Source organism: Salvelinus alpinus, chromosome 31 (assembly GCF_045679555.1).
Source record: "Salvelinus alpinus chromosome 31, SLU_Salpinus.1, whole genome shotgun sequence".
Lineage (NCBI taxonomy): Eukaryota > Metazoa > Chordata > Actinopteri > Salmoniformes > Salmonidae > Salvelinus > Salvelinus alpinus.
This window is the reverse complement of record NC_092116.1, coordinates 7,967,155-8,094,082: the sequence shown is the minus strand read 5'-3', so window position 1 is coordinate 8,094,082 and position 126,928 is coordinate 7,967,155. Positions and strand designations below refer to the sequence as shown.

The 126,928-nt window shown below is 43.3% G+C and overlaps 5 protein-coding genes across 12 annotated transcripts in view; 4 read left to right on the top strand and 1 right to left on the bottom strand.

Annotated features, from left to right (window-relative positions):
* The first annotated feature begins 6,184 nt into the window (after positions 1 to 6,184).
* LOC139561136 (transcription factor p65-like) lies at positions 6,185 to 15,814 on the top strand. The gene is made up of 11 exons (XM_071378025.1): positions 6,185 to 6,352; positions 7,571 to 7,606; positions 7,923 to 8,059; positions 8,746 to 8,891; positions 9,265 to 9,356; positions 9,803 to 9,934; positions 11,059 to 11,163; positions 11,529 to 11,744; positions 11,866 to 11,943; positions 12,033 to 12,110; positions 12,302 to 15,814. Exons 1-11 carry the CDS (start codon positions 6,346 to 6,348, stop codon positions 13,096 to 13,098), a joined length of 1,824 nt encoding a protein of 607 aa, XP_071234126.1. The 5' UTR covers positions 6,185 to 6,345; the 3' UTR covers positions 13,099 to 15,814.
* Positions 15,815 to 24,284: 8,470 nt separating this feature from the next.
* LOC139561019 (transcription factor p65-like) lies at positions 24,285 to 34,891 on the top strand. The gene is made up of 10 exons (XM_071377821.1): positions 24,285 to 24,296; positions 25,037 to 25,153; positions 25,519 to 25,664; positions 26,001 to 26,092; positions 26,330 to 26,464; positions 31,856 to 31,920; positions 32,017 to 32,394; positions 32,512 to 32,617; positions 33,781 to 33,877; positions 34,399 to 34,891. Exons 1-6 carry the CDS (start codon positions 24,285 to 24,287, stop codon positions 31,885 to 31,887), a joined length of 534 nt encoding a protein of 177 aa, XP_071233922.1. The 3' UTR covers positions 31,888 to 31,920; positions 32,017 to 32,394; positions 32,512 to 32,617; positions 33,781 to 33,877; positions 34,399 to 34,891.
* A 1,708-nt stretch (positions 34,892 to 36,599) lies between these two features.
* On the top strand, positions 36,600 to 42,395 carry LOC139561155 (dr1-associated corepressor-like). The gene is made up of 7 exons (XM_071378058.1): positions 36,600 to 37,415; positions 39,471 to 39,543; positions 39,850 to 39,943; positions 40,085 to 40,207; positions 40,333 to 40,417; positions 40,608 to 40,696; positions 40,885 to 42,395. The coding sequence occupies exons 1-7, from the start codon at positions 37,374 to 37,376 to the stop codon at positions 41,054 to 41,056; spliced, it is 678 nt and encodes a 225-aa protein (XP_071234159.1). The 5' UTR covers positions 36,600 to 37,373; the 3' UTR covers positions 41,057 to 42,395.
* Positions 42,396 to 43,993: 1,598 nt separating this feature from the next.
* On the top strand, positions 43,994 to 82,040 carry LOC139561922 (mitogen-activated protein kinase kinase kinase 11-like). The gene is made up of 10 exons (XM_071379356.1): positions 43,994 to 45,970; positions 61,808 to 61,988; positions 64,632 to 64,780; positions 65,231 to 65,406; positions 67,160 to 67,406; positions 70,959 to 71,075; positions 72,496 to 72,667; positions 72,795 to 72,901; positions 73,359 to 74,108; positions 75,479 to 82,040. Exons 1-10 carry the CDS (start codon positions 45,217 to 45,219, stop codon positions 76,093 to 76,095), a joined length of 3,270 nt encoding a protein of 1,089 aa, XP_071235457.1. The 5' UTR covers positions 43,994 to 45,216; the 3' UTR covers positions 76,096 to 82,040.
* Positions 82,041 to 117,563: 35,523 nt separating this feature from the next.
* LOC139561250 (neurexin-2-like) overlaps positions 117,564 to 126,928 on the bottom strand; it is a 1,055,901-nt gene continuing 1,046,536 nt past the window's right edge. For 7 of the 8 annotated variants that reach the window (XM_071378226.1, XM_071378230.1, XM_071378228.1 and 4 more), the window contains one exon: positions 117,564 to 120,885. In XM_071378226.1, the coding sequence (XP_071234327.1) occupies positions 119,993 to 120,885 (893 nt within the window). In that variant the 3' untranslated portion in view covers positions 117,564 to 119,992. The remainder of the gene's footprint in view (positions 120,886 to 126,928) is intronic. The other variant, XM_071378233.1, reaches the window with a different exon arrangement.

Sequence of the window (126,928 nt, the reverse complement as noted above, 5' to 3'; positions counted from 1 at the left end):
TTCCACATTTTGTTATGTTACAGCCTTATTCTAAAATTGATGAAATAAAAAAATGTACTCAATCTACACACAATACCCCATAATGAAAAATAGAAATACCTTATTTACATAAGTATTCAGACCCTTTGCTATGAGACTCAAAATTGAGCCCAGGTGCATCCTGTTTCCATTGATCATCCTTGAGATGTTTCTACAACTTAATTGGAGTCCACCTGTGGAAAATTCAATTGATTGGACATGATTTGGAAAGACCCACACCTGTTTATATACGGTCCCACAGTTGACAGTGCCAGTCAGAGCAAAAAACAAGCCATGAGGTCGAAGGAATTGTCTTTAGAGCCCCGAGACAGGATTGTGTTGAGGCACAGATCTGGGGAAGGGTACCAAAACATTTCTGCATCATTGAAGGTCCCATAGAACACAGTGGCCGTCATCATTCTTAAATGGAAGAAGTTTGGAACCAACAAAACTCTTCCTAGAGCTGGCCACCCGCCCAAACTGAGCAATCAGGGCCTTGGTCAGGGAGGTGACCAAGAACCCGATGGTCACTCTGACAGGGTTCCTCTGTGGAGATGGGAGAAACTTTCAGAAGGACAACTATCTCTGCAGCACTCCACCAATCAGGCCTTTATGGTACAGTGGCCAAACAGAAGCCACTCCTCAGTAAAAGCCCACTTATAGTTTGCCAAAAGGCACCTAAAGGACTCTCAGATCATGATAAACAAGATTCTCTAGTCTTATGAAACCAAGATTGAACTCTCTAGCCTGAATGACAAGCATTACGTCTGGAGGAAACCTGCCACCATCCCTACGGTGAAACATGGTGGTGGCAGCATCATGCTGTGGGGATGTTTTTCAGCGGCAGGGACTGGGAGACTAGTCAGGATCGAGGGAAAGATAAATGGAGCAAAGTATAGAGATCCTTGATGAAAACCTGCTCTAAAGCGCTCAGGACCTCAGACTGGGGCGAAGGTTCACCTTCCAACAGGACAACGACCCTAAGCACACAGCCAAGACAACGCAGGAGCGGCTTCGGGACAAGTCTCTGAATGTCCTTGAGTGGCCAAGCCAGTGCCCGGACTTGAACCAGATCGAACATCTCTGGGGGGAAAAAACGATTTAATACATTTTAGAATAAGGCTGTAAAGTAACAAAATGTGGAAAAATTAAAGGGGTCTGAATAGTTTCCGCAATGCACTGTACATAAAGACTCATTTAACACTGGTCACCTGAATTTTTTCCCCATATGCATATACTGCATTTTAGTCGTGGCTCATCCTATGTAACTACTGCTGTACACAACTTTTCTATTCACACATGCTACTGTCCATATTGTCTATACACACCATTCACATACATACAGTGGCTTGCGAAAGTATTCACCCCCTTCACATTTTTCCTATTTTGTTGCTTTACAACCTGGAATTAAAATAGATTTTTGGGGGTTTGTATTATTTGATTTACACATGCTTACCACATTGAAGATGCTAAATATTTTTTATTGTGAAACAAACAAGAAATAAGACAAATAAACAGAAAATCTGAGCATGCATAACTATTCACCCCCCCCCCCCCCCCACCCCAAAGCCAATACTTTATAGAGCTGCCTTTTGCAGTAATTACAGCTGCAAGTCTCTTGGGGTATGTCTCTATAAGCTAGTCACATTTAGCCACTGAGATTTTCGCCCATTCTTCAAGGCAAAACTGCTGCAGCTCCTTCCAAATGGATGGGTTCAACTGCAGTACAGCAATCTTCAAGCCATACCACAGATTCTCAATTGGATTGAGGTCTGGGCTTTGACTAGGCCATTCCAAAACATTTAAATGTTTCCCCTTAAACCACTCAAGTGTTGCTTTAGCAGTATGCTTAGGGTCATTGTCCTGCTGGAAGGTGAACCCCCGTCCCAGTCTCAAATCTCTGGAAGACAAACAGGTTTCCCTCAAGAATTTCCCTGATTTTAGCGCCATCCATCATTCCTTCAATTCTGACCAGTTTCCCAGTCCCTGCCGATGAAAAACATTTATTTTTTACTTCACCTTTATTTAACCAGGTAGGCCAGTTGAGAACAAGTTCTCATTTACAACTGCGACCTGGCCAAGATAAAGCAAAGCAGTGCGACAAAAAACAACAACACAGAGTTACACATGGGTTAAACAAAAGTACAGTGAATAATACTATAGAAAAATCTGTACACAGTGTGTGCAAATGGAGTAAGGAGGTAAGGCAATAAATAGGCCATAGTAGCGAAGTAATTACAATTTAGCAAATTAACACGAGTGATAGATGTTGAGTTGAGTTGAGTTTATTTTATTTTTACAGGGACATTAATCAACGTTTCAGTAAAAGTGCCGTTTTTAGCCAGCCGGCTAATTTTCAACCGCATTCCCTGGGCAGGTTATTAAAAACAATTACAATATAAACAATCATTGAGCAGTGAGCACACGCAGAGCAACATAGGACAAGCAAGACGTAGCATACAGACAGAGCAACATAGAACAAAAAGCAGTAAAACAAAATTCATAAAAGCAACAAAGTGTTTCCAGATGATGTGTGCAGATGACATGTGCAGATGATGATGTGGAAGTAGAAATACTGGTGTGCAAAAGAGCAAAAAAGTTAATAAAAACAATATGGGGATGAGGTAGGTAGTTGGATGGGCTATTGACAGATGGGCTATTTACAGATGGGCTATGTACAGCTGCAGCGATCTGTAAGCTGCTCAGATAGCTGATGCTTAAAGTTAGTGAGGGAGATATAAGTCTCCAACTTCAGCGATTTTTGCAATTTGTTCCACATGCCTTTTGGCGAACACCAAACGTGTTTGCTTATTTTTTTCTTTAAGCAATGGCTTATTTCTGGCCACTCTTCTGTAAAGCCCAGCTCTGTGGAGTGTACGGCTTAGTGGTCCTACGGACAGATACTCCTATCTCCACTGTGGAGCTTTGCAGCTCCTTCAGGGTTATCTTTGATCTCTTTGTTGCCTCTCTGATTAATACCCTCCATGCCTGGTCAGTGAGTTTTGGTATGCGGCCCTCCCTTGGCAGGTTTGTTGTGGTGCCATATTCTTTCCATTTTTTAATAATGTATTTAATGGTGCTCCGTGGGATGTTCAAAGTTTCAGATATTTTATTATAACCCAACCCTGATCTGTTCTTCTCCACAACTTTGTCCCTGACCTGTTTGGAGAGCTCCTTAGTCTTCATGGTGACATTTGGTGGTGCCCCTTGCTTAGTGGTGTTACAGACTCTGGGGCCTTTCAGAACAGGTGTATATATACTGAGATCATGTGACAGATCATGTGACACTTAGATTGCACACAGGTGGACTTTATTTAACTAATTATGTGACTTCTGAGGGTAATTGGTTGCACCAGATCTTATTTAGGGGCTTCATAGCAAAGGTGGTGAACATATATGCACGCACCACTTTTCAGTTTTTTTCTTTTTAGATTTTTTTTTAACAAGTACTTTTTTTCATTTCACTTCACCAATTTGGACTATTTTGTGTATGTCCATTACATGAAATCCAAATAAAAATCAATTTAAATTACAGGTTGTAATGCAACAAAATAGGAAACATTTTAGTTACACTGTATATACACAGTGTGTATTTATTAATATAGGGCCCACTGGATTCTTGACATAGCTTACTCTAATATATCTACTGCTGTACATATTCTCAGTAGGGCTATATCTTCTGTAAATACATTCGGTGCATATACAGTACCAGTCAAAAGTTTGGGCACACCTACTCTTTCAAGGGTTTTTCTTTATTTTTACTATTTTCTATATTGTAGAATAATAGTGAAGACATCCAAACTATGAAAAAACACATATGGACTCATGCAGTAATCAAAAAAAGTGTTAAACAAATCTAAATATATTTGAGATTCTTCAAAGTAGTCACCATTTGCCTTGATGACAGCTTTGCACACTCTTGGCATTCTCTCAACCAGCTTCGCCTGGAATGCTTTTCCAACCGTCTTGGAGGAGTTCCCACATATGCTGAGCAGTTGTTTGCTGCTTTTCCTTCATTCTGCAGTCCAACTCATCCCAAACCATCTCAATTGGGTTGAGGTCGGGTGATTGTGGAGGCCAGGTCATCTGATGCAGCACCCCATCACTTTCCTTCTTGGTCAAATAGCCCTTACACAGACTGGAGCTGTGTTGGGTCATTGTCCTGTTTAAAAACAAATTATATTCCCATTAAGCACAAGCCGGATGGGATGGCGTATTGCTGCAGAATGCTGTGGTAGTCATGCTGGTTAAGTGTGCCTTGAATTCTAAATAAATCACAGACAGTATCACCAGCAAAGCACCCCCACACCATCACACCTCCTCCTCCATGTTTCACGGTGGGAACCACACATGCGGAGATCATCCGTTCACCTACTCATCAGACCAAAGGACAGATTTCATCCAGTCTAATGTTCAGCGCTCGTGTTTCTTTGCCCAAGCAAGTCTCTTCTTCTTATTGATGTCCTTTAGTAGTGGTTTCTTTGCAGAAATTTCGACCATGAAGGCCTGATTCACGCAGTCTCCTCTGAACAGTTGATGTTGAGATGTGTCTGTTACTTGAACTCTGTGAAGCATTAATTTGGGCTGCAATTTCTGAGGTGCAGTTAACTCTATTGAACTTATCCTCTGCAGCAGAGGTAACTCTGTATTTCCTGTGGAGGTCCTCATGAAAGCCAGTTTCATCATAGCGCTTGATGGTTTTTGCGACTGCACTTGAAGAAACTTTGAAAGTTCTTGATATTTTCCAGATCGACTGACCTTCATGTCTTAAAGTAATGATGGACTGGCGTTTCTTTTTGCTTATTTGAGCTGTTCTTGCCATAATATGGATTTGGTCTTTTACCAAATAGGGCTATCTTCTGTATACCACCCCTACCTTGTCACAACACAACTGATTGGCTCAAACGCATTAAGAACGAAAGAAATTCCACAAATTAACTTTTAACAAGGCATACCTGTTAACTATTTATATTTTTGACAGCTTTTACTTCACTACATTTCTAAAGAAAATAATGTTATTTTTACACCAAACATTTTCCCTGACACCCAAAAGTACTCGTTACATTTTAAATGCTTAGCAGGACAGAAAATGGTCCAATTTACACACTTATCATTAGAACATCCATGGTTATCCCTAATTCCTCTGATCTGGAGGAATCACTAAACACAAATGCTTTGTTTGTAAATTATGTCTGAGTGTTGGATTGTGCCTCTGGCTGTCCATACATTTAAAAAAAAAAGAAGAAATTGTGCTGTCTGGTTTGCTTAATATAATGAATTTTTAAATATTTGTACTTTTACTTTTACTTTCGATACTTAAGTATATTTTAGCAATTCTATTTACTTTTGATATTTAAGTATATTTAAAATCAAATACTTTTAGACTTTTACTCAAGTAGTATTTTACTGAGTGACTTTCACATTTTCTTTTAAGGTATCTTTACCTTTATTCAACCTTTATTCAAGCGCCAATTTCAAGTATGACAATTGGGTACTTTTTCCACCACTGACTGTATATATATATATATATATATATATATATATATATTTGCATTTGGATTACTGTTACAGCGCTATTTCGGTAAATTGGATTCGTTCAAGATTTCATGTTTAATAAAAAAAACTGAATATGATTTGTGTAGGCTACTTGTTTGCCATTGTACTATATAGTTTTAAAGCAGCAATAAGCAGTAAAACAAATTAAAGCGTTTCCCTTCCTCTGTTATGGTAGAAAGCTGAGGGATGGGGCTGAAGAAATTAGAGCATTTTCAAATTCATAGACAGAGCGATTGATGCAACGACTGACCATCCATGATATCAACATTTTGTTTATCCATGTTTTGAGGCAATTCAAATGATTGGCATCTTACATTCAAACAATGAATCCTGATCTAGGATAACTTTTAAAACATGAAATTATTTGGCTTGCTCTAAAAGGATTTGGCTAAAAGCAAATCTACCCGTGTTTAAATTGTTCACACAATTTTGAGGAAAACAAGTTTATATTTTGGGTTTCGATGGGGTTTGGAGAGTTGAACTAAGCTCATGAGGCAATTTCTAAGTTATATTTTCAAGAATCGATGGGTACATATAATGAATTAGAAATCCAAAAATGGATGTAGCAATTACAGATTGCCTTTTAAACATAGGCCTACGTCATTTGGGTATTTCCGCACCATTTGAGGGGGAGGTGGTAAGTTGAATTGGAGACTCGAAGTTGGGGGTGGCGAAAGAACAAGCTGTCAAGAGAAGGTAACGCTGTGTTTAAGGGACAAACAACCTATAGGGAAAAGGCTATTCGATTAATCACGGTGGCCGACGTTGGAAATGGATGGTAAGTTTGTTTACAAACTGATCCTCAAGGTAAATGCATGCTGGAGTCTCGTGTGAAACGTAGCAATTTGTTTGCGCACAAGGGTGAAGCCCGCATACTATTGGTTTTGTACTACATCAGGAAGAGTCAATACAAAATAATGGAGATAATTGGCGCTGACTTGCCAGCACTGTACTAGGAAGTAGATAGGCGTACGTCTATTAGGCTATAGTTCTAGAACTGCACATCATATCTAGTAGAACATATCATAGCCTATGTTCATTATGGATGCTTTAAAACATTTTTTAAAATCCAAACATTAGAGTAGTACGGCAGTCAAGCGCCTACGTGATTCTCCAAGATATTTGACTTTAGCCGCAGGGAGATATTTAACTCGTAGGTCTATGACAAGATATACAATTTTGACACTTAATTGATAAGGGGACGCCGTTGTTCCCAAAATTACGTCATAAAATAAATGATAAACGTATGCTAGCTGTGGGTAAATGTTTGCAATGTAACGTTATGAAATGATCCTACGTCATCAATGTTTTGTGCTTATATATATATAGGTTAATAGCTTGTTAATAAAGCCACGCAACGATATGACATTACGAAAAGTTACGTTGTTTACTTCAAGGTCGACAAACATGGAAGGCATCCCTTTCTCTTAGAGAGTGGCCATTTCAAAGAAAAGTCTTCCATGAAACAGTGGTGGGTGGGGCTATGAACAAGTGGGGCTATGAACAAGCGCCACAAATCAAGTTTCCAGTCTTTTTCCATGAACCAGGACAGTGCTTTTAGTGAAGATGTGTTAAATTGGACACCGACTGCTCACAGACACAATAGGAGCGATGTAATCTGAGACCTTTTATTGTCCCAGTCGAAATACTTTTCAGTATTCATTCGCAGTACACTTTCAGGGCGATCCTGGCAGGTCAAACATTATGAGCGATTATGCCTTGTCTGCTACTGTGTTTAAGATCAACCTCCAGTGTTTTCAATGCAAACCTATTACCTTCTACTGTTAGTTAACACCCTTCTGCATATGGAGGAGATTCATTTCTATCGCAGATCTGTGCTGAACTGTTGTGATCTTCAATGTCACCAGTTCTTGTGTGCCTTTACTTATCAGAGAGTAGTTGAGGGAAATTATAGGTTGTGGATTTTGATTGATCATCCTTTCTTACTGATTTCTTTGTTCTAGTAAATGTTTGTCAATTCCTCCCATCTCCTTAGGAATGTATGGATGGGAACAGGCCCCTTTGAACCAAGGTAAGGAGATGTCTATCACTCTGTGTAACTGTTTCCTGTTCCTCTCAACTGTTCATGTTGATGGGTGACAATCAGTGAGTCAACTTTTTGGCTTCTCCCTCATGAATGTATTGACTTGAATCTTCAGCTTTGCTTTAAAACGCATACAAACATGATGAATCACAGCTGTTGCAAAAGCTCAACGCTGCTTTAGGTACATTACATTGTGATAGTTTAGAGATGCACTATGCCCTTCATTACATTGGTCTCCCCCCTCTCTATCTCTCTTTATATCTCTCTCTCTCTCTCTCATATATATCTGTCTCTGTGTGTGCAGGTAATCCCTTCATTGAGATCATTGAACAGCCCAAGCAGAGGGGCATGAGGTTCAGGTACAAGTGTGAGGGGCGCTCTGCGGGAAGCACCCCGGGAGAGAAGAGCAATGACACCACCAAGACACACCCTGCCATTAAGGTGAGGGCGCCCTTTAATGACATACAGATAATTAACCTGTCATTTTATAATGATTCCATGCCATTGTTTACTCTGTAGCGTAATGAATTCATTCCGAGAACTTAAAGGGATACTTCGGAATTTTGGCAATAAGCCCCTTTATCTCCTTCACCAGATTCAGATGAACTCGTGGGTACAATTTTTATGTCTCTGTATCCAGTATGAAGGAAGTTAGCATTGGCTCGAGAAATCAACCTCTAACTAGTGTTAGTGCAATGACAAAGTCTATGGGTAGTGGATACCCATAGACTTCCAGTCATTGCGCTAGGTAGCAATTGTGCTAGCACTAGTTAGCAACTTCCTTCAAACTGTACGCAGAGACATAAAAATGGTATCCACAAGTTCATCTGACTCTACGAAGTAGATGGAAGGGCCTCATTGCCAAAATCTCGAAGTATCCCTTTAATAATTGTAGCTAAGTCACCATATATTCTGAGATAGTCGATGGATCAACTATTAATCAAAGTAAGATTTGTTATACAAATGAGCCGTTTTGTCTAGTTATAACCACGGTAGAGCAGTCTAATTACTACTACACCATGCTTTACGACACTTGATTTATGGAGATTTGAAGGTGATAAGGAAGTGGTGGAGATTCTAAGGTGAGTGATGATACACATCCTGCTAACCTGGTTGGTCCCATGCAGGTGCACAACTACAATGGCCCCCTGCGTGTCCGCGTCTCCTTGGTGACCAAGAACCCACCTCACAAGCCCCACCCGCACGAACTAGTGGGGAAAGACTGCAAACATGGCTACTATGAGGCAGACCTGCAGGAGAGACGAGTACACAGGTTAGACGGAGGGTCTCTGTGGGTGTTGGGGGCAGGTCTGTGAAAATTACTAGACAGGCGTGGATGTGTGTGTAACTGTGTGTGGGCAGACTTGTTAGTGGGTGGGTGTGTGATGAAATACAAAGAAACATAATGTTTGTTTAGTGCAGTGTGTACCTGCCAACATCTTGATAGAGAACATATACTTGGATGACAAAAGGGTACCAGTTAATGATTTATATAACCATTTGGAATAAATTGTTTCACATAGTCTTGGTTTTTAAAGGCCAGAAGCAGAGGATGGTTGAATAATCACCCTCTTGTGATCGATATCTACAGTATCTCACTTTCACACACGTTCACTCTGACTCCTTGTCTTACTGTCTGCTCTCAGTTTTCAGAACCTGGGCATTCAGTGTGTGAAGAAAAAGGATGTGGCCGAGGCAGTTTCCTGTAGGCTGCAGACCAAAAACAACCCCTTCAACAGTGAGTGTACACACACATTTGTTTTACTATCCTTGTGGGGGCCAAACAATTGATTCCCATTCAAAATTATATTTTCCCTAACTCCTGACCCCTATGCTTAAAATAGCCTTTTTCCTTGTGGGGACTGGTGAAATGTCCCCACTTGTCCGAATTGTCCTTGTTTTACTATCCTGGTGAGTACTTCTGTTCCCCTATAAGGATAGGTAAACCAAAAACACACACACCGTACGTGACAATCCACTGTCATAACATTATACCAGTTATATAATTCACTCCTCCAATCTAATTTTCATGTTTGTTTACCTTGGTTAATTCCAATAATATCGTGTGAGTAGGAATTTATTTTTCCTCTGTTGACTGACTGACTGGCTATCTGACACCCAGTGTATCCTATCTCCGATGCCACACCAATTTGCGTTGTGTCTGATGTGTTGTTTTGTCTGCAGTTCCTGAGGCGAACATGTGGGAGGAGTTTGACCTAAATGCAGTGAGGCTGTGTTTCCAGGCCTCGATCACTCTGCCTACCGGGGAACTCTGCCCTCTGGAGCCCGTGGTGTCCCAGCCCATCTTCGACAACAGTGAGTCTGCTACACACACCAAACGCTCACTAAGTGCACACTGACTCCCTCGTCTGTCACTGTTCTGTCCTGGGTGTTCCTGTTTTATTGTGAACAATAATTTTTTATTATTTTCTGTATAAGGCTAAATATAAGCAGTACATACAAGCAGTACATACAAGCAGTACCCGAGCAACATCACTCAAAAAGTGGAGAAAAAACTAAAGAATAAAGACAAGAATCAAGGAAAACGCAAAACAAATTGCGTACATACATATTCACATTTGGGCTGTCAAACGTTTCAAATAAGTGAGTTAATGGCATTAGTAAATTGTGATGAATCACAGTTTTTGAATTTGCTCAAATTTGGCGCAAAAATATATTTTTTTCTATTTGAACAGCAGTGCATTAAGTTGCAGGCATACTATGCTTTGATTGTAAGTGTCGGAAACTCAGAAGGATCTACATCAGAACGTTTTAACGTTTTCACCATGAACAACACAGAAGTCCCTGTAACATTCAGCTACTAATGCTCCCAATGTTTAAGTAGGCCTGCTCACTCTCATCAATGCCCTTGTTTAACACTTACACACACACACTTAAGTACTGTTAAAGCTTCAGGCATTCTAAGTGGGTGTGACTATTGGAAAAAAGACCTGGCTCTGTGGACACAAAGAGCTTTTAAACTTGTCTGACAATGTTATGAAAACACTAACCATCTGTACTGTTCAGGTAACTTTACACACACATAGGCCTACACGTTCTTCCCTTCCTCCCACACCCTCTCTCACACACATCCTCTCTGACACACACACACACAATCATACACACCCCGCAATTTTGGCAGTTGATCTTACGAATATACAAATGTTCTAGATTAAAACCCAACGCCTGCCGAGTACAACGTTCGGTTCAAACCAGCTTTTGAGAGCGTTTTTAATTTTAATTTTTTTTCTTGAAAAGAAATGTTGACATTTTGGGTTATAACCACAGAGCATGAGAGCGGGACATCATTTTCCTAAGAACTTCCAACAGTTAAACAGTGCCAAAACATATGCATGCATGTTTCACAGTTGACGCCGTGTCAGTTTCACTCATTTATGAAGCCCCTTTCGCACTCCATCTCTATCGTTTCTGTCTCACAGGAGCACCCAACACAGCAGAACTGAAGATCTGTCGAGTGAACAGAAACTCTGGAAGCTGCATGGGGGGGGATGAGATCTACTTACTCTGTGACAAAGTGCAAAAAGGTTTGTCTGTCACACACACGCGCTTCTATTTTTGTTGGCATTAATGAGTTGAGCCTTTTTATATTCTTTAACCATACATCAACGGCTTTGTTCATATATGCCTTTTTTTCTGTAGTTCCTCTTTGCCAGACACAGATTTGAAAGTCTTGTGTATATAAGCCCACTGGTAACCAGTTATTTAATTGGTTAAACTTAACCTAGTTCATTGGTTCTATCTCCTTCCTGTATGACATGGAAAGGCGGCCAATGAAAGAATGTTGTTACAGAATGTTACCAAGGCAGTTGCCAAGGTCTCTCACACCTCACTGTCCCACCCCTCCTCCTTCCCATCCCCTCTCCCACCCCATTCTTTCTCCCCTCCACAGAGGACATTGAGGTGCGGTTCTTCCAGGACTCGTGGGAGGGGAAGGGCATCTTCTCCCAGGCGGACGTCCACAGGCAGGTGGCCATTGTGTTCAACACCCCGCCCTACTGCGACACCAACCTGACCGAGCCAATCCGAGTGAAGATGCAGCTCCGCAGGCCCTCGGACCGTGAGGTCAGCGAGCCAATGGACTTCCAGTTCCTGCCCTCCGACCCAGGTCACTTCCCTTTCCGTTACAATGGCGATCCACTTTGTTTTCTATGGCATAACTCCTGTAGCCTGTGGTTGTCATGCAAAACATTTTACCCAGGCCAACTCTAGAATTTTTCACTGTACAGATGAATATGGACTGATGGAGAAGAGAAAACGGACAGAGGGAATGTTACAGAATCTGAAGCTGGGGTCCCTGATGTCAGGTAAGTGTCTAAAATGATCCATGTCGCTGAACTAGACAGCTGTTTCCTCTGATGGTTTTAATGTGTGATGGTGTATGTTTGAATTCCAGGGGCCATGCCAGCAGGGACAAGGCCTTTCAACATTGCCAGGAGAACAGTCACCGCCAAGCCAGCAGCTAGCCAGCCTGGTAAACCTTACTATTTATTTAGCTGTTTATTATTAATGGGTGCATTTATATGTTAAAGGTTGTTTTTCTATATGTAACATTCTATATGTTAACATAGATACTACTGTTTAGAGACCATACGTTTATTTGTACATTTGGTAGTATACAGAATTGGGTAAGAGACAGCGGCATTGACTGTTTGTCTCTTGCAGTGAACCCAGTGGCGCCCCCTAGTGCCGTCTCTGTGAAGCCCCAGCTCTACTACAACGGCCCCCAGCCAGGCCAGTTGTTTCAAACCCAGCCCAAAGCAGAAGCCTCCACTACAGCCGAGACCTGGAAGTTCCTCAACAGCCTGACCCTGGACTCCCAGCCCAAAGCCACCCCCGTGGCCAGCTTCACCACCAACCCCCAGGCCTCTGCAGCCACAGCCGCCTCCTCCCAGGCCTTTCCCACCGTAAACCTGTCGGACCTCCACGGATTTTCTTTCCACACCTTTGCTTGTCCCCAGGAGCCGGTGAGTGCAGCCGCTACCCCAGAGCCCACCTCTAGCTTCGGGGTCCAAGGCTCCCAGTTCAAGGTGGACGAGGAGCTACCCGAATTCCCCAGCTTTTCTGAGGCACAACCGGCCGGGACTCTAGATAGTATAAACATTGACGACTTCCAGGCTATGCTGGGCCAGAGTTGTCTGGCTGGAGAAGGGCCAAAGAGCAGTGAGGCGTCGGCCCCTCAGGCACCCTGCCACTTACCCTCCACCAACAACGAGGCCCAGAACCAAGCAGACCCAGCCAACCACCACATCAGCTGTGGCGGCAGCACCTGGATGAACTACCCCAACAGCATTGTCAACCTGCTCCAGAACGAGGGCATGATGGACAGTTCCCCCGGCAACGCCAGCCAGCCGGCCGCCCTTGACGACCTGGACGTCTTAAGCTCCATAGACGAAGACCGTCTCATGTCCATCCTGAGCAGTGGCAACCAATACAGTTTTGTGTCCGGACATCAGACCTAAGAGACAACCGTGTGATTTGACTGACATGTTTACTGACATAATCCCCCTGGTAGACAACTTTTATCTGTTCCCTCGCCCTTGAGACCCTGGGCCCGGTTGCATAAAACATCTTAAGTTAATTTTCCCCTCTTATTTTCCTGTAACTTTAAGTCAGTTGCACAAAACTTGTGAATTTTCCCCTTAAATTTAGTACAAAAGTTAAGGGTGTCCATGAGGTCCCTTAACTGCCTTATTATGTATGGATATCAATGGAAACAGTATTTATAGAGTTGAATGTTGATTTCATCTGCTCTGGTTACAAAAGGAAAACGTCAACCAGCTAGCTACTTAGCTAAACAATGGAAGGTGCACAATCCATGGCTACAAAGCTAGCTGGCTAGTTAGCTACAGCTACTCTGTAAGCTAGCTTGACGTACTAGAAAGTAATATAAACAAGTTGAGAAAAAAGTAACTACAAGAAAGTGGTTTATTATCTGAAGCAATTTGGTTATCCTGTCTTGGCTGTAGAAGTTCTATTTTGCCATCTCACAAAATGAAAGCGATCTCTTTGAAGAGACATTCAGTCAGTGAATCAGGCCATCTCCATGGTAACCAGATACTCCTTCTGCCATACGTGCCTTCAAACTACCGTAAAACCCCTTAAGTATGCCCTTACCTAAGGAAATATTTGAGCGGCTCTATGCAACGCCCTCAAACAATTCCCTTAGGTAAGGGAAAATGATTCCGTAAGGTAAACCCTTAAGAAGTTTTATGCCACGGGCCCAGCTCCCTTCCAACCCAATTTCCCTTTGTACTTGCTATTCTAAAGGGCTTCAAAAGGAGAGTCATTTGAAGGATGGCAAAAAGAAGAGTCAGAAAGTGGTGCTTTCTGCTCTCTTCTCTATGTGAATTGTGGACATGTTTATTAGGACAGCTACAGAACCCTGCCTGGACACAATTAACAGAGGGGATAGAAGGGAGAGCTACAGGGAAGTAGCCAGTTTGTATCTGCCAGTTTGTGGGCAATGGCAACACCCGAGGATGAGCTGAATCGTCCCTTTTCGTCACCCCTAAAGATACACCCCCACTGGGTTGTGTATAAACCCAGGCTTGTTTCTAATCTCCAAAGGCAGTGGTATTCCCTTCTGGTCCCAAAGAGCTTCAGGGTTTCTAAATGTCTCTACTTCAATCATTCAGTTCAAGAATGGGACGAAATCAAATCAAACGTTAAAAGTTTGATTTGGTTTAGTCCTGTTCTTCTAAATTTCATTACATTTTAAATCAACCAGAGCTTGAAACCCTAGGCATTTTGTATTGTCTATTTTTAGTTGAATTATGTGTTGAATTCCAACAATGGCTGTTGATGACTTTGCAGATGCAATATAGGCCTAAATAGTACCATTGAGGATAAAAGCGATAATGTATGGTCCCATTTTAATTTGCTCTGTTAAACCTACTCTTTGGAATGACGTATAGCAACAGTGGATCTATTTAGTTTTGAAGTGAAGATCTCTCAACAATCATTCTCACGATAGCACATTGTTAATAGTCAGTGTCAAACATCATAGCTAATCAGGGCTGGGCTTGGTTAAAACCCTGGATGGGAGACCAAAGGGTAGCTGTAGATGGATCAATTCTCTAGTAGGAGGTGCTGCCCAGCCTGGTGTTTTTTTCTTATACGTTAAAGATCTGACATTGGTTTAACTTCAACATTTTATACAAGGTTTGTATATGTTGAAATGTGGTTACCATGAAGACATAATCCTGTGGTTGAAATGTTGTTGATTCAACCAGTTTGTGCCCTGTGGGTATTGACTAAATAGTCGAGGTGAGGAGAAATTACTGAGCCAACAGACCAGGAGTTGACCCTGCCAAACAATCAATTGATCACAAAATGTGACCATTATTCTATTATGGGGAGTAGGGTGAGTTTTGCATTTTCCCCACTTACAGTTGAGTGAGTATACTAAAGCAAGATTGTAATTTCAATGTGCATAAGCCTTAGGTGATGATATACACTGAGTATACAAAACATTAGTTGAGTTGCACCCCCCCCTCTACCCTCAGAACAGCCACAATTCGTCAGGGCATGGACTCCACAAGGTGTCAAGTGTTCCACAGGGATGCTGGCCCATGTTGATTCCAATGCTTCCCACAGTTGTCAAGTTGGCTGGATGTCCTTTGGGTGGTGGACCATTCTTGATACACATGGGAAACTGTTGCGTGTGAAAAACCTGCAGCATTGCATTTCTTGACACGAACCGGTGCGCCTGGCACCATACCACATTCAAAGGCGCTTACATTTTTGTCTTGCCCATTCACCCTCTGAATGGCACACATACACAATCCATGTCTCAAGGCTTAATCCTTCTTTAACCTGTCTCCTACCCTTCCATCTACACTGATTTTTGAAGTGGATTTAACAGGTGGCAACAATACGGGATCTTAGCTTTCACCTGATTTGTCTTATGTCATGGAAAGAGCCAGTGTTCTTAATGTTTTGTATACTCTGTGTACGTGACCTATAGTACTCACCTTGATGACATATCTTAATGTTATGTACAGCTTTACCATGTCAACATCTGCAAGTATAACTTGTCATTTTAGGTTAAAATGTTCCAATACATCTTTGGAACAGGAAGGATATTGCTGTTTTATAAATGTACAATATATTAACAATGCATCTGCTACATTCTAACATATCAGTTAAAAAGAAGACTTATTCCATATCATGTTAGTAGTTTTGAGTCAGTGTCTCAATATATTTCTGTCCATCACTATGTCAATTATGCTTATTCACAGTGCGGTTTGCTTTTAGACCAGTGCAATATTATTACATTTTGCTGTATGGTATATGAACATCAGTGGCAGTTTATTTTACATTGTCAATTAGGACATGTTTAAACCATAACTTTGTACTTATTCAATGCTGCCTTAATGAAAATGGAAAATGTTATTTTGTACAAGTATACAGTACCAGTCAAAAGTTTGGACACACCTACTCATTCAAGGGTTTTTCTTTATTTTTACTATTTTCTACATTGTCGAATAGTAGTGGAGACATCAGAACTATGAAATAACAGATATGGAATCATGTAGTAACCCCAAAAAATAGTTTAAAAAAATCTAAATCTATTTTATATTTGAGATTCTTCAAAGTAGCCACCGTTTGCCTTGGATGACAGTTTAAAATAAGTTTATTTGCAATTGTTGTAATTAACTGATAACTGAGTGCAAAATATGTTGAAGCCAAACAATAAAAAAGGTAAGGCATTGTCACTGATAGGCCGGGAGTCAGGATGCAGGTGCAGAAGGTGAGTTTAATAATGATAAATGCAGATAAACATAAGCGTACAGAACATGAATCAAAACAAACAAATACTGCCTGATGACTGAGGCTACTGAGTGCTAAATAAAGGGAAGGTAATCAAGGTGATGATGTAGCAAGATAGAACAGCGGCATCTGGTAAGACAAGGGGCGGCAGACTATTCTTGTAAATAACAACTGGTGCATGATATCTAAGGAAGTCTCAAGATTTTGCTCGCCTGATGTAGTGTGGTCTACAGTTTATGAGATAGATTATCTACCTAGAGAGTTTATCTGTATTTTTCGTAGCTGTCTACATACCGCCTCAGACTGAATCTGGCACTAAGACCGCACTCAATGAGATGTATTCCGCCTTAAGCAAAGAGGAACACGCACACCCAGAGGTGTCGCTCCTGGTGGCTGGGGACTGTAATGCAGGGAAACTTAAATCAGTTTTACCAAATTTCTATCAGCATGTTAAATGTGCAACCAGAGGAAAAAAACTGGACCACCTTTACTCCACACACAGAGACGCATACAAAGCTCTCCCCCGCCCTCCATTTGGTAAATCTGACCATCATTTTATCCTCCTGATTCCTGCTTACAAGCAAAAATTTAAGCTGGAAGCACCAGTGACTCGATCAATAAAAAGGCGGTCAGATGAAGCAGATGCTAAGCCACAAGACTGTTTTGCTAGCACAGACTGGAATATATTCCGGGATTCCTCCGATGGCATTGAGGAGTACACCACATCAGTCATTGGCTTCATCAATAAGTGCATCAATGACGTCGTCCCCACAGTGACCATACTTACATACCCCAACCAGAAGCCATGGATTACAGGCAACATCTGCACTGAGCTAAAGGCTAGAGTTGCCGATTTCAAGGAGCGGGACTCTAACCCCGAAGCTTATAAGAAATCCCGCTATGTATTCTGACGAACCATCAAACAGGCAAAGCGTCAATACAGGACTGGCTCTGACGCTCGTTGTATGTGGCAGGGCTTGCAAACCATTACAGACTACAAAGGGAAGCACAGCCGAGAGCTGCACAGTGACACATGCCTACCAGACGAGCTAAACTACTTCTATGCTCGTTTTGAGGCAAATAACACTGAAACATGCATAAGAGCATCAGCTGTTCCGGAAGACAGTGATCACGCTCTCCGCAGCCGATGTGAGTAAGACCTTTAAACAGGTCAACATTCACAAGGCCGCAGGGCCAGACGGAATACCAGGACATGTACTGCGAGCATGCGCTGACCAGCTGGTAAGTGTCTTCACTGACATTCTCAACCTCTCCCAGTCCGAGTCTGTAATACCAACATATTTTAAGCAGACCACCATAGTCCCTGTGCCCAAGAACACTAAGGTAACCTGCCTAAATGACTACCGACCTGTAGCACTCATGTCTGTAGCCATGAAATGCTTTGAAAGGCTGGTCATGGCTCACATCAACACCATTATCCCAGAAACCCTAGACCCACTCCAATTTGCATACCGCACCAACAGATCCACAGATGATGCAATCTCTATTGCACTCCACACTGCCCTTTCACACCTGGACAAAAGGAACACATGTGAGAATGATATTCATTGACTACAGCTCAGTGTTCAACACCATAGTGCCCTCAAAGCTCATCACTAAGCTAAGGACCCTGGGACTAATCACCTCCCTCTGCAACTGGATCCTGGACTTCCTGACGGGCCACCCCCAGGTGATAAGGGTAGGTAACAACATATGCTCCACGCTGGTCCTCAACACGGGGGCCCCTCAAGGGTGCGTGCTCAGCCCCCTCCTATACTCTCTGTTCACTCATGACTGCACGGCCAGGCACGACTCCAACACCATCATTAAGTTTGCTGATGACACAACAGTGGTAGGCCTGATCAACGACGAGACTATAGGGAGGAGGTCAAAAGACCTGGCCGTGTGGTGCAAGAACAACAACCCATCCCTCAACGTGATCAAGACAAAGGAGATGATTGTGAACTACAGGAAAAGGAGGACCGAGCACGCCCCCATTCTCATCCACGGGGCTGTAGTGGAGCAGGTTGAGAACTTCAAGTTCCTTGGTGTCCATATCACCAACAAACTAACATGGTCCAAGCACACCAAGACAGTCGTGAAGAGCGTATGACAAAACCTCCCCCTCAGGAGACTGAAAAGATTTAGCATGGGTCCTCAGATCCTCAAAAGGTTTTACTGCTGCACCATCGAGAGCATCCTGAAGGGTTGCATCACTGCCTGGTATGGCAACTGCTCGGCCTCCGACCGCAAGGCACTACAGAGGGTAGTGCGTACGGCCCAGTACATCACTGGAGCCAAGCTTCCTGCCATCCAGGACCTCTATACCAGGCGGTGTCAGAGGAAGAGCCTAAAAATTGTCAAAGACTCCAGCCACCCTAGTCATAGGCTGTTCTCTCTGCTACCGCACGGCAAGCGGTACCGGAGTGCCAAGTCTGGCTACATAGACTATTTGCATTGTCATTATTCCATTAAAAATAAGCCGTTTCCAGCTACAATAATCATTTACAACATTAACAATGTCTACACTGTATTTCTGATAAATTTTGTTATTTTAATGGACAAAAAAATAACTTTTCTTTCAAAAACAAGGACATTTCTAAGTGACCCTAAACTTTTGAACGGTAGTGTATATATATATTTTTTTCTCCAGTTTTTTTTCACTTATTTATTTTGTGTTATTTACATGTACACTGTTCCAAATGGTCAGAAAATAATAATAATAATATTGTAATCTAATAGCAACTGTTTGGCACACATAATGCTTGCTCCTATACCCTCCGTTTTCTTGATCTCAAGTAGTCCACAACTAAGTCAAATGTCTTCCACAGATCTGACTTCCCCTTTTCCTCCTGAGCAACCAGTAAACATTTGCCCATTTCGAGATTCTTTTTCACGTCCTCCACATACAATTTGTTGTTATGTTTTACTCTGTTCAGAGTTTGTTATAACACATTTATTGATGTGATTATGATAGGCTATAGTTCCGGCCCTATTGGTCACATGATTGCGATGCTTACATGTTTCACGTAAAGAGAGCCAAGATTGAGGAAATAGAGAATGTTTTCCTTAGACAAATTAGGGAGTTCGGTAACAGAACTTTTCAGTCACAAACAAGTAAGAAACAAAATGGCTGAAATGATGTTGAAGCTTCAGCACGAACAGCCCAATAAACACTTACTGTGCTGTGGTCGCTTTTCGCTGCTGTAGGGAGGAGAGCGAAAAAACGTACGCCAGTCACACAGGCACTCGCTGTCATTTTCTTTAACACAGTGTGACCATCGGGCTCTTTCTTGAGTAACTTTTGTGTCTTAATTATTTAATTAAACAGTATGCTTAAAGCATCAGACAAGCTCAGTGCATATGTAGTTGATTTAATTCAAACACATAGGTTGTGTCTGTCTATATATAGAAAAATATGTTTAAACATTTCGCCCAATCGATTGGTCGAAAGAACAGGACAACCGTTGGCCAAGATTTCTTTTAGTCAACTTCATCGAACACCTTTGGGATGAATTGGAACACAGACTGCGAGCCAGGCCTAATCGCCCAACATCAGTGCTCAACCTCACTAATGCTCTTGTGGCTGAATGGAAGCAAGTCCCCGCAACAATGTTCCAACATCTAGTGGAAACCTTGCCAGAAGAGTGGAGGCTGTTATAGCAGCAAAGGCGGGACCAACTCCATATTAATGCCCATGATTTTGGAATGAGATGTTCGACGAGCAGTACTTTTGGTCATGTAGTGTACTTTGGGGAATTAACGAAGGACCCCAAGTCAGAAGTACACTCGTGTACAATGGCCGAACTCATGGCATCTGTCCAACTGTCCATAAAACAAGCACTTAAATTGTAATTTATTGAAATTACTGGACATCTTACAGACGGGCTAGTTTTTATTCCTTCTGGATTTAAACATTTTATTCCTCTTGGAGTTGAGAACTGACCTCCTGAGTAGAGACTTGAGAGGGTCAGCTCGCGCTACTAAACTTGGTTTTTGGCGCTCCCCTCGGGCCATTTTGCGCGCTGAATGATCCACGCGCACACTCTAGGAAATGTGCACACTGGTGACTTTTACCCTTTATCTCTCTTTAAAAAAGTACCAATATATGTCGTGTGTATATATAGCCTACATGTAGCATACGTGTACAACAAACTACATATATAAGGAATTTACCCTTTTTATGGGGCAAATTGTTTCAAGAACACAATTATAAAACGACACGCCTGTAGACCCACTGGCCTAGTTGTGTAGGTTACTAAGCCATTGAATTCTACTTTTCTTGATCTATTCTCCATCTACTCAGTGTGAGCATATCAACAGAATATAATCGATTGGGCCTACAATAGAATAGAAATAGGCTTACTGTAGATATCCTACTTTGTATATTTTATGCGCAACATATCGGCTACAAAGACGCATTTAAATTGCACTAAAACTCAGTTGATGCTTTCCCATGCAGTAACTGTGTTTTAACTTTGAATACCTGGCTGCTACCAAACTAATATATTTCTGTTCGTTCTTTGGGCATTTCCGCACTATTTGAGGGGGTGGTGGCAAATTGCTTTGGCGACTCCGCAGAAGTTGTGCGAGGGACGCAAAAGAGCAATATGTCAACCTTGCTGTGTTAAAGGTCCAAGAACCTATAGAGAAAATACTATTTGAATAATCACCGTGGCCGAAGATGGATTCGGAAATAGATGGTAGGTTTGTTTACACTGATCCTCAGAGTTGCATTTTGGAGTCCCATGTGAAGCAACTTGTTTGTGCACAAGGGGGAAAGCTAGCCTCCCGTCGCTGAAGGCGACATCCCATACCCCGAAGGTAAACCAGGTAAACCAGAGGGATGGTAGTGGTAAATCTGTTTTCGGTGTACGGGATGTCGCGATAACATCGACACTTTTCTGTTATTGCAAACATTGCCGCATGAGGGCGATGCGCGCAAATTGGCGGCAGAACAAGGGGGCGTTCTTATATGCTTATGAGCGCATTTCACATTACTTTTGGATTATACATTGGATGTTAAGGCTCGTTTGAATGTCCTGCTTAATATAATATTTGTGTCATAATCGCAAATCAACTGCATTATACTTAAAAAACACTTAAACTTCAACCAGTAAAATGGCAAGTTTTTGCTACAGCCTATATCAATGAGCGTTAGCATTCTAGCTGCATCCAAAATAGTAATTTTGCAAAAATCCCAACCAAATATAATATATAAAAAAACAACGCCGCAAGGCCTATCGTTTCTTAATCTGGCCCTGGTTAGAGCATGGTAGCCAGGGCACCAAAATAGCTGAGAAGTTGTCCCCAAAATTAAAAGTGCACTATGTAGAAATCGCTCCGCTATTTCCTGCTTGCTAAAATTCTAATTTCAATTTTTGTGACAAAACAAGCTAGTATAGTGTGTAGAATCATTGTACCATCTAAACTGCTGTGAAATATATTTTCCATAACCAAACCTATTGTATTTTCAGCTGTTTGAAGCTGGTGTACAAACCTGAAAGTAAAAGATGCAAAACAAAATTTAAGAACAGGAAGCATAGAAATCATTCGCATAGAACAGATCTACCACTTCTTAGATTTGCTTTTAATGAGAATTAAATACCTATAACTCAGACCTATAACTCATATTTCACTGTGAATTTGGTCTGGTCTCCCAAAAAGTTAGATATTGCAGCTTTAAGTCATGCAAATCAATGCATATTTGATATAGATGTAGCTGTATATACCATGCCTAAATGTTTACAATTTATGTCATGACTCATTTAAAAAATCATCCTAGGACGTCATGGGTTTTGTGCTTGCTTATAGCCTAGGTTAATAACATGTTAATACAGCTACGCAACATACAGATACGCAACAGTGTGACTTCAAAAGTTACAATTGTATCCTTGAAAGTCGACCATCGACCAGCTGGACACTTTGTAGCCAAATTGGTGCGTCGCACAGTAATGTGCTCCTCAGCTACAAAAATTTGTAGCGGTACACTCAGCAATATGAAGTAGATGCAGAAATGTGCCCTGGCTACCACGCTGTAACCAGGGCCGGATTAAGAAATCATAGGCCCATTTAGCCTCTGTAATCCGAAGGTTAGCAATGCAAAAAAGTACATGTAAAATCCCATAGAGAATGCTAACTAAATGCTAATGATCTAAATGCTAATGATCTGACCTAAACTATTTGCATTACAGACATCCCAGCTCATAAATGTATACAAGTAACTCAAAAATGCTACTTGCCGTTTGCTGCACGCACAAAACAAATATTAGACAGCAAAACTCTTGATCCAGGAGGGGATTCTCTGCTGATACCGGCGAATGCTTGATTTTGGAAGAAGCTAACCACTTAGCCAGAGAGCTGACTAGCTACTAAATTAGCAGACCGAAGGCACAACTTCAGAGCATTTAGCACATTTTAGAAAGTTGACATAATAGTTATACTTTATCTAACTGGCAAACATTTAGTTGTGAATTCCATACTGTAACTAGATCACCTGGCGTGTGCTTCACAATAGTGAGTGACTCACAAGGCTCTGGTCTCTTGCTGTTGTGTGCTTGTAAACAAACACCACGTGACTGGGGACTCCCGGTAAACGTCATAATGAACAATTATGTGACAGGTGAAATGAAGAACGCTGTATTGCACAAGTTGACTGCAAGTGTTAACTTAAAAAGGAGCTACAAATATTCAAATGTATACATTTTTTTTTAAAGAAATAGTTTCAATGGTATTGACAAACCATCCAGTGCCTGTTTTCCAATCCACCATTTTTTGTTGTTGAAACTATTGATCCTATGTGGCAAAATTATCCTCTCTGATGTATTTTGAACATATAGCAGGCTCGTGTTTTGATTTGTTTTTTTGCCTCTTGGGTCCTGTACGGGCTTGGGCCCTGTACGGGCTTGGGCCCCTGTAAGTTCCTGCATTAAACTGGCTCAAACAGCAGTGAAGCAAACCCGTGCACATGCGCAGATACTACGTGTGACTGTGAAATCAAAGTCGTGCATATCACTCATCTCAACATCTGCAGTGCTGCTCGTGGCATTGTCATTTTGCTGAATCTACCTTGCTTTCGCTTTGAAGATACTTTTTTGGTAACAGTGGGCATGAGCACCCACTTTCACATTTGAACCTCTTGTCAATATAACCTCATTGTAAATGTATTGCCAATTGGTTCCTGCACTCTTTACATTGGCTTACACAGGAAATAATGGGAGTCTAAAATAGGATTATTATACAATTTTATTAGGTGTTGAACATCATTGACAAAGGTGACTTTCAATCATGAAAGCTTTATAAAATATTTAATGTCATGTAATAACATTCAAGTCAATGCTCAAACACCATGCATGATGAATCTTTTTCACCCAGTGGGGTCCTTCAAGTGCTCTGATCTGCAGTTGAAGCAGAATTGACCATAGACTATCAAGGAAGGAGCATCGTTTCCTGTCTGGTGTTTGGCCTAAGCTGGGCGTGTTAAAACATGGAAGGCACCCCTTTCCCTTAGAGATGGGCCATTTAAAACAAAAGTGATCCACTCCAAATTTGAAAGAGAGGGGCATGGGGCTATGAACAATCAAAACAAAACAACTTTCCAATCTTTTTCCATGAACCAGGACAATGGTTTTACTGTAGATTAGCCAAGTTTTTCTAAACTCCTCGATGTACATCACATCAATGGAGTTGACTGAACCTCCGATTACATCGAGTCACTGTCGGTCGACATTTGTAAAAATGTACATTCTTAAACCCTTATTGTGCCTATGTTTGTCCCGTGTAGCCGTGCACCTTTCTTTGTTTGCTGAAATACATACTTTTTAATTAAACTTTTGCCAAATACAACCACCGAGGGTTTCCTGTCAGCGACTCGATGGAGTCGGAGGTACACTCCTCCCACAGTTGTCGCAACCCAACACCCCCAACATGTACATACAGTGCATTCGGAAAGTATTCAGACCCCTTCCGTTTCCCCACATTTTGCTACGTGACAGCCTTATTCTAAAATGTATTAAATTATATTTTTTCCTCATCGATCTACACACAATACCCCATAATGACAAAACAAAAACAGGTTTTTAGACATTTTTGCAAATGTATTAAAAATACAAAACAGAAATACCTTATTTACATAAGTATTTAGACTCTTTGCTATGAGGCTCGTTATTGAGCTCAGGTGCATCCTGTTTCCATTGATCCTCCTTGAGATGTTTCTACTTGATTGGAGTCCACCTGATGTTTGACACCGAGCAGGTGTCCACACACTTTTGGCCACGTAGTGCATTTGTTTATGGTTGAGCAGAAGCTTTCAAGATTTCGGTTGATCTTCCTGACTGACCTAATTTCGATTTATCCATATCTATGTCTCCATAGAAATATATGGATGGGAACAGCCCCCTTTGAACCAAGGTAAGGAGATTTCTATCACTCTGTGTAACTGTTTCCTGTTCCTCTCAACTGTTTATCTTGACTCATCATGAATGTTTTCACTTGAAGCTTCAGCTTATAAACAATGAACAAAAGTGAGAAGACACCAGACAACAATAACAAAAATCTATAGGAATTGAACAGTAAATATTGCACTCAAAAAGATTCTCTCTCTCACTCTCACATCCCTTCATTGAGATCATTGAACAGCCCAATCAGAGGAGCATGAGGTCCAGGTACAAGTGTGAGGGGCGCTCTGCGGCCAGTATCCTGGGAGAGAAGAGCAATGACACCAAGGCACACCCCGCCATCAAGGTTAGGGCGCCCTTTAATGACATACAGATAATTGGCACACTGAGCTTTTTACACTGTAACTGTGTATGAAGGGGACATGCATCATTTGTACTGTAGCTAAAATGAGACTTTCAGAGACCTTCAAAACCATGGTTACTTTCACCATATATTCTGAGATGGTCGATGGGAAAACTATTAATCAAAGTAAGATTTGTTACGCAAATTAGCCCTTTTGTCTAGTTATAACCACGGTAGAGCAGTCTAATTACTACTACACCATGCTTTACGACACTTGATTTATGGAGATTTGAAGGTGATAAGGAAGTGGTGGAGATTCTAAGGTGAGTGATGATACACATCCTGCTAACCTGGTTGGTCCCATGCAGGTGCACAACTACAATGGCCCCCTGCGTGTCCGCGTCTCCTTGGTGACCAAAAACCCACCTCACAATCCCAACCCCCACGAACTGGTGGGGAAAGACTGCAAACATGGCTACTATGAGGCAGACCTGCAGGAGAGACGAGTACACAGGTTAGACGGAGGGTCTCTGTGTGTGTGTGTTGGGCGCGTGTGTGTGTCTGCATGTGAGGGGAGGTCTGTGTGTGTGTGTGTGTGTATGGATGTGTGATGAAATACAAAGTAACAAAATGTTTGTTTGATGCAGTGTGCACCTGCCAACATCTTGATAGAGGACATAGACGACATCTGTGGGAAGGCTTGGATGTGTGTGAGGACGTGTGTGTAGTCTTGGTTTTAAAGGCCAGAAGCAGAGGAGGGTTGAATAATCACCCTCTTGTGATCGATATCTACAGTATCTCACTTTCACACACGTTCACTCTGACTCCTTGTCTTACTGTCTGCTCTCAGTTTTCAGAACCTGGGCATTCAGTGTGTGAAGAAAAAGGATGTGGCCGAGGCAGTTTCCTGTAGGCTGCAGACCCAAAACAACCCCTTCAACAGTGAGTACATGCAAACGCACACGTACTCCGTACGTGACAGTCCACTGTCATAACATTATGCCAGTTACATAAAGTAATTGACTCCTCCAATCTCATTTTCATGCTTTGTTTACCTGTTTACTTTTCATGTTTTGTCCTCCATTGACCGTAATTTAAAGGATACAGCCAGTGCCAGATAGCCAATTCCAGATGCCACACCCATTGGCTTTGTCTGACTGTGTTGTGTTTTGGCTGCAGTTCCTGAGGTGAACATGTGGGAGGAGGAGTTTGACCTAAATGCAGTGAGGCTGTGTTTCCAGGCCTCGATCACTCTGCCTACCGGGGAACTCTGCCCTCTGGAGCCCGTGGTGTCCCAGCCCATCTACGACAACAGTGAGTCTGCTATACACACAGACACACGCACACATGTACGTACACACGGGCATGCACGTACATACACATGTGAATGCGCACACACACACACACACACCCAATACATTATCTTGATACACACTCTCCCCAAACACTCACTAAGTACAGACTGACTCCTTCCTCTGTCACTGCTGTCCATGCTGTTTCACTGTGGGGCAATTCCACGGTAACGGAATTGCTCCGAAACTGCGATTCTTCACTTAAAATGTATGCCAAACAAAAACAACTGACTTAAAAGTTGAACAAACCATACAGCTCTGTACACAAGGACTACTTTTAACAATTTACACTGAACATTTTTCAAAAACACATTTACTGGAAGAACTGTGCAGATGCAAAGTTTGGTAACAACATTTCAGTAAAATCTCCCTTCGTTCACTGTCACGTGTGCTCCCTCTCCGGCCTTCAGGTCACCAGGCTGCTCGTTATGGCGCACACCTGTCACCATCGTTACCCGCACCTTCAGACTCACCTGGACTTCATCACCTCCCTGATTACCTTCCCTATATATGTCACTCCCTTTGGTTCCTTCCCCAGGCGTTATTGTTTCTGTTCCAGTGTCATGTCGGTGCGTTGTTTGTGTTTCTTGTTTTGTTTTTAGTTGCGTTTATTTATTAAAACACTCACCTCGTGAACTTGCTTCCCGACTCTCAGCGCACTCGTTACAACCACTTTTTACAAAAACTCTAAAATATCTGCTTCGAATGAAGATTCAAAGATGTCTGCAGAAGGAATGACATGGCACCTTGAGTATGAAAAAAACCTCTTTTGGTTATTGAACTACAGTAAGTGAAGTGGATTTACACCCGGTAACAGAATTGCGGTAACGGAATTTCATCATGGGTCCCTGATCTGTACTACACAGAAATGCATAATTATGGATATGAATATCATTCTCTTCATGGTGATGTATCCTAAATAGGTGCACAAATGTAGAAATATGCAATATCCTCCGCTGCATATTTGGGTATTATTCTACACACTGGCTATTGTTTTAATGAGCTCCTCCACCAAACAAGACAACATTTTGTTGGACCGGACTGAATTTGAGCCAATCATAGACGTCTGTTTCAGATGTTGGGACATCAAAGTACAGCACAGTAGAGCTCAGCACAGTAGAGCTCAGCACAGTAGAGTAAAGTTCAGTACCAGAACTGGGGTAACTGTAGTTTTAACTATGATTTGTGAAAAGTAACTATTTTTCAGAGGGAACAAATAGTTACTTTTGAGATGACTACAACTATTCTTTAAAAACATTTTTTTTAAGTACAGGTCTGAGAAAACAACTGCTTTTCAGAAACTATTGGATTGGCTGCCTTCAAGTAATGGCAGGGATGCATCTGAAACGGCATGTTGAAGAATACAATTGAATGAATAGTGCACACACAATCTCCGATACTATTCCAATCAATCTGACAGTCATATTTGAACTGCACAATACATTTCTATCTGAAAATTTAGTAAATGTCCATTCTCCTGAATGTCCATTGCCCCATGTGTACATAATCAGGTCAAACCAATTATATTTTCTACAGATAAGTATAAATAAGTTGTGATGCTCAACTACTGAATGACCCTGTCAACATGCCACTGAAAAGGTTGAAAGCTGCAATTAATTGTATGATACCTGAAAATACTGCAGAGTATTTCAAAGCCATTTGCAGACCTTGCAAACAGCAAGTTGGATGCTTAAAACAACTTCAAACCTCTTTGTTCATCTGAGGGTAAGTGTTCTTGTTTCAAACAAACACTATAGCATATTTAAAGGGATAGTTTACTCAGAATAAAAAACGAACATGATTTTCCAATTACCTTGGCTGTAGTTCTTTCAAGAAGGTAGTTTTGGGATATTTAATTTCCTTTCAACACTTAATAGCCATATTTGTTACTGTTAGTATTCTCAGTAACATTAACAGTACTGTTCTTGTGCCTGTGTAATAAAACTGTCATTACTTTTGGAGCAAAATTTTATTAGCACATTGTTACATAATACTTTGGCAATTTCATTTTAATTGCCTAGCAATGAGCAGTTTTTGTAACTACTGTAAATAAGTGGAATAGTGACTTCCTTATTCCACTTATGTAATAACTTCATTATTATGCAATTATAGAAGTCCTATGTAACAACAATGTTGCTATTGTAATAACCACAAAGTTACTACACATACAGTGCATTCGGAAAGTATAAAAAAAGAAATTTTGCAACTGTAGAAAAAAAAACTGAAATATGACATTGACATAAGTATTCAGACCCTTTACTCAGTACATTGTTGAAGCACCTTTGACAGCGATTACGGCCTCGAGTCTTCTTGGGTAGGATGCTGCAAGCTTGGCACACCTGTATTTTTGGGAGTTTCTCCCATTCCTCTCTGAAGATCTTCTCAAGCTCTGTCAGGTTGGATGGGAGCATTCCTGCACAGCTATTTTCAGGTCTCGATTGGGTTCAAGTCTCTGGCTGGGCCACTCAAGGACATTCAGAGACTTGTCCCGAAACCACTCCTGCGTTGTCTTGGCCGTGTGCTTAGGGTTGTTGTCCTGTTGGAAGGTGAACCTTCGCGTCAGTCTGAGGTCCTGAGTGCTCTGGAGCAGGTTTTCATCAAGGATCTCTCTGTACTTTGCTCCGTTCATCTTTGCCTAGATCCTGACTAGTCTCCCAGTCCCTGCCGCTGAAAAACATCCCCAGAGCATGATGCTGCCACCACCATGCTTCACCGTAGGGATGGTGCCAGGTTTCCTCCAGTCGTAACGCTTGGCATTCAGGCCAAAGAGTTCAATCTTGGTTTCATCAGACCAGAGAATCTTGTTTCTCATGGTCTGAGAGTCTTTAGGTGCCTTTTGGCAAACTTCAAGCGGGCTGTCATGTGCCTTTTACTGAGGAGTGGTTTCCGTCTGGCCACTCTACCATAAAGGCCTGATTGGTGGAGTGCTGCAGAGATGGTTGTCCTTCTGGAAGGTTTTCCCATCTCCACAGAGGAACTCTGGAGCTCTGTCAGACTGACCATTGGTCACCTCCCTGACAAAGGCCTTTCTCCCCCGATTGACTCCAATCAAGTTATAGAAACATCTCAAGGATGATCAATGGAAACAGGATGCACCTGAGCTCAATTTCGAGTCTCATAGCAAAGGGTCTAAATACTGACGTAAATAAAGTATTTGTTTTTTTAAATAAATTTGCAAAACATTTATAAAAAACAGTTTTTTCACTTTGGCCCTCATGTATTTAATTTTAGGCTATATTAAGATTCATATCTATGAGGCCCACAAACGATGTGCTTATGTGTCACGGCCGTTGTAAGGAGACCAAGGCGCGGCGTGGTAAGCGTACATTCTTCTTTATTATAAGAACGAACACTGAACAAACGAACAAAAATAACACAACGAACCGGGAAGCTAATATGAGTAGTGCAGACAGGCAACTAAACATAGAACAAGAACCCACGAACACCAAAGGGAAAATGGCTACCTAAATATGATCCCCAATCAGAGACAACGATAAACAGCTGCCCCTGATTGGGAACCATATCAGGCCACCATAGACATACAAATCACCTAGACCTACAAACACCCTATACATACAAAACCCCTAGACAGTACAAACACTAAAGTACCCACCCTAGTCACACCCTGACCTAACCAAAATATAAAGAAAACATAGATATCTCAGGTCAGGGCGTGACATTATGATCATACTGTCTATTTAGACTAATTCAACTAACTGTTTTATAGTTTTTGTTTCTTCATCAAATATTTGGCAGCCATCAAATGAATGAGTTTTGTTTGCAAATAACATTTGTAATTAGCAAGCTTGCAATTTGTCGAAGAAATACTTTTTTCAAAAACGTTCAAAACAACAAAACCGAGCACGCTGCCTCCTCCGAGGCAGCAAAACAATTGTATCACTCCTCTCCCAATTAATCTTCCAGCAGTATTTTAAAAGTAGCTATCCTACCTTATAACCTCCTACTTTACTAAATTATTTTAACCCTTATCCTCCCTGGAGGCAGAAGAGTAAGTATGCTTAACATGCCATTCTGCCATAGTACCTTTTCCGGAGGCAGCAACATCTATAACATATCTCTATCTGAGATGCTACGTTCCCTGGAGGCAGCCATAAATACGCCATTCTGTCGTAGTACCTTCTCTAGAGGCAGCAGATTTCGAATCGTACCTGCTCTGCACATCAGTCAAAGTTCCTGCCCTTGGGGTAGCAAGAACATTGCTTACTAACTTCAACCTTACGCCCGCAGAGGCAGTTTAGCCAACTGTATCACTCCTCCTGTCATAGCTTCCTCGAAGGCGGCAACAAAAAGTGTATTATTCCTATCCCAATGGCTCTTCCTTTCAGGCAGCAAAATAAATAGCAGCAGTAACTTTACTAGATGACTATAGCCTTATTATACTCCCTGGAGGCAGAAGAGTGAGTAGGCCTAACATGCCTTTCTGACATAGTATCTTCCCCTTCCCCGGAGGCAGCACAGTTCTAATCATACCTTGTCTGCACATCTGACGTAGTTCCTGCCCCTGGGGTATTAAGCTCTAAGTACGGCTCCCACACATCAGGGCCATTTGAGCACTGCTCTGGATCAAAGCGTACTAGAGCAACATCCAACTTGGATTGCATGGGGTAGGCACTGTTGTCTGAGGCTCCGCTTCTCCCTCACAAAACATTCTCTATAATAATCATATCGTTGTCTCACTCTCACTACCCTAACCCCGTTCTCTTATTGACTGAAAACTCAATACAGGGGTAGCACATTAAACTCTGAATCTGTACACGGCTCTACATCTACACCAGATGAACATGTAAATAGAGTACATCATCATTACTTCAGTGTTTCGGTACTTAAAGGGATGCTGGTAGTTACCCATAGACTTCCAGCCATTGCGCTAATGTTAGTTAGCATTGGCCCGCGAAACTAACGTTAATCCAGAGATTCTTACCTTTGCCCTTCGATTCTGCAGTCTCATCCAGATCCCCCTGGCATTTTGTAGTTGTTTATGATAGCCACATTAGCATTTTGGGAGGGGTAAATACAGGCGAATAGAGAGATTTACACAGTTATCAAAACGTGTAAACGTGTAAATCCCCTATGGGAAAAATTAACGGTAGAAAAACAATTGCAACCATTTCCCTGTTTGACGCTAGGTTTTATGGGTATTATGAAAGGGGGATACCTAGTCAGTTGTCCAACTGAATGTATTCAACTGAAATGTGTCACTCCATTTACACATCTTTGAGATCTGAAAACATTGGACAAACATTTTGTAGTGAACTATCATTTTAAGAGGACTGCAGTGCAGATTAAAGGTGGTCTTTCCATGATTTCAATGTATTTTCTTTCTGCATTCCAGACCCCAGTAATTGTAACAAAATGAACGCCTGAAACAACGACAGAATTTACAGAAACGGCATACAGGTGACTATTTATTGCTGATAACATTGTTACATTTGATTCAGAGGATGTTCTAATTATTGTACGGGTGATTATTATCCTGTGGCTCCCATGCTCTAGTGCTCTGATGTAGGTCTGTTCCAGTGCAGTTTGACAGGGCAGGTGTTTCTGACGGAGGGGGAGGTGCTGTACAAGACTGTCCAATGGGACGAGAATCTCCTGCATTCTACAGGCCGTACTCATGCAGGAGCCCTGTTCAGATCCTCAGGGGTCTGCCCGTCAGCAGATGTGACTGGTGACAGTGTGGAGGTTTTATCGCCGCTGAGGGTGACTGACACACACACAGTGGTAAACACCAGCAACCTCTCCTTATGGGGCCTTGTCAGAAAGTATATACGGGACGCCCTGCTCTCGACCAAGGGGCAGGTGTTGCCTTTCCAATCACTCCAATTAGTTCTCAATGTGATCGTCCTGCCATCAAATGTGCCACTTGAACAGGTAAAAAATCCCTTCTGATGGTTGGGTAACTCTGTTTTTCTACCACAGGCAGCCAGATGTGCATTGAGTTTTCAGTGCGAGTACCCTCATTGATAATCACTTCTTATTCTGTTGCAGGCGAAGCGGCAACAGACAGGGAACACTTACGTACAGGTCTGTTCGGACTGCATTCTCACTCGACGGGAAACATACAGTCTGAAGACTGAAGAAGATAACCCCTAAGGTAGACTCTGACAGGTGTTGCATGCTAATAATGTCACATCTTGATCATAGTAACAGCTGTACGCTGATGCTACATACTGGATATTCCATGACAATAATTACCTCATGTTAAGTACACTTTTCTAAATGGTCACTCACACTAAGGTGCGTAGATATGCGTGCGCAGCTGTGGAAGATGGCTAAATAGTCAAGTTCAAATCAGCTACATCTATTACCTGTCTCTGTGTAGTCTCTATAGACAGACGGCTTGCCTCACACGATGTACCAATGTCCCAACATACACGTCTGTACAAGTACCTGCGTTAAATGGGACAGAGTTGAGGGGTCAGAAATGGGATGTGCGTTATCGCCTTATCCGGTGACGTCACCGCCATATCTGCTCGTTGCCCTAGCTTAAACATCCCCGCCAGACACAAAGTACTAGCTAGCTAGCAAGATGGAGAACGCAGAGGTTATTTTTAACGAGTGCAACTGTCAAGTTTGCGTCATTTACCTTCACTAAAACCACTGCAAAGGTTTTTCCCGCAAACTTTGGTTTTGAATCGCAATGTTCTGTCATGTCTGCTTTCAGGGTACGGAAAGAGTTTGATTTTTCACGCTTAGCCCTCCTACCCAAACTCGTGATTTGTTGGGAGAGTTGTCTGTCTAAAGAGGACCCTCCCCTTTCAAAAGGTCTAAGAGAATCAGACATCCTCCCCTGGGATTTCCAAGACTGGTCACTGGGCAAAATTACATCAAATTAGTATTATGACACTGTATGCAGTAGGCTAGATGTTAGCAAGAGAGCTTCTTAAATTGATGGCAAGTTTTTCTAAATTATCTCGCAAACTAAACCAATAAGCATTTGTCTAATGATCTAGACTAGCGGTAGACTGATTCCAAGTTCAAGACGTTCCAATGCTGCAGCACATTTTGCGTTTTTTGTGTAGCACGTGCACAGAACGATATATGGACGTTTACTTAACGTGAAAAGGTATTCTGTGGGGTGGGGAAAATAGGATGCTAAACTGCTGCCTTCATGTCATTTGATCTAGTTGTATTTCAGTTGCAGAATGTATTGCAGAAAATACAAGTTGGTGGAGAATCTACTAACCATTTCACTTTTTTTTCATCATGTTCTATATGACTGCCACTACGGTCCAAACTACCATCCGACCTTTTCAGGTGTTCCTGGATGCAGATACAAAGGATATGGAGCTAAGGCTTCTGAAAAGAGGGCTTGATAGAGAGGTGTGGACGAAGGTGCTTGTCCGTCTGCCAGGTAAAACCTTGAAGTTAGTCTGTAAACAAGGTGTATCCAAATCTGATTCATGCCACTGTTTGCCAGGGACTCCCTCTGCCCCAGGTCTGTATCCAACCTTGTTTAGCGGGGAAGGATGAAACCCAGTAGGGTTACGGACTTCAAGGACGGACCTCTTGTATTTGAGAAGGGAGTCCGTAAATCCATCCAACCACCATTCCCATCCTGGTGTGGGCTCATCTGTAATGTGGATTAGCTAGTGGTGTTAGAAGGAATGCCAAAGTGATCAGCTGCTGCACCACTTTCATAACCACTGGTGTATATTCAAATCAAATCAGATTTAACAGGTGTAGACCTTAAAGTGAAATGCTTACTTACGAGCCCCTAACCGGCAGTGTAGTTTCAGGGAAAAAAGGTCAGGAATTATTCAGACCAATGCATATGTAAAATACTTTCAAATCTTGAGCTGTGCTTGATTAAGTTTGCGTACGTAGTGGTATTACACACAGGTGAATATGTCTTCATTTCTCTTTGACTCACAGGTTCTGTGTTAGTGGGAAGGCCTCAGGCTGAGACTAGTCAGACGGGTTCGACAGAGAGGCTGTGTTCTGTGAGGACAGAATTTGTCAATCGAGTGTCAGGACCTGGGCTCGGCAGTTTATTGGACAGGCTTCTGCAATGGGAAGTTCTCAATGAACATGAAATGGAGACAGTGTAGGTGATTCCTGAGAGAGCAAAGAAGGACCGGGAAGTCATAGACATGGTGCTGAGGAAATGAGCTGCTTCATGTTTGCTAATGAAAACCCATCTGATTGAACTGGACCCCTTGTTATGCGCAATGCTTGGTGTCTGCTGAAACATTATTGTAGTATGAGGCATTGATGAGCATGACCAATGATGTCTGTGTTCAATAATACATTTGGTCTGTAATTATTGATTATTTTGGAATTAGGGTGTAAGGCTTATAATTTTTTTATCATTCAGTATACGTGTAACCGCAATAAACGTTGTCTTGAACACTCTTTGATAAACAAACATGTTTAATTTCAGGTTCAAGTGCTTACCCTAACACTTTTCCTACAGTTATTCAAATACACCATGTAACATGAACTAGTGCCAGTACTGTGCAGTCACATATTCTATATGACATGATAATTACCTCCATGATAATGAGTAATGATGTAATTGATGCTTCAACAATAATAGCTAATAATTTTCACTGTGAACATTCAACGCCATATGTATTTGGACAGTGAAGCCAAAATGTTAAATTTAGCTTTATACTCCAGCATGTTGTATGGCTTACGGCCATTCAAAATGATAATCGGAATTGTATATTGCTGACTGTGGGGTATACTAAAGTAGTGGAATATTACCATATACTGTAAAACAAGACAAGGATACATTGTCATTTCAGGTGATGATATACGTGAAAAATACAGTACTCACCTTGGTGACAGATTAATGTTATGTACAGTTTTACCAAGTATAACTTGTCATTTTAATTTTCAATATCTTTGGAACAGGGAGGATATTGTTGTTTATAAATGTAGCAGACTCATTCTATATCATGTTAGTAGTATCAGGAATCAAGGTAAGACCCAGATGCAGACTGTCGAAGTAACAATGTTTATTGTAGCAACAGGGGCAGGCAAAGACAGGTCAAGGCAGGCAGGGGTCGATAATCCAGAGTATGTCACACCGGCTCACCTTGGTCAGGGAGATCTTCCCTTCCACGGCTGCTCTGGCCACACACTCACAGGCAGGGCCCACCTTGAAGCCTGAGTCCAGGTGCATCAGTCACTTCCCGGTGAGCACCCTGTGGTTCAGTGGCAGTTCCTTCACAATCTGGAAGGTGACAGGTCTCCCGCTGTCCAACAGGCACTCCCAGCATGCATGCAATGAGTTCATGCAACCAAAGATAGAAGCTGTTATGCCCTAGCTTTTTTTGCCAGCTAGCTAGCTCGACGTTGGCATGACAATTATGTCGTTTAGAACTTGTGTGGTATTTATATTGTATACTGAACAAAAATATAAACGCAACATGCAACAATTTCAAAGATTTTACTGAGTTACAGTTCATATAAGGAAATCAGTCAATTGAAATAAATAAATGAGGCCGTAATCTAGGCCCCCATGAATGGGCCTGGGAGGGCATAGGCCTACCACTTGAGAGCCAGGCCGACCCACTGTTGAGCCAGGCCCAGCCAATCAGAATGAACTTTTCCCCACGAAAGGAATTTATTACAGCCAGAAATACTCCTCAGCACCGCCTCAGACTATCCTGCAGGTGAAGAAGCCGGATATGTAGGTCCTGGGCTGGCGTGGTTACACTTGGTCTGCGGTTGTGAGGTCGGTTAGATGTACTGCCAAATTCTCTAAAAACGACATTGGATGGCGGCTTATTGTAGAGAAATTAACATTAAATGATCTGAAAACAGATCATATTCCTGGTGGATATTCCTGCAGTCAGCATTCCAACTGCATGCTACCTCAAAACTTGAGACATCTGTGACATTGTGTTCTTTGACAAAACTGCACATTTTAGAGTGTCCGTTTATTCCCCCCAGCACAAGGTTCACCTGTGTAATGATTATGCCGTTTAATCAGCTTCTTGATATAACACACCTGTCAGGTGGGTGGATTATCTAGACAAAGAAGAAAGTGTCACTAACAGTGATGTAAACAAATTTATGCACAACATTTGAGAGAAATAAGCTATCTCTTACAAAAAAAAGACGTAAAAGTGCAGTAACTGCAGTCGACTGTGTTATTTTTAACGCAGCATTTGTAGCATCCTGCGGTTATACTGCATTCTAACTAGTTACCCTACTGTGTACTGCAGTTATACTACAATCTTTTTTCGTTAAGGGTTTTGTGTGTATGGGCAATTTCTGGGATCCTTTATTTCAGCTCATGAAATATGGGACCAACAATTTACATGTTGCGTTTATATTTTTGTTCAGTATACAAGCATGAACATAGAACAACTTATAGTTGCTATAATAATTAAATATTTTCCTGTACCGAGAGGTTTTATATGCCAGCTACCAAGTCTAGGAGGTAGCTGGCCGCCTAGCAATGTTTCTGCTCAAGCTTCCATCATGATTTAAATGTCGCTAGCAAAACTTTATTGAAACACTCCGTATGGCAAAATAGCTTAGCTTAGCTATAGTAGCTTGGCTAACGTTATCTAGTAGAAAACGAGCAAAGTAAAAGTTAGGTGATGGGCTTTTAACTGTTTGTCACGTTCAGCCTGCAATGTTGGATTTTACCTCAACGCGACAGTACTTTGATAATGCAACAATCTGTGTTAGTTTATTATTTCACACTCGCGTGCTGTCTATTTGACCAGAGTGCAGGCTAGAAGAAATCGACGGAACGTGAGACCCTGCGGATCATCTCGAGAAGGCTACGTGCTAGGCTAGCTAGCTACCTACCCATTTGGGTGCGGGTTGGAGGGACATATAATAACAAAATATTGAAGATTGTTTTAAGTTAAACAGTTTATAAAATAATGCCCAGCAAAAAGAAAAAATACAATGCGAGATTCCCTCCGGTAAGTAGTTAAGCTTTGCTTGCTAAGCTGATAGCTAATTAGCTAACTAACTTAATGATCTAAATCTGTGGAATGCTAGTTAGCTAGCTTGCTAACTTTAGATCAACAGTGCACCCATTAATATGATTTGTTCTAGGTATGTTGCTAGCTAGTTAGCAGACAAGAAGATAAAGCTAGTTAGTTGGATAACTTTGTAGTTAACAATGCGTATCTACAGCTCTAGCTATCTAACGGTAACGTTAGCTACCTAAGCTAGCCAGCCAGCCACTTGGGAGGGTGGCTATTAAAAAGGCATTGCTAGCCTAGTTTGTTCATTGTTGTTATTAAGTTTGCCTGCTGTACTAACTGATAGACGAGATTTAGTTATTGACCTAAACAAGTAGTAGCTAGCCTGTTAGCTAGGCCTGCTAGGGGTTTGTATCATTCAGAATAAGTGAGACATGATCGGGAAAATTGGAGGATGTAGCTAGCGTTGTAAATGCTTGCCAGATACTAGCATAAGTTGACAACAAACCAGTCCGCCTAGGAATGTCAAGTATGTGGACACCTGCTCGTCAAACATCTAATTCCAAAATCATGGTCATTAATATGGAGTTGGTCCCTCCCTTTGCTGCTATAACAGCCACTCTTCTTGGAAGGCTTTCCACTATACATTGGAATATTGCTGTGGGGACTTGCTTCCATTCAGCCACGAGCATTAGTGAGGTTGGGCGATTAGGCCTGGCTCGCAGTCGGGTTCCAATTCATCCCAAAGATGTTCGATGGGGTTGAGGTCAGGGCTCTGCAGGCCAGTCAAGTTCTTCCACACCGATCAACAAACCATTTCTGTATGGACCTCGCTTTGTGCACGGGTGCATTGTCATGCTGAAACAGGAAAGGGCCTGCCCCAAACTGTTGCCACAAAGTTGGAAGCATGGAATCGTCTAGAATGTCATTGTATGCTGTAGCGCTAAGATATCCCTTCACTGGAACTAAGGCTGCGTAGTCCGAACCATGGAAAACAGCCCCAGACCATTATTCCTCCTCTACCAAACTTTACAGTTAGCATTATGCATTGTTGGCAGGTAGCGTCCTCCAAACCCAGATTTGTCCGTCGAACTGCAAGATGGTGAAGCGTGATTCATCACTCCAGAGAACGTGTTTCCACTGCTCCAGAGTCCAATGGCAGCGAGCTTTACACCACTCCAGCCAACGCTTGGCATTGCGCATGGTGATCTTGCTTGGCCATGGAAACCCATTTCATGAAGCTCCCGACTAACAGTTCTTGTGCTGACGTTGCTTCCAGAGGCAGTTTGGAGCTCTGTAGTGAGTGTTGCAACCGAGGACAGACGATTTTTACGCGCTAGAGCACTCAATGGTCCCGTTCTGTGAGATTGTGTGGCCTACCACTTCGCGGCTGAGCCATTGTTGCTCCTAGATGTTTTCAATTCACAATAACCGCACTTAGTTGACTGGAGCAGCTCTAGCAGGCCAGAAATTTGACAAATGGACTTGTTGGAAAGGTGGCTGAAATAGCCAAATCCATTAATTAGAAGGGGTGTCCACATACTTTTATATATATATAATGCGTATAATGCTGCCGCTACTGTCAAATCGTGCTGAGCGAGGTAGCTAGATGTCTTTATTGTTGACCACCTCCCTGACTTCACGTGTGAGATGAGCCAAAACAGATTGGGCAGAAGCCAAGAACGTGCACGGTGGTCTCTAAAAAGGTAGCAACAGCTTCAAAATAAATAGGCCTATGGATTATATAATCATCACCATAACAAACAACTATCTCCCAGTGCGAATGTGTGATTTTTAGCTACCTATTGAGGTCATCACTTCTGCGCAGTACCTAAATCCTCAGATGCAAACGGATGGGAATAGACCTAGTTGAAAGTTATTTCGGGCATTTCTGTTGATAGCCTAGTTTTATTTGTTATCTAAATATGGTCAATGTGCTGGGCGTGTGTGGTTGGTTGATCCATTAGTAACTCGGCAATTAGGCAGATACTCTAATGGTAGTAATCTTCAAAGCGCTCTCTCACTGACCTCATCCCATTTTGATTACAGGCCAGGATTAAGAAGATTATGCAGACTGATGAAGAGATAGGCAAAGTGGCTGCCGCCGTTCCTGTCATCATATGTATCCGTTCTTCTCACCTGAAAGCTTCATATGTATTTCATTGCAAGTTCACATGAACTGCATTTCAAAACATGTGTTTTTGCCAATGACAATATGGAGATTATAGGGTTAATTGTTTGTTGTGCCGTTTGAATGAAAAGTCATATGACTCACTGTTTTGACTTTTGAGGGGTCGTGTGCCTAGTAAGAGTCTAGCAATCACTCTTGAGTAGTTGTGAAATGTCTAACTGTTCAGTTATTGAAGCCCAAATAAACCACCCTGGTCCTGTGTGGATAGTGTCTACTTCCCCTTAACTCAACCACCAGCACGAGCTCTGGAGCTGTTCCTGGAGTCTCTCCTGACGAAAGCCTGTCAAGTCACCCAGTCCCGGAACGCAAAAACAATGACGACGTCACACTTGTAAGTCATGTATTCAGTTATCGGTGTTGGTCATAAGTCAGTAGGGCTACAGATTGTAATGTTCAGCGTTCTTGCCTATCGGTGCTTTTTGAAGCGATGGGAAAGTATTGTCTTTTTAAAACAATGCGTGTGTCTTGGTAGAAAACAGTGCATTGAGCTGGAGCAGCAGTTTGACTTCCTGAAGGACCTGGTAGCGGCAGTGCCGGACATGCAGGGCGAGGGAGAGGACAACCACGCAGAGGGAGGGGAAAAAGTTGCACGCAGGTAACGGACCCTGAATGATACCAACTGTTGACTTGCATAGGATATTAATGATGGTCCACTAAAGCTTTGTGTGTTGGAAAATGTGTGAATTATGCAATCTTGACTTTGTACTTGGTGTCCTCCAGAGGTCGAAAGCCGGGGTCAGGCCGCAAGAACGGAGGAGTTGGCTGCAAGGGCAAGAAGCTATCAGGCACAGAGTCAGAGCAAGAGGTGGGTGTTGGCCTTAAATTTAGCAGCCACAAAGCATAAGCTTAGCTTAGATAACAGTAACGTTTTATAGTGGGCAATGTTAGTTTGGCTTGATGGCCAATTGAAGTTATCAGGTGTGATGGGGGGGAGTTTTGAGAGGGTAGAGTGAGAGGATAGAGGTTTATTTATCTTTTCGTTGCCATGGGAACAGGATGACTCTGAGGACAGCGAGACAGACGAGGATGAGGAAGACGGGTCTCAGTCAAGCACAAACCTGCAGCCACAATCACGATTCCACAGGTAATGGACATGGACACGCGCGCACACACAGTTAACCACCATGCAACTGTACTCTTTGCTAATGTGCTTTCCTGGGTCGTATTCAGGCATTACCTTTCCATTTCACACAGTTTCAAACCAGAACATGACCCTTTTGTGTGCGGGTACTATTACTAAGGTGTTGTCCCCTCTTCTGCCCTGTGCCACAGCTCAGACACCATGCCACCCCAGTACCTCCACATGGGCACCGCACAAGGGGGCCTGGCCATGCCCCTGGGCTCCTTTGCCCCCCACCCCTCGCTGATGGGTACCGCACCCCCACCTCCCCCCTCCATGCCGCACAAAGATGAAGACGATGATGACGAAGACTATGACTCTTAGCTCCCCCCGCTCTTTTACCTTTAATTTTCTCTTAAGTTCTTTTCTTCTGTGGCTGCATTGAGAAAGAGGTGAGTCTGGGCAGATGCTCACATGCAGCCCATTGTTAAGGAAAAGCCTCCATCAACTGGCAGTAAGGTGTGTAGACATGACAGCCGGCACCACTGAAGACGAGTAACCGGTTGTATATTGCGTTTAATTATTTGTTATTTTATTGTGGAGAAAAAATGAACCAGGTTGTTTTATAAAGACAGGTGGTTGTTCTATTTGGACTAAAAATGGCAGTTGATGTTCTGAAAGGCCCCCAGCCCAAGTACCGGTTTGATTAAGTCCCCCATTGTAGTTTGCACTTTGGTTATTCTCTCATCCCTCTCTGTTTTCTGCATGCGTCATTGGTGTTCAACAGACATATTACTCCGGTTCCATGTCCACTTCTTCTTCGTCTGCTCTGGTTCAGTTGAGATGATCAAGCTGTAATGCCTGTGCAGCCTACGTAGCCTCATAGAATACTGTACACACAGACACCTTCTCGAGATGAAGTCGGAGCAGCGGTTGGTCATATTTTGAAAGGGATCAGCACTTTCCTATAGCAAAAGGAGATGATTGTGAGGATTATGAATTTGGCAGAGCGGTTAGATCTTGGTCTTGCTTTCAGAGTTGGTCGTTATTGCACGTGGCTATTCCAATTTGTTAGGGTATGGGTAAGGAGATGTGTTTTACTGTAGGTTATGAATTCTTCTCAATGTGACTTGAGTTGAGGATTTTCCCCTTTTTAATGCAACTTTTTATGACGATAATTGATCCTCATGAAGACCTTGGCCGTTAGCTTACGTCAACCATATTCACATGTCATTATGCTAATGATTACAACTCCAATTGGTTGTTTTTGTTGATTTGAAATATGAGTGACAAGTCACTGCTTTTGAGGTAAAATATGTTGTTTTGTACCCCCCCCTCACCCCAACTATCTCCTTCTTGAAGACAGATATTTCTGTGCTGGCTATTCTTATCTGAAATGTACTGTGATGCTCCTGGACCATAACTTTGTTTTTAAAGTTGTTAAACCTCTCACCTTTTCTTCTCACCTATAATTTGTTTACAAAAATATATCGTACCCTCCCCCCACTTGGAATAAAATTCTCCTTTGTATTGTATTTTTCTTTTTCTCTCTTTTAGATTGTTTTAATGTACACATTGAAATGCAGCGAAGGATAGGGCTCCCGTTTCAGTGTCTCTTGATATGAAATGTTTAAAGGTAGGCCGTTGAACTTGACACTGTATGTACAATTTTAACATTCTTTTTATTTTGTATAGGTGAAATAAAGTTCAGATTTCAATAAAACACTGCCCAACTTGTTTTTTTTCTTTTACATCAAATGGCATGAGATATTTTACCAAGTGTATCTGTGATATTACAAGCCACAATGCCATAAGCTATTTGTTGTTGAGTCCATTGAAACTGGCAATGAACTTCATTCCATTGGCACCTAAGTGAAACATTGCACAAGGCTTCACCTTACGACTACACAGGAGTGTTACACATCCTTTGTGTTCAACCCAAACCCATCCTACATTCTCTGAACTTCCCATTCCCATATGGAAAATCTGTACGTTTCTCTCGAAGCCGCCTTCATGTCTCCTCCAAATACTTCCTGTCTCAGACTCCAGGTATAGAATAGAAATGGCCGACCATGCATTGGTACTCCTACGAAGTGTGTATAAACGTTTAACAATGGATGTTTGTCACCACAGCTGATGTGATGTGTGTTTTCCCCTGTCAGGGCCATGTCGTTATCAACAGAGTAGGCAAGGTGATTGAAGTGCAAGCCAGCACAGGTCTGTTCTGTGGGAGAGACTCCCATGGAGAGAAGATTTGATTCGATTAGAAACACTGAACAAAGAAAACACTCTTTCTGAAAAGACAGTTCATTTTTTGTTCTCCGTGTGCACTGTGAACCCACACCCTTCCCTCCTGAGTTTGGTTTCATATTGTAAATGTAGCAGCAGGCCTGGCTCGGCCACCAGGCCACAAAAACAACTGCCTTCTTCCTGCACAAGTGATGAGTCAGCGCTGGGTAGCAGGGCGTGGGGGTGTTTGGCCTGGTTATGGGAGGGGATTTACTTTCGAGGGCGGCGGAGCAACAAAGGCCTGCCATGGGACAGGGGAGCCATCAAAGGTCTCAGAAGGAAGCACACTGTTTACACACAGCAGCACAGGGCAAAGGTGCCCTAGGTGGCAAAGTTTCAGGTTTCGTCTGTCTCAGACCCAAATAGCGTGACATGTTTTATGTTATTTCAATAGAAGCCCCTCGTCAGGGAAACAGCTACACTAAAGTGATGACAAGTGTTTTATGTACACTTTTGCATATTACATCGTGCATCATTAACCTCATTAGTATTGGAGACTATGTAACCTATTATAGGCCTTTTTAACTGAATTATATTTATATCTCGACATTTGCACGTTGGACCACTAACTTGCCCCAAGGCAACATACAACCCAATCAAATTGTGACACTTGGTCGATAACAATTAACTGCCTAATACCACGTCATTCTTCTGCGCGCCAAATACGTATGTATTTATTTCTCACACAGATATTCCAGTGAACCTCAAATATAGAAAACGGGAATTAGTCCGCATATTACTGCTTCCTCCACCAGAACGCGAGTTGCGTTGTTTCTGTCACCTTGGGGCGTATTCATTCCGCAGATTCTGTTGTAAAAACGTTTCTTAAATGTAAGCAAACGAAAAGAAATGGGGAGTGACCTAACTGAATTTGTCCAAAATAAACTCTGGGTTTAGTTGCAGAACGGAAGCACTGTTTGGACTAATGGATAGTTCGTTTTGCATGGCCCCGTACCCCGGGTGAGTGGAGATACTATTTAAGGACCAATGGAATGGTCAAAAATCTACTGACTCCGCCCAGGGGCAACGGACCATGAAACACGAAATCGCCCAATGCTTACACCCCTGAAGCTTTCTTTTCCTGCTGGGAAAAAAGTTACTAAACCACACCCTCTTCTCTGACTGAGGCACAGATGTAGAGTGGTTCGAGAACGGAACGACGGCTAAAGGAAGTGGGGACATGATAACAATATGACGCTTTTTGGACATCGATAATAACAACGAGCTTGTCACTAAAGTATCGTTACGCACGACGGACAACATATGATTTGTTTCCGGAGTGCGGTTCTCTTTAAAAAAGTAGACTCAGAAGCAGGATCGTACAGTTCTTCCTGTTGCCAACTCGGTGGATATAAAGTTCTTATGGAATATACCGACTTGTACAATTGAGACATTGTATATCACCATCGGGCGAGACAGCAAATATGGATACAGTTGGGCAAACGGATGTGAGATTTGTTGACAGAACGCATAGAAGTTTCGTCCAGATACCGTTGGTCGTGCTGTGGGTTTAGGGCGAGTTGGTCAGCTTTGAAATTTGCGGTAAAGCACGGGGTTCGCCTGACTGAACGCTCCTTTCCTGCTATTCTTCTCGTCTTTTCAGCGCTTCCTGCTTATGATGGCCACGGCACTTAATGGCTAAAAATACTGAACTCTAAATGGACAACTAAATGGAGTTGAGCTCTTTTGTTGAGATTATTATTGTCCAATGTTCTTGACATTTTATAACCACCGGATGCTAATTTTAGTGACTGATCCATCCAGTTTTCTGCACATTCTTGGTTTTGTTATAATGGATTAAGTTCCCCTTTATTTCAAATTCCAATCTCAGCACATACTCATTGGTTAATATGTGACTGTGTGGTATAATAATAGAGTAATTAAGTGAGCTATGTGCTCAAACCACACATTGAAACACCACAAGTTAAGTATCAACTTGCTTTATGGAGACAATTCTGCCATTTTACAAATTGGAACACTTGGCAGAACTGGACACATACATGGCCTTTGTTTGATCGTTGCCAGCTCCAATGGAAACATAAGCAGTCCATGTCGAGTCGGATGAGAGGCGCTTTTTATCCTGTTATCTTTGAACACTGTTGTGTTCCTGTTGGCCAGGCCTTTGAACACATTTCACTGGTCCCTGATGAACCAACTAGATACAGAGGAACGGGAGAGTGGTGCAATAAAGTACTCTATTGTACTTTATTTTGAAAATCTAACCCAGTGTCTGAACATTTGCTCATTGTGGCTCCATGGAGCCGCTGAAGAACATTTTTAGCCGCGGCCCACTGTCGAACTGGAAAGGTTTGGATCAATCGCAAAAAGGAAACTTCACCAATACCGTGTGGACGGCTTTATTCGACTATGAGGCGTCTGGTAAAGACGAGCTCACCCTCCACAAAGGTGACCTGGTGGAAGTTCTGTCGCTGGACTCTGAGATATCCGGTGACGAGGGCTGGTGGGCGGGCAAAGTCAACAACAAAGTGGGCATCTTTCCCTCGAACTACGTCTCCTTCAAGCCTCCTTCATATGGGAAACTGCAGGGCAGTGGAGTCGGGGAGCTTGGGCCAGCCGTGGTGGGGGAGTTTGAACCTGAGGCTGTGGATTTCAGGGAACTGAGCCTCGAGGAGGTCATTGGGGTCGGAGGCTTTGGCAAGGTGTATCGCGGTACATGGCGAGGTGGGCTGGTGGCCGTGAAGGCGGCCCGCCAGGATCCGGATGAGGACATCAGCGTGACGGCGCAGAACGTGCGCCAGGAGGCTCGGCTGTTTGCCATGCTCACTCATCCCAACATCATCGCTCTCAAAGGGGTTTGCTTACGGGAACCCAACTTGTGCCTCATCATGGAGTACGCATCCGGTGGCGCACTGAGCCGAGCATTGGCCGGGCGACGCATCCCGCCGCACGTCCTGGTCAACTGGGCGGTGCAGATCGCCAGGGGCATGCTCTACCTGCACACGGAGGCCATTGTTCCTGTCATCCACCGTGACCTTAAGTCTAACAACAGTAAGTCCCTGCACTAGGCCGTCTATGTCCAGAGTTGTTTTTTTTACGATGCACAGTGGTTGAACGTTGTTATAGACAACACCTAGTGAGACCCAGAAGGTCATATCCAGGTGAATTAGTGGCATTTCCTTAGCTCCATGACAAACTATCAAGTTCAGTTTCACCTGTTCACTTGGCTCTGAGTGAAATGGTGGTAGGCTACCTATTTGCTGGGGATTTTGACCTACAGGACTCAGGCAGGGGATTGTCAGGACATGTGCACTGCAGGCTAGGGTATAGGTTGTATCACCACAAGATACACCACACAGTTTGCCTTTGATAAAGCTCTATTCCCCCCCCCCCCCCCCCTCAACTATAATATCGACTTTAATAACTAACAATTTACAAGCACAAACATCCCACCTTTTAGACAAATGCAATTTTACAATTTCTTATTGTTGTTTCATTGTCGAGAAAGAACCTGAACGTAAGCATTTCGTTGGACGATGTATACCATACTTATCCCGTACCTGTGACTAATTAAAGTTTTTAAACTTGATTGTGAAAGTCTAGTGAGCATTTCTCGATAACGAGACCAGCTGCTTCGCAAGCAAAGGTCAAGAATTGTAGTGGATGCATTTCAAGTCTGTCACAATTCACTCTTTGGACTTAATAACAGTGATTTAGGTGTTTTGGGCTCTGGCCACGTAGACCTATCCCATGGACCATGGCCTTTGGACCACATCAAATAGATGTCGTGAAGGTGATAAAGATAGAATTCAACTCTCTCAATCCATAACAAACGGTTGTTGGAACTGTCAGGCTGAGTGTGTCTAAGTAACATTGATAGTCAAAACACAAGGCCACCTGAATTCACACAGAGGCAAAACCATTATTATACCTTTGACAAGTCCAATAATCCATGTCAGAGGCTCGGCAATGTTCAGGGTTTGTAATTGTTCAGCATCCTCTCTTTTATCGTTTGTTCGAATCACAAAATAATCCCTCTGAACAGCCACGTTACCTTACGCAAAATATCAAGGTTATTTTTTTAGTTTGACTAGAGACCGGCACCGCTTCTTAGAATATGGGCCTTGGTAGGTTGGTGTTAGAAGTTTTATTCCCAGTTTCAAGGTTTTCGGTCACACCTTAACCCTAGTTAGGCCAAAGTATCACTGTTTCAGTACATCTTCATTGATTCTCACAATGCACAATCCTTTCACTTGTTCCACTGCACCTTTCCTTTCTCAACCCTCTACTTGCTTCATGGCCCAGGACAATTACTTTTTCACTTTAATATGTCTGCCAAACAAAGACCATTGATTTCAAAGTTTAACAAACCATACAACTCTAAGCACAAGGACTACTTTGAAACATTTCCAAAAAAACACATTTTAGTAGAAGAACTGTGTGGATTAAACTTTGGTAACGGAATTTCGATAAACTCTGTCTCAGGTTTTTATGCGACCACGTTTTCCAAAAACTCTTAAATATCCACTCCGAATTAAGATTGAAAGATGTCTGCAGAAATACTGGACACTGACATGGCACCTTGAGTTTGAAAAAAATCTCTTATTATTGAACTCCAGTAAGTGAAGTGGATTCACACCCAGTAACATAATTTCATCATGGGTCTCTGGCCTGTACTAAACAGAAATGGATAAAAATGTAATTCTCACGTTTCACAAGTTTTGACATCACAGGGCAGAACAGCAGAGTACAGTAGAGTACGATGCAGCACAGAGAGTACAGTACAGTACAATATACTGCACTATACTCCACTTTTCTCTACTGTACTACTGTATTGTAGTGTACTGTACCCTACTGTGCTCTACTCACTGTACTGTGCTATCCAAACTTGTGAAATATACTTGTGAAGTATCTATGATGGGGTCCAGATTTGGTCCGGTCCGTCTGTGGACGTTAACATCAAGGCCGGGGTGGACTGACCAAATTTCATCTGCTTTTCAACATCCATGGACTTCCGGTGTCGGTCCGTGCTCAGTGGGTGAGGATGCTGGTTACAGTAAATGGAAAGAGAGGGGGCTTACGGGTAGGTGTCAGTTAGAGCTGGGAGAGGTGACATTAAACTGGAGAGAGAGGGGTGGAGGAGTTTTTAATACTCTTTGTTTGACCACCAGACAACAGAAAGCGAAATAAAACCGTTATGAGCTGAACATAACAGTATGTCAGTGGAAGGGAAAACAGTAGCAGGTGACCCAACTGTAGTTTGTAACGATGATGAGTTCCCATTGTTACCAATTCATTTGCGGGAATTCCGTTACTGAATTACGAGTTTTTAAATCGCTCAATTCATATACAAATTTGATATCAGTAAAATCACTAACTTATTGGTAGGTCTACCATTACCTGTTACATATTTAAACTTTCATTATCCTCCATGAAGGAGAGAAATGTGAAAATATCTTAAGGATAGGATAGGTTTTTGGAAAGGAATTACAAGGCAATATTTCTTAAACTTACTGAAGGTAAACAATTTCTCAAACTAAATATAAATGTTTATTAGTTTGCAGGGGTCTTTACGTCAAAATGATTATGTTTTGATGTGTTTCTGATACCTTTTTAAGACCATTTCTGGTAGATGTTTTGTACGTACCCATTTTCCATCTGTTTATCCAGAAATCAAAGCCGTATAGCAAATTTTTAAGATGGAAAATGTATCTATGCCTTCATTTCCCAAAAATATAGACTCTCTTAGCTTTCATTTGACACCAAATTTGATACACTCCTATGAACTTCAATTGTTGTTGCTCATGGGTCCTTTTTAGATGGAAATGCCCCCCACTGTTCAGACTGAGCAGACATCAACGAAACCCACTGGACTGGAAAACACCCATGTTGTGTAAAGAAAAGCTTTTTAAATGCAGGGTTTATAGGCTATATGGAGCGACACATCCAACGCAGTCCCTCTCTACCTCCTACCGTACGTTTTTTTATTCTTCTCTGAAGCTTTGTCCCAGACCTGCCTTTACTTGTCTCTATCCTGCTGTTTGGGGAAGGAGACGTCTGTGTTTTAGAGAGGAGAGGGAGAGAGAGAGAGAGAGATCTTCCTTCAGTGTTTCACCAGTCACTTTAAAGTGTACGGGAGAACCAAGGAGAAAGGTACACACTATTCAAGTTGGCGCCATTGAAAATACAATGAGGTTCGAGCTTCTAAAATTGGACACAAACCACTGACACACAGCGAGGCCTTAGATTCAATAAGTCACAGTAAGTGAAAGGAAACGGTTGTCAAGTTCAGAGAAAAAGACGTTCACTACACGATAACAATGATTTTAAAGTGAATTAAAGGCATTATTTAGTGGACTGTTGCAATGACAGAGCTGTGTTGAAGCAGAAGTTATCTATTTTCTATTTTATTTTTTACAACCAAACCTCTATTTCATGTAGATGACATGTTATAGAAGGGTCCAGACCAGTAGTGGTGCGTGGGTAAAATCACTGAGGAAGCCAAGCCAGTAAAAAAGCCATATTACAACCTATGTTGTGATAATTGCATAGTTTTGCTATATAACAACCTCGATATACAATAAGGCCATGACAACAGAAGACATCAGTCACACAGCGGCGAAATAATGCATCCAAACAGATACTTTTGGTCATGTAGTGTATGTGGACAACTGCTCTTCGAACATCTCATTCCAAAATCATGGGCATTAATATGGAATTGGTCCCTCCCCTTTGCTGCTATAACTGCCTCCACTCTTCTGGGAAGGCTTTTCCACTAGATGCTGGAACTTTGCTGTGGGGACTTGCTTCCATTCAGCCACGAGCATTAGTGAGATTTGGCACTGATGTTGGGCGATTAGGCCTGGCTCGCAGTTGGCGTTCCAATTCATCCCAAAGGTGTTTGATGGGGTTGAGGTCAGGGCTCTGTGCAGGCAAGTCAAGTTCTTCCACACCGATCTCAACAAACCATCTCTGTATGGACCTCGCTTTGTGCACGGGGCATTGTCATGCTGAAACAGGAAATGACCTTCCCAGAACTGTATCCACAAAGTTGGAAGCACAGAATCGTCTAGAATGTCATAGTAGCATTAAGATTTCCCTTCACTGGAACTAAAGGGCCTAGCCCGAACCATGACAAACAGCCAAAGACCATTATTCCTCCTCCACCAAACTTTACAGTTGGCATTATGCATTAGGGCAGGTAGCATTCTGCTGGCATCCGCCAAACCCAGATTCGTCCGTCGGACTGCCAGATGGTGAAGCGTGATTCATCACCCCAGAGAACAGAATTCCACTGCTTCAGAGTCCAATGGCGGCGAGCTTTACACCACTCCAGCTGATGTTTGGCATTGTGCAGCTGCTCAGCCATGGAAACCCATTTCATGAAGCTCCCAATGAACAGTTTTTGTGCTGACGTTGCTTCCAGAGGCTGTTTGGAACTCGGTAGTGATAGACAATTTCTACTAGCTTCAGCACTCTGCGATCCCGTTCTAAGAGCTTGTGTGGCCTACCACTTTGGCTGAGCCGTTGTTGCTCCTAGACGTTTGCACTCCACAATAACAGAACTTACAGTTGACGGGGACAGCTCTAGCAGGGCAGAGATTTTACAAACCGACTTGTTGTAAAGGTGGCATCCTATGACGATGCCACGTTGAATGTCACTGTGCTCTTCAGTAAGGCCATTCTACTGCCACTGTTTGTCTATGGAGATTGCATGGCGGTGTGCTCGATTTTATACCCCTGTCAGCAACTGGTGGCAGAAATAGCCGAATCCACTAATTTGATGGAGTGCCCACATGCTTTTGTTTGTATTTATAGTGTATGTCACCTGCAGAATGGTCAAACAAGTTCATGTTTAGTGTTACCGCAATTTAGTGTTACCGCAAGTCAGCACAAAGACAACAGACACTCCAGTATTCCAGCACCATTTCAACTTAAACATTATCAAATCAACAAGGCTATATATAAACTTAAGCTTCTGTCCATGGTACTGATTTGTGGTGTGTGCGCAAGTTAAACAAAACATGTTGACTCACCCTACTTGTAGACTGGTTGAAGGCCAATGCCATCCTCCTCTCTTTCATGTTGGCAAAACGTTGATGGCTCTGTCATTGTTAGTTTTCGTTGTCATAGTCTGCCTAGCTAAAATGCTTGCTAGCCTGACTTCCTCGCATGGGCAACAATGAACCACTAAGTTAGCTAGGTTAACGTTAGCTAGTTAACGTAAGCCTACTTGGCTAGAAATTGAACTTCAATCGTCTCAGGCCAGTGGCACAACAAATTAATTTATGTTTGGATCAGAATCGCCATCAAAATCATTGGCCTGTACAGAGATTTAAGTCAAAACCACAAGTCCAAATCACCATCTCCATCCATGGCTTAGGAACGGGACGATTTAGAAAGTTAGCTACCGCAGGACATCAACACAAGCAGACCTGAAACTGACACGTTTTTTTCTGAAAATGACATTTTGCAGAGAAAGTGATTTAATTGGTCTGAAGCCAAATCCAAACTGGCCACCAGGACAACACACAGTTGAGCTCAGCTCAACGCTGATTGGCTAATTATTTTATAGTTTTTCTTTTATCAAGGGAGGCCAAATGCTTGTTGGCATCAGTCAATCAAACGCTATGGCGGCAACATGTTATACTCTTTTGGTCCAGACGCGTCCAGACAGCATCAGATACAAAGGCTACACATACTGAGACGAGGGGCGCTGTTTCCCTCGCTCAGATGATTTCTCCGCTGAGGTTCAGCCACTTGCAAATTGACAGATGATGAAAACGCAGAGAGACGAAAAATACATAATTTTATAATTTTTTTGTTGGTCAAATATTTGGGGAAGCCCGGCTTCCCTTGGCATCCATGAATACACGCCACTGGTCCAGACACACACATTTTGTGATTTCACATGTTTTTGAGAAACTTACCCCGAACAGAAAGTCACTTCCTCATCCCCGTTGTGTAGTATGGGGGTCTGACAAAATGTCATATAACGTTGCAGACACATTTCGGAATGTCACAATTTCACGTGAAGAACATCTGAAGACCTGCATCACTATACTGAGGGCGTTGCCGTTTCTAAAAGGACGTATTTGGGTGTTTTTTTGGGACCCCCATACTACACAACAAGGATGAAGTGATTTGCTCTTTTTGCCGTAAGTTTCTCAAAAACGTGAAATCACAAAAAAGTGTCTGGATGCTATAACATGCCATTTACATCAAAAGTAGATATTTGGTTGTAAAAATGTAAATGTGTCCTTTTTAAGGGTTGAAGACACTTTCTATAGGTGTAGAGATTTATTAAGATAAAAGCCTGTAGCTTTGTGTTACAAATCAGTGAAGCTGATTGTACTTACTGCGTGAATGGAAGATGCTGATTAAACAGGATCATTGAAGGAAGTGCACACACAGGAAGGCCTTGGATGCAGGCCAGGGGCCAGAACTGGAATTCTGTTGAAAGTAAATACAGATTAAGGTACAGCAGAGGAGGCTCTTCCTCTCGCATTCCCAGTACCAGCCCACACACGCAAGTGACTGTGTGTACATACACACACATATACCTTGGGCCCCCTTATCAGTCAGTCATTGACACATCGGCCCTCAGACACACACACACACACAATCAGTCATAAACACATTGGCTCCCATACATTATATTTACACCCACTTTAAAAATACACTATAGTTTGAAATCACGTGGAAAATGCCACACTAAGCATTGGTGGAGTCAAACTAAACTTAATGGCCCTTTAAAAAAAAAAAAAAGAAGAACCACAGTTTTAGTAGATCTTGGAACAACATGTTTTGTTTTTTTCCCTCCCAGAGTGGATAAGTATCTGATACATCCGTATACCACCAGTATGTTTTCGTTCAGGGTCCTTAGCGCCGCAACGCAGCACACTGAAAACATCCCGTGTGTTGCTCTGCACTCTCAGACACACACTGGCAGCCTCTCGCTACTCACACACTCGTTCTCACACACAGCAACATTCCCAAATTCACTGAGGAGAATTACGAGGGCAATTTGGACATTTAGCCCGTAGTGGCGGCATGGGAGGTATTCAGGCCAGGAAGTAGAGACATTTTGAACTTGATAAACCCCTGAAATGCAACCTGTATTTCTATAAGTCTGGCATGTTGACTTTTATCATCTGTAGCAGGGGCTGCTGAGGCAATAGAGTAGCTTTGCCAGTCAAGTCTATTGTCAGAGACAAACAATACTAGGCTAAAGAGTGCTGATCTAGGATCAGGTCCCCCTGTTTTTGTCATCTTTTTCATAATGATCTAAGAAGGCAAAACTGATTCTAGATCAGTACTCCTACTCTGAGACACTGTATGAATACAGGCCCTGATATGGACATTTTGAAAGTAAATCCAAGAGGTATTGTATGTAAATTAAATGGTTAGAGATACCAACTGGGGCTTGACCGTTATGGCCAGTTAGTCATTTGAAATAAAACAATGTATCTGTGGCTTGTTAAGTGAGAGCTGTACTTTGTAGTTAACTGGGTAAATGGGTCATGGGATGAGTGGGAGGAGACGGTACTCGTAAATTCAAATCAATAACTCATCTGCGTATTCAAACCCGAAAGCACACTATATTCTGTTTTGTGGAGGAAATAGCCTCCAACTGGAATGAGATCCTGGTCTTGGAGAGAGAAACATGTAGCCACAAATCGACTGAATAAATGACCTTGCTGTAGGTCAATTCCCGTCTTCTATCTTCAATCAGTAAAAAAAGAAAGTGGAACACAAAGTTGATAGCCGTTCTTGTTTGTCGTTGAAACGACAACGTTCCAGCCCCCAATCTGCAGTAGCAAACGCAGCCGACAGACAGTGGCAAGGAAATACTCCACCGGCCTCAATAGGAACAAGCCTGTCCTTATCCTTTTCACTGACATCTTCAATACCAGTGTGTTGCTGCCTAACAGGAATCACCTGTGATTGGGTGGCAGTGCCAGGTTCTGTGGAGGAGGCCAGGGCAAGGCTCAGCTGTGTTCCCATTGGAACAGTGTCTGGCTGACTGTGATAAGAGTGCAGTAGGCCCAGGAAGGGTGAGGGTAGCTGGCCTCCCCTCTAGCTCTGTGTTCCCTTCTCTTTATTTTGGAAATGCCGGGCAGGCTGCATCCTGAGATCCCAGGGTCTGATTGGCATAGGGAGGGAGGGGGGCAGGTTGGAGCTGGCACGGGATTTCCCATACACACACTGTTGGCTTGGATACACACATGCATGGATACACACACATGCACGGACAGTATGTGTACACACACTCAACTAATAGTTCCAGAATAATATGCTGTGTGGAACAGCGAGCAGGAGGATGAGGGCCTGGACAACACAACTCCAGGGAATGAGAGGAGTGAGGGACCAAACGAGACACTAAGTTCACACCACAGAAGATGTGGAGAGGGTTCCTAAACCCAGGGAATCAGGGAGAGATCTTTTCCAAGGTTTACGCCTAGTTCTCTCTCACTAGCTTGGTTTGGCATCTTTTTTTCTATAGTGAGCCGATGGTGAATTCGTACCATTGGTTGATATTTGGCTAGAATGATTTGACTAATTGTCCTGTATTATGCTTCTCTGTACCTGAGCATTTGCATGTGTGTATGCAGCTGTTGTACTAGAGTCGAGCAGTGGAGGCTGCTGAGGGGAGGACGGCTCATAAAAATGTCTGGAACGGCACAAATGGAATGGCATCAAACGCATTGAAATAAAATTTGATACCATTCCACTTATTCCAATCCAGCCATTATCACGAGCCTGTCCTCCCCAATTAAGGTGGCACCAACCGGTGTAGTCGAGGTATGTTTATCATACTGCTACATTTTTTTGTTGTCCCTCTCAGTAAGTTAAAACTGATTTATCTGTTCCAGTGCCGTTCTACACGATTGTGCAAACATTAGAAGATTTCTTGTCAATCAAACCTCGATAACTAGCTAGATCAATGCACGACATCGGGCCGTCACATTGTACTATGTCGTATAAAGTCTTTCAAAAAGTAGGAAGTAACCGCCCACTTATACACCAGCCACCTCTGACCCGACCTCCTGACCTCTACACCCTGTGAGGTTGACTGCTGATTGACCCCCAGGGTCTGAGTTTCCTAGGATACCAGAGAGGAAGAGGCGATGCGAAAGGGCTGACTCCGCCCTAAAATCTGTCAGCGCGAGAATAAAGCGCGAAGCAGTCCAAGTTGGTCTTTTTTTTTTGTATGGAGGTCAACGAGAGAGTGTCAAATTAAGTCAACATAAACATTGGATTGCTAATTTGCTAAGTGAGGCTTATTTGATCGAATAGAGGTTTCGTAATATTTAGGTTGTTACAAATATACTGATATAAGTGGACGTACGTGGCATCCTGGCAACTTCGAGTTAAAAAAATAAATATATATATATAGGAGTTGTACCTGTTGTTCACATGCCCTCTCATTAACTAGAATGTTCTGCCTCCTTCCGCCTTTGCTGACATGTATTCCCATTGTTAGAGCAGACAGTCCAAAATCTAGATCTTTGAGGATACTGAGCTGACGGAGGTTAAACTTCAACGAATGATGTTAGTGTCGATGTCAGCTTCACTGCTTCTTGTGAAGAGACTGGTAGCTATGTTGTACCATTGTTGTTTTGTATAGGTGCGTTTAACTTTTACGCACTTTAGCTGCCAAGAGGAAAATACTCAATGACTAGACTTGGTGTATGTTATGAAGAACCCATTGACAGAGTAATCCCTTAATGCGCCCTTCTTAAGAGGAGCCCTAGGGCCTGAGGAGAACTAGTCTTTATAATGCCAAGTAACTAAATGCCCTGTTCATACCACATCAACTCTAATATGTTTCAGGTTAATCATGAGTTGTGTTCTCTTGCAAGTTGCAGCTTTGCTGCTATTCTTCCATATCTCTCTGCGTCTCCCTCTTTCTCTTTCTCTCTCTTTCGGTTTCTCTCTCTCTCTCTCTCCATCTCCCTCTATCGCTATGTCAGTGTTAGAGGTTGCCAGACTGTCTGTCAGCCTATGGCTCTGTCCCTCAGGGGACAAAGCTGCCGTTCTTCGTGGGGAAAGCCCCCTCCCCTGTCGGAATTCTCCCTCGCCTACTGGCAGAGAGCAGAGCCGGCCCAAACACACAGGAGGGGAGGGCAGAGAGAGATGAAATCAAATAAAGTTGTATTGGTTGCGTACACATATTTTGCAGATGTCATTCCAAATGCAGTTTCTAGTTCCAAACAGTGCAGTAATACCTAACAATACACAGAAATCCCCAAAACATGAAGACATATCAGAATGAGCAATGTCAGAGTTTGGAATATAAATATATCTATATAATGGTTTGAATAGACAGTGTATGACTAGAAAAGATGTGTACAGCAGTAGTTATATAGGATGAGCCTAGACTAGACAGTATATACAAATGAAGTGGGTAAAACAGTATGTAAACATTATTATAGTGACTAGTGTTTAATGACTATGTACATAAGGCAGCAGTCTCTAAGGTGTAGGCTAGAGCAATGGTTCCCACACACACACACACACCGACCATAACATCAGCCAACAGCCATGGTCATACAGGGAACTAGGTGCAGCTTTCGACTTACTCTTAAAAGTTGTAATAGTAAAATTTAATTGGGTAGTGCATCATCAGTTTCTCTTGTCACGTCAGTCATTGCTGCCCTTTGTATAGAGAGCATTTTATAGCTTGCCAGAAATGTCCAGATCAACTAGCCCATGTCGGCTAATGTTTTTTGATTTATTTCGGGGGTTTTTAGCCCATAGATATTGTTGTAATTTTTTTGTCACTCATATCACATCAATACACATTAGACACGGCAATGTGTATAGAATTGCTCGAAAATGTGCTTTAAAACCAGCAAAATTCTCTCTACCAAGAAGAGGGGTGTGAACAGTTTGTGTCATGAAGAATAATTGTGGCCATAGAAATAGATGTGGCGCACGCAGGGGAGGGGCACGAGATGTTTGGGGGGGGGGGGGGGGGGGGACCTGAGTGAAAAAGTTTGGGAACCCCTGGGCTAGAGTACCGGGTGGTAGCCGGCTAGTAACAGTAACTAAGGTTCTCACCCTCTCCATCGATGTGGATGGTGGTGTGCCCCATCTGCTGTCTCCTGAAGTCCACGATCAGCTCCTTTTGTTTTGTTGAGGGAGAGGTTATTTTCCTGGCACCACTCTGCCAGGGTCCTCACCTCCTTCTGCAGGCTGTCTCGTTGTTGGTAATCAGGCCTACCATTGTTATGTCGTCAGGAAACTTGATGATTTGAGTTGGAGACTTGCGTGGCCATGCAGTCAAGGGTGAGCGTGGCCACGCAGGAGGGGGGCTGACGCACCCTTGTGTTGAGGATCAGCGTGGCGGAGGTTTTGTTGCCTGCCTTCACCACCTGGGGTCGGCCCGTCAGGAAGTCCAAGACCCAGTTGCACAGGGTGGGGTTCAGACCCAGGTTCCCGAGCTTAGCGACGCAAGCTGAGCTGTAGTCGATGAACACCATTACTACATGGATGTCTTGTCTGGATAGGCCGGTGTGCAGTGCGGTTGCGTCATCCGTGGATCTGTTGGGGGCGGTAAGCAAATTGAGGCTAGTCTAGGGTGTCAGGTAAGGTGATATGATCCTTGACTAGTCTTTCAAAGCACTTCATGATGACAGAAGTGAGGGCTACGGGGGGGCGATAGTCATTTAGTTCAGTTACTTTTGCTTTCTTGTGTACAGGAACAATGGTGGACAAGTGGGGACAACAGACTGCTATAGGGAGAGGTAGAATATGTCCGTAAACACTCCAGCCAGCTGATATGCATATGCTCAGAGGACGTGGCTTGGGATGCCGTCTAGACCGGCAGCCTCGGTAGGGTTAACATGTTTAAATATCTTACATCAGCGTCAAAGAACGACAGCTCACAGTCCTCGTGAGTGTTAATATTAACTTGTCCGGGAGCGAGGCGTCGGTGTCCGTGACGTGGCCGCCGTTCCCTTTATAATCCGTGATTACGGACTGTCGTTTTGCCTCTTTAATTACTTTACAGAGGGAATATCTGGTCTGTTTGTACACATCAATGTTCCCGTTTTACCTTGCCGTGCTTAAATGCAGTGGTTCGCGCGCATTCAGTTTTGAGAGCGAGGGAGATATGGAAGGAGAGAGAGCGTGTAGTGAAAGAGTAAGGGTAAGAAGAGAGAGGGAGATGAACACTAGTTTGGTGCAGCTGGCCACTTTATGAATTACAGGTCAATGTCATGCTACTAATGAATTTAGTCAAGCTGGCGACGCCAGCGTCCTGCCAACAGGGATTTAGGATTTCATGATAAATTACCCCGGCCCTTATTCCGTTACCACTTTTCCTTTTGAGAAATGCCCGCTGAACAACCAATATCTGTGTGCAACTAGCTACACTTCTTGGAACGACGTGCCTCCGAAGAATGCAAACGTGTGTTCTCTCACGCTGCTGTGGAAATGAAATGGGCCCACAGCCCTTCCTTGGTGGTGCGGGAAGTGCATGTCAGTGCGAACTCATCCACACCCGTGAGACGTAAATAGCCCGAGTGCCCCTAAATAAGAGAATATAATATTTTTCTTCCCACATACAAATATGCAATAGAGCAGTTGAGCTTCCTTTCCGGATAAATATACTGTTGTAGATAGGCTTGGCAGGTATACATATCTAGGGTGATTTCAGTGACTACCTACTCACTTTCTCTCTCTGAACAACAAACAATACCAAACAGAGTCCCGTTGCCATGGGGATGTAGCTGCCGTGTCGCAGGCGTCTTTGTTTGGTTGCTCTGTCTGTCAGGAGGTTGTCTGGGGCTGGGCAGGCTGACAGGGACCAACTCTGGGTCTAGTGCCACATGCCCTTGTTCACAATGAGTGACCAGTTAACTGTTACTATAACCTTACATAGGCCGAGTAGGCCTATCTTCTACATAACGGTTATGGTAACGTTTGTGCAAGGCGTTAGTTAGACTTCTAGTCTGGTTCATCGGTTTAGTGAAACCTGAGATATGTCATGCCGTGGATGTCATTTAAAAAAAATCAGATAGCTGATGTTTAAACTTAGTGAGGGAGACCTAAGTCTCCAGCTTCAGCGATTTTGATTATTATTATTTTTGATTTTTTTGCAATTCGTTCCAGTCACTGGCAGCAGAGAACTGGAAGGAAAGGCAGCCAAATTAGGTGTTTACTTTGGGGATGACCAGTGAGATATACCTGCTGGAGCGCGTGCCTCGGGTGGGTGTTGTTATCGTGACCAGTGAGCTGAGATAAGGCGGAGCTTTACAATGGTTACATACTAGACCAGTTCACTGTTTGTGGTTCCAGCAGCCAGTGATAATGAGCGGAGAATGGTGTGGTCATGTGTTGGGAGGGGCCAAAGGGTGTCTTAATTGAGGATGTACTCTGCCTCAACACAGGAAATGGAGGAAGAATATTGAGCGTGCTGATGCTGCTAAAACGCTGTGTGTGTCTGTACGTCTCGACAATTTTTCTTTTTAGTTAATTGCAAGTTATTCAAGCCGCCACAGGTCACAACCCTGGCAGACACTCGACTCGGTCAGTTTCTTGTCGATAACAACCAACCCTCTCTCATCGGTGCGACCGATTTTTGATTCACTCACCCATATATCCCACATTCCTCTCCAGCTGTCTCAATCAGTTGCCGGAAGCCAAATGACCCCTGTTAACCCCTGTTTCTAAAAATAGGATTCGGCTTAATCTGCCTCATAAAGCACGACGGTGAAATGGATCCTCGCTTTCGAGGAAGGGCCAGAGCCCTTTGGTCCAATTGGCGTCACTTCCTGGAGATTAGGTCACAAGAGCGGCCCGAGAGGAAATGGAGGTTATTGCCCAGAGCTTGGCTGTGTCCCAAATGGCACCCTATTGCCTATACCTATGACCATGGCCCATTGGGCTCTGGTCAAAAGTAGTACATTATGTAAGAAACAGGTTGCTATTTGGGACACAAGCTTGTTTTGCAATGTGCTCAAGACGTGTTGACTGAAACTAGTTAAGTTTCATTGAAGAGAGTAGAATAGATTAGTGTGGTAAATATTTATCCCCTTTAGGGGCTGTATACTAAAGGAAAACAACAAGAGAATGGAATGAATGGAGACTTGTTTTATTGTTGTTTACATTTCTGCTACAAGGAGGACTAGCCAATGAAAAGTCAATCGATCCAGTTTGTTTTGTTTTCAATTTAGTTGCCTGATAACTACTATTCTAAGACAATGGGTTTTAGTGGAAATCCTATGAAGAACAGGAAGTCCATGGATAATTTCTGACGCACGTAAATGACAAAAACGGTTGATTCTCAGAAAGACAGTACAGAGAGGCAAAGGGACAGAGGGCATTTGTCTGGTTCTCATCCCACAATTTCATGCCATGGATCTGTGGCGCATCTGTTCACATTGAACACAGCTCCCATAACTGTGTCTGTGCTTTTAGATACGCCTATGGTATCTGTGTGTACAGTACGTATGTTTAATTGACACTGTGGGTGTGTTCCCATGTGTGAACATGTGTCCACTGTTCTCTGTCTTTCTAGTTGTCGAAATGTGTGCGCGTGTGTGGCAGAGCTAGCACAGTGTGAAGTGATGGTGCCAGAGGTTCATTGTGAGAGCTGAGCCTTTTCACAATACCCCCCCCCCCCCCCCCCCACCCCACACTCTTGTGATGCATTCCTTTGTGACGTCAAACACGGCGCAGCGGCTGGCCTGCCAGGCAGAGCACAGGATGTGTGCAGAGGGAGGGAGCCAGAGACTATAGCGTTTGTGTGTGAGAGAGAGAGAGAGAGGCCTGAGACGGAGAGGGAGAAGGCAAGACGACAGACGGAAACAACATGCACTTATACACTGAAAAGAACAGAAAGTGTCTGGAAATAGCAGAAGGCTTACTTCCCTATAAAAATATTATTCCATAATTCCGACTCTCTGTCTGACTCGCTGGACGTTGGCTGCCCGTCTCTCACCCTGAGGTTACCCATTTGGGCTGCCAAAGGGGAGGGCATAGACCCATCCTAACACATGCGTGTCATTCTAAGGCGTATTTCCAGAGCTTCTACCTCTTTTCACCTCACACGTGAGAGGAGGGAGGATAACTGACCTCAGGATTGCATGCGAAGGCGGAATAGGCTAATGAAGGCCCCTCAATGCAGGTTGATTGTACCTAGCATGTATTGCCCGTGCATAGCATAGCTAACCATCACATGAAGACGTGCAGGTACAAGGGGCAGAGAAGACGGAAATCAGGAAATACAATGAATGTGCCTCTGTATTCCATTAGCTCAGTTCTATTCCAGAGCGTATCATTCTAGATTCTAGATATCTATGATGAAAGGATGATATGTGCCCATTGTCTCGTCTGGAGGTTATAGAGAGGGGATGTTAATGTATAGGTATGGAAGGTCTTATCAGTGTTCGTTTCTTCTAAGTCTGATCTCACTGATCTAAAAGAATAAAGGGAAGAGGATGTGAAAGGCGTGTGTGTGTAGGGGGGGTCACGAAAGTGGCTTAATACTTAGTTATGAAAAGTTCTAAATCCCCTTTTTGCAATGCTGCATTATAATTACTTCATGCATTTATGAGTGTTAAAGAAATCTTTTTATTCACACCCACCTTGCTTTATACGGTCGGAATGAGTGTAAATATTATTTAGGTTTTGCCTGTCTTTTCCTAGTAGCACTGATTCTGCAGACAGTTGCTCTATTACTGAACGTGTTGACTTTACTATGACCGCCACCTGGGGTTGTCGTCCCTTGGAACCTTAAGTTGAACGCACTAACTGTAAGTTGCGCTGGCTCAGATCATCTGCTGCATCTCTAAAATGTAAGTGTTTTCAAGGAGGATGTCTCAATCAAAGCATCTCTTGTTCTCTTTCCTCTCGCTCTCTCTCTCTCCCTCCCAGTCCTCCTGGCCCAGCCTATGGAGAATGATTGTATGGAAGGGATAACCCTGAAGATCACAGACTTTGGCCTGGCGCGGGAGTGGCACAATACCACCAAGATGAGCACGGCGGGCACTTACGCCTGGATGGCGCCGGAGGTCATCAAGTCCTCCACCTTCTCCAAGGGCAGCGACGTCTGGAGGTAAGGGGGCTTGTAAAGTGTGTGTTTGCGTGCGCGTGTGTGTGTGTGGGGGGGGGGGGGTGGTGGTGGAGCTGTACATGATGATGATGATGAGAGATGCCAACATCCCTGCTAAAATAATAATTGAATTAAAAATAAAGATATATGACGAGACTATTTATGAGCCTGGACTGTGGGAACTTGTCCCCCTCCACCTTCTCTGACAGTGATATAATAGGGATGGGTTGCAGGAGGAGTACAGCCATGTGATAGCAGCAGCACTTCAAAGCCTGCTCTGTACTTTGTGTGAGACGTGTCAGGCACACTGTCCTATTGACCCAATGCATGGAGCTAGAGAGGGAGAGAGGTAGGCCACACAGCAGACCTGACCACAACCGTTTATCTGTGAAGGGTGTGTGTGTGTGTGTTTTTTTTTGTGTGTGTGTATGTGTGGCCAAGCATACGTGTGTGTGTGTGTGTGTATTAGTGCGCATGCACTTTCGTACCAGTGTGTGTGGCCACACACAGGATGTGTATCCAAAATAGCACACAACACACACATCTCTTTCTCATGCTCTCCTGAGACACTTCACTATTCCCAAACTAGCTTTTTCTGTTTTATATGGTAATGAGAGGGTGTTATGAACCTGGTATGAAAATGAGGGCCAATATTGACCTCTTCTATTCTCCTTTATCCATCTCTGTGGCTGTCTCCCAAAATGGCTCCCTATGTTGTTTATAGTGCACTATTTAGGAAATGGGGTTGGATCTGGACATGCTGTAGCCTTTCACTTCTTCATAAAGCTGTAGATTTCCGATGCTGGCAAAAACAGAGCAGCGGAGTTGCAGAGTAATTGAAGGACTATATTAAAACGCTGCAGGCTACACTCCCCACTTACAAGACAGCCTACAGCGCTTTCAGAAGAGTGTGTGTGTGTGGAACTGTGAAATTGAATCAAATCAAATTTTATGTCACATGCGCCGAATAAAAGATAGACCTTACAGTGAAGTTCTTACTTACAAGCCCTTAACCAACAATGCAGATTTAAGAAAAATAAATGTTAAACTATTTACTAGAATAAACTGAAGTAAAAAAATATTGTTAAAAAAAAGAAAATAAAGTAACAAATAATTAAAGAGCAACAATAAAATAATAGCGAGGTTATATACAGGGGGTACAGAGTCAACGTGCGGGTGCACTGGCTAGTCCAGGTAATTGAGGTAATATGTACATGTAGGTAGAGGTAAAATGACTAAAATGTAAAGTGACAATGCATAGATAATAGAGAAACAGCAGCATAAAAATGGGGGACGACGACAATACAAATGGTCCGGGTAGCCATTTGATTAGCTGTTCAGGAGTCTTATGGCTTGGGGTTAGAAGCTGTTAAGAAGCCTTTTTGGACCTAGACTTGGCGCTCCGGTACCGCTTGCCGTGCGGTAGCAGAGAGAACAGTCTATGACTAGGGTGGCTGAAGTCTTTGGCAATTTTTAGGGCCTTCCTTTGACACCGCCTGGTATAGAGGTCCTGGATGGCAGGAAGCTTGGCCCCAGTGATGTACTGGGCCGTACGCACTACCCTCTGTAGTGCCTTGCGGTCGGAGGCTGAGCAGTTGCCATACCAGGCGGTGATGCAACCAGTCAGGATGCTCTCAATGTTGCAGTTGTAGAACTTTTTGAGGATCTGAGGACCCATGCCAAATATTTTCAGTCTCCTGCGGGGGAATAGGTGTTGTCGTGCCCTCTTCACGACTATCTTGGTGTGGCGGCAGGGTAGCCTAGTGTTTAGAGCGTTGGGCTAGTAACCGAAAGGTAGCAAGTTAGAATACCCGAGCTGACAAGATACAAATCTGTCGTTCTGCCCCTGAACAAGGCAGTTAACCCACTGTTCCTAGGCCGTCATTGAAAATAAGAATAAATAAATAAAGGTAAAATTTAAAAAAAGATAGTTTGGTGATGTGGACACCAACAAACTTAAAGCTGTCAATCTGCTCTACTACAGCCCCGTCGATGAGAATGGGGGTGTGCTCTGTCCTCCTTTTCCTGTAGTCCACAATCATCTCCTTTGTCTTGATCACGTTGAGGGAGAGGTTGTTATCCTGGCCAGGTCTCTGACCTTGAATCTTCCACACTTTCAAGTACTTTGCCACTCTTTGAGGATCGGCACAGTCCTGTGTTTGTGTCATGTGTGTGTGTGTGTGTGTGTTAGACCCGCCCCATCATGTATTTGTTGTAGTAAGCAATAGGTTTTGCTTTATTCCCTATTTTTGTCTTTATGCAGGTTTTAGAGAAGCATAATGCACTTCCATGACTGTCATTATTGCATATAATAAATACATAAATGATTATAATAATAATGTATAGCATAGTTGCCATCCCTCCACTTCAGCTTGTTGATATCATTTGCATGCACTGTATGTGTGTTTTATGTATGTATCATGAATGTACTGTATGTATAGCATCAAACTAGTTCTTGGGGCTCCCCAGCCATTCCACACATTTGTTTCCAACACTGGCACACCTGATTCAACTTGTCAATCAATGGCTTCATGATTAGTTGACTAATTGAATCCGATGTGATTAATACCAGAAGGACCAGGGACTGGTTAGAGAATCTTCCCTAACCTTCCATTGATGGCTCCTCTCCCCCTCTCTCCTCCCCAGCTATGGTGTTCTTCTGTGGGAGTTGCTGACAGGAGAGGTTCCCTACAGGGGCATAGATGGGTTGGCTGTGGCCTACGGAGTGGCTGTTAACAAACTTACCCTCCCCATCCCCTCCACCTGCCCAGAACCCTTTGCCATGCTCATGGCAGGTAAGAGTCCTTTGTGCGTGCCTGCGTGTGTGTTTTTAAATTTGGTGTAACCATAATTCTCTCTCTGTCTCCATTTCCTCAAACCTGGAGGCAGAATTTAAAAAAAGAATGTTGCGTAAAATGTTAGATTTGGTCACGCACAGGAAAAACATTCCGCGCTACTGGTTAGGTTGTGCAACACATTGAGGCTGCTGCTCAAGGATGTTGTTAGTTTGAGGTTGTCGTTAGATTTGTTAAAGGCACTAAAGAAATAATTTGATCATCAGTTGTGTAAACGGCCTTGACAATGCCTAGCCAAATTACAGCCAGAATGCGCTTTAAGTTGTGGATTTGTTTGTGCATGAATTGTGTCATGTCCTGAACTTACAGGGTTATGTATGCTTTGGTAGTGGAGTAACCGTAATTGGCATGTTATTATAATTTGTCTTAACTCAATGTGTCTGCCTTCAGAGTGCTGGGATCAGGACCCACACCACAGGCCCAACTTTGCCTCCATCTTGGTTCAGCTGACGGCTTTGGAGAGGCAGGTGGTGGAGGAGATGCCTCAGGACTCCTTTCATTCCCTACAGGAGGACTGGAAACTGGAGATCCAGGACATGTTTGATGAGCTCAGGGCCAAGGAGAAGGTGAGGGGAAACGGGTGTCTTTTAGAGAGAGGCTGGGAGACTGACTGTATGGTTATTGTGTATGCGTTTTTTGAAATAGAAATGGAGGAGAGTGCTTGTTATTGATGCACGTAAATGGAGCACCCGTTTACTTTTTCCACATTTTGTTACAGCTTGGATTTAAAATGCATTCAATTGAGATTGTGTCACTGATCTACACACACTACCCCATAATGTCAACGTGGAATAAAAAATGTAAAACTCAAATGTCTTGAGTCAATAAGTATTCAACCCCTTTGTTATTGCAGGGCTAAATACGTTCAGGAGTAAATATGTGCTTAAGAAATCTCATAAGTTGCGTGGACTCTTTCTGTGTTCAATAATAGTGGTTAGCATGATTTTTGAATGACTACCTTAACCCACACATGATCTGTAAAGTTCAAGCCCAGATTCAACCACAAAGACCAGGGAGGTTTTCAAATGCCTCACAAAGAAGGGCACTGATTTGGTAGATGGGTAAAAAAAAGAAAAAATTCATTGAATATCCCTTTTGAGCATGGTGAAGTTATTAATTAGGCTTTAGATGTTGTATCAATACACCCAGTCACTACAAAGATACAGGTGTCCTTCTCCTTCCTAACTCAGTTGCCGGAGAGGGAGGAAACTGCTCAGGGATTTCACCATGAGGCCAATGGTGATTTTAATAAAACAGAGTTTAAAGGTTGTGATACGAGAACTGAGGATGGATCAACAACAATGTAGTTACTCCACAATACTAACCTACATGACAGATTGAAAAGAAGCCTGTACAGAATACAAATATTCCAAAACGTGCATCCTGTTCCCAACAAGGCACTTAAGTAATACTGTAAAACCTAAAATTGGCAAAGAAATTAACTTTTTGTCCTGAATACAAAGCGTTATGTTTCGGTTATGCAAATCCAACACATCACTGAGTACAACTCTTCATATTTTCAAGCATGGTGGGTGGCTGCATCATGTTATGGGTATGCTTGTCATCGGCAAGCGCGAGGGAGTTTTTCGGGGATAAAAATAAACAAAATACAGCTATAAGCAAAGGCAAAATCTTATAGGAAAACCTGGTTGTCTGCTTTCCAACAGACACTGGGAGACGAATTCACCTTTTAAGCAGGACAATAACCTAAAACAGAAGGCCAAATCTACACTGGAGTTACTTACCAAGATGACATTGAATGTTCCTAAGTGGCCTAGCTACAGTTTTGACTTAAATCTGCTTGAAAATCTACGGCAAGACTTGAAAACGGCTGTCTAGCGATGATTAACAATCAACGGCTGTCTAGCGATGATTAACAATCTTCAAACTTCACAGAGTTTGAAGAATTTTGTACAATCCAAGTGTGCAAAGCTCTTAGAGACTTTCCCTCAAAAAATATTCACTGCTGTAATGGCCGCCAAAGGTGCTTCTACAAAGTATTTACTCGGGTGGGAATACAGATATTAATGTATTTAATTTTCAGTACATTTGCAATCATTTCTAAGAACATGTTTTCACTTCGTCATTATGGGATATTGTGTGTAGATGGGTGAGAAAATTATATTTAATCCATTTTGAATTCAGGCTGTAACGCAACAAAATGTGGAATAAGTTAAGTCAACTTTCTGAAGGCACTATGTATGAGTGTGTGTTAATAAACACATTGTATCGTTTTGAGTGTGTGTTTTACGTGTTTGTTATAAACGATAACACCGTAATAACAGCAGTAACTACAACACAAATCTCCCCCGTCTCCAGGAGCTGCGTTGTCGCGAGGAGGAGCTGAAGCGCGCGGCGGTGGAGCAGAAGTCTCACGAGGAGTTCCTGAGGCAGAGGGAGCAGCAGCTGGCCCAGTGGGAGCAGGATGTGTTCGAGAGGGAGCTCAGTCTCCTCATCCTGCACATGAACAACCAGGAGAAGCCCAACGTCAAGAAGAGGAAAGGAACCTTCAAGAAGCACAAGCTCAAGGGCAGCAAGAACGGAGAGAAGATCAGCATGCCCCAAGGTGAGGGGACGGAGGGTAACTTGCTGGGGATGTCTTGAAATAGGAAATATTGGTCCGTTGGTTGGATAGTCTGTGAGCCAGATCGGCAGAGTAGGAATCAGTCAATCAGTCGCCATTTTGAAATCCAGTGAGACCTGGCCGAGAAGGCAGCTACGGTACTTATCATTGTACTTAGTTCACCTCACACTAATTCACGACTTCACTACCGAGTGTGCGGAAGTATCACGTGCTGTACCATCATATCTTACAATGGCCGTCCAAATACCCATTGATATTTGTTGCCAACAGCTTAGGTTTTCACTAAACAGTACGTTCTAACATAGTAGGTAGAACTAGAAGTACACAGTGTGTCGTCTTAGTAAGGCCATAATCTACGATAGGGTCACTTTCTCCTGTAGACTACTCCCATTGTCTACTGATAACAAACTCACCATAGAAACAAACCCACACACTCTCATGCTAAGCAGTCGTCATGCGTCATTTTCTTTTCTTTTACCTTTATTTAACTAAGTCAGTTAAGAACAAATTCTTATTTTCAATGACTGCCTAGGAGCAGGCTATCTGCCGTCATACGGGCACACTCAGCGTTTCTCATACAGATACGCTCCCTCTCTTTCCAAATGCGCACTGACTCTTACTGCGTGCACGAGTACTGTCTGTGTGTGGGTAAACCCGTGTATGCATGTTCAGTCTGTGTGTGTGCGCACTTGTTTATGCATACGAGTGTGTGCATATGTCTGTGTGAGGTGTGTTTTGGAGGCTGTGGTCTTTCTCAGCAGCAGGGTAGTGATTTGATGGGGGGTTGATGAGAGGGACATGGAGCCAACCCAACCACGCCTCTGGGCTTCCTGTCACCCCTGGCTGGCCCTTCTCTCTCTTGCTCTACCCCCCCCCCCCGCAGCATTTCCACCTTCACACCCACAAAGATACATTATCCTGCTACGCAAAGCTAGGACAGACATCCTTCAGGCGTCTCATGTTTTCGTTTAGCTTGGCCTCGCAAATTACCGTATTCTCATGGCATTACATGAGAAAAGAGATGGCCGCCTCGCTTCGCGTTCCTTGGAAAATATGCAGTTTTTTGTTTTTTTATGTGTTATTTCTTACATCGGTACCCCAGGTAATCTTAGGTTTCATTACATACAGTCGGGAGGAACTACTGAATATACGATTAACGTCAACTCATCATCGTTCCTACCAGGAATATGACTTTCCCGAAACGGATCCAGTGTTTTGCCTTCCACCCAATACAATGGATCTGATCCCAGCCGGCGACCCTGTGCCCGAAAAAGGGGCAAACGAGGCGGTCTCGTGGTCAGGCTTCGGAGACGGGCACATCGCGCTCCACTCCCTAGCATACTACTCGCCAATGTCCAGTCTCTTGACAATAAGGTTGATGAAATCCGAGCACGGGTAGCATTCCAGAGAGACATCAGGGATTGCAACGTGCTCTGCTTCACGGAAACATGGCTAACTCAAGGGACGCTAACGGAGTCGGTGCAGCCAGCTGGTTTCTTCATGCATCGCGCCGACAGAAACAAACATCTTTCCGGTAAGAAGAGGGGCGGGGGGGTATGCCTTATGATTAACGAGAAGTGGTGTGATCATCATAACAACACACAGGAACTCAAGTCATTCTGTTCACCTGATCTAGAACTCCTCACAATCAAATGTCGACCGCATTATCTACCAAGGGAATTCTCTTCAATCATAATCACAGCCGTATATATTCCCCCCCAAGCAGACACATCGATGGCCCTGAACGAACTTTATCTGACTCTTTGTAAACTGGAAACCACACACCCTGAGGCTGCATTCATCGTTCACTCGACCCCGCCCTGTGCAACTGGGTCCTGGACTTCCTGACGGGCCGCCCCCAGGTGTTGAGGGTAGGTAACAACATCTCCACCCCGCTGATCCTCAACACTGGGGCCCCACAAGGGTGCGTTCTGAGCCCTCTCCTGTACTCCCTGTTCACCCACGACTGCGTGGCCATGCACGCCTCCAACTCAATCATCAAGTTTGCGGATGACACTACAGTGGTAGGCTTGATTACCAACAACGACGAGACGGCCTACAGGGAGGAGGTGAGGGCCCTCGGAGTGTGGTGTCAGGAAAATAACCTCACACTCAACGTCAACAAAACAAAGGAGATGATTGTGGACTTCAGGAAACAGCAGAGGGAGCACCCCCCTATCCACATCGACGGGTCAGTAGTGGAGAAGGTGGAAAGTTTTAAGTTCCTCGGTGTACACATCACGGACAAACTGAATTGGTCCACCCACACAGACAGCGTTGTGAAGAAGGCGCAGCAGCGCCTCTTCAACCTCAGGAGGCTGAAGAAATTCGGCTTGTCACCAAAAGCACTCACAAACTTCTACAGATGCACAATCGAGAGCATCCTGTCGGGCTGTATCACCGCCTGGTACGGCAACTGCTCCGCCCACAACCGTAAGGCTCTCCAGAGGGTAGTGAGGTCTGCAGAACGCATCACCAGGGGCAAACTACCTGCCCTCCAGGACACCTACACCACCCGATGTCACAGGAAGGCCATAAAGATCATCAAGGACAACAACCACCCAAGCCACTGCCTGTTCACCCCGCTATCATCCAGAAGGCGAGGTCAGTACAGGTGCATCAAAGCAGGGACCGAGAGACTGAAAAACAGCTTCTATCTCAAGGCCATCAGACTGTTAAACAGCCACCACTAACATTTAGCGGCCGCTGCCAACATACTGACTCAACTCCAGCCACTTTAAAAATGGGAATTGATGGAAATTATGTAAAAATGTACCACTAGCCACTTTAAACAATGCCACTTAATATAATGTTTACATACCCTACATTACCCATCTCATATGTATATACTGTACTCTATATCATCTACTGCATCTTGCCATCTTTATGTAATACATGTACCACTAGCCACTTTAAACTATGCCACTTTATGTTTACATACCCTACAGTACTCATCTCATATGTATATACCGTACTCTATACCATCTACTGCATCTGCCATGCCGTTCTGTACCACCACTCATTCATATATCTTTATGTACATATTCTTTATCCCTTTACACTTGTGTGTGTGTGTAAGGTAGTAGTTGTGGAATTGTTAGGTTAGATTACTTGTTGGTTATTACTGCATTGTCGGAACTAGAAGCACAAGCATTTCGCTACACTCGCATTAACATCTGCTAACCATGTGTATGTGACTAATAAAATTTGATTTGATTTGATTTGAAAAAGAAATTCAGACACCCACTCCACCACATAAATGATTTTCAAGGAGAACCTAGAAAAACAACTTTGCCAAAGACAAGCACATGTAAGTTCCTTGCCTGTTCGGTTCTGAGTCGAGTTCAGCAGGGCACACCATAGCAAAAGGCTTTACAACGGTAAAATAAATGTGTTCTTATTGTTGCACAAGATCTGGTACTACCTCCCCGTTTACAAAAACGTTTTCTCTCTACTGAACAGGACCCAGGATTGTGATTTTTATTGTTTCTGTGTGTGTGGCCTGTTCTCACATCTGGTGTATGTCTCTTCCAGACTTCATCCATAAGATCACAGTGCAGGCGTCTCCAGGGCTGGAGAAGAGACGCAACTCTCCCGATCTGGGCTCCGGCACCTCTCCCTCCTTCGGCCCACGCTTCCGAGCGATCCAACGTGAGCGTGGTCTCTCTCTCTCCACCACACATACACACACCCTCTCAGTTCGCACACAAGACATGGTCTGTTTACACACACCTCATCCTTGCTCACATCACTCAGCCCTTACATTCTCTCTCTCCTTCTCTCTCTCCTGGGACAATGGCTGTCCCAGTCCAAATATTATCTGACTTTGTTTTAATAAGGGATCAGCAGTGTATTTGCTTTAGCCTTCAGTTCTATGTCTGCAATGTCCTCTTTCTACCAGATAGGGGAGTCCTTCCTCCATGTGTTTTAATGTCAGCATTTTTACATGCTTGTCCTGTTCCACGTTAAATGCCTTTTTACTGAATTAGATACCAGCCAGAATTAATTGGTCTGAGTGAGGCTGTGTTGCATTTGAGGTAGAGCACTGTTCTGGAGTCAGCGCTAAAGACTGTTTCCCCTTAGTGGGGGAATTCTCCGCATAGATCACACATGTCTACAGGAATGTGCTGTGTTGCAACAGACTGAAAGGGGTTTTCCCCAAATTCCCCATAAAATAGGCCTAACCACTGCGGTTGAGTTTAAGAGCACAATTTAATTTATATAAATTATTTTATTGGTTTAGCAGTTTCAAAAACCATCTGTTTGATTCATTTATGCATTAAAAAGTGGGTTGGATTCATGGCTCGGTAGTAACGTGTCTGCTTAATGGTAATTTTCACGGCTTGAGAGTGCGCCTGTCATTAAAATGTATTTCCTTATTTAGCAAACATCTGTGCTAGCAATGTCAAAGCAGACGATGACTCACTGAATCCAGGGGCCATATGGGTAGAATTGTGTTAGCACTTTAGCATCTTGCTAGCGTCTTAGCGTCTTTCTCACAGTATCGCTCCGTGGAGACTTCTGAGATGTCGTGCCTGACACGAACTCGCTAGCACTTTGCGTCTCCGAGTCGGAACCCCTTTTGGGATGATACGGCTGTTGTGTGACGACGCTGCGAGAGCTGTTGAGAATCATGCAGGGTTTGTTTAACATTAGCGTAACGCTCACACAGAGTTAGCGTCGCTAGCCCCAAGGGGGGTTAGAAAGTCTGCTGTAAGTGTGTCAGCACCAGGTGGAGTTTTACTTCTGTTTTCGCTCTCTTTGTTCCCCCCCATTCTCCGTTTCTCCCCCCCGTGTACTTGCCTCCGCTGTTCCACACTGTTCCAGTGACATGTGAAATCTTGGTTTGAGCCCGGAGCACATCACCTGTTCTGGTGCAAGGTGGCACACATGTATCCCAGCTAGAGAAAGCAGCGTGTTGTACAAGACACAGTGGTTCCGCTCTGTTTTGATTGTTGTGTGTCACCAACCTATGTCATGGTGCTTGTATCAGAGGTGGTCTTGAAATGAAAATGTATTGTGTGTGTTTTATGAATGCTCTCTCTCGCTCTCCATCCCTCCTCCTCTCCAGTGAGCCCCAGTGAGAACAACAGGGCGTTTGGTCTGAGCTCTATGTGGCCCTTGGAGGGCCCTCCACACAACAAGCAGGCTAATGGGGACCGGCTGGGCCCTCACTGGAGGCCCCAGAGCCCAAAGAGCCCCAAGAGCCCCAAAGTCCTTCGCTTAAGCCCCCAGGAGAGCAGGTAGTAACCCTCTCACCTCTCCCTCACACCCCTCCATACACAAGGCCATATATGTAAAAAATTGTTTTACCGTATTAGCTAAAGCAGAACTAGTGTGTTTTGAAGTCATTGTGTGTGTGTGTTCCAGTCTTTCAATGAGAGCCAAGCTCCTGGATATGGACAGCAATGAGAACGGAGACTCCAAGGATGACTTTGAGGAGTACAGACCCTCCACGCCACAGCCTGCCCAAAACGGTATGCTCTTCACCACTACCATATTCACATGCACACACACCACCTCTAGCCTAACTAAGTGGGTCATAGCTGATTGTAAATTCTAAATTAGTATTCTGTATTCATGAGCTGACCGACTTACCTCGCTTTCTCCCTCCCGCTACCACCATCTCTTTCCCTATCGCTCTCTCTCTCTCTCTCTCTCTCTCTCTCTCTCTCTCTCTCTCTCTCTCTCTCTCTCTCTCTCTCTCTCTCTCTCTCTCTCTCTCTCTCTACCTTTTTCTCTCTCTCTACCTTTTTCTCTCTCTCTACCTCTCTCTCTACCTTTTTCTCTCTCTCTACCTCTCTCTCTACCTTTTTCTCTCTCTCTCTCTCTCTACCTTTTTCTCTCTCTCTCTCTCTCTCTCTCTCTACCTTTTTCTCTCTCTCTCTCTCTCTCTCTCTACCTTTTTCTCGCTCTCGCTCTCCATCTCCCCAGGCTCCTCAGTGAAGGAGCCCCCCAGGGCTTATCTATCTCATGGGGACTCGGGCAGCGAGGAGGGGCTGGTGGGGAGTTCCCCGGCCGGTTCCCCAAGGCCCGAGCACCGCTCCCTGGGAGGCCTGCTGAGGAGCACCCACCGGGCTCTACTGGGAGGAGGCTCTCTCCTGGCCTCCGTGGCCCTGGGACGACACCTGGACGTGCCACACATCCCCCCCAGGGTGCCCCCCCGGACTAACCCCCACCACCACCCCCCACAGGAGGTCAACATCACGGCCCCCAAAGTCCCCTCCTCGGACCCCCCTGTTGTGGATGACCTTATAATATTCTCCAGCTCGGAGCACCTACCCCGGCCCCTCTTTGACTTCCCCTGCGCCCTGCACGCCCCTGAGGTGAAGCCCCTGCCCCTCACGCCGCCTCCCCCTCACCCCCGGGAAAGGGCCTGCCACAGGCATGCCCAGGCCCTCCAGACACCCCAGAGCCCCCAGGCCCTCCAGACACCCCAGAGCCCCCAGGCCCCACTGACCCTCCATCACCAGACCCAGGAACAGGCTAGCCCAGGGGAGTGGGTCTGCCACAGGCATGCCCGGAGTCCCCAGCAGCAGAGCCAGGTCCTGGGTCAGGTTAGCCCAGCGGAGTGGGCCCCTTCCCCCCACCACACCAACGGGGCGCCTGTCTGTGACGCCTGGGGCCACGGGGCGGACAGGAGGAGGAGGTCCAGCCAAAGCCTGCTCTCCGCCTCTCAACTAGGTGAGGGTAAACACACACACACACACACACACACAAACTCCCTCACCCCACTTCCCTTCCCCCTCAAGACAGGGGATTTGTTATTTATTTCATCATTACAGAGCAAAAACTAACATCTTATCCATATGCTTACATGTACGTAAGCGCAGCTCAGCTCTGACCGTTACTTTTCCAGTCAGTCATTTAACGACGGTGGAACAGGAGAACTGTAACTGTAATAGATTCTCACAGCGAATCTAAGGGGTGTTTTAAAGCATTGCCCTCCGGTGCCATTTTGATATGCTAACTTCATATCTAGTCGCAACAGTGTTCTCTCTAAGGATGCCGTCTTGGAACTGCCTCGAGCTGATCATCAAGCCTGCGTCTGCTTGTAATGCTGCTAATAACTTTCATCTTAGAGCTAGAATCAAACAACTCATCAACTCTTGACATGCACGCGGCGGTGAAAGGTACATAAAACAAATAACACATCTATTACCGTATGCCAGAATATGTTTATGTTAATTTTTTTGTTGTTCTGATATTGACTTACAAAACACACAGGTTGTTATAAAGTTGTTGGCAGCATAGAAATGAAATTACTTTAACTGGGGGGGGAAACTCTGACTGCAGCAAATTGACTGCAATCTCATGGGTACACTCAATATGCCTGAGTGATTGTGTTTCTATACTTTTGTGTGTGTTTTTTTTATAGGCGAAGTTCCAAATGACACCCTATTCCCTATATAGTGCACTACTTTTGACCAGGGCCCAAAGGCAATAGGGTGCCATTTGGGAGGCGGCCTTGGAGAGCTAACGACAGAGGATTTGTTTTTGTTCTCCGATCGTGGAGTTCTTGATTGCGGTTCCGTGTCAGCTGAACTCCTTAGCACCTCCAGAGAGCTGTCTCAGATCGAACACACACACACCTTTTCAACCCTATCGTCTGCACGCGAGCTCGTCTCGCTTCAGTCCTTCTTCAATGCCCCGTTAGGATCTACTCTCCATCGAGGGGCTCCCGAGTGGCGCGGCGGTCTAAGGCCCTGCATCTCAAGTGCTGGAGGCGTCACTACAGATCCTGGTTCGATTCCAGGCTGTATCACAACCGGCCGTGTTTGGGAGTCCCATAGGGCGGCGCACAATTGGCCCCGCGTCATCCGGGTTAGGCCGTCATTGTAAATAAGAATTTGTTGTTAACTGACTTGCCTAGTTAAATAAAGGTTAAATAAAAATACATTGAAAGTGGGGCTTTTGTCAGTCTGCAATGTTAGACTAAGAAGAAAATGTCTGCACACTTATTTGATGCGTTTTAGTGAAACGGTATATACATATTTTTTATCTCTGTGTCATCTCTCTCTCTCTCTTCTCTCTCTTCTCTCTCTCTCTCTCAGTTTTAGACCTCCCCCTTTGCCAGGACAGTCTGGAGTCAGAAGACAAGCCCTCTGCAGTCCCCTTCTCCCTGTTCCCTGACCCTCGCCTCTGGAGCCCTAAAACACGTCGCCTGGAGGTCAACGTCGTCCCACGCCCGCGCCCCTCCCCCATCCGACCCCGCATTGACCCGTGGAGCTTCATCTCAGGCGGGGGGTATGGTGTTGTTCAAGGGCCCCGGCGGTCAGACTGCCACCTGCTGGGGTACCAGCCTTCGCCAACTAACCCCTTCACAAACTGTGACCCCTTCCCCTCCCCGGACTGTGACCCGTTCTCCCTGAGGGCCTACCCATCGTCAGGCATCACGCCCGACACACCGTTGCCCTTTGACCCCTTCTCTGCGCCGTTTCCTACCTCCCGCTCAGCGCCTTGCTCCACCAACGGGTCCCCGACCCTGCCCACGTTCCGGGTGGCACCCCTGAACCCGGCCGACTCACCGCTCATCGACCTGGGCTGGGCTGCTGCGTGCGGGGTCGGGGTCAAGCCCCTGGATGTCACCAAAGAGAAGACACGACCCAGGAAGACTCTAGGACTCAAGCCCTTCAAGTCCCCTACGCAACTCCGAGACGATCGCTTCTAAACTAAACCCCCAACCCCTACTCCGACCCCCCCCCAGAGAGCCGGAGCTTGACTTTATCATAAGAGTTTTTACAGACATAATTTTTTTTAGGAAAGGGGTCCCCCCCTAAATGGACGGACTGCAGGCTGTGTATATCCTGTGTTAGAAATCAGAAGGATTTGGAGTCCTTTTCAAAACAAAAATGCACATTACCCCTATCCCCCCCCCCCAAACAGACCAAACAGTGGAGTGGTTTTGACTTGTCCACCATGCACTATTGTAAAGTGGTTGTTCCACTGGATATCATAAGGTGAATGCACCAATTTGTAAGTCGCTCTGGATAAGAGCGTCTGCTAAATGACTTAAATGTAAATGTAATGTTGCCTTAGAAACCAACCAGGAAGCTAATCCTGCTAGCCATCTAGCCCAGTGACAATGGATTGTTGGAGTGTGGGAGCCTTGTGCACAAGAACCAACACCTTTTATTTTTATTCCGAACAAAGGATTCCTCTCTCTCTCTCTACTCTCTGCTCTCGCTCCCTCTCTCTCGCTCCCTCTCTCTCGCTCTCTCTGGAGAGTCAGATCAGTGAGCATCTCCAGACTCAATCAGACGCCTCCCTATCTCCCCCACTCATTTCTCTCACTACTTTTGAAGTGTCTGGAAACAGTGGCTGGCTTTATCTGTCTGTATCCTCCCTAGCTCTGAAAGCATCCTTGTCTTGAGTGGTGAACCTACTTCAGGACCTATTTTCGATGATTTGGCTTAAATGTGCAATGGACTGGGAGCTACGTGATGCTCGTTGCAAGATGTGATGAGGAAAGTCTTAACCTCTATAAGCAGAGTTGTCTCTCAAGCATTTGACTCTCTTTGCAATAGACTGTAGGTGGGTCAACGTGAGAGAGCACTCCAAGAATAGCTACAGAGGCGCCATATCATCCATCTAAATTCCTTTTAAATGATCTGCATATTAAAGCCAAACAAACCCAGGGCCCAGGCATTCCACTAGGAGGCAGATAACATTCGGACGACATTCCCAGAATGCGACTGATTTATTTGGCAGGTGGGCAGGGTACAAAGCATCAGAAGACGAGGGGCAGCACGGCACATTCCGTTCATGTGCCAAAGAATGCGACTGCTTCGGCCCACATTTGTATACATGTCCCTTCCCTACAGTATAGCAGAGTGGTATGACCCATAACCCTAGCCCCTCACGTTTTTCCAGTATTATGTACCAGGATTGGTTCTGTCCGGTAAATCTGATTGGATTAAATCCAGGAAGTGACTAATTGGCATGTCAGGAGGTACGTATAATAGCCCGCAAACAAATTGGGTTGAGACCCCCCCCCCCCCCCCCCCCCCCAAAAGCCATGTCATAGGAATACATTGGCTGTTCCATTCTAGGGGAAGAGAATTGACCCGCGTGGCAAGCTTTGTGATTAGTCTTAATAACTGTGCTGACGAACCGGGTGATAATATTTAATTAGGGTTGCGATAAAGACAGGGTTAATTTAATGAACATGGAGATATGCCTAATTAATTACTTTCCTCCAACATAAAGTTTGTATTTAATGAGTCAGGATCTGAAATGGGATTTAAGTGGCACTGTGCGTTTTAGTGGATTCCATGGCAGGAGGCCCCTTCAATGTGATGTCAGATAATTTCCTGATCATGTGACCTGACCAGTGGCCCAGAGTTCTTACTTCCGGGTCAGGTCACATAGTCAAGAACAACTCCTGGCCTTTACCTATCGTTCATATCCCACTTGTTCTCAGGTCAGGCTAACTGCGCTTCTCTAGAGCCAAAGAGATTGGGTCTGTTTTTGACTCGTGCCATTGGCTAACAGACTACTGACTGGACTGCGTCTCAACCAATAAGGTGCCTCCCCTCTCTACCTCTCCCCCTATGTGACGTGCATATAACTACTTAGAGACCTATCACGTTTAATCCAGATGGTCATTCTTATTGAGATTTGTTTGAGAGGCCTATCTGGTTTAAGACTACAGTATGTCTTCCTCACTATTACATATCAGATAAAGAACAGAATATCAGATAAAGAACAGAATGTGAGCATTTACTCCAGGAGCAGTTACATGCACTATGGGATTTCAATTGTGGTTCAATTGAGGTTAACAGATACCGGCATTGAGGTAAACCGATACTGAGTCTATAAAGACAGTCCGATGCAAATCTCAGTAGTGATGTAGTCATCACCAAAGGACAAGGAAATGGGCAAGAAAATGACATATTTTGGATTATAAGAGCATCTGCAAACAATTATTGTATTCACATTCATCATAGTATTACATATTGGCATTTCAAAATGTCGGTTTGTATATTTGTAAACCTGTGACACTTTGATTTAAGGCTTTAAAACACAAAATACACATTTTATTTCCCTGACTTAAGGGTCTAAACCTATGTTGTGCATGTGCATCAAAAAAGTAGTGCACTTCTTTTGACCACGGCCTATAGGGTCTCTGGACTTAAGTAGTGCACTATATAGGGAATACAGTGCCATTTCTGGACGGAGAAACTGTCAGTAAACAGAAAATTAATACAGAGCTCCTCGGCTCTGGCCCCCTGGCTTTTCCATATCCCATCCCAGTCGTCTAAAGCAGTGACAGGTGTGTTATTGCTTACAATACTAATCCACACAAGACCCCTGCGCTTTAACCTCGCCATACAAGTCGACAGGCGCTACATCCTCCCATCGCCATTATGGGGATTTGTGTCGCAGTTACAGCCGACCCCTGCAATTCCCATAGCGACAGGATGAAACCGAGACTGATGGTCGCAATCGTAGCAAGAGTTTTAGGTATTGCTGCCTGTCTGTCACGTCAAGAGTCTAGGCCCTAGCCCTCATATCCGATTCAGTTCTTCAAGGTCTTATCTTTAGACTTTGATTTCCCTTAGATCCCACGCTGTCAGTCAGTTGGATGCATCAAAGTCCTCAAAGGCTATAGTGTAGTACACAGAGAACCCAAAATGTGCTCAACTTATGGCCCTCTTAACTGTTGTATGTTTGCCCTACTAAGGGCAGAGTCACTATCCACTTATGTGACGATCTTGTGTAGATTATATCAGTTTGACTATTTTATCATCTTCGGTCAAAAGTCAGAGCGATCCATTTGAGGAGGGTGTTTTGATCTTGGCAAGCCATCAGACAAACCTATACAGTGGAATCAACCCTTCATTTTGGATGCCACACTACACTGATCCCGTAGTGAGATTGAAAATGGACAATCTTGAAGTAACTAGCTGTTAGGAGCTGAACTGACGTTCAACGACGATGACCTTGGGAATGACCTTTCGGTTGTACGAAAAACTTCAGATTCACTCATCTCTGGATAGAATCAAATAAACCTCAGGTCCTTGGCCTGTTTCCCTCTGTTTCGCTTCATGGTCTTCTAACCCTGGTCACAGTGGTGACAGGTTTTTGGACAGGAAACTAGATTCCTAGAACGCTGTCGGGTCGCGCCGCTGCCCGTCCCTAGATTGATGCGGATGACATGCGGCGTTCCAATAAAAAACCTCCTGACGAGTTGTTTGTGACGCACTGCCCTTTCAGGCATTGCCTCATCCGTCATCAGGAATCAATGTCCCCATCCGGGCTGACAGGCCAAATGAAACAGAACTTTGCAGAGGAGGAGAGGAAGGTACGCCAATAGACCGTGTTACGACTACTCTACTACAAATACTGGCTTACTTTGTCCATTCATGTCGAGCTTTGAGGCGTATCAGTTATTGACATGAACCAAATCACTGAAAGTCTTTTACTTTCACATAGCAAATCGCATCGCGTCTACTACATCAATTTCTGCCTGCTCTGTCTCCTTCATGGTTAATGGAGATTTAGGGTCAGGTGCAGCTCATTTACCCAGTATCCTCGCTGCTTACCTGGACTGAATGAATCAGATGTTCATTCAAATAAACCTGATTAAGGACTCCATTACCATCCTTTCGTACCCAGCTATTATCACCAGAGGGGGGATTATTTCTCTTCGTGGACCGCATTAAAAGGCAACACCTGCCCCTGTCCCTTTGTTCTGCATGATGTCATCAAACAAAATGATTAAAGATTACCTTCACGAACTGTGGAGAGAAAATGGCCTCTAGGGAGCCAACTACGTGTCTGTCTGAGTCTAAGCCAATACCAGGTGTAGCCTAGTTCTGAAGCTAGCTCTTAAGCGTGAACATTATTTCTCACCCGTTTCAGTCTGAACACTCAAGGTCACCATCTGTTGTCCTCTTGTTCAAATGATAACACTTAAAGGGATGGTTCACGCATATTACAAAATGACACATTGCTTACAGGGTAAGGAAACCAGTCTATGGACAAGGTATGACAGCAATCCGTACTCTGCTTTTATTTCCCTGGTACTGTTTCCAAATGCTAACATTTGGAAACAGTGGCGACCCAGAATTCAGTTTAGGTCATAGAAGTGTGAGGAAACGATGCATGGACCAATCTGTGGTTATTTAGTTCCAATGTCTAAATGGTTTCATCTGAAGTACTACTTTATTTTGAATCAACCCTGTGCCAAAGAGACGTTCCCTGTACACAAAGCATATGGAACACAGAATTAGAATCTCTATTATGGAACTGTCAACATTTGAAGACGTTGATCGAAAGAGAACATTATCCAGTCAACACTAATTAGACCGAATCAGATCAATTAAGTATCTGATTACTCTTTTCCTTGCCCGTTGCTTAATTTGAATAGACCTCATTACATGCTAACAAGGTTAAACGTTGCTATCAGAACAGCTAGGTAAAAAAAACTTTGGGGGTATTTGTAGTGGGTGCTCTATTTCAGGTGCCGCTTCAATAAAGTTTGAATTGAATTCAAATTCATCAAAGAGCAAGCAGCCTATAAAAGAGGACGGTGCAATTCCCTGGGACTTTGTGGAAGAATATCTGGGACTCCCACTCAGAAAATCACAGTACTGTATAGCACTCCTTCCTGCTGTGACCGGCTCCCTTCAGCTTACAATGGAGTTTTATACAGGGGGACAAATGAGAGGATATTATATTTATAATGGCCCTTTTTTTACACACTGGACTGAAAACATTTTGAATAGGGCCAGAGACAGAGTCTACATTAGGATGCTTGATTGCTTCATATTTTTTGGGCGACCTGGTTTTTAATTTGTATTTTGTATTTTACTTTAGGTCTTCACTGGAGTATTTAAGATAAAAACAGTATGGGTGCTTCACCAGGGGCGAATCTTAATATTCCTGCTTCCAAATTGAACCAAAATGGTTTTGTATCACACAAATCTCTCTGGGCATCCCAGTATTTCTTTGTAACAGAAAATCACAGACTACTTTTATAGTATAGTTTGATCATCAAAAATACATTTCAGAGATATCCTCCTGACATTGAACAAGATCCCAAACTGAGATCCCTTCGATAGCACCCATACTGTGCATAAAACTGCTATCTACCTAGACATAGATGAGGTCTTCAGTTTCACTGAAACAAGGCTTGACAACAGTGGACATTTTGTGACCTCCTCCCTGTCTTTGTAGACTATCTATTTGCTTTGTGTTCTGTTCAACATTCCTTTCTGAATCATTTTTTTGTTTGTTTCAAAAGCATATGTTATGTCAGTGTTTCCCAACCCTGGATTTGGAAACAGTGGGCAATGTTGCGTTGTCTCAAAGGCTGCAATACAACCTCCAGATTTGGTTTCTGCTCGTATGAGCTAAGTTGTTTTGTCGTTAGGCTTTGAGATGATGTTGTCGTTTATTGTGTTGTGTGTTTGTGAAATTTCGCACTGGGCTGGGCCTAATCAAAAACTATTTTGTTGTTGTGCGTCAGAGGCGTGTTTGTGTGTATGTGAGAGAATGTGTGTACTTTGTTTTTTTTTGTTCTTGACTTTTAATTGGGTTTAACCTGTGAAATACATAAAGGAAAAACTCAAAGAAAACGAGACCAAATAAAGTGTAACACAACCTTGAGATGTGTGGGTTTGTTATTTTTTTAATTCAAAAGCCATCAATAATAAATACATTATTTTCATACTTTTTTCAAGATGTTATTCTTCTGCCTCAACTCATGTCAAAATAAGTCCCCCACAAGCCGAGAAGGGGTAAAACGGCAATGGTGTGTTGGGCATGACTTGCTAACCCACATGCAGAACTTTTAATTTGACATGAGGTGAAGCAGCGAGGAAGTGATACACCTATATATACAAAAGCATGTGGATACCCCTTTAAATTAGTGGATTTGGCCTTTTCAGCCACACCTGTTGCTGACAGGTGTATAAAATCGAGCACACCGGCATTCAGTGACTTTCAACGTGGCACTGTCATAGGATGCCACCTTTCCAACAAATCAGTTTGCTAGAGCTGCCCTGGTCAACTGTAAGGGCTGTTATTGTGAAGTGGAAATGTCTAGGAGCAAAAACGTCTCAGCCTCGAAGTGGTAGGCCACACAAGCTCACAGAACGGGACCGCCGAGTGCTGTAGCGCGTAAAGATCGTCTGTCCTCTGTTGCAACACTCACTACTGAGTTCCAAACTGCCTCTGGAAGCAACTTCAGCACAAGAACTGTTCGTAGTGGGAGCTTCATGAAATGGGTTTCCATGGCCAATCAGCCGCGCACAAGCCTAAAATCACAATGCGCAATGCCAAGCATCGGCTGGGTGCCAAAGACGTGGATGTCGATTTAAGGCAGCCCCCCGCACCTCTCTGATTCAGAGGGGTTGGGTTAAATGCGTAAGACACATTTCAGTTGAAGGCATTCAGTTGTACAACTGAGTAGGTATCCCCTTTTCCCTTTAAAGCTCATTTACATTGGACTCTGGAGCAGTGGAAACGCATTCTCTGGCGTGATGAATCATGCTTTACCATCTGGCAGTCCAACGGACAAGTCTGGGTTTGGCGGATGCCAGGAGAACGCTACCTGTCTGAATGCATAGTGCCAACAAAAATTTGTAGGAGGAATAATGATCTGGGACTGTTTTTCATGGTTCGGGCTATGCCCGTTAGTTCCAGTGAAGGGAATTTTTAACACTACAGCATACATTCTAGACGATTCTGTGCTTCCAACATTGTGGCAACAGTTTGGGAAGGCCCTTTCCTGTTTCAGCATGACAATGCCCGTGTGCACAAAGCGAGACCCATACAGAAATGGTTTGTTGAGATCAGTGTGGAATAACTTGACTGGCCTGCACAGAGCCCTGACCTCAACCCCATCGAACGCCTTTGGGATGAATTGGAACGGCGAGCCAGGCCTAATCGCCCAACATCAGTGGACGATCTCACTAATGCTCTTGTGGCTGAATGGAAGCAAATCCCTGCAGCAACATTCCAACATATAGCGGAAAGCCTTCCCAGAAGAGTGGAGGCTGTTATAACAGCAAAGGGGGGGACCGACTCCATATTAATGCTCATGATTTTGGAATGAGATGTTCGACGAGCAGGTGTCCCCGTACTTTTGGTCATGTTGTGAATGTCAGGTGAGGAAAGGCACAGTGTGTCTTTGTATTCCTGAAATGATTCTTATGTGACATGAAAGTTCCAAAGGTTTACAAAACCGTATCGTAAACGAGAGTAATGGACATTCATAAACGTTAAGTGTCTGAACCGTAGAACACATTGGCCGCGCTGTGACATACTGTATAGTTTTGACTCAGACCCCGAGGCTGGGTATGCCTGCTTGGATTCTCTAGAGAGTTATGTTTAATAGTACTTCTTTGTGGATATTTTGTTCCCAGCTGCATAAGGACCAGCCAACTCGGACAAATTAAAATTGAATTGTATTCAACATGTTGCCTTGCAAGGGGACTGTTTTTAAAACGGTGAATAGCTACAAAACATCTCTTGAAAATAAAGGTGTACAATACATTTACGTAATGCTACAACCAATCTGTAGAAGATAATATAAATCTGTACAGTGCATATAAGGTGGTGAAAATGTCAACAGCAATTAGGCCTACACAAAGTCATGCTCAGTTGAAAGCATGGGTATTTATTTGAATGCCATGTGTTCCATCCATGGTGAAGCGTGTTCTACAGGTGACAGTGCACTGTGTGACTGTGCTATTGCAGTTGTGGAGACTAATACTTTTCAGCTACACGACAAGTGATGATGAGGTGAGGAGCAGTGTGCAATGAGTGTTTACTGAGGTGTGTGTGCCTATGCGCACAGCTTGTATGAAGGGGCTGAGTTCACGGACCCATTCACTCCACACACACACATCCGAGAGTGTGTTTTTGTCTTCACTGTCAGTACCCTGTCTCACGTCACCTCACCTTGTTTACGCTGTGACTAAGACAGGCCAGGCAGAAAAGTCACAAGTTGTTACAATTCGTGGAAATACAGTGAGCTCCAAAAGTATTGGGACAGTGACAATTTTGTTGTTTTGGCTCTATACTCCAGCACTTTGGATTTGAGATGATACAATTACTATGTTAAAGTGCAGACTGTCGGCTTTAATTTGAGGGTATTTTCATACATATTAGGTGAACTGTTTAGTATTTGGTCCCATATTTCTAGCACGCAATGATTACATCAAGCTTGTAACTACAAACTTGTTGGATGCATTTGCTGTTTGTTTTGCTTTGTGTTTCAGATCATTTTGTGCCAATTTGAAATGAATAGTAAATAAATGTATTGAGTCACTTTTTTATGGTAGAATAAGAATAGAATGTTTCTTAGCACTTCTACATTCATGTGGATGCTACCATGATTACGGATAATCCTGAATGAATCGTGAATAATGATGAGTGAGAAAGTTAGAGGCATACATATTACACCCCTACCCACAAAATGTTAACGTCTCCTGTTATTGTAATGGTGAGAGTTTATCATATCTTGGGGGCATGATATTTGTGTGTCTAACTTTCACTCAAGCTTTTGACTACTTTAATACACATATAAGTGAATTTGTCCCAATACATGGGGGGACTATATACAAAAAGCGCTGTAACTTCTAAACGGTTCATCCGATATGGATGAAAACACCCTCAAATTAAAGCTGACAGTTTTCACTTTAACCTCAGTCACTGTATAATATCAAATAGAAAATGCTGGAGCACAGAGACAAAATAACCGTACATATACTTTTGGACCTCACTGTACATGTTGCCCTGGAACAAAAGAGTACCATATACAAAGATGGGCTATATGGCTGGCTCAGATATTCAATGCAGTGTAACTATATGCCATATACTGAAGTAAATATACACTGCATTGAGTATCTGGTGCAGCTAATGCAATACAGGCGATGTGTAAATTGTTGGTGTTCCTAATGTTCCATCTAGGGTCACTAGTAATATATGTAAAAGGGGAAAACTATTTCAATAGTTCACTGTCCCAATACCCAATTGTATTGTTCAGAGGGTAGGGACACATTGCACACCCTTTGGTTTTCCCATAAAGCACATACACGATATTATATAAATATTTGAGCATGTAAAACTTAAATAGCTCTTCAACCACCTAACCTAGCAACCTCAATTCAAATGTCCATTATTCCTCCCATAGAGAGGCATGTTGCATAACCTTTAAATACGTTTCTACATTGTAGAATAATAGTGAAGACATCAAAACGATTAAATAACACATAAGGAATCATGTAGTAACCAAAAAAAGTGTTAAACAAATCGATATATATATTTTAGATTATTCAAAGTAGCCATCCTTTTCCTTGATGACAGCTTTGCACACTCTTGGCATTCTCTCAACCAGCTTGATGAGGTAGTCACCTGGAATGCATTTCAATTAACAGGTGTGCCTTGTTAATTTGTGGAATTTCCTGCCAACCCGGACAGGAAGATCACGTCAGTGACTCAACCCACTCAAGTGACGCACCCCTCCTAGGGACGGCATGGAAGAGCACCAGTAAACCAGTGACTCAGCCCCTGTAATAGGGTTTGAGGCAGAGAATCCCAGAGGAGAGAGGGGAACCGGCCAGGCAGAGACAGCAAGGGCAATTCATTGCTCCAGTGCCTTTCCGTTCACCTTCACACCTCTGGGCCAGACTACACTCAATCATGGGACCTACTGAAGAGATGAGTCTTCAATAAAGACTTAAAGGTCGAGACCGAGTCTGCGTCTCTGGATAGGCAGACCATTTCATAAAGATGGAGCTCTATAGGAGAAAGCCCTGCCTCCAGCTGTTTGCTTAGAAATTCTAGGGACACAAAGGAGGCCTGCGTCTTGTGACCGTAGCGTACGTGTTAGCAGTAAAACCTTGAAATCAGCCCTAGCCTTAACAAGAAGCCGGTGTAGAGAGGCTAGCACTGGAGTAATATGATAAAATATTTTGGTTATAGGCAAGATTCTAGCAGCCGTGTTTAGCACTAACTGAAGTTTATTTAGTGCTTTATCCGGGTAGCTGGAAAGTAGAGCATTGCAGTAGTCTAACATAGAAGTTACAAAAAAATGGGAAATAAATTCTGCACCATTTTTGGATAGAAAGTTTCAGATTTTTGCAATGTTACGTAGATGGGAAAAAAGCTGTCCTTGAAACAGTCTTGATATGTTCGTCAAAAGAGAGATCAGGGTCCAGAGTAACGCCGAGGTCCTTCACAGTTTCATTTGAGACGAATGTACAACCATCAAGATTAATTGTCAGATTCAACAGAAGATCTCTTTGTTTCTTGGGACCTAGAACTAGCATCTCTGTTTTGTCCGAGTTTAAAAGTAGAACATTTGCTGCCATCCACTTCCTTATGTCTGAAACACAGGCTTCCAGGGAGGGCAATTTTGGTGCTTCACCATGTTTCATCGAAACAGCTGTGTTTCGTCCCCATAGCAGTGAAAGTTAACATTATGTTTACAAATGACATCACCAAGAGATAAAATATATAGCAAAAACAATAGTGGTCCTAAAATGGAGCCTTGAGGAACACCGAAATGTACAGTTGATTTGTCAGAAAACAAACCATCTACAGAGACAAACTGATATCTTTCCGACAGATAAGATCTAAACCAGGCCAGAACTTGTCCGTGTAGACCAATTTGGGTTTCCAATCTCTCCAAAAGAATGTGGTGATCGATGGTATCAAAGCAGCACTAAGGTCTAGAAGCACAAGGACAGACGCAGAGCCTCGGTCTGACGCCATTAAAAGGTAATTTACCACCGTCACAAGTGCAGTCTCAGTGCTATGATGGGGTCTAAAACCAGACTGAAGCTTTTGTATACATTGTTTGTCTTCAGGAAGGCAATGAGTTGCTGCGCAAAAGCTTTTTCAAAAATGTTTGAGAGTAATGGGAGATTCGATATAGCCCGATTTTAGTTTTTTATATTTTCTGGGTCAAGGTTTGGCTTTTTCAAGAGAGGCTTTATTACTGCCACTTTTAGTGAGTTTGGTACACATCTGGTGGATAAAGAGCCGTTTATTATGTTCAACATAGGAGGGCCAAGCGCAGGAAGCAGCTCTTTCAGTAGTTTAGTTCGAATAGGGTCCAGTATGCAGCTTGAAGGTTTAGAGGCCATGATTATTTTCATCAATGTGTCAAGAGATATAGTATTAAAAAACTTGAGTGTCTCCCTTGACCCTAGGTCCTGGCAGTGTTGTGCAGACTCAGGACAATTGAGCTTTGGAGAAATACACAGATTTAAAGAAGAGTCCGTAATTTGCTTTCTAATGATCATGATCTTTTCACCAGAAAAAGGGAGCTAGTTTCTGTAGGGAGCTAGTTTCTTATGACAAATGTTTTTTGTTTTTAGAGGTGCGACTGCATCTAGGGTATTACGCAAGGCTAAATTGAGTTTCTCAGTTAGGTGGTTAACTGATTTTTGTAATCTGACGTCTTTGGGTAGGTGGAGGGAGTCTGGAAGTGCATCTAGGAATCTTTGGGTTGTCAGAGAATTTATAGCACGGCTTTTGATGATCCTTGGTTGGGGTCTGAGCAGATTATTTGTTGCGATTGCAAACGTAATAAAATGGTGGTCCGATAGTCCAGGATTATGAGGAAAAACATTAAGATCCACAACATTTATTCCACGGGACAAAACTAGGTCCAGGGTATGACTGTGGCAGTGAGTAGGTCCGGAGACATGTTGGACAAAACCCACTGAGTCGATGATGGCTCCGAAAGCCTTTTGGAGTGGGTCTGTGAACTCTTCCATGTGAATATTAAAGTCACCAAAAATGTGATTATTACCTGCCATGACTACAAGGTCCGATAGGAATTCAGGGAACTCAGTGAGGAATGCTGTATACGGCCCAGGAGGCCTGTAAACAGTAGCTAGAAAAAGTGATTGAGTAGGCTGGATAGATTTCATGACTAGAAGCTCGAAAGACAAAAACGCAGTCTTTTTTTTTTTTGTAAATTGAAATTTGCTATCATAAATGTTAGCAACACCTCTGCCTTTTGCGGGATGCGCGGGGCATATGGTCACTAGTGTAACCAGGAGGTGAGGTCTCATTTAACACAGTAAATTCATCAGGCTTAAGCCATGTTTCAATCAGGCCAATCACATCAAGATTATGATCAGTGATTAGTTCATTGAGTATAACTGCCTTGGAAGTGAGGGATCTAACATTAATTAAGTAGGCCTATTTTGAGATGTGAGATATCACAATCTCTTTCAATAATGACAGGAATGGAGGAGGTCTTTAGTCCAGTGATTGATCTTATTCCAGTGATTGATCTGATGAATCCAAATTTGAGATTTTTTGTTCCAACCGCTGTGTCTTTGTGAGTAGGTGAATGGATGATCTCCTCATGTGTGGTTCGCAGCATGGAGGAGGAGGTGTGATGGTGTGGGGTGATTTGCTGGTGACACTGTTGGTGATTTATTTAGAATTCAAGGCACCAGCATGGCTACCACAGCATTCTGCGGCGATACGCCATCCCATATAGTTTGCGCTTAGTGGGACTATCATTTGTTTTTCAACAGGACAATGACCCAACACACCTCCAGGCTGTATAATGGCTATTTTATCAAGAAGGAGACTGATGGAGTGCTGCATCAGATGACCTGGCCTCCACAATCACCCGACCTCAACCCTATTTAGATTGTTTGGGATGAGTTGGACCGCAGAGTGAAGTAAAAAGCAGCCAAAAAGTGCTCAGCATATGTGTGAACTCCTTCAAAACTGTTGGAAAATAATTCCTCATGAAGCTAGTTGAGAGAATGCCAAGAGTGTGTAAAGCTGTCATCAAGGCAAAGGGTGGCTACTTTGAAGAATCTCAAATATAAAATATTTTGATTTGTTTAACACTTTTCTAGGTTACTACATGATTCCATATGTGTTATTTCATAGTTTTGATGTCTTCACTATTATTCTACAAAGTAGAAAATAGCAAAAATAAATAAAAACCCTTGAATGAGTAGGTGTGTCCAAACGTTTGACTGGCCGCCTGGCCTTGCTGCTATTCCAGTTTCAACTGTTCTGCCTGCGGTTACGGAACCCCTACCTGTCCCAGACCTGCTGTTTTCAACTCTTAATGATCGGCTATGAAAAGCCAACTGAGATTTATTCCTGATTATTATTTGACCATGCTTGTCATTTATGAACATTTTGAAAATCTTGGCTCTCTCTAATTTTCTCCTTCTCTCTTTCTTTCTCTCGGAGGACCTGGGCCCTAGGACCATGCGTCGGGACTGCCGCCCGTGGTGACTCCTTGCTGTCCCCAGTCCGCCTGGCCTTGCTGCTATTCCAGTTTCAGCTGTTCTGCCTGCGGTTATGGAACCGCCACCTGTCCCAGACCTGTTGTTTTTCAACTCTTGATGATCGGCTATGAAAAGCCAACTGAAAATTATTCATGATTATTATTTGACCATGCTTGTCACTTATGAACATTTTTGAACATCTTGGCATAGTTCTGTTATAATCTCCACCCGGCACAGCCAGAAGAGGACTGGCCACCCCTCATAGCCTGGTTCCTCTCTAGGTTTCTTCCTAGGTTTTGGCCTTTCTAGGGAGTTTTTCCTAGCCACCGTGCTTCTACACCTGCATTACTAGCTGTTTGGGGTTTTAGGCTGGGTGTCTGTACAGCACTTCGAGATATTAGCTGATGTACGAAGGGCTATATAAAATAAAATTGATTGATTGATTGGTACTAAATATTTTTGTATCACTTAAAATGTAATAGCTCCTTGACCATGTGATTGACCTTATTATTTCAATTTTGGACTTAGAATTTCAATAACTCCTTCATCACATGACCTAGGCACGTTAAACCAACTATGTATTGTTCACAGGGTAGGGAAACACATTGTACACCCTTTGGTTTCCCCATAAAGCAACGTTAGAGCCCCAGCTCTCTGGCTCGCTCAGTTTCACACAACAATAAGACTTTCTGCTCTGCAAAGTTGGACTGCCAGGTTATGGGAATTCTTAAAGGTTTTGTGTTGAACAGTTTGTCAGATTGTCACCTCTTACCTGGACTACTGCACTGGACTACTATAGCCTCTGTCAACCCTCTTCAATATGTTCAGAATTTTGTTCTGTGTGCTCACTCTGAAGGGTACACCATTTTGGTGTTACTGTTATGGCTCAATTTGTTTGCAGGCATTCTGATGGACTGGCAGGGGGAGGGCAAAATATAGTGTTTTCCCTCCTCTGGGTCCTTATCTTTATGGTATAAAGTAAGGCTGCGGACTGTTGGAGAACTTTGCAGGCAGGCTGTATGCTACTTCTCATTGTGCACATTGTCTGGTTGCCATTAAACCTTTTAAAGACCATTGTTGTTCGCTCTATCCTTGGATCCTTTATTTCACACCACTGGAAACCGAAACTTCCCTACATCTGCACCAAAACCTGGGAAAACATCACGTCCACTCTCCACCGACTCATGTTTAGGCAAGGGCTCATTTCAAGGTTTTACTGTTAATAACCTACAAAGCATTGCATAGACTTGCTCCCACTTATATCTCTGATTTGGTCCATCCGTACATAATGTACGTACACGTACGCTATGGTCACAAGACACAGGCCTCTATAATTTCAAAGGAAACAGCTGGAGGCAGGGCTTTCTCCCATAGAGATCCTCTTTTATGAAATGGTCTGCCAAACCACATGAGAGAAGCAGACTCGGGTCTCAACCTTTAAGTCTTCACTTAAGACTCATCTCTTCTGTAGGTCCTATGATTGTGGCTCAGCGAAGGTGAAGAGCAAGGCACTGGTGAGAGGAAACACCCTTGCTGTCTCTGCCTGGCCGGCTCTCCACTGTCTCCCAAGACTTTCTGCCTCTGACCCTATTACAGAGGCTGAATCATTGGCCTGCTCGCACTCTCCCATGATGTCCATATGAGGGTGCATCACATCATGCCAGGCTTTGTTCACTATACTCGACTCCCTTGGGTGGGTTGAGTCACTGACTTAATCTTCCTGTCCGGTTTGCACCCCATAGGAGTAGTGCGGTGGGGGAGATCTTCCTGGGCTATACTCGACCTTGTCTCATGGTAGTAATCTAGTGGTCTGTTGATTTCCATTGAGGGGTGTAGGGGCTGTGCTTTGGCAACGTGGGTGTTGTTTATCCTGCCTGATTGACCCTGTCCGGGAGTAATTTAAGAAAGGTCCACAGAGTTGCCCAATCCCCCTTGTCTCAGTCCCCAGTATCTATTGTGTTCTGTGTGATCCCTCTGATCCTCTAGCTCTCTGTTTCTCCTTACGCACACGGACACACACTGTACACAGCGGTTGATCGATCTTAGTGTTGTATATTTCTCATTCTAGGTAGAACAAAGGTTTATACCTAGCACCGAATGTGGTTCCCCTATGGGGACATGCAAGAGTAGTCTAAATGTTCTACTTAGCAGCTATTTTCCTAAAAGTGTACAACAATAATCCATTTATTTGCCATTCAGTTCCTTGTGATGTGATGTCCTCAGTGTGTTGCTGGAATTCTGTAATTCGTCATAGTTTGTCAAATGTTTTGTTAAATTAAATTGAATACTTAACTGCAACTTCTAGTGGTATATTTCTCTTTCAAGTCCTTCCGTAGTTTGAATATGAAAGGCATTGTGGTTAATCTCTTCTATAGACTCCAGAAGTTTAATGTTGTGTTGAAAAATGTGTCCTGTGATTTCACTGGCGGGAATAGATTAATCTTTTTTATTTCTAGTGAGCCAAAGAAATTGCATTTGATTTATAAAAACAGTTATTGAAGGATGACAGAAATAGGTAGGAGGGGGAGCTGTGGGATTATTTAAGACACTTTTTGAAGAGGTAGGGTTTAATGTTTTCAACAGGGACTCGACTGTCCTAGCTTCAAGATGAGAATGAGAACAGCCGTCTCGGTTGAGAGACCCGTCTTGAAGCCTGACTGGTTAGGGTCAAGAATATCGTTCTGAGATAGCGAGAGAGTTGGTCAGAGACAGCACGCTCAAGTGCTTTGGAAAGAAGCGATACCGGTCTGTAGTTTTTGACGTCAAAGGGGTTGAGTGTTGGTTTCTTGAAGAGGGGAGTGACTCTGGTCATTTTGAAGTCAGTGGGGACTCAGACAGTGATCAGGGATCAGTTGATGAGGGAAGTGAAGAATGAGAGGTCTCCAGAGACAGTCTGTAGAAGGGAAGAGGGGATGGCACTGGGTGAAAAGGGTCCATAACAGGGGATATCTTTACATATATATTCTAGAGAATACAGACCATTTCCAATGTATATTTGGTGTTTTGTGGATATGCACCATATCCTGACAAATTCTGAATCCAGGTGTCTTTATTATTATTTTACCCCTTTTACTCTCCAATTGGTAGTTACAGTCTTGTCCCATCGCTGCATCTCACGTACGGACTCGGGAGAGGCGAAGGTCGAGAGCCATGCAACCCCCGAAACACGAACCTGCCAAGCCGCACTGCTTCTTGACACACTGTTCGCTTAACCCTGAAGCCAGCAGCACCAATGTGTCGGAGGAAACACCGTCCAACTGGCGACCGTGTCAGCGTGATTGTGCCCGCCCCGCCACAAGGAGTCGATGGGACAAGGACATCCCGGCTGGCCAAACCCTCCTCTAACCCAGACGACGCTGGGGCAATTGTGCGCCGTCTCATGGGTCTCCCGGTCGCGGACGGTTGTGACACAACCCGGGATCGAGCACAGATCTGTAGTGACGCCTCTACCGCTGCGCCACTTGGGAGGCCAGATGTGTCTTTTAGACATATATAATATTGGGATTACTCCAAATATCACACGTGGACATTTCCTATGGCCGGAAATGGACTCGTTCAATATCCTAAGATATGTGACAGTCAGTGGTATAAAGTAACTAAGTAAAAATACTTTGAGTACTACTTAAGTAGTTCTTTGGGGTATCTGTTCCTTACTTTGCTATTTATATTCAGCATAGCATCTGGGAACATGGAATAAAGATGAATAACAAATTGGTAATAAACATGTGATAGAAATGTAACAAGCAATGGCTTCTATTAAAGAGTTACACACCATTCACACCGAGACACAAACAATACTTCAAATGTAACAATTGAGGGTCCGCTTTCTCCACACAGTGATTAATGTTTCACATTGCAAATCACTGTGTGGAGAAAGCTGACCCTCAGTTGTTGACAGGTGAAGAGGTTCAGCAGTTTTAATTACTTAGGGACTATTACAGAAAGAAGCCTCAACTTCACTGAAAACACAGTACATTTTACACTTACCTGCTATGGAGACATGCGCCTTGATGTAGTTCCCACAATCCTGTGGCGCTATTACACCTGCCACATACACCTGCCGCCTGTTACATCAAGCTGAGGAAGGCAGTCAGTATGGGCTCTGCTGTCTGAGGGCAGCAGTGCTCAGGTCTTTCGAGGCTGTATGACACACAGGCAAGGAAGAAGACAACACAAATAGCAGGGGACTTAAATTCACAATCTGTGTGCCTTCTTCCATCGCGTGCACTCTAGTCTGAGGTACAGAACATACACCAAAATTCCTTAACAACTGCGGCAGGGGCAGCTTCATTACCACTGCAATCTGGCTGCTCAATTAGATAAAGAAGCTATTGAAATTCTTAGTCAATAACTGAGCTAATAAATGGAGGTAAAATAAATGCATACACTTTTCAGAAAACTAAAGGGTGCGTGGTGTGTGTCCCTACAATTTGAACATTCCAAAGTTGGTTTGGGGTGTCTAGGCCACATTGTCAAGGTTCTATTGAATTTGGAGTGATTTTATATACAGTACCAGTCAAAAGTTTGTACACCCTTTGCCTTGATGACAGTTTTGCATGCGCTTGGTATTCTCTCAACCAGCTTCATGAGGTAGTCAGCTGGAATGCATTTCAAGTAACAGATGAGCCTTGATAAAGGGTCATTTGTGGAATTTATTTTCTTCTTAATGCCAATCAGTTGTGTTGTGACAAGTGGTGGTAAAATACCAAGTTCATATTATGACAAGAACACAGCTCAAATAAGCAAAGAGAAACGACAGTCCATCATTACTTTAAGACATGAAGGTCAGTGAATGAGGAAAATTTCAAGAACTTTGAAAGTTTCTTCAAGTGCAGGCGCAAAAACCGTCAAGCGCTATGATGAAACTGGCTCCGTCATCCTATCTTTAACAAATCACTTGCGGAATAATTTCACGGTGAGTAGGCTTAATACATTTAAGCACGTCGAAGCATAGTGTGTGTGCATACTTTGTCCAATCTCAGCACTCAAATCAGAATCCCCACTCTTCCTAAGTACTCCACTCCCCAAGGGAGGACTCCATCCTCACCATTAATGAAGAGTAGAGAGACTTTCTCTTCGGATTACTTCGTGCCTCTGTACCACAGGTGTCCAACTCATTCTACGGAGAGCCGAGTGTCTTCGGGTTTTCCCTCCTCCCTTGTACTTGATTGATAAATTAAGGTCACTGATTAGTAAGCCACTCCCCACACCTGGTTGTCTAGAGCTTAATTGAAAGAGAGCTGTGTTCGAATACCCATACTAACATACTGTATACTACATACATAATGAGTATATACTACATATTATATACTATTAGTTAATTTTAGTATATTGTAAACGAACGGTATCCTTTCAGTTGAGTGTACTAGTGCTTCGCCTGTCTACCGGAAGTTGATGCTGTTGCTATGCAACCTCTTGCTAGCTTTTTAGCATAAGAAATTACTAGCTAGACTTTGGGTGTTTTCGTGAATTCAATCTGGAGTGCCACAGTGCGCTCTGGGCGATCGTAAATGCAGGGCGTTGATAGATTGTCAGTTTGTAAATTCAGAGCTTTTCACTCTTGGAGCGTTCTGAGCGCACACTGGACGCTCTGGCTGATGAGTAGGGTTGATCCGAGATTTCTGATCTGACCTCACAACAAGAGTCAAGCACCCATGCTAACTGGGTAACTTGCTAGCTACATCCAGACACAAATGAGAGAACACCTCACTCTGACACCGGCCACATTCAACGGGTGTTGAGCTTTCGTAAATTAATCAGTTATTCTGCTCTCTGCATCTGGCAGTCAGACTAGAGTGCTCTGAAATCGGAGCAGATAGCCAGAGCGTATTTACGCACGGATCTGAACGACTATACCACCTAGCTCATATCATATCATATCAAATCAAATCTTTATTTGCCACATGCGCCGAATACAACAAGTGTAGACGTTACCGTGAAATGCTTACTTACAAGCCCTTAAACAACAGTGCAGTTCAAGAAGAAGAAAATATTTACCAAGTATGCTAAAATAAAAAGTTATAATAAAAAGTAACACAATAAGAATAACAATAACGAGGCTATATACAGGGGGCACCGGTACCAAGTCAGTGTGCAGGGGTACAGGCTAGTTGAGGAATCTGTACATCTAGGTGGGGGCGAAGTGACTATGCATAGGTAACAAACCATCAGCAAGTAGCAGCAGTGTGTGGTGGGGGGGCAATGTAAATTGTCCGGTGGCGATTTTTATGAATTGTTCAGCAGTCTAATGGCTTGGGGGTAGAAGCTGTTGAGGAGCTTTTTGGTCCTAGATTTGGCGCTCCGGTACCGCTTGTCATGCGGTAGCAGAGAAAACAGTCTTTGACTTGGGTGACTGGAGTCTCTGACAATTTTATTGGCCTTCCTCTGACACCACCTATTGTATAGGTCCTGGATGGCAGGAAGCTTGTCCCCAGTGATGTACTGGGCAGTTCGCACTACCCTCTGTAGCGCCTTACGGTCAGATGCCGAGCAGTTGCCATACCAGGCGGTGATGCAACCGGTCAGGATGCTCTCGATGGTGCAGCAGTAGGACCTTTTGAGGATTTGGGGACATATGCCAAACCTTTTCAGTCTCTTGAGGGGGAAAAGGTTTTGTCGTTCCCTCTTCACGACTGTCTTAGTACGTTTGGACCATGATAGTTTGTTGGTAATGTGGACACCAAGGAACTTGAAACTCTTAACCCGCTCCACTACAGCCCTATCGATGTTAATGGGGGCCTGTTTGGCCCACCTTTTCCTGTAGTCCACGATCAGCTCCTTTGTCTTGCTCACATTGAGGGAGAGGTTTTTGTCCTGGCACCACACTGCCAGTTCTCTGACCTCCTCCCTATAATCCGTCTCATTGTTGTCGGTGAACAGGCCTACCACTGTTGTGTCATCAGCAAACTTAACGATGGTGTTGGAGTCGTGGGTGAACAGGGAATACAGGAGGGGACTAAGTACACACCCCTGTGGGTCCCCAGTGTTAAGGATCAGGGTGGCAGACGTGTTGTTTCCTACTCTTACCACCTGGGGGAGGCCCGCCAGGAAGTCCAGGATCCAGTTGCAGAGGGAGGTGTTTAGTCCCAGAGTCCTTAGCTTAGTGATGAGCTTCGAGGGCACTATGGTTGAACACTGTACTGTAGTCAATGAACAGCATTCTCACATAGGTGTTCCTTTTGTCCAGGTGAGAAAGGGCAGTGTGGAGTGCGATTGAGATTGTGTCATCTGTGGATCTGTTGAGGCGGTATGCGAATTGGAGTGGGTCTAGGGTGTCCGGGAGGATGCTGTTGATGTGAGCCATGACCAGCCTTTTAAAGCACTTCATGGCTACCAATGTGAGTGCCACGGGGTGGTAATCATTTAGGCAGGTTACCATCGCTTCCTTGGGCACAGGGACTATTGTGGTCTGCTTGAAACATGTAGGTATTACAGACTCAGTCAGGGAGAGGTTGAAAATGTCAGTGAAGACACTTGACAGTTGGTCCGCGCATGCTTTGAGTACACGTCCTGGTAATCCATCTGGCCCAGCGGCTTTGTGAATGTTGACCCGTTTAAAGGTTTTGTTCAGATCGGCTACCGAGAGTGTTATCCTACAGTAATCTAGAACAGCTGGTGGTCTCGTGCATGCTTCAGTGTTGCTTGCCTCGAAGCGAGCATAAAAGACATTTAGCTTGTCTGGTAGGCACACGTCACTGGGCAGCTCGCATCTGGGTTTCCCTTTTTAGTCCGTAATAGTTTTCAAGCCCTCCCACATCCTACGAGCGTCAGAGCTGGTGTAGTAGGATTACATCTTAATCCTGTATCGACACTTTGCTTGTTTGATGGTTCGTCTGAGGGCATAGCGGGATTTCTTATAAGCATCCGGATTTGTATCCCGCTCCTTGAAAGTGGCAGCTCTAGCCTTTAGCTCGATGCGGATGCTGCCTGTAATCCATGGCTTATGGTTGGGATATGTATGTACAGTCACTGTGGGGACGACGTCATCGATGCACTTATTGATGAAGCCGATGACTGAGGTAGTGTATTCCTCAATGCCATTGGATGAATCCTGGAACATATTCCAGTCTGTGCTAGCAAAACAGTCCTGTGGTGGAGCATCCACGTCATCTGACCACTTCCTTATTGAGCGAGTCACTGGTACTTCCTGCTTTAGTTTTTGCTTGTAAGCAGGAATCAGAAGGATATAATTATGGTCAGATTTGCCAAATGGAGGGCGGTGGAGAGCTTTGTACACATCTCTGTGTGTGGAGTAAAGGTGGTCAGGATTTTTTCCCCCCTGGTTGCACATGTGACATGCTGGTAAAGTTTGCCTGCATTAAAGTCCCCGGCCACTAGGAATGCCGCTTCTGGGTGAGCATTTTCTTCTTTGCTTATGGCCTTATAGAGTTGTTTGAGAGCGGGCTTAGTGCCAGCTTCGCTTGTGGTGGTAAATAGACGGCTACGAATAATACAGATGAGAACTCTCTTGGTAGATGGTGTGGTTTACAGCTTATCATAAGGTACTCTACCTCAGGCGAGCAATACCTCGAGACTTCTTTAATATTAGACATCGCGTACCAGCTGTTATTGACAAAAAGACACACACCCCCACCCCTCGTCTTACCAGAGGGAAATAATCAAATCGGTGTAGATAGCCAGATAGCCAGAGCGAACGGACCCGAACGACTATACCACTTAGCTAAGCTATGAATGGCGTGAATAATCAAGTCAATAAATGTTGGGTAGTTAGTTAGATAGCATAAAGTTAATATACTGGCAAGTTCGATGTACTAGAAGCCAACTAACGTTACAGTAGGTAGCTAACATACCGGCGATACATCATGCTGTAATGATATGCTATGCGGTTCATAAGGATAGCGTAGCTAACAAATTGTCAGCCAACATAACATGTAACGTAACTTATTTGATAAGTCAATACTTTATTACATTGCTCATACTTGAGAAAAAGTAAAGATACCTTAATAGGAAATGACTCAAGTAAAAGTGAAAGTCACCCAGTAAAATCCTACTTGAGTAAAAGTCTAAAAGTATTTGGTTTTAAATATACTTAAGTATAAAAAGTAAATGTAATTGCTAAAATATACGTAAGTATCAAAAGTATTATGATTTTTCTCTTTGATGGGGACATGCAAGCTTTCTGAGGGATAAAAAGCCTTCTGAACCATTTCTTCCTTCTGATTTGATAGTTCACATTTGACAAATTATTTTTGTCAATTTCCAGATGATGGCCCTGGCTTTCATTTTGGAACCAGGGATGATTTTGTCCCTTTACACTCCTGGGAATTGCAGAAGGGAATAAAATGCCCGCCCTATAGACATCTATATTGGTCCGCTAATACAGGACTAGTAAAGGCCCAGTGCATAAATTTTGTGAAAAAAAATGTAAGTTAAATGTATTCTAGTGTTTACCAGCATTTGTAACTTGAGTCTGATAATTATCTGTACAAAACAGTTAATCTGATAAAACTTGTGGAATATAAAAATACTTGCTTAATTAATATATGTTTTCCCGTTTCTTGAAATACTTAGCTAATGCAACTTATGCGAAAACTGATCTATTCATTCGTTTTCCATTTTAGTAGATGCTCTTTCCAGAGCAACTTACAGTAGTGAGTGCATACATTTTTATACTGGTCCCCCATGGGAATCGAACCCACAACCCTAGCATTGCAAGCATCTACCAACTGAGCCACATCATCACAAACCACTTGATGTCTCAATGTACTCAATTACTATATTGTGCACAGTGGCGATTTTTTTAAATGCATGCCAGAAAAGCCACAATACAACATTAAACAATACATTAATTGCACTATAACAGTGACAAACGGTGCCCACAAACTTTTAGGACCTACATAAGGCTGTCCCAACAGTTAATTCAGCCTCATTTTTTGCCTTTTTAAGAAACATAGCTGATGTAGAAACATTATCTACCGTAATTTCGATCAATACATTAATGAGCAGGCTAGGACTGACGTAGTCAATATAACTATTTGTTCAGCAATTTTGAAATGTACAGCGACAGAATTCAGAACATGGGCTATTCTTACAGTATTCTCCCTGTACACCAAGTCAGAACCGTAGGATAAATAAAGGGCCATATAAGCAGACAACGAAAGCTCTTACAAAATTCAATTATTATATTTCTCTAAAACAGGCTATAGGCTACATGTGCACCACCAAGTCAGAACAGTAGGCTAAGTTATAAGGGGTAAATGGACCAAATTATTATGGTGAGGCACATGGGCTACTAACAGCTTACTACACAACATACACTTAGTATTACTTTCTTAGCTACAGTATACATATCTTCCTGGCATATTACATAGTTTATGCAGCAGCATACAATACGTTTTTGGACTCACCTTATTGTGCTGTGCTCACTTGAACAGGAAGGTGGTGCGGCTGTCCTTCCTGTGGGCAAATTTTGTCATCAAACTTTGTCATCAATGGCATTCTCTGGATTTATGATGCTTTCAAGACAACTGGGAACTCAGAAAAAAACAAGGTCTAATCATGACGTCAGTGATCTTCAGGTCGGAACTCTAGAAAGAGGCCTGAGTTCCCCACTTGGAATTTCGAGTTGGATGACCGTTCAAAATGTAGTTTTCCAAGTTCCCAGTTGTCTTGAACTCACTGAAGTCAAAGATTTCCTAGTTCTGAGTTTCCAGTTGTTTTGAACGTGACAGATATCAATGCTGGATTGACAGCATGGCCAAATGTATTCAACCTTTTCTGGCCCATGGCATGTGAATGTTTATCCTTTAAAGCTTGGAAAAGAGACCCTTAAACCCAGACTTGACCACACACTCACTCCACTGAATAGCAGGCTAATGATTGCTTTGCAATCAAATAAAATAAAATAAAGTTTATTTTATATAGCCCTTCGTACATCAGCTAATATCTCGAAGTGCTGTACAGAAACCCAGCCTAAAACCCCAAACAGCAAGCAATGCAGGTGTAGAAGCACGGTGGCTAGGAAAAACTCCCTAGAAAGGCCAAAACCTAGGAAGAAACCTAGAGAGGAACCAGGCTATGAGGGGTGGCCAGTCCTCTTCTGGCTGTGCCGGGTGGAGATTATAACAGAACTATGCCAAGATGTTCAAAATGTTCATAAGTGACAATCATGGTCAAATAATAATCATGAATAATTTTCAGTTGGCTTTTCATAGCCGATCATTAAGAGTTGAAAATAGCAGGTCTGGGACAGGTGGCGGTTCCATAACCGCAGGCAGAACAGTTGAAACTGGAATAGCAGCAAGGCCAGGTGGACTGGGGACAGCAAGGAGTCATCATGCCCGGTAGTCCTGACGTATGGTCCTAGGGCTCAGGTCCTCCGAGAGAGAGAAACAAAGAGAGAATTAGAGAGAGCCAAGATTTTCAAAATGTTCATAAATGACAAGCATGGTCAAATAATAATCAGGAATAAATATCAGTTGGCTTTTCATAGCCGATCATTAAGAGTTGAAAACAGCAGGTCTGGGACAGGTAGGGGTTCCATAACCGCAGGCAGAACAGCTGAAACTGGAATAGCAGCAAGGCCAGGCAGACTGGGGACAGCAAGGAGTCATCATGCCCGGTTTGCCGTGACGTATGGTCCTAGGGCTCAGGTCCTCCGAGAGAGAGAAAGAAAGAGAGAAGGAGAGAATTAGAGAGAGCCAAGATTTTCAAAATGTTCATAAATGACAAGCATGGTCAAATAATAATCAGGAATAAATATCAGTTGGCTTTTCATAGCCGATCATTAAGAGTTGAAAACAGCAGGTCTGGGACAGGTAGGGGTTCCATAACCGCAGGCAGAACAGCTGAAACTGGAATAGCAGCAAGGCCAGGCGGACTGGGGACAGCAAGGAGTCATCATGCCCGGTTTGCCGTGACGTATGGTCCTTAGGCTCAGGTTCTCCGAGAGAGAGAAAGAAAGAGAGAACGAGAGAATTAGAGAGAGCATACTTAAATTCACACAGGACACTGGATAAGATAGGAGAAGTACTCCAGGTATAACCAACTGACCCTAGCCCCCCGACACATAAACTACTGCAGCATAAATACTGGAGGCTGAGACAGGAGGGGTCAGGAGACACTGTGGCCCCATCAGAAGAAACCCCCGGACAGGGCCAAACAGGAAGGATATAACCCCACCCACTTTGCCAAAGCACAGCCCCCACACCACTAGAGGGATATCTTCAACCACCAACTTACAATCCTGAGACAAGGCCGAGTATAGCCCACAAAGATCTCCATCACAGATCCACCACTGCAATGCAGTTAGCCACTGATTCCTTCCAAACCACTCATTGTTGAATTTGCAATTTCCAACTTGTTGTGTAATGTTTATGTCCAATGGCCGATGAGCACTGATACGTTTTCTTTATAATTTCTCTTCATATGACAAGGATTGAAAAGGATTTGCCAGTAGATTGTCGACTTGATTCATGATGAATCATGATGATGACGGCTTGTCTAGCTTGCTAGCTAAGATTTTGAAAGTATGATGTTGACATGATCAGTCCAATCAAAGCTATGGTAGATATAATGTGATTTGACGTCATTTTATCTGTGGCCAAGTCTTCTTGGATGGGAACTTCTAATGTAAATCTATGGCAGCACCCAAGGGGCTTAAATTTTCGAGTTCTGAGCCAAACACGGCGCAACCCCTACACTCTGAATTTTCTGCTGGCTGCCCCACCGCCACAGAAAGCACTGAGCTAGGCTGAAACACCAACATTTAGGAGCTGCCTTACTCAAGAAAGCAAAAGGGAGACCATGTTTGTATGCGGCTTTATTAACTCAATGATATGTGACAGGTATTTTAATGCCAAAATAACATGCATAACAGGCACCTGCCATGAATGGCGGGTCGCCACTGATTGTGCACTGTTTTTCTTCATGGTGATGGAAAGTCCACTGCAGAGGAGGCTGCAGAGGGGAGGACGACTCATAATTATGGCTGGAACGGAACAAATGGAATGGCGTGTTTGATATTCCACTCATTCTGCTCCAGCCATTACCACAAGCCCATCCTCCCCAATTAAGGTGCCACCAACCTCCTGTGGTCTACAGGTACAAACCTACATTGACCAGCCTATGTACAATACAGTAATGTACATTTACATAGTGGTTTGTAAGGATGATAAATGAATACTGCAAATGAATAGTGTGATTTGATCCAGAAAAATATTGAATTTGATGTGGATGTTTTGTGTCTTTGTCCATAACCTTGCACCTTTTGATGTAAATATTTTAGGCCAGGGTTTTTGTTCTTTTTGGATACCATTATAATGACAATCGCAGAGAAAGGGATAGGGTAACAACTCTTACAAATTAACTACCTTTTTTGCCAAAGCAGAGCTCCTGAAATTTTTTTTTGCCTGCGCTACAGAAGTGTATATAGGTCTGCTAATACTAGTAAAGACCCACTGATCACATTTGTGATTTTTTATAAAAAAAAAATATATATATATATTTTCATGTGGGTGAGCGGTTTGCTAATGTCAACGTTGTGAACAGAGGGTCCCATGGTGGGGTTATGGTATGGGCAGGAATAAGCTACGGACAACGAACACAATTGCATTTTATTGATGGCAATTTGAATGCACAGAGATACCGTGATGAGATGCTGAGGCCCATTGTCATGCCATTCATCCACCACCATCACCTCATGTTTTAGCATGATAATGCACGGCCCCATGTCGCAAGGATCTGTACACAATTCCTGGAAGCTGAAAATGTCCCGGTTCTTCCATGGCCTGCATCCTCACCAGACATGTCACCCATTGAGTATTTGGGATGCTCTGGATCGACGTATACGACAGCTTGTTCCAGTTCCCGCCAATATCCAACAACTTCACACAGCCGTTGAAGAGTGGGACAACATTTCAAAGGCCACAATCAACAGCCAATGGTGGACACACCAGATACTGACTGGTTTTCTGATCCACGCCCCTACCTTTTTTTGTTAAGTACTGTATTTGTATCCCCAGTCCTGTGAAATCCATAGATTAAGGCCTAAATAATGTATCCCAATTGACTTAATTCCTTATATGAACTGTAATTCCGTAAAATCTTTGAAGTTGTTGCATGTTGCATTTATATTTTTGTTGTCTAAATGAAATCGCAGGCATGTGTACACGTACTGATGTATGCATGCGTGTAACCGCCAGTTGTAACTTTTTTTGTTCTATTGTTCTTATTGAAAAGGTGTGTAGTTCAGTCCTTGAGCTGTTCTTGTCTATTGATGCTCTGTATGAGTGTGGACTCCAGCAATAAAGACTAGCTGCTGCTCCAGCAACACAGACTATTCTAGTGTTCTATCCAAGTGAAATGGAGTGATATTCAGTATGGATTACAGACTATCCTTTGACACAGATAAAGTGAAAACCATATAGGTCAATTAAAGTGTCTTCTGTTCTCCACGTGCAGCAGCACACACCAAACAACCAGATTCTACAGGTTCAGTTTTTTTGTTTTGTTTTGTTTTGACCTTTATTTAACTAGGCAAGTCAGTTAAGAACAAATTCTTATTTTCAATGATGACCTAGGAACAGTGGGCTAACTGCCTTGTTCAGGGGCAGAACGACAGATTTTTGTACCTTGTCAGCTCGGGGATTCAATCTTGCAACCTTTTGGTTACTTGTCCAACGCTCTAACCACTAGGCTACCTGCCACTAGGCTACCTGTTTAATCTGTATTGTGGAAGTTCAGCCCTCAAGCGCAATTTAAATTGAAAGGCAATGTTCCCGCGTTGGCGTCGTCTGCATTCATGGTAAACGCTGCGTATGTCAGCTCAATCGGAAATGACCTTTACATCTGTAACCCTTCAGCATTCTGATTGAATAGAGAGCGCTTTGTGAGGGTAAAAATGACCTGTTCTGAAGATGGACAGCAGAGGGCAGTGTTTCAGTGTGAACAACAACAAGATGCCTTGACTTTCTGCATTAATCTACACAATTTATAACTGTCACGGTTTACAATTTTGTTCATGTATTTAGATCACATGCACCTTTTGATTAATCCATCAAGGCTAAATGACAAAACATACACAATGTTTTGGCAGTCGTTTGATTCATTATTGAGTCTGTATTTTTCTGCTGATCAACTCCAAATTGAACAAAATATGGCTTTCACTGTGGAATAGTCAATTGGTGTTCAGAGAAGATTAAATAATGCTTATATCATAGTGGGTAAAGGAAGCCAAGACTGCATATTGAGAGTTTGAGAATAGCAAAATGACATGCAAGAGAATGTTATGTAAAATCTGCCTTGTAGAATTCCATTGAACTAGTGAAATTACTTACTTGCCACATACAGTACAAGTCAAACGTTTGGACACACCTACTCATTCCAGGGTTTTTTCTTTATTTTTTTACTATTTTCTACATTGTAGAATACTAGTGACGACATCAACACGATTAAATAACACAATGTGGAATCATGTAGTAACCAAAAAAGTGTTAAACAAATCAAAATATTTGAGATTCTTCAAAGTAGCCACCATTTGCCTTGATGACAGCTTTGCACACTCTTGGCATTCTCTCAGCTAGCTTCATGAGCTAGTCACCTGGAATGCATTTCAATTAACAGGTGTGCCTTGATAAAAGTTCATGTGTGGATTTTTTTTTCTTCTTAATGCGTTTGAGCCCATCAGTCGTGTTGTGACAAGGTAGAGGTGGTATACAGAAGATAGCCCTATTTGGTAAAAGTACATATTATGGCAAGATCAGCTCAAATAAGCAAGGAGAAATGACAGTCCATCATTACTTTAAGACATGAAGGTCAGTAAATCCGGAAAATGTAAATTACTTTGAAAGTTTCTTCAAGTGCAGTCGCAAAAACCATCAATCGCTATGACGAAACTGGCTCATGAGGACCGCCACAGGAAAGGAAGACCCAGAGTTACCTCTGATGCAGAGGATAAGTTCATTAGAGTTGCCAGCCTCAGAAATCAGCCATTAACTGCACCTCAGATTGCAGCTCAAATAAATCCTTCACAGAGTTCAAGTAACAGACACATCTCAACATCAACTGTTCAGAGGAGACTGCGTGAATCAGGCTTTCATGGTCGAATTGCTGCAAATAAACCACGACTAAAGGACACCAATAAGACTAAGAGATGTGCTTGGGCCAAGAAACATGAGCAATGGACATTAGATCGGTGGAAATCTGTCCTTTGGTCTGATGAGTCCAAATTTGAGATTTTTGGTTCCAACGCCGTGTCTTTGTGAGACGCAGAGTAGGGGAAAGGATGATCTCCGCATGTGTGGTTCCCATCTCGAAGCATGGAGGAGGCGGTGTGATGGTGTGGGGATGGTTTGCTGGTGACACTGTTGGTGATTTATTTAGAAATCATAGCACACTTAACCAGCATGGCTACCACAGCATTATGCAGCGATACACCATCCCATCTGGTTTGTGCTTAGTGGGACTATCATTTGTTTTTCAACAGGACAATGACCCAAAACACACCTCCAGGCTGTGTAAGGGCTATTTGACCAAGAAGGAGAGTGATGGAGTGCTGCATCAGATGACCTGGCCTCCACAATCACCCGACCTCAACCCAATTGAGATGGTTTGGGATGAGTTTGACCGCAGAGTGAAGGAAAAGCAGCCATCAAGTGCTCAGCATATGTGGGAACTCCTTCAAGACTGTTGGAATAGCATTCCAGGTGACTACCTCATGAAGCTGGTTGAGGGAATGCCAATAGTGTGCCAAGCTGTCATCAAGACAAAGGGTGGCTACTTTGAAGAATCTAAAATATATTTTGATTGGTATAACATTTTTTGGTTACTACATGATTTCATATGTGTTATTTCATAGTTTTGATGTCTTCACTATTATTCTACAATACAGAAAATAGTAAAAATAAAGGAAAACCCTTGAATGAGTAGGTGTGTCAACTTTTGACTGGTATTGTACATTTTCTTGAAAAGATGGCACATGGCAAAGGGACCCAGCCTGAATCTATTTCCGAATGTATTTTTAGACAAAATACTAAATTATTCTTTGAACACAATACAATTTTTTTTTGCAATAGTTATAGCTCCACTGAGGAGTATGCAAAGTCTCCTTTTTCAATTTGTCACATGATATCTTGACCTTCCTCAGTACAAGATTCTAAATGATCAGTTATTGTAGTTGTTCTTTGGTATTAGCATCTCTTGGTTGTGACATCCTCTTGGTTGTTATCCAAACTCATTCCACAAATACTATGGCGTTGTATGAGGCTGTGAAGTGCATGCCAGCGCACAAACAATTACCCAGCACAACACTGACAAAAGATGCAATTTTTAGGCAAGAGAAGCTGAATACATGGCTGATAAGAGAAGTTGAATACATGGTTGCACGAGCATGAAAAACTTTAAAGGAGTGTTTGAGGGAAAATATTTGAGTTGGCCTTGGCAGAATGTGTACAGAACAATTACATGCATCATTGTGACAAAATGGCAGAGGCGACAGTTATTTGTTCTCCTTCACTTTGCTTGAGAAGTGTCAGGCACTTGGGAATCATTTTCTTTGGATGCGTGTCACAGAGCACAAAATAATACATGCTGCTCGTTTTAAAGCTACACTGTAATATGTGCATATTAAGGAGTGGGACGGTTGTCCTAATTAGCTTTGCTATGGTTCTGCACACCATGCAAATACAAAATTCCCTTGGAAGCAGAATTTTTTACAATGTCCTAAATGGCAAATTCTTGAACAATCTCATACTGCACACCCTCTGACCTGAATAAAGGTGCAACATTTATTTAACTCATCAACCTACGGTCTTTTTAGTAGAGTGTCGGTGTATTCAATTTAAAGAGGATTGAGATGCACCCCCAAAATAGAGTATTGAGATGGTTAGCGTACCAACGCACCAATAGAGTTTTGAGATGCAACCCCCACAATAGAATTTTAAGCTGCAACTCAAAAATAGTACTGAGATGGGTAGAGTACCAACGCAACAATCGAGTATTGAGATGCACCCCATCCAAAGACTATTGGGATGCACCCCAATAAAATAGTATTTTTATTGTGCGTAAACATTGACATCCATGTTTGGTTTTGATTTTAACGTGGGTGGTAGCAGCTAACAATTGGATTTGATTATTACCTGTGTACTGCTTTGCGATGCAAAACACCAATTACCTTATCAAAACTGTCCACGGATATACTCTCCAACGTGGGAAAAAGGTTGCAACACAGGCTGACGACACAACAGTGGTAGGCCTGATCACCGACAACGATGAGACGGCCTATAGGGAGGAGGTCAGAGATCTGGCAGTGTGGTGCCAGGACAACAACCTCTCCCTCAACACGAGCAAGACAAAGGAGCTGATCGTGGACTACAGGAAAAGGAGGGCGAAACACACCCCCATTCACATCGACGGGGCTGTAGAGGAGCAGGTCGAGAGTTTCAAGTTCCTTGGTGTCCACATCATCAAAAGACTATCATGGTCCAAACACACCAAGACAGTTGTGAAGAGGGCACGACAACACATTTTCCCCCTGAGGAGACTGAAAAAATGTTGCATGAGTCCCCAGATCCTCAAAAAGTTGCACCATCGAGATCATCCTGACCGGTTGTATCACCGCCTGGTATGGCAACTGTTCGGCATCCGACCGTAAGGCTCTACAGGTGGCAGTGCGTACGGCCCCGTACATCACTGGGGCCAAGCTTCCTGCCATCCAGGACATACTAGACGGTGTTAGAGGAAGGCCCAAAATATTGTCAAAGACTCCAGTCACCCAAGTCATAGACTGTTCTCTCTGCTACCACACGGCAAGCGGTACCAGAGCGCCAGGTCTAGGTCCAAAAGGCTCCTTAACAGCTTCTACCCCCAAGCCATAAGACTTTTTTTATCAAATGGCCACCAGGACAATTTACATTCTACACACTGTTTATTATCTATGCATAGTCACTTTACCCCTACCTACATGTTCAAATTAACTCGACTAACCTGTACACTGGCACATTGACTCAGTACCGGTACCCCCTGTATATTACCTCGTCATTATTATTTTTTATTTTTTTTAACTTTCGTTTATTTAGTAAATATATTCTTAACTCTATTTCTTGAACTGCATTGTTGGTTAAGTGCTTGTAAGTAAGCATTTCACGGTAAGGTCTACACCTGTTGTACTCGGCGCATGTGACAAATACAATTTGATGTTAGGTATTGGACTTAACCTCGGGGAATAAATACTTTTACATATGAAGTATCTCAATTCATGCTGTAAGTTTACTCCAATAGACGTAGTTTCACCCAAAACATGATACAAATAGGAACATTTAGGTGTTCACAGCAAACAAGAGGACTACTACCAGTAGAGGCTTTTAAGTGACTACCGCCTTAAGCAACTACACAATGTAGTCAAATATTTAAAAGCAGAAATAGATATCTCCCAGAAAATACAATGAAAACAGATTACCTCTGGACTCCGACTAAACACACTGTCCACACAGATAACCCAAGAACAAAGCACTGAGACTGGACTCCGGATTAGATTTAACTTCATAAAACAGGTTTCACTTCAGTACAAAGTTAAGAAGCTGGATAGAATTGAAGGTGTCACGGCGAGGTGCGGGGTGCATTGCTGGAGTGCAGCACCTCTCCTCTCTGTCTCTACCTGCTCTGGCAAACCTGTGGTAGAGGGCACGTACCTTTTTAAAGAGTGCGACACCTGTCAGGTGGACGGATTATCTTGGCAAAGGAGAAATGCTCACTAACAGGGATGTAAAATAATGTGCATAACATTTGAGAGAAAAAAGCTTTTTGTGCGCATGGAACATTTCTTGGATCTTTTATTTCAGCTCGTGAAACATGGGACCGACACTTTACATGTTGCGTTTATATTTTAGTTCAGTATAAAACGTTGATCCCAAAAGTTAAACAATGATGAAGAGGAAGAGAGAGCTAAAGGGCATAAAGAAAAGAGAAAAGGACACAGAACGAAACAAATCTCACAGACTCGTGAAAAAGCTCTGCAGGATACATTCACCATAAACAATAGAGATAAACAAAGATGGGACAGCATATATAGATATCATCTCCTGTAGCCTTAGTGCGGAGGACGATATTGCACTCCATTTTGCTTCTCCTGCCTCTGTCCCTCCCTGAAGACTTAAAGGAAAAGTTTCAAAATACAGAAATCTGGCCATTATGATTTATGCTGCATCATATGGGTCAGCTTTCTGTATTTTGAAAGATACATATCTTGAAAACTTGATTGTTGACATGCAAAACATTTTGGGACTATATCAAGAATGGACTAATGAAACAAATACCAAATAATGGGTGGAGTTTTCCTTTAAAGCTTTGTTTTGATTCAAGGCCACCTGTGGTGCAATTGAACATATTATGAGTATGCAGTTTATACAGTGTTAGCTGTTATACTACACGATTAATACATGGTGTTGTTAAAAGTTCTCAATAGCCCTGCTGTGTTCTTAAGAGCCATCCATAGTAGGGCTGTGTTCTTAGGAGCCATCCATAGTAGGGCTGTGTTCTTAAGAGCCATCCATAGTAGGGCTGTGTTCTTAAGAGCCATCCATAGTAGGGATGTGTTCTTAAGAGCCATCCATAGTAGGGCTGTGTTCTTAGGAGCCATCCATAGTAGGGCTGTGTTCTTAAGAGCCATCCATAGTAGGGCTGTGTTCTTAGGAGCCATCCATAGTAGGGCTGTGTTCTTAAGAGCCATCCATAGTAGGGCTGTGTTCTTAAGAGCCATCCATACTAGGGCTGTGTTCTTAAGAGCCATCCATAGTAGGGCTGTGTTCTTAAGAGCCATCCATAGTAGGGCTGTGTTCTTAAGAGCCATCCATACTAGGGCTGTGTTCTTAAGAGCCATCCATAGTAGAGCTGTGTTCTTAGGAGCCATCCATACTAGGGCTGTGTTCTTAAGAGCCACCCATAGTAGGGCTGTGTTCTTAAGAGCCATCCATAGTAGGGCTGTGTTCTTAAGAGCCATCCATAGTAGGGCTGTGTTCTTAGGAGCCATCCATAGTAGGGCTGTGTTCTTAAGAGCCATCCATAGTAGGGCTGTGTTCTTAAGAGCCATCCATACTAGGGCTGTGTTCTTAAGAGCCATCCATAGTAGGGCTGTGTTCTTAAGAGCCATCCATACTAGGGCTGTGTTCTTAAGAGCCATCCATAGTAGGGCTGTGTTCTTAGGAGCCATCCATACTAGGGCTGTGTTCTTAAAAGCCATCCATACTAGGGCTGTGTTCTTAAGAGCCATCCATAGTAGGGCTGTGTTCTTAAGAGCCATCCATAGTAGGGCTGTGTTCTTAAGAGCCATCCATAGTAGGGCTGTGTTCTTAAGAGCCATCCATACTAGGGCTGTGTTCTTAAGAGCCATCCATAGTAGGGCTGTGTTCTTAGGAGCCATCCATAGTAGGGCTGTGTTCTTAAGAGCCATCCATAGTAGGGCTGTGTTCTTAAGAGCCATCCATAGTAGGGCTGTGTTCTTAAGAGCCATCCATAGTATCCATAGTATCTTCAGTTATAGCCAAGTATATTCTCCATAGCCCAGAATGATGAAAGATTGGATTCAGGTGCTCTGCCTGATCTCTTATTCAAATGAAATCCAGAAAGTCCTTAAAACATATAATGAATTGGATCTGTTGCTGGGTACATGGACTTTATTACCTGACTCGCTCTCTCCTTCATATCTTTTTCTTTCTTTCTTTCTTTCTTTCTTGTCTTTTCTTCTCAACTCCTCTATTTTCCTCTACCCCATCGCTGTTCCACAGATGGTGATTCATCTTTACCTTTTGTGGGTCATTCCATCCTATTGTGCTCTGTCACCACAATGTCTTCCTATCGGGATTGTTGCTATTGCGGTTTCCCCTCCTCCCTTGGCCTTCTCATATAGTGTCTGGTATTATTTTCACCTGAAAGTGTGTGAATTGTCTGGTCAGCTTCAATATCCTCATTAGTTTCATTGAGTTGAATGGAATAATAAGTATATCTTAGTAGAATAGAATCTAACTACCTTCACAGAATATAACTCAGTAAGCTGGATATTTGTATCAATGCCACAGTGGCCTAATTACAATGGCATATAGGCCTATTTAATGAGCACCTATTCATTATTTTGTGTCCTTAATTTGTTGCGCATGAATGAGCATATGATTAATGTATGATTCATCTAAAACATGATGAATTAATCAATTACAATTATGTAGCTTGTTATCGGTAAGGTGGTCATTAGAATTCCACAGGGAGTGGTTGCATGGGCTGAGTGAATAAGCCTCTGCCTCTATAGATGACACACTGTGATGTCTGTTGCTGGTCTCAACATTGCCGTTACATCCAAAACACACAACAAACAGGTAAGATGGCACAGATAGATATGGCAGCTCTGCTTACTTGCAAATGTTCAGTCTCTGGATAATAAAGTAGACGAGCTCAGGGCGAGGATCTCCTTCCAGAAAGACGTCAGGGAATTTAACATACTCTGTTTCATGGAAACATGGCTCTCTCGGGATATACTGTCTCGTCCATACAGCCAGCTGGGTTCTCAGTACATCGCGCAGACAGGAATAAAGAACTCTCCGGGAAGAAGAAAAGCAGGGGTGTATGATGTTTCATGATTAACTACTCATGGTGTGATTGTGATAACATACAGAAACTCAAGTCCTTTTGTTCACCCGACCTAGAATACCTCACAATTAAATGCCAACCGTATTACCTCCCAAGACAATTATCTTCAGTTATAGCCACAGCCAAGTATATTCTCCCTCAAGCTGATACCACGACGGCCCTCAAAGATCTACACTGGAATTTATAAAAACTGGAAAACACATATTCTGGGGCAACATTTATTGTAGCTGGGGATTTTAACAAAGCAAATTTGAGGAAAACGCTACCGAAGTTCTACCAACTGTAGTACTCACTCTGGAAAAACATTGGACCACTGCTACTCAACTTTTCAAAATGCTTACAAGGCCCTCCCACGCCCTCCCTTCGGAAAATCTGATCATGACTCCATTTCGCTCCTCCCTTCCTATAGGCTGAAACTTAAACAGGAATTAATGTGCTAAGGTCTATTCAATGCCGGTCTGACCAATCGGAATCCATGCTTCAAGATTGTTTTCATCATGCGGACTGGGATATGATCCGGGTAGCCTCTGAGAATAACATCAATGAATACACGGATACTGTGACTGAGTTCATCAGGAAGTGTGTAGGAGATGTTGTACCCACTGTGACTATTAAAACCTACACAAACCAGAAAACGTGGATAGATGGCAGGTATTCAAACAAAACTGAAAGCACAAACCACCACATTTAACCATGGCAAGGTGACTGGTAATATGCCGAATACAGTGTAGTTATTCCTTCCGTAAGGCAAACAGGCAAAATGTCAGTACAGAGACAAAGTGGAGTCACAATTCAACGGCACAGACACAAGACAATCACAGACTACAAAGGGAAAACCAGCCACGTCGCGGACACCGACGTCTTGCTTCCGGACAAGCTAAACACCTTCTTTGCCCACTTTGAGGATAACACAGTGCCACCGACGCGGCCACTACCAAGAACTGTGGGCTCCATGGCCGACGTGAGTAAGACATTTAAGAGTGTTAAGCCTCGCAAGGTTGCCGGCCCAGACGGCATGGCTAGCCGCGTCCTCAGAGCATGCGTAGACCAGCTGGCTGTAGTGTTTATGGACATTTCAATCTCTCCCTATCCCAGTCTTCTGTACCCACATGCTTCAAGATGTCCACCACTGTTCCTGTAACCAAGAAAGCAAAGGTAACTGAAATAAATTACTATCACTTCTGTCATCATTAAGTGCTTTGAGAGGCTAGCTAACAATCATATCACCTCTAACTTACCTGACACCCTAGACCCACTTCAATTTGTTTACCGACCCCAATAGATCCTCAGACGATGCAATCGCCATTGCACTGCACACTGCCCTATCCCATCTGGAAAAGTGGAATACCTCTTGTCCAGAATGCTGTTAATTGACTATAGTTAAGCATTCAACACCATAGTACCCTCCAAGCTCATCATTAAGCTCGTGGCCCTGGGTCCTGCACTTTCTGACGGGCCGCCCCCAGGTGGTGAAGGTAGGAAACAACACCTAAACTTCGCTGATCCTCAATACAGGTGCCCCACAAGGGTGCGTGTTCAGCTCCCTCCTGTATTCCCTGTTCACCCATGACTGCGTGGCCACGCACGTCTCCAACTCAATCATCAAGTTTGCAGATGACACAACAGTAGTAGGCCTGATTACCAACAATGACGAGACAGCCTACAAGGAGGAGGTGAGGGCGATGGGAGTGTGGTGCCAGGAAAATAACCTCTCACACAATGTAAGCAAAACAAAGCAGCTGATCGTGGACTTCAGGAAACAAAAAGCAAAGGGAGCACGCCACTATCCACATCGACGGGACCACAGTGGAGAAGGTGGAAAGCTTCAAGTTCCTCGGCATACACATCCCCGACCATCTGAAATGGTCCACCCACACAGACAGTGTGGTGAAGGAGGCACAACAGCGCCTCTTCAACCGCAGGAGGCTGAAGAAATTTAGCTTGGCCCCTGAAACCCTCACAAACTTTTACAGATGCACAATTGACAGCATGCTGTTGGGCTGTATCACCGCCTGGTACGGCAACTGCACCGCCCACAACCACAGGGCTCTCCAGAGGGTTGTTCGGTCTGCCAAATGCATCACCGGTAGCAAAATATCTGCCCTCCAGGATACCTACAGCACCCGATGTCACAGGAAGGCCAAAAAGATCATCAAGGACATCAGCCACCTGAACCACCTGAGCCTGTTCACCCCGTTATCATCCACAAGGCGAGGTCAGTACAGCTGCATCAAAGCAGGGGCCGATAGACTGAAAAACAGCTTCTATCTCAAGGCCATCAGACTGTTAAATAGCCATCACTAGCCGGCTTCCACCCGGTTACTCAACCCTGCACCTTAGAGGCTGCTGCTCTATATGCATAGACTTGGAATCACTGGCCACTTTAATAACGGAACACTAGTCAGTTTAATAATGTTTAAATACTGCTTTACTCATCTCATATGTATATACTGTATTCTATTCTACTGTATTTTAGTCAATGCCACTCCAACATTGCTCAATCTAATATTTATATATTTCTTAATTCCATTCTTTTACTTTTAGATGTGTGTATATTGTTGTGATTGTTAGATACTACTGCACTGTTGGAGCTAGGAACACAAGCATTTCACTACCTCTGTAATAGCGTCTGCTAAATATGTGTATGTGACCAATAACATTTGATTTGATTTGACAATGACGGTACCAGGTTACCATGGCAACCACTGGCAGAAATACTAGGGGAAGAATGGTGCAGCTCGGAAAAAAGGCACACACACACACACAGTTCTAGGCTCACTCCTCTGTAGCACTCCGGCAATATCAGCTACCCATCTCCCCTTTGCAATACAGATCACTCCATCCCATCGCCGTCTCCCTGTGAGCTGCTCTTATCCTCTGACAGTCGATTGATTGATCAGCGCAGTGAGAATGGCTCTGTTCCAGTGACTAGTGCATTGTGGCAGGTCCCTACAGTATATGTTCTTTCGTCATTCCACGTCCCTGTGCTTCAGTATGCCTACAGGGCTGCTGAGTTCCGCACTGCACTCTCACACTCTTTTTTACTTTCCCTCACTCTCCCTTTCTCCTTCTCTCTCTCTCTTTACTTTCTCTCACTCTCCCTTTATCTTACTCTCTCTCTCATTCTCTTTCTTTCTTTTCTTCTTTCCCTCTCATACCATCTCTTTCTCTTCTTCATTCTCTCTCCCTGGCTCCCATCCACAGATAGCTCCCGCTACATATTTGACTTGTAAATTGGGCATCTATTTGTGTCAAGCCCATCAGGGGCTGTCAATATGTCCCTCTGCCGCAACACATCTTGTGAATTTCTACACACTGAGATGTGTGGAAAGCGAGAGAGAGAGATAGAGATAAAGAGAGAGAGAGAGAGAGAGATGGCGATGGAGATGGGCTTCTGCAACTAGTATGGCATCAGATAAAGACTCCTGTGGTTTCAACAGGCCCTAGATCAGTTGGTGTGTCATCAGACCCGCCGCTGGCGGTTCAGAGATTTCTAGATCAGTAACACATGATGCACCCGGTGGAGGAGACTTGAGTGTTGGGGAGGGGTAGGAGAGAAAGCCCACAGTAGTGGAGAGAGAGGCATTTGACACAGATTGGGATGGTGTTAACACACAGCAGCTGTTCAGCACACTGAAGCCGTTTTTTTATTTTATTTGTTATTATAATAAATGTTTTAGGGTGTAGATCAGCTTTAACATTGCAGATAGCTGGGTTGTTCATGGCACGGGAACTGAGACACACATACAACCACGTGTTCACACACGCACAGGAATACATATTTATATTCCTTTTTGCCATTTCTCTAATTCTTTCACGAGGCAATATGGGACAAGATGTCACTGCATCTTTGATGCCATGTTAGCAAAACAATACCCAGAGTTCTATCATGGCCTGCCAGTCTAATAGCACTGATGAGTCCCTGCCACGAAATCCCTTTACAGGTGATAGGCTAGGAGGATTACCTGCACCGTTGTCTTCAACATTACAACTCATAACCCTGAGGGATGCTCCTCTGTCATTTAAAACGCTGTGCCTGGGGGAACACCCACACACTGTACATCACACAAGCCATTTGAGTGTCTGACTCAGAGAATGAAGTGAATAAACAAGAAAGTGGGACTGAAGTCCCTTCGTGAACGGGAACACACACAAACACGCACACAGTAGCACACACTAATTTTGCGTGCCACGGAGGCTGCTTCAGATGATGTCAGAGCTGATGGCTCGTTGAGGGAAGCGATGCTGTATTCCTTGTGACGGCTGTGTTTGAGGCTTGTTTACCACAGCGCTTTTCTCAACAATGCGTAGCCATGGGGAAATAAAGACGCCATAGACGTTTTGATGAATGCAGAGCGAAGCAAGCTCAAGAGGAACAAACATGGGTATTTTCAGAGAAGAAAATGAAGGGGGTTAGCGTCGGTGCAAAGCTCTCTCACTTCTCCAGACGAGTTAAGAGTAGTAGTGTTTGAGGGGACCTGTCATGTTGGGACGGCGGGAGCAAATGGCCACAGCGAGGGAAAGAACGGATGATGAAATGGAGAGGAAACACCGACAAGAATTGGAGGGAAAATGTGCACCCAGGCCGGGCCCAGGACCAAGTTTGGGAAACCCTGACCTACCCTGCTGCAGATGACCTTACTCCAGATGTACATCATCTAAGGAAGAGTTCATCGTTGGAGGCCACTGTAAGAAGAGACACTTCATCTTCCTCTAAGTCAAGTAACTCTTACCTGTGTCCTTGTGTTCCTTGCGCAGGTCTTGGTCAGATGAAATACTGTACCTCCAGGATTGTGAGAGCCAAGGGGATGTAGAGGATTATCATCACTACCAGTGGAACATTCACCTCTCTGGGGTTGGGAGCCAGATGTTCTTCATAATGTGTGTGCTCATTATAAGGGAATATGGGGTTTCAGCTGGTATACAGTCTGTGTGTAGGTTAGGAAGCAATGCAGCACCTTTATGGCCTCTTCCACTCGTCACTTATGCATCTTGGCAGGCAGGCAGGCTCCTCGTTATGTTGTGATGATATTGGTGTATATGTATAAATGGATACCTGTGTGTGTCATACATAAACCCGTACAATGACTTTTAAAAAGTGTGATGAGCAAATGCTGGAATAACACCATTCATATCTAGCCTCACTATTATCTATAACGCAGCAGCTAGAATACTTATGCAAGATGGACTAAGAGACACTTTGGTAAGTGTTATGTCGAGGTTAAAGTAGAAGTATTAACACTTTCACTTTCCAACCTGAAAAACAACAACACAAAAGATTTAACTGATTGAGACCAACAGACCACGCAACAAGAGGTAGAAGAAGTATATAACCAAGTGTATTCCCCTCTGTTAATGTACACATATTTAGAGTAATCTCACTGGAACACTTTACAATAACATTTAGAAAGAACAGGAAGATACTGGGAGGAGGATGGTTCTTTTTGCAATGGATTGAAAGAGAAACCGGACAAACTGGATGAGGAAAAAGGATGGGTGGGATGGAGCCATTCTCCAGACATGGCGGCCATTTTGACTCTAGCAGTTATAGATAGATATAAAACAATAGAAAATAGAAAAGAGAGGATGGATGAGACCATGTGCGGTCTTCAGTTAAATGGTTACCTACAATCTGCCATTGTGAGAAAAGGGGATGAGGTATGGAGAGATGAAGGGATGAATGTGGGACAAGAATGGATTGAGATGGCAGTAGGAGGGATGGAGGAGAGGTTTAACGTTTGTAACCCAAATCACATTTGCTTAATTATCTTTGTCATATTTTTTTCTCCGAACAGGAATGGTAATAGGGAAAACACATTTTCTTAGTAATGGGATGAGAGATTCAAATATTTAGACATTTCACAAACTTTTTTTAAAGGTTTTTCTTTTCTTTTCATGGTACAGTTTTCTTTTTTAATAGAGTTGAGGAAATTGGAATACCAGAGTTCTTGTTGTACATCAGCAAGTGAACTTGCTGTTCGCCTTGTTCTGTGTTTTTTCCATTTAACGTTTTTCACTGGGCTTGCCCTCATTGGCTGTCATCAGTCTTGACCAATGAGAGGTAAGAACGCAGATCCAAGGTAGCGTACGCGTTCCCCCCAACACTAGGGGGCGACAGTGGGACTCCAGCAAATTAATTCACAATTTCCATCAAATGTCTCTCATTTTTTCAGGGAAAGAAACTAAAAAACAAAAACAGCAAACAAAAAAAAACACCGTCCCACTCTTCCTTTTAATCTCCACCTTAGTGGGACTGCGTTTCCCACTGTCGTTGAATGTTGGTCATAGTGTGCATGATTAAGGGGATTGGTGGGGGATATCGGTCTCACGTCAAGTATCAATTGTCCATCATCTATTCGTTATCTATCACCGAGTCCACTGATGCACGCGCATTAGGGTGCATTTCTCCTCTTATGACACACTCTCAGTTAGGTCCATAGGTTTTTTCTTCTCTGAAACGTCTATACATATATATATTTATATAGAACAAAGTCAGGTTGTCTGCTGGAGGTTGGTTTCTGGTTTGTGTGTGATAGGACTGTGACGACGTGAGCCACATCCTCTGCGGTAGTGGGCTCAGTAGGGGAAATGCTGTGTGGAGCCCCCAAGAAAAACACAGTACGGATATCTGCTGGAGAACTGAAAGACGACCCAGGGTTTTGGCCTCAGTAGTTGTTTTGGCGGCTAAAACGTAATACGTAGCATCCGTTGGTTGGTTCAAGGTGTTGTTCTCACACGTGGTTTGCTAGTTATCATCGTCATTTTTTTGTGTTTTCTCCCACAGAAAGTTTCTCTTTTTTCGGAAATGACTACTACATGCTTGAAACATAGCAGAATAATGTTGCATCAGCTCCTCAGGACCATAGACAGGGACAGAAAAAGATGCTCACGAGTGAGAGGAGGAGAGAAAGAGGGAGAGACTTCACGAGAGACAAGTGAGGTGATGTTTGAATACTTAGATGAGGGAAGGAGGCAGATTTGACACCTAGTTTCTGTATGTTTGGCAGTATTTTGGTATTAATGTACTTGGCTAGCAGTGGGGTTTGAACTTTCAATACAAACCCATCTAGTAGATAGAATCAATACACTTAACCTCTGATACCGATGAATAGGTCTATGCTCAAACACTGATGGTGGTTCTTCCTTCTCTGTGTCTCTCTATAGTCAATCACCATGCTTAAACTCTGATCGTAGGCTATTTACAATACAATACCCTTTAAATGGTGCTGGATTACCTAGCTCCGTTGTAGCATGAGCTCTGGGTATGGCTGTTGGCACAAAATTATATTGTATTGAGCGAGGTTTGGCGGCCATTGTAATCAAGACTTTGTCTGTTTGTGTTCTCAAAGAAAATGTGATGAGGCTAAGTGAGAAAGAGTATTACTGTATTGAAGAAAAATACCAAGAATATTTTGAATAGTTGTGGAAAAAATAGGACTATGTGTCGATCTGATTAAGTCGTTTAAAACGTTTCTGTGCCAATCCCATCCTTTCTCCCTTTGCTTTAGGCTCTAAATGGGTTGAGGAGGAAAGCGAGGAGGTCATTTTGGCGGCAATGTAACCTACATACTAAACAAAATGAAACTCTGCCCACAAAGATTTTGCTAATTACTTTACAGTTGTCAGTTCATATACTGCCTTACCTTTCTCCTTCCTCTACCTCCATCTCTCCCCTCTCCTCTCTCCCCCTCCCTTCCTCTCTCTCTGTGCGTCTCCTTTTGTCCTCTGTCTCTGGCTAGGCCGGTCTCAGACGTAGTACTCCTTGTCTTTGTTCTTCTTGTTCTTGGTGGTTGTCTTGGCTGTGCCCGGCTGTTTCTCCTTCACCAGGGTGCCGTTGCTCTGCGTGGCCGAGTTACTGATGTAGTTTCGGCTCTGGTCCACCTGGTAGGAGCCCTCGTCCCGGTTACGGTACTTGTACATGGCGTAGAGCAGGATGAGGATGCAGAGGGCAGCGGCCGCCACGATGCCCACCACCATGCCCGTGGTGCTGCTGGACTCCCTGATTACTTCTACCGCGCCGGGAGGCCCTCCTCTCTCTGGGGAGGTGGGATCTGGGGTGGGCACATGGGGGAAATTGGGAGGGTAGGTTACGCCTGGGACGTGGCGGTGGCGGTCAGGGTCTGAGGAGGGGTGGGCGGGCGGCAGCAGCACCTGGTCCCGGGTGTTCATCTTGCCAGCGGGGTTTTTGCTGCTGCTGCCGCCGGGCTTGTTGAGCCTGGGGCCTAGCTGGTTGGGGTTGGCTGTGGGGGTGGAGGACAGAGGGGGGCGGTGGGAGTTGGGGGGCCGGTGGGAGAAGTGACGGTCGTGGGGGTTATGGATGCCACCCTCGTTGGGGGGAGGGGGGAGGACCGTCCTGTCGGTGACGAGGGGGGAGTTTTTGTAATAGTCCTCGTCGTCCGACTCGGTCATCTCACCCGAGCCGTAGGCGGACACCTCGATGGGTCCCGCCTCCTCGCAGTCCTCCTGGTCCAGTGGGCAGGGGGGGCGACCGTTGGGCAGGGGGAGGGACTCTTTGGTAGTTTCAAGGAAGGGTAGGAGGGGCCGGTAGGTGGGGGGCGGGGGGATTACAGGGTAGTGGGTGGCGATGGATGGGGGGTCTAGGGAGTCCACCGTTATTATGGGCAACACTAATTCACCTCCTAGGACAAGAAAGAGACAACGGAGGGAAGAGAGCGTCAGTGAAAAACAGAGCGCCCTCTCCAGATCAAAAAAGAAAAACAACAAAAGTTCAAATGAAAACAGCAACACCATTATTAGAACAGCACTAAAACCTGACATGAGGTCAGTTCTAAAGTTGAGTTAGTCTCTAGTCTTCTATTGAAAGAGTTAAGCTGACTAAACAGATGTACAATACATAGTATAAAGATAACAATACATTTTCTGACTATCCTTACATCTCCCTTGCTCTAGACTGAACATGACTATACATATATGTTACTGTTGTCCATGGACAACATGTTTAAAAGACTAAACAACAGATCAACATCTACTAGATACAAGCTATCCTTTGCTGTCTGCCTGTCTATGCTGTTCTATTTCTACGCTGACTCTCAGTTTTCTCTGGGTTAAATAAGATAGCAAACCACGGAGTTCAGGTCACTTACATCAACAAATTGGCCGCATGATTTTTGCATGAAAAAAAAAATTACAAAAAGAAAGCTGCGTAAGATTGTTCTTGGATAGTGATAAACAACTCCCCCCCCGACACCCCCCCCCCCCCCCCCCATTTCTTTTTCTTGTTGTGTGTGTGTGAAAAATCTAATAATTCTCTAAATAATTCATTGTGTTTTTCAGTTTTCATAAAGAATGGCTCAAATCCTATTCCGCCTGGGGGCATGGTGGATTCCATGGCTCAGTTCTAATTAGCTGTAATCTGTATTCACACCCTGAAGACCAGCTGGGGGAAACTGATGCCCCTAGTTTCTACCCCGAAACACAGTCTACAGATGCGGTTCTAACACCCACCTCCCTCCCAGTAGATATGCTAAAACAAGGAACATTAAAATTCCTATTCCCTTCTACCAATTATCACCCGACACAGTTAACAATTTCTCAGATCTTTATGCCTTAGCCCCTTTTCTCTATGCCTTTATATTCAGTGTTAGAGGGAATTGGGTAATTTTGTGAATGACTTTTTTGTCCTTTGTAATATAATCACACCCACAGTTAATAAAACATTTTGGGTGTTTACAAGTCAGTACATTGCTTTAAAGATAGGTCAGGACAAAATCATTGAGACAAACATAGGAGTACCAATTGGAGACGTTAAACATAATAGGACAATGTTAGCAGTACATAGCACAATATCAATGACAAGTTACATTCCCTCTTCAAAAAACAATTTGCTACCCTCTGCCGCATCCCATAATCTTGTTAGGGTCACAATCACAGAAACAATTTGCAAAAATGTTAGGGGGCAGTTTGAAAAATTATTACATTTCTCTTTATGGACAATGATAAGGTTAGTCACAGAAATGTCCATAACATGAATCATACATATTCTTAACCCTGGCCCTTTCTTGAGTTGATGAGGTAAATTTGTGTATCTAAACGGAATAGGGATCGGATAAAGCGAGTGAGTGTGGAGTGGAGATTCTAGAAATGTGTATTGAGGGTATTTTGGGCTGTATTTGTCATTCCCAGGCCAACATATCCCACAAGTGCTCAAGCCCCCTCCAAGTCCTCAAGCCCCCATTTTTCCTGACAACCCCACAATAAGTAGGGCAAGGGACTTTCATAAGGGTTATAATGCAACTTTTACACAAAACCTTTCAAAAGATAATCAACAATAATACACAGAGCAACAACAAGGCCTTTAAAGGGAGTAAAAACATGAATGCTGAGAAAGAGAAAGTTAGTCACTATTCAACCTTATAGGATCCAGCCCATTCCCAACTCCTACTGCACAGTCAAAATGGCCATGTTACCGTGGCAACATTAGGGTGCCTACTTGTGTGAGTATCTCTGTGTCTGAGGGTTGAGATTCACCTTGAAGAGTGTTGGCACATTTGAGGAACAAAGAAAAGTAAACAGAGAAAACGAATAAACCGCTAGCCCAAAATAAGATAGAACTGTAGAATATTAGATGATTTGTCACACATATTCTGTAAATTCGTCAGATTCTCAGCATTGTTTTCTACTTTCCCGTCTTCTTGTACTCTAGAGATATTTAGCTTCTATTCTGACTTGCTGGATAAGATAGACTTGCATCTATCTTTACCTCGCCATCTGTCTGTACGACTGAAATGGTGACAGCGGAATACCTCGCTGTCCTCATGCCTCTCTGTATGCAGTCTGCCCCTCACTGTGTTCCGCTACGGCGTGGCTCAGTTACAGGTGTCTGACACTGAGGGAGTGTTGTAAGAAAACCAAGAGCCGTTATGAAGCCGTCCAGCGTCTGGTGGAGCTGCTCAATGTGTGCCCTGTCTACAGGACGATACGAGGGTGAGCTGAGGTGAATGTTTGGTGTTTGGTGTCGCCACAATGTGATTACATCGGTGGGAAAAAAATGCCACTTTGTCTGAGTAATTGCTAAAGATTCTGTGTTGAACCTGCTTCTAAGTAGTCATGATCATTAGGTGAATCCAAGACTTTCTTAAAAAGTGGATTAATTTATTACCGTTTGCATTGTTCTCAAATGTGTTGCATTCCTTTGGTTCCAATCATCATGAATTAGAAGGCGAAAGTGCACGACACCAACACTCTCTTCTTGCCACGTAATTCAGCTTTGTGCCATAAGCTTGGTCCTTGGTGCCGTACTTGGATAGGAAAAGTTACTGCTGACCACAAGGCCAAGGTTGGAGTAGATGACGGTTTGTCAACCCTCAAACACAGACCCACACAGGCATCTACATGCATAGCTGCACTCGTCTCGCTTGTCTCTTCACTGAGTGTATCTTTGTCTCGACACAGTCCTATCAACACCTCTGGTATACCTCCCCTTCCCATGACAGTGCCCGTAAACTGCATATGCAGCTTCTGATTGGTCAGATGGCACCCACAGGTTGGCCACCATAGCCACACCATTGGCTGTATGATGAATCAGCTGGTGTGAACGGACATGTTCAAACAGGTTTCAAACGCTTCGGTCATCATCACACTGAGAACTGCCAAGAACCCATAGAGAACCTATAGAGAACCCATAGAGAACCCATAGAGAACCTATAGAGAACCCATAGAGAACCCATTGAGAACCCAATGAGGTGCCCTTCGTTTGGAAGATTGAAAATCCACTTTACTCGCTACATTGTAAAATGATTTGACCTGTCGAGAGAATAAGCTTTTCCCATAGTTAGGTTAGCCTGCCGTGGCGTCACTCGTCTTTACATCTCACCATCTCCATAGCGCTAGAGGATGACTCACCTTGTTCAAACCATAACTCAAAGTGGGTGTGTTTTTCCCCTCAGCGTTAAAGAGGCATACCGATGCATCGACGATGGATGCCAAACAAACACTGGGACTTAGTTGTTCTGCCGATCACGTTGGCTCGTCCTGAGCCACTCGAAATATTAATGGTTGAACGACTGTTCAGAGTTGATATGCTGCATAAAGAATGAGCTTTGATTACGCTGTGAAGAGAATAGAGCACACAGGGACACGTCTGATCATTCTCCCTCTCCACAATGGTCAACTATACTGGATAATAATCCATTTAATAAAGACTACATTCTTGATTTAGTTAAAGTAAAACTCCACCCAAAAACTATATTTTGTTATTTGTTTAATTAGTCCATTGTTGACATAGTCCCAAAATATTTTGCATGTCAGGAATCAAGTTTTCAAGATATGTAACTTTCAAAATGCATCATATGGGCCAAATGTCTGCATTTTGAAAGTTACATATCTTGAAAAACCTACTGTAGTGTGCGTTCAATAGTGAAAAGCATTCCAGAGTGCATCATTGAATATACAGTCCACGCGTGCCGCCCTATGATGAGGGTGGGTAATTTATTTGACGTTGATTGATGAAGGTACGTTCACCTCGTATGGTTGATTATAACGGATCGCTATCCAGAGTGCTTCTCTACACAGCACTTATGGTTGGGTTCCATGAACTCTCACTCCTGTTGGCTTGTTCGGCAGCCTAGTGTTTCTACCTCAGACGAGCGCTGTTTGATCACGGGCTGAGTCAACGCATGAAATATCAACCTATCCTCTTTTCCTCTCATTATTTTTTATTCTTCGACTTGCTTTTTCTCTCAATCTATTCTCTCACTCTATTCTTCTCCCTCTCAATCACTGTCAGTGTTTCCTTGTCTCTCTCTAACATATTCACTGTCAGTGTTTTATCATCTCTCTCTAACATATTCACTGTCAGTGTTTCCTTGTCTCTCTCTAACATATTTACTGTCAGTGTTTTCTCATCTCTCTCTAACATATTCACTGTCAGTGTTTTCTCATCTCTCTCTAACATATTTACTGTCAGTGTTTTCTCATCTCTCTCTAACATATTTACTGTCAGTGTTTTATCATCTCTCTCTAACATATTTACTGTCAGTGTTTCCTTGTCTCTCTCTAACATATTTACTGAAAGTGTTTTCTCATCTCTCTCTAACATATTTACTGTCAGTGTTTTCTCATCTCTCTCTAACATATTTACTGTCAGTGTTTTCTCATCTCTAACATATTTACTGTCAGTGTTTTCTCATCTCTCTCTAACATATTTACTGTCAGTGTTTTCTCATCTCTCTCTAACATATTTACTGTCAGTGTTTTATCATCTCTCTCACATATTTAATGTCAGTGTTTTCTCATCGCTCTCTAACATATTTACTGTCAGTGTTGCTTCATCTTTCTCTAACATATTTACTGTCAGTGGTTTATCATCTCTCTCACATATTTAATGTCAGTGTTTTCTCATCGCTCTCTAACATATGTACTGTCAGTGTTGCCTCATCTCTCTCTAACATATTTACTGTCAGTGTTTTCTCATCTCTCTCTAACATATTTACTGCTAGTGTTTTCTCATCTTTCTCTAACATATTTACTGTCAGTGTTTTCTCATCTCTCTTTAACATATTTACTGTCAGTGTTTTCTCATCTCTCTTTAACATATTTACTGCTAGTGTTTTCTCATCTCTCTCTAACATATTTACTGTCAGTGTTGCCTCATCTCTCTCTAACATATTTACTGTCAGTGTTTTCTCATCTTTCTTTAACATATTTACTGTCAGTGTTTTCTCATATCTCTCTAACATATTTACTGCTAGTGTTTTCTCATCTATCTCTAACATATTTACTGTCAGTGTTTTCTCATCTCTCTTTAACATATTTACTGTCAGTGTTTTCTCATCTCTCTCTAACATATTTACTGTCAGTGTTTTCTCATCTCTCTTTAACATATTTACTGTCAGTGTTGCTTCATCTCTCTCTAACATATTTACTGTCAGTGGTTTATCATCTCTCTCACATATTTAATGTCAGTGTTTTCTCATCGCTCTCTAACATATGTACTGTCAGTGTTGCCTCATCTCTCTCTAACATATTTACTGTCAGTGTTTTCTCATCTCTCTTTAACATATTTACTGCTAGTGTTTTCTCATCTCTCTCTAACATATTTACTGTCAGTGTTGCCTCATCTCTCTCTAACATATTTACTGTCAGTGTTTTCTCATCTCTCTTTAACATATTTACTGTCAGTGTTGCCTCATCTCTCTCTAACATATTTACTGTTAGTGTTTTCTCATCTATCTCTAACATATTTACTGTCAGTGTTTTCTCATCTCTCTTTAACATATTTACTGTCAGTGTTTTCTCATCTCTCTCTAACATATTTACTGTCAGTGTTTTCTCATCTCTCTTTAACATATTTACTGTCAGTGTTTTCTCATCTCTCTCTAACATATTTACTGTCAGTGTTTTCTCATCTCTCTCTAACATATTTACTGTCAGTGTTTTCTCATCTCTCTCTAACATATTTACTGCTAGTGTTTTCTCATCTCTCTCTAACATATTTACTGTCAGTGTTTTCTCATCTCTCTTTAACATATTTACTGTCAGTGTTTTCTCATCTCTCTCTAACATATTTACTGTCAGTGTTTTCTCATCTCTCTCTAACATATTTACTGTCAGTGTTTTCTCATCTCTCTCTAACATATTTACTGCTAGTGTTTTCTCATCTCTCTCTAACATATTTACTGTCAGTGTTTTCTCATCTCTCTTTAACATATTTACTGTCAGTGT

Bases quoted from the DNA above. Each gene is read 5' to 3' on its own strand.
- LOC139561019 (XM_071377821.1), top strand. The intron at 25,154-25,518 runs GTTAGGGCGCCC...GGTCCCATGCAG, and splicing joins AGGCACACCCCGCCATCAAG to GTGCACAACTACAATGGCCC. The intron at 26,465-31,855 runs GTGAGTCTGCTA...TCTGCATTCCAG, and splicing joins CCAGCCCATCTACGACAACA to ACCCCAGTAATTGTAACAAA.
- LOC139561136 (XM_071378025.1), top strand. The intron at 8,060-8,745 runs GTGAGGGCGCCC...GGTCCCATGCAG, and splicing joins AGACACACCCTGCCATTAAG to GTGCACAACTACAATGGCCC. The intron at 8,892-9,264 runs GTTAGACGGAGG...GTCTGCTCTCAG, and splicing joins CAGGAGAGACGAGTACACAG to TTTTCAGAACCTGGGCATTC.
- LOC139561155 (XM_071378058.1), top strand. From the start codon at position 37,374: ATGCCCAGCAAAAAGAAAAAATACAATGCGAGATTCCCTCCG. The intron at 37,416-39,470 runs GTAAGTAGTTAA...TTTTGATTACAG, and splicing joins ACAATGCGAGATTCCCTCCG to GCCAGGATTAAGAAGATTAT. The intron at 40,697-40,884 runs GTAATGGACATG...CCTGTGCCACAG, and splicing joins CCACAATCACGATTCCACAG to CTCAGACACCATGCCACCCC.
- LOC139561922 (XM_071379356.1), top strand. From the start codon at position 45,217: ATGGAGCCGCTGAAGAACATTTTTAGCCGCGGCCCACTGTCGAACTGG. The intron at 61,989-64,631 runs GTAAGGGGGCTT...TCTCCTCCCCAG, and splicing joins AAGGGCAGCGACGTCTGGAG to CTATGGTGTTCTTCTGTGGG. The intron at 71,076-72,495 runs GTGAGCGTGGTC...CCTCCTCTCCAG, and splicing joins ACGCTTCCGAGCGATCCAAC to TGAGCCCCAGTGAGAACAAC.